General features: G+C 41.1%; 5 protein-coding genes across 9 annotated transcripts; 4 read left to right on the forward strand and 1 right to left on the reverse strand.

The window, feature by feature from the left end:
- Positions 1-27,570: 27,570 nt before the first annotated feature.
- LOC129853930 (solute carrier family 12 member 2-like) lies at positions 27,571-56,709 on the forward strand. Its single transcript, XM_055920461.1, has 26 exons — positions 27,571-28,250; positions 31,901-32,032; positions 32,300-32,375; positions 32,799-32,894; positions 33,809-33,948; positions 34,066-34,176; positions 34,327-34,435; positions 34,717-34,844; positions 36,970-37,054; positions 37,184-37,335; positions 38,603-38,710; positions 40,829-40,952; positions 41,128-41,229; positions 47,281-47,436; positions 47,683-47,782; positions 49,371-49,482; positions 49,624-49,764; positions 50,339-50,445; positions 50,713-50,792; positions 51,167-51,316; positions 53,338-53,460; positions 53,692-53,803; positions 54,032-54,118; positions 54,523-54,658; positions 55,269-55,336; positions 55,482-56,709. Exons 1-26 carry the CDS (start codon positions 27,780-27,782, stop codon positions 55,615-55,617), a joined length of 3,342 nt encoding a protein of 1,113 aa, XP_055776436.1. The 5' UTR covers positions 27,571-27,779; the 3' UTR covers positions 55,618-56,709.
- Positions 56,710-56,870: 161 nt separating this feature from the next.
- nudt12 (nudix (nucleoside diphosphate linked moiety X)-type motif 12) lies at positions 56,871-67,750 on the forward strand. Of its 2 annotated transcripts, none has more exons than XM_055920463.1 (7): positions 56,871-56,980; positions 64,588-64,811; positions 65,401-65,969; positions 66,083-66,250; positions 66,398-66,511; positions 66,603-66,802; positions 66,969-67,750. In XM_055920463.1, the coding sequence occupies exons 2-7, from the start codon at positions 64,606-64,608 to the stop codon at positions 67,077-67,079; spliced, it is 1,368 nt and encodes a 455-aa protein (XP_055776438.1). In that variant the 5' UTR covers positions 56,871-56,980; positions 64,588-64,605; the 3' UTR covers positions 67,080-67,750. The 2 variants fall into 2 exon arrangements, with proteins under 2 accessions (XP_055776438.1, XP_055776439.1); XM_055920464.1 differs by lacking the exon at positions 56,871-56,980 and adding an exon at positions 57,007-59,451.
- A 4,108-nt stretch (positions 67,751-71,858) lies between these two features.
- Positions 71,859-105,333, reverse strand: LOC129853931 (interleukin-31 receptor subunit alpha). Its single transcript, XM_055920462.1, has 15 exons — positions 105,279-105,333; positions 104,970-105,020; positions 88,336-88,437; positions 86,567-86,690; positions 84,916-86,332; positions 84,419-84,578; positions 84,079-84,161; positions 81,313-81,529; positions 80,566-80,751; positions 80,356-80,457; positions 79,944-80,087; positions 79,548-79,688; positions 78,470-78,548; positions 73,376-73,457; positions 71,859-73,251 (listed from the first exon to the last, which is right to left on the reverse strand). The coding sequence occupies exons 5-15, from the start codon at positions 85,129-85,131 to the stop codon at positions 72,877-72,879; spliced, it is 1,785 nt and encodes a 594-aa protein (XP_055776437.1). The 5' UTR covers positions 85,132-86,332; positions 86,567-86,690; positions 88,336-88,437; positions 104,970-105,020; positions 105,279-105,333; the 3' UTR covers positions 71,859-72,876.
- An 8,484-nt stretch (positions 105,334-113,817) lies between these two features.
- LOC129853933 (serine/threonine-protein phosphatase 2A catalytic subunit beta isoform-like) lies at positions 113,818-117,832 on the forward strand. Its single transcript, XM_055920465.1, has 7 exons — positions 113,818-114,277; positions 114,654-114,863; positions 114,990-115,163; positions 115,322-115,411; positions 115,502-115,663; positions 116,457-116,575; positions 116,703-117,832. The coding sequence occupies exons 1-7, from the start codon at positions 114,176-114,178 to the stop codon at positions 116,773-116,775; spliced, it is 930 nt and encodes a 309-aa protein (XP_055776440.1). The 5' UTR covers positions 113,818-114,175; the 3' UTR covers positions 116,776-117,832.
- Positions 117,833-125,609: 7,777 nt separating this feature from the next.
- zgc:101664 (uncharacterized protein LOC450064 homolog) lies at positions 125,610-138,622 on the forward strand. Of its 4 annotated transcripts, none has more exons than XM_055920468.1 (3): positions 125,610-125,699; positions 134,631-134,985; positions 135,553-138,622. In XM_055920468.1, the coding sequence occupies exon 3, from the start codon at positions 135,577-135,579 to the stop codon at positions 136,333-136,335; it is 759 nt and encodes a 252-aa protein (XP_055776443.1). In that variant the 5' UTR covers positions 125,610-125,699; positions 134,631-134,985; positions 135,553-135,576; the 3' UTR covers positions 136,336-138,622. The 4 variants fall into 4 exon arrangements, with proteins under 4 accessions (XP_055776443.1, XP_055776441.1, XP_055776445.1 ...); XM_055920466.1 differs by having other exon boundaries at positions 134,631-134,972; XM_055920470.1 differs by having other exon boundaries at positions 134,631-134,913.
- Positions 138,623-144,179: the final 5,557 nt, after the last annotated feature.

Consider the following 144,179-nt stretch of genomic DNA (forward strand, 5'->3'; position numbering starts at 1 on the left):
TTTACACAATAGACACTTGTTGAAGGGACTTTGTCTTCCATCTCAGTTCAGTAAGCACATATTACAGTAGTCTAGGCCTACTTATTAGGCATATTGTGTTGGGTCAGTTATAAAAACGATCTTATGCATTTTCAATTTGGCCAAAATACTTTCATCGGGCAGGTGTTATACAGTATGAAACCCACACTGATGCAAACATTATTTTGTTTCACATAGTTTGAGCTTAGATAATGACCTAAAAACATGCTCGAATTTGACCCAAGATAGGCTACCATATTCCATTGCATATTGTAGCCTCTGCTGCCTTATTGGTGCTGTGGGGGCTTTCATCTCAACGGTCACTCGCTCAGATAGGGCAGGTGAAATATGCCTACGGTGCAGGTCAGCAGTAGACCTATCTCTTGAAGCGAACAATGATAACCAAACAACCTCAAAACTATTTAGCGGCACCCGAGGAAGTTAGAAAACGTACTAAAGGAAACCTCAAGAATGACACAAGAGATTATCAGTAGGTTTATGTGCATTCATTTTTAGCTCAAAAATAGGCTACCTTATTTCGATCAATTTTACAATGTAGTCAAATCAATTTTTATGTGGTTTTAATGTTTGATTTTGATTTCGAACAATGATATTAAAAATAACTTTTAATCTCACATTCACTTAAGTAGGCTAATTGATGTTCAAAGCGCTCCTTATTTAATAATACTGGATGAACCTTTCCATAGTTGTATGTCATTTACTTTCCATTGAGATTGTGGTGATGAGCTAATTGTCAAATATGGAACAATATGCGCAGGATAGCCTGCTACGTGGTAACAACAACTCTTAACTTTGTAATAGCCTAATCTTTATTGACTTCATTAATATCCTACAGTTCAGATGCAGAACATGTGGGAGAGGACAAACATAGCAGAAATGGGAGACCTGCTTCTGGTCAAACACTGACAATAGACATTGAATCTGGAAGAAGAAAACAAGCACTTGGGAGGTATGAAAATTGCTCAGATCTTTATTTTAACACTTGCCACAATTTTTTTTTTTACAACAGTCAGTTTATTTTGGAGTTGTAGTATGGGCTACTGCATAAATACTACCAATAAGTTACAGTTATACTTAGATACACATTTATAACACTTGAGCCATAGGATATAATTTCTTATCAGAGCAATGTCATATACTCTGTATAGTTCTCTTTAATAGACCCGAAGACATTCGACCACTCGCTACTGTCATAAAATCAAAGTGATGGTGAGGACGAAGTCTCAGTATAATCAGTTTAGCTCTCCATGATTATTACACTGGGGTGAAGTTTCCCCTAGGTACAGATTCATGGGGAACTTCACTCTAGACTGATTATCACAGGAAGTCATCTTTTCACTAACAATGGTAGTGAAGGAATTAGAGAGAATTTACCTCGTTATTAGTAATGCCACTTCTTGAACTGAAGATAATGTAGCATTCTCATAGTGTTGGTCTTATTTCAGCTCTCCAAGACCATTGGTGACCTGTCGTTCAGGGCAGGTGAGGCAGAGCCCCACTTGTTTTGAGCCCCACCTGTTCGGGGGGTTGCCTGTTTTGCATGTTATTTTTACGTGTCACATATCAGTTTGCAACCAATGTAAAAAAAGAAATATTATAATAATTGAGTTAATAAAGCTGCATACAATCATTTTCTATTTTTTGCTTTCTTGAGTAAGGCAGGTATTTCAGCCTAGCTCAGTGCTTTCTGTGGCGGTGGGGCAGCCAGCGGAGAATAAGGAGTGTAGGGGTTGCGTCAGTGATTGGCTCATTGTTCTGTCACTCATGGGGACACTACGTCACCACAAAATCTATAGGGAGGGCTCGAAAATTCTAGCCCCTGGGTGCTGCCATAGATTTACATTAGAAGTACCCATCCAAGAAGGTTCAAGGTCATTGGTCACAGATAAAATGAAGTCAAATCACGTAATATCTACCGTAGCTTTGATTGGACTGATCATATCAATATCATACTTTCAAAATCTTAGCTAGCAAGCTAGACAAGCAGTCATCTTCATGAATAAAGTTGACAATCTACTGGCAAATCCTTTTCAACCCTTGTCATATGAAGAGAAATTATAGATAAAATGTATCGGTGCTTTCGGCCATTGGATATAAACATAACAAGTTGGAAATCGCAAATTCAACAATGAGGAATCAGTGGCTAACTGCAAGCGTTGCTAAGCAATCACTAGCCTGCTATTCAGTGAAGTGGGTGTGGTCCAAGTCTGGGTTTAAGGGTCTCTTTTCAAAAGCTTAAAAGAATAAACATTCACATACAACACCATCGGTCAGAAAAGGTTGAATACATTGGCATTGCAGTCAATCCAGCATGACTTCTGCCACGTTCAAAACAACTGGAAACTCGGAACTGGGTAAAACACGAGCCCCGACTGGGAAAAAACTGTCATCCAACTCGGAATTCCAAGTGGGGAACTCTGGCCTCTTTCTAGAGCTCTGACCTGAAGATCCCTGACGTCATGATTCGACCTTGTTTTTTTTCAGAGTTCCCAGTTGTCTTGAAAGCACTATATATCCAGAGAATGCCAAACTTTGACGAGAAAGTTTGATGAGAAAATTTGCTGCGCCACCTTCCTGTTCAAGTGAGCACAGGCAGAGTTGCAAAGAAAAAGCCATATCTCAGACTGACCAATAAAAATAAAAGATTAAGATGGGCAAAAGAACACAGACACTGGACAGAGGAACTCTGCCTAGAAGGCCAGCATCCCGGAGTCCCCTTGTCACTGTTGACGTTGAGCAAGTAGCTCGGTGGTGTAGAACAAGTGTCTCATGAAACACATTCCAGAAACGCATTTTCAAACTGTAATTTGACAGAGAAATATTAGCTAACTGTAACAGGAACAGAAACAATAACACCTAGGGAAAGAACCAAAGGAAGTGACATATATTGGCATATATAGGGAAGGTAATCAGGAAGGTGATGAGGCGCGGGAACCTGACAAGCCGGCCGAGGCGCAGGAGCCTGCCGAGCCGGCTGAGGCATGGAAAGTGACATTCCGGCTGAGGCATGGAAGCCTGACGAGCCAGCTGAGGCATCTACGGTTGCTACAGTAGCGACACCCGGACCCGACATCTCCTACACTAACAAAAAAAAAATAGAACACTCCCTGATGCTTCCTTTTGGTGAGGTGTTATTCTGTAATGTGTATGCTGGGAGTCAGGAAGAAAGTTCAGGGAGTGAATAATTTAATAAATAAACAAACAAACTTGGACAAAACAAGAAACACGAGTAGCGTACAGACATGAAACAACGGAACAGAAACAATAACGCCTAGGGGAAGAACCAAAGGGAGTGACATATACAGGGAAGGTAATCAGGCAGGTGATGGAGTCCAGGTGAGTCTGATGAGGCGCTGGTGCGTATAACGATGGTGACAGGTTTGCGTAATAATGAGCAGCCTGATGACCTCGAGCGCCAGAGAGGGAGTATACGTGACACTGGCTAACATTGGATAAGCTAGCCAGCTGCAGATAGCTATCCCCAAGCTATGCTAACTAGCTGCTGTCAGCTTGACTAAACTATTTGCCTATCTCTACTTTAGTGTGCTTTTTTGTCTTAAGGTTAGGGGTAGACGTACGATTAGCACTGTGGTTTAAGGTTAGGTTTAAAATCCCATTTTAAGAAGATACATTGTTGAAATATGCAAGATGTATTACTTTGTGGCTGTGGTAACTACGAACAACCTAGAATTAGTTTGACCCGAGTTACTGCCTTGATGACACCAGACGGCTTCATCAACAATGGTAATATGTGTTATGTGAAAAGTTATATAAAAAAAAATACCCGGTTTAAAACCTGTTGGGGATGGGGGCGCTGTTTAGACTATTTATGCTAATTTGGCTAATTTTTTAAACGGCTTCCCACAAAATCCTTGATCGTACAATATGCATATTATTATTATTATTGGATAGAAAACAGTCTATAGTTTCTATAGGAGTTGAAATTTTGTCTCTAAGTGGAACAGAGCCCATTCTACAGCAATTTCCCTGACATGGAGTCAGATTTGAGAAATGTTGGCCACTCTTCTGAAGTCAGTTAAAAGGGCACTGTCGTTGCTATGACTATACGGACACTTCTTACGTCTTCCCCTGGATGCCTTTACGTGATGACGATTCCAACGGGGTCGATTGCGCGTTCACAGGCCCTACAAATGAAAAAACCCTGAAGCTAGTCATTCTTTGGGAGCTGCGTCATGAGCCTAGAGGACACCGGCGCGCACCTGTTCCAAGCGTTAGTTTAGCCTGTTATATTTCTCCGGTCATCTTTTCACTCGTTATAGGAGTTAAAAACATCATAAGGTAGTTAATTTAAAGCGTTTTATAGCAATTTATATCCGTTTAGTGCGATTTTGGGACATTTATTTTTGCAACGATGTGAAAAGTTGGGCACGCTTTTCAGTTCATCCCGAACGCAGTTGACATTTCCACATGGCAAGAGGACAGCTTTCCACCAAAAGACGATTTCTCCCAAGAAAGGATCCTTTGCCCAAGATACTGATGGAAGAACAGCTCAAGGTAGGACATTTTTATTATGATAAATCGTGTTTCTGTCGAAACATTTTAGTGGCTTAGGACGCCATGTTTTTTGACGTAGCTTCGCTTGGCGCAAACTGTATTGAAAAGTAAGGATAAATTAAAAAATGTAATAACGCAATTGTATTAAGAATTAAATTGTCTATCAATCCCTGTCCACCCTATATTTTTTAGTCACGTTTATGAGTATTTATGTATAAGAGTAGATCACTGTCTAAGTGGCGCAAGGACTTTTTCTTTACCAGCTTGTCTACATTTCACATTGTCTAACCATGATTTTGGTGGCTAAATATAAACATTTTCGATCAAACTGTATATGCATGTTGTAATGTGATGTTACAGGAGTGTCATCGGAAGAATTCTGAGAAGGTTAGTGAAAAAATTAATATCTTTTGGCGATGTTGACTTTTATCGCTCACTTTGGCTAGAATCAATGCTGGGCTGCTAATTGCTATGTGCTAAGCTAATATAACGATTTATTGTGTTTTCGCTGTAAGACACTTAGAAAATCTGAAATATTGTCTGTATTCACAGGATCTGTGTCTTTCGATTCGTGTATGCTGTGTATTTTTACGAAATGTTTGATGATTAGTAGTTAGGTAAACACGTTGCTCATTGTAATTATTCTAGTCCATTTGTGACGGTGGGTGCAATTGTAAACTATGCCATATACCTGAAATATGCACTTTTTTCTAACAAAACCTATCCCATACCATAAATATGTTATCAGACTGTCATCTAATGAGTTTTTTTTGTTGGTTAGGGGCTATAAATATCTTAGTTTAGCCGAATTGGTGATGGCTGCTGGTGTTGGTGGACAAATAAAAGATGGTGGATTATGCTAATGTGTTTTTAGGTAATAGATGTACATCTTTACATATTGTGTCTTCCCTGTAAAACATTTTAAAAATCGGAAATGTTGACTGGATTCACAAGATCTGTGTCTTTCATTAGCTGTATTGGACTTTAATGTGTGAAAGTTAAATATTTTAAAAAAATATATTTTTTGAATTTCGCGGCACTGGTTTTTCAGTGGGGGGGGGGGGGGTGTGCCGCTAGCGCCACGCTGATCCTAGACAGGTTTTAATAAACCAGTAGGTTAATCACCCAGCTAAGCAGATACAAATAGTAGAGTAATTCTGGTTGTGAAGTGCATTATCAAAAAAACATTGTCCTTTCTTTATAACTTCATAACATGAGGAAGTACATTGCTGCAGTTGTTCGGGAGATGTCCAGTTTGCAGCCAAACATGCAACATAGAGAAGACCAGTAAGGGGACCCTCAGCATCACCAGACATGCCCTCACTTTGAGCATTCCTATAAATGGAACAGGAAGGATACTTGAATCCGGTTGGTGACATTTGACCTGGTGAAAGGTCAAAACAGTTTAGAGTTCTGTCCCAATTCACCTTTATAACCTAGCCTGGTGGAACCAGCCTGATCACTGCGTTTACAATTTTATTTCACTTCACATATAATGATATCTGAAATGCAGCGATCAGGTTGGTTCCTTCCACCATGCTAATCATAACCACCATTTATAATGTATTCAGTGCTCTGTGTGTGTTTGTGTGTGACCAACCAGTGTCTTTGATGAAGGGACAGGAGCTGATCTATGCTGCCATGCCCATCAATAGATCTAGGGTACCGTATCACCACTTCCTGTAGTCCGATCTCAAGTTAATTGTTTGCCATAAATAGTGCAATATAACAGGCAGAAGTACACAATCGTCATTTTTGTTGTTGTTGTATTGGGTGTATCTACCGATGGCCTGTATAGGTCCGGAAAGATACATCTGTTGTTATTTCGTTTTTTTTACTCTGCCTGCAAACACGCTGGATGCTTGAGAATCCATTGAAGAGCTTGAACGATTGAACGAGAGATACTTATGAGCTCACTGAAACTTGTTGCAGGTTTCGGACGTTTCAGATAACAAACACAATCAACAAAACAAACCAAAGCCAAGTTGGCCAAGCGGTATCAACGATGGCACCAAACCATCCCCAAGCAAGAGGGGACGCATGGGGAGAGGTTCACGGAGATGGATGTTGACTTGCTGAAATCAATCAATGAAAGGCTTACCAAACTTGATAGCTTGGATATACCCTGAGAGGACATCAATGCATTATGTGCCAGTCTACAATTGAGCCAATGTCAGATTGATGATTTGAGGTGTTAAGTTCTTATTTTTCAGAGTAAATAACCCACGGACACTAGAGAAGCTTTAACCAAGTTTAATTCTTCCGAAAGGTTCTGTACAGCTGTCTTCAGACAGCAAAACATTTCTCTCCATCACAGTTATGTACATCCTACTTAAGACACTCCCTCTCTCCAATCCTTACATTTTATGGCTCTACATGAAGCTAATAAAGGAGGGTAACAGGATACCAAAGCTTTATTGCTCCCTGTCCTCACCTCCTGACCTCAACCCCCTCCTTCATCTAATCCACAGATGTCCACCTGTCTCCCCTGTTTCACACATTGCTCTCCTCTCATCCAACACATTCCACAGCTATCTGTCTTTCTACAGAGACTGCGTCTCTGTAACGGCAGTCTAGCTCTTCCTCCTCCTCAGACGAGGAGAGGCGAGAAGGATCTGAGGACCAATGTGCAGCGTGGTAATTTTCCATGATGAATTTAATAGACAAGATGAACACTGACACGAAAATACACTTGATAATTACAAAACGACAAACGACGTTAAACAGACCTGAACATGATAACTACATAAAACGAAGAACGCACGAACAGGAAAGAACGAACGAACGAACGAACGAACGAGACGAGACAGTACCGTGTGGTGCAACAAACACAGACACAGCAACAATCACCCACAAACAAACAGTGAGAACAGCCTACCTTAATATGGTTCTCAATCAGAGGAAACGTCAAACACCTGCCTCTAATTGAGAACCATATCAGGCAACACATTTAACCCAACATAGAAACACATAACATAGAATGCCCACCCCAACTCACGCCCTGACCAACTAAACACATACAAAAACAACAGAAAACAGGTCAGGAACGTGACAGTCTCTTTCACTCCTTAATATACTATGTGTCTGATCTATCACGTCTTTAATATCTCAATGTTTAAAATGTCGAATCCAACAGAGGAAAGAGAACATGAAGCTGAAAGGTACTGTAGACTATTCATGGCAAGGTGGAGGTGGTGCAAAGGGAGAACAAACAGCTTAAAGAAACCTTGCTTGATGTATAATGTCAATCAATGTGGGAAAATCTTCTCAGGGATACCAGAGAATGACAACAGCAGAGAATGTGAGGACACTGTCCGAGATTTTATGTCAACTCAACTGAAACTACCCACAGATGTCAAGCGTAATGTCACTTTCTCCAGAGTCCATAGAATGGGTAACGCCTCTGGGAATAGGCCACGGGCTATTATTGCATGTTTTGAACATTTTAAGCAAAAGGAAATGGAGAAGAGCAGGGGCAGAGAACTCAGAGACACTGCTTTTGGAATGAATGATCACTTCCCCACAGAGATCAATGAAAGGAGAAAAAAACTGTATCCCATCATGAAAGAAAAGCGTTGCCTGAACCAACGAGTCTCCTTGATGATGGATAAACTTTACATCAACGGGAACTATATCGGGACTCTAGAGTAACTCCCTGGCTATTTTAATCCAATGTTCAAATCTGAGTTTGTTTGATGTAGTGTATCATGACAACTTCATCTATAACGAATACATGCTCTATTGTCCTTCACTTGACAAAGAAAGGGCTTAATATTGCCCAGCTTAATATATGTAGCCTTCCTAACAAAATACATTAGTTTTTTTAACTTGGTTAATATAAATAATATTCTTATTTTAGCTTTAACCGAAATGCATTTGGATGCATCCATTAATGATGGGCAAATTAACATTCATGGACATAGTGTCACGTTCCTGACCTGTTTGCCCTTGTTTTTGTATTTATTTAGTATGGTCAGGGCGTGAGTTGGGTGGGTTGTCGATGTGTGATTTTTATGTTGGGATTTTGTGTGTTCGGCCTGGTATGATTCTCAATCAGAGGCAGCTGTCAATCGTTGTCCCTGATTGAGAATCATACTTAGGCAGCCGGGGTTTCACGTGTGTTTTGTGGGTGTTTGTTTTCCGTGTCAGTAGTTGTGCCACACGGGACTGTTTGTCGGTTAGATTCTCTTTTGTTATTTTGTTTCGTGTAGTGTTCAGTTTATTTGATAATAAAACATGGACACTTTCCACTCTGCGTCTTGGTCCGATCCCTACACCTCCTCTTCAGACGAAGAGGAGGAAATCAGCCGTAACATATAGCCTAATTAGGAGGGACAGGAATAGGAATGGTGGTGGAGTAGCATTGTACATTCAGAATCATATACCTTTCAAGAGGAGGGAGGACCTTAATGTATGTCAAGTAGAGGCACTATGGGCTCAAGTACATTTGCCTTACCAGGCACCCATATTGGTAGGATGTGTGTAAAGACCTCCTAGCTCTAAGGTGTCTTATCTAGATGACTTGTGCACTGGGTTTGACCAGGCCACAGAGATGTATGTGTCTTGGGTGACTTTAATATGAATTGGAAGTATCAGAATAGTTCAAATATAACGGAATTATTGAGATATACCGACATCTGTGGTTTGAAACAAATGGTTAATGACACTACTAGATCATCAACTAAGTTGGGTCACCGTTCAAAAACATGCATTGATCTGATCTTCTGTAATATACAATGCTTCAAGGCCAAATCAATGCCAGTGGGCTGAACAGACCATAATATTGTGACCATTCCCATGAACACCAAGGTAAAAAAAAACAAAAAAAACATGGATTGTGGTCCGAGGAAATACTGTAACTTGAAAAGTATACACTGCCAGTCTAAAGTTTTAGAACACCTACGCATTCAAGGGTTTTTCTTTATTTTACAATTTTCTACATTGTAGAATAATAGAGAAGACATCAAAACTATGAAATAACACATATGGAATCATGTAGTAACCCCAAAAAATGTCAAACAAATCAAAATATATTTTAGATTTCAGATCCTTCAAATAGCCACCCTTTGCCTTGATGACAGCTTTGCACACTCCTGGCATTCTCTCAACCAGCTTCATCTGGAATGCTTTTCCAACAGACTTGAAGGAGTTTCCACATATGCTGAGCACTTATTGGCTGATTTTCCTTCACTCTGTAGTCCGACTCATTCCAAACCATCTCAATTTGGTTGAGGTCGGGGGATTGTGGAGGCCAGGTCAACTGATGCAGCACTCCATCACTCTCCTTCTTGGTAAAATAGCCCTTACATAGCCTGGAGGTGTGTTAGATCATTGTCATGATAGTTCCACTAAGCCCAAACCAGATGGGATGGCATATCGCTGCAGAATAATAGCCATGCTGGTTAAGTATGCCTTAAATTCAAAATAAATCCCAGACTGTCACCAGCAAAGCACCCCACACAATAACACCTTCTCCATGCACACAAAGACACAGCGGTTGGAACCAAAAATCTCACATTTCCACCGGTAGGATGTACGTTGCTCGTGTTTCTTGGCCAAGCAAGTCTTTTCTTATTATTGGTGTCCTTTAGTGGTGCCTCAGGTTTCTTTGCATCAATTCAACCATGAAGGCCTGATTCACACGGTCTCCTCTGAACAGTTGATTTTGAGATGTGTCTGTTACTTGAACTCTGTGAAGCATTTATTTGGGCTGCAATTTCTGAGGTTGGTAACTCTAATGAACTCATCCTCTGCAGCAGAGGTAACTCTGAGTATTCCATTCCTGTGGCGGTCCTCATGAGAGCCAGTTTCATCATAGCACTTGATGGTTTTTGCGACTGCACTTGAAGAAACTTTCAAAGTTCTTGAAATGTTCCATATTGTTTGACCTTCATGTCTTAAAGTAATGACGGACTGTCGTTTCTCTTTGCTTATTTGAGCTGTTCTTGACATAATATGGACTTGGTATTTTACCAAATATGGCTATTTTCTGTATACCACCCCTACCTTGTCACAACACAACTGATTGGCTCAAACGCATTAAGAAGGAAAGAAATTTCACAAATGAACTTTTAAGAAGGCACACCTGTTAATTGAAATGCATTCCAGGTGATCACCTCATGAAGCTGGTTGAGAGTATGCCAAGAGTGTGCAAAGCTGTCATCAAGGCAAAGGGTGGGTATTTGACTCCATCAGCACCGGCCTGTACCCTACCTGCCCTAAGCTCTGTCTTTCTAAGTCTGAATTTGTCCTGCTAGGTGACCTGAACTGGGACATGCTTAAACCACCTAACCAAGTCCTAAAGCAATGGGACTCCCTAAATCTTTCTCAGATTATTACCAATCCCACAAAGGATGACTGCAAACACCCAGAAAAGGCTACTCTTCTCGATGTTATCCTCACAAATAATCCTGATAGGTATCAATCTGGTGTTTTCTGTAATGACCTTAGTGATCACTGTTTTACAGCCTGTGTTTATAATGGCTGCTCAGTGAAACTACCTGTCCTGATTTGTCATAGACGCTTGATGAAAAACTTTAATGAGCCTTCATGGCCTAGCCTCTGTAAATTGGTATAGAATCAGGTTGATCCCCTCTGTTGAAGTCGCTTGGACCTTCTTTTTTGATATTTTCAGTGGTATTGTTAACAAACACACCCCCATAAAGAAACAGAGAAATAAATACAGGTTCAGCCCCTTGTTCGACTGTGATCTTGCACAGTTACTCCACCTCAAGAATTGCATTTGTCGAAGGGCTCGGCAAGCGCATACTCATGCTGACTGGCTCTCGTTCAGGCAAATGAGAAGTAAGTGCACTCAGGCTATCCCGAAGGCCAAAGTTAGTTACATTAAGGAGCAGTTCTCTCTCTATGGGTCTAACCCCAAGAAGTTCTAGAAAATGGTTAAAGACCTGGAGAATAAACCCTCCTCCTCACAACTGCTCATGTCCTTTAATGTTGATGATGTGATTGTTACTGACAAGAAGCACATGGCTGAGTTCTTTAAATCACCACTTCATTAAGTCAGGATTCCTACTTGACTCAGCCATGCCTCCTTCCCCGGCCAACATTTCCTCATCTCCCACCCCTTATAATGCGATTAGCCCCAACGCTCCTCCCTTTTCCCCCCCTGCCCCGCTACAAAGTTTCTACCTACAGGCGGTCACTGAGTCCGAGGTGCTAAAGGAGCTCCTTAAACATGACCCTTTCTTCTTTAAGGTTGCTGCCCCTATCATCGCCAAGCCTATCTCTTACCTTTGTAATCTGTCTCTCCTCTCTTGGGACGTTCCCATTGCTTGGAAGGCAGCCAAAGTGCATCCTTTATTTAAAGGGGTAGATCAAGCTACTCCTAACTGTTAAAGGCCTATTTCTATTTTGCTCTGTTTATCTAAAGTGTTGGAAAAACTTGTCAATAATAACTGACTGGCTTTCTTGATGTCTATAGTATTCTCTCCGATATGCAATTGGGTTTCCTCTCAGGTTATGGATGTGTCACTGCAACCTTCAATGTCCTAAATGATGTCACCATTGCCCTTGATTCTAAGCAATGTTGTGCTGATATTTTTGTTGACTTGGCCAAAGCTTTTGATACGGTAGACCATTCCATTCTTGTGGGCCGGCTAAGGAGTATTGGTGTCACAGAGGGGTCTTTGGGCTGGTTTGCTAACTACCTCTCTCAAAGAGTGCAGTGTACAAAGTCAGAACATCTGCTGTCTCAACCACTGCCTGTCACCAAGGGAGTACCCCAAGGCTCGATCCTAGGCCCTACGCTCTTCTCAATTTACATCAACAACATAGCTCAGGCAGTAGGAAGCTCTCTCATCCATTTTTATGCAGATGATAGTCTTATACTTAACTGGCCCCTCCCTGGATTTTGTGTTAACTTAAACACTCTACAACAAAGCTTTCTTAGTGTCCAACAAGCTTTCTCTAACCGTAGCCTTGTTCTGAACACCTCCAAAACAAAGGTAATGTGGTTTGGTAAGAAGAATGCCCCTCTCCTCACAGGTGCAATTACTACCTCTGAGGGTTTAGAGCTTGAGGTAGTCACCTCATACAAGTACTTGGGAGTATGGCTAGACGGTGCACTGTCCTTCTCACATATCAAAGCTGCAGGCTAAAGTTAAATCTAGACTTGGTTTCCTCTATGGTAATCGTTCCTCTTTCACACCAGCTGCCAAACTAACCCTGATTCAGATGACCATACTACCCATGCTAGACTACGGAGACGTAATTTATAGATCGGCAGGTAAGATTGCTCTCGAGCGGCTAGATGTTCTTTACCATTCGGCCATCAGATTTGTCACCAATGCTCCTTATAGGACACATCACTGCACTCTATACTACTCTGTAAACTGGTAATCTCTGTATACCCATCGCAAGACCCACTGGTTGATGCTTATTTATAAAACCCTCTTAGGCCTCACTCCCCCCTATCTGTGATACCTACTGCAGCCCTCGTCCTCCAGACATCCCTGGGTCGCTCCGCTTTTCAGTTCGCTACAACTAGCGACTGGAACGAGCTGCAAAAAACACTCAAACTGGACTGTTTTATCTCCATCTCTTCATTCAAAGACTCAATCATGGACACTCTTACTGACAGTTGTGGCTTTTTCGCGTGAAGTATTGTTGTCTCTACCTTCTTGACCTTTGTGCTGTTGTCTGTGCCCAATAATGTTTGTACCATGCATTGTGCTGCTACCATGTTGTGCTGATGACATGTTGTGTTGCTACCATGTTGTTGTCATGTTGTGTTGCTACCATGCTGTGTTGTCAAGTGTTGCTGCTATGCTATGTTGTTGTCTTAGGTCTCTCTTTATGTAGTGTTGTGGTGTCTCTTGTCATGATGTGTGTTTTGTCCTATTTTATTTTTAATCCCAGCTCCCGTCCCTACAGGAGGCCTTTTGCCATTTGGTAGGCCGTCATTGTAGATAAGCATTTATTCTTAACTGACTTGCCTAGTTAAGTAAAGGTAAAATAAAAAGGGTGAGGAACCATGTGTATTCTCCACCAGGATCAGGGAACTCGGGTCATAATACGGGACACTACAGATGAAGGTATGACCACTCTGACATGTTTACCAAGAAGCCCCAGCACCACCTGACAAATGTATCGACTGGGAATGACAATGGAAGTTGAAAGACAAGTGTAATATTTGCACATTGTTATATCAGCAGAACACTGTTGTACAGTATTATGTAAAGGGTTGTTTATTCTACATGGACCAGTTCTTACATTTGAAAGTTATCAAAACACTTAGTTTAGAATATCTACATAGGTTCAGCAATTGCACTGTTCTCATATTACTCTGTTGGCTACTGACCGATTCAAAGCTTCCTCCTGCATCTCCCTATACATCTTCCTGTAGTTATTTCACTCAACCTGCAGGACCCATGGACCCACGAGTGGTGGTCTGTTATTCAGTTCTGCCTGCTTTGACGTTCTTTAGAACTGAATAATAGACCACCCCTCATCCTGATTCAGGGCTATATAGCCTAAGCCTACACAGCTATTTTGTCGACTAACATGCGGGTGACTATAAATTACTTACTTACTTGCTTACTTTATTGTCCCCATGGGGAAATTTTGTTGCAGTGTCATGTACACATTTAAAGTGGCGTTAAATACAAAACAAGATTGACAATACAACTTTCAATAACAGTCCCGCACCAATAAAAATAATAATAATAATAATAGTAAGAAATAAGAAATAAAACATTTAAAACATTAAAAAATGTTAAAAACATTTAAATACAAAAAATTTAAAATTTAAAATTTAAAAATAAAAAAAAGAAGAAAAGACTAACCTGCTGGCCTTATGGGAACATGGGAACAATGGGAACATTGACCCCGTAATGGGAAATAGCTATGGATTAAAATACAACAGCTCTCTAACAGAGGCCCAGGTTCATATTCAACTTTATTGTGTAGATAAAGACATGTCAACATTTCCTACCACGCTAGTTTATTCAGCTACGATTCCTTCACATCCCCAGTCCTCTCACTCGGTTCGTCAACAGCCACCGGTTCCTTTTGGGGGCTTGGGGCAGCCAATGGCTCAAACATATAGGGCCGGGGGGAGATGTCCTCAACTTCAAAACTTCTCTCCTTAGCAAAGCTAGCTTCACTGACATGACATCACTACTGATACTCTCCACGATTGTTTGTGGGGTGGCAAGGACACACCCAAGAAACACCCACATCAAACCGCACCCCCAATGCAAATCTCGTTTGGCTCCTGTCATGGCCGACAGCATTTTTTGACGAGCAAGCCAAAAAATTAGGCCAAATCAGCAGGTGCAGTTCCCCTTTAATGAGCATTGGCGAAAAGCAAGGCCAAATCAAGAACTGTAGTTCTCCGTTAAAACGAGAGGAATGATAGGGAAAAAATCTAAATAGACATACCCAAATGTCATTATTTTTCATGAGGTGGCCATAAACAATAACTGGTAATGTTTCATCTGGAACTCACCTTTCTGGTAAAAATGGTAATAAATTGCTGAGGTATACCAACTTTTGAGGACACAAGCTCAAGTACATTGCCTTCAGATAGTATTTACACCCCTCGACTTTGTCTACATTTTGTTGTGTTACAAAGTGGGATTAAAATGGATTTCATTGCACTTTTTTGTCAATGATCTACACAAAATACTCTGTAACGTCAAAGTGGAGAAAAAAATCGAACATTTATAAAAATATTACCAAAAACAAAACACTAATATATCTTGATTACATACAGTTGAAGTCGGAAGTTTACATACAATTAGGTTGGAGTCATTAAATCTTGTTTTTCAACCACTCCACAAATTTCTAACGAACTATAGTTTTGGCAAGTCGGATAATTCCAGAAAATGAATACATGGCTTTAGAAGCTTCTGATAGGCTAAGTGCAAATCAATCTCAGAACAACAGCAAAGGACCTTGTGAAGATGCTGGAGGAAACAGGTACAAAAGTATCTATATCCACAGTAAAACGAGTCCTATATCGACATAACCTGAAAGCCCTCTCAGCAAGGAAGAAGCCACTGCTCCAAAACCGCCATAAAAAAGCCAGACTACGGTTTGCAACTGCACATGGGGATAAAGATCGTACTTTTTGGAGAAATGTCCTCTGGTCTGATAAAAGAAAAATATAACTGTTTGGCCATAATGACCATCGTTATGTTTGGAGGAAAAAGGGGGAGGCTTGCAAGCCGAAGAACACCATCCCAACCGTGAAGCACGGGGGTGGCAGCATCATGTTGTGGGGGTGCTTTGCTGCAGGAGGGACTGGCGCACTTCACAAAATAGATGGCATCATGAGGGAGGAAAATGATATGGATATACTGAAGCAACACATCAGTCAGGAAGTTAGACATCAGTCAGGAAGTTAAAGCTTGGTCACAAATGGGTCTTCCAAATGCACAATGACCCCAAACATACTTCCAAAGTTGGGGAAAAATGGCTTAAGGACAACAATGTCAAGGTATTGGAGTGGCCATCATAAAGCCCTGACCTCAATCCCATAGAAAATGTGGGGGCAGAACTGAAAAAGCATGTGCAAGCAAGGAGGCCTTCAAGCCTGACTCGGTTACACCAGCTCTGTCAGGAGGAATGGGCCAAATTCGCCCAGCTTATTGTGGGAAGCTTGTGGAAGGCTACCCGAAACTCTTGACCCAAGTTAAACAATTTAAAGGCAATGCTACCAAATACTAATTGAGTGTATATAAACTTCTGACCTACTGGGAATTTGATGAAAGTAAAGAAGCTGAAATAAATCATTCTCTCTGTTATTATTCTGACATTTCACATTCTTAAAATAAAGTGGTGATCCTAACTGTCCTAAAACAGGGAATTTTTACTTTGATTAAATGTCAGGAATTGTGAAAAACTGAGTTTAAATGTATTTGGCTAAGGTGTATGTAAACTTCCAACTTCATCTGTAAGTGAGATAAGGAAACATTTGTTATTTTTTATTTGACCCCTTATTTTTGGCACTAAACAGTCTCCATATACACTTCCATAATTTGTTTTACTTGTACTGGGGTACCTTCAGACCAGTCCATTAGAATCTCCTTTCCACAGAGGGATCATATTAGTGTGTAGCCCAAATTGTTTGGACACTACAGACAGAAATTGGTAGATCGGCTGTACCGACTTCAGAGGAGTCCCAACATGCTTGTGGGAATCATAGAGCAAAACGTAAAAGACCATTGTGTTCATGAGAGTCTCATCTTTGCACAGAGTCTTATCTTTTCATAGTAGTTTGTAGGCCAAACCGTTCAGACGCTACAGGCGATTTTGTGATAAGACAGATTTTTGGGATGTCTCAAGGTCTGACAAATACTGCTCAAGCTCTGTCACCTTTCATGGCAGATGCAGAAGTACGACATCGTCTAATGAGGTAGATTGAGACGCATCCAACGCAAAAAAACAGATACACTATAGATACAAAAGTATGTGGACACCCCTTCAAATTAGTGGATTCGGCTATTTCAGCCACACCCATTGCTGACAGGTATAAAAATCGAGCACACACTCATACAATCTCCATAGACAAACATTGGCAGTAGAATGGCCATACTGAAGAGACTTTCAACGTAGCAAAGTCATAGGATGCCAACTTTCCAACAAGTCAGTTCGTCAGATTTCTGCCCTGCTAGAGCTGCCCGGGTCAACTGTAAGTGCTGTTACTGTGAAGTGGAAACATTTAGGAGCAACAACGGCTCAGCCACAAAGTGGTAGGCCACAGAAGCTCACAGAATGGGACTGCCGAGCGCTGAAGTGCATAGCGCGTAAAAATCGTCTGTCCTCGGTTGTTTGCAACACTTACTACCGAGTTCCAAACTGCCTCTGGAAGAAAAGTCAGCATAAGAACTGTTCGTTGGGAGCTTCATGAAATGGGTTTCCATGGCCAAGCAAGCCTAAAATAACCATGCAAAAGGTCAAGCATCGGCTGGAGTGGTGTAAATCTTGCCACCAGTGGAAACGCTCTCTCTGGAATGCGTTTCTGAATCACTCTTCACCATCTGGCAGTTCGACGGACAAATCTGGGTTTGGCGGATGCCAGAAGAACGCTACCTGTGCCAATGCATAGTGCCAACTGTAAAGTTTGGTGGAGGAGGAATAATGGTCTGGTGCGTTTTTTCATGGTTCGGGTTAGGCCCCTTAGTTCCAGTGAAGGTAAATCTTAACTCACAGCATACAATGACATTCCAGACGATGCTGTGCTTCCAACTTCGTGGCAACAGTTTGGGGAAGACCCTTTCCTGTTTCAGCAGGACAATGCCCCATGCACCAACCGAGGTCCATACAGAAATGGTTTATCGAGATCAGTGTGGAAGAACTCGACTGGCCTGCACAGAGCCTTGACCTCAACCCCATTGAACCCCTTTGGGATGAATTGGAACATTGACTGTGAGCCAGGCCTAATCGCCCAACATCAGTGCCCGACCTCACTAATGCTCTTGTGACTGAATGGAAGCAAGTCCCTGCAGCAATGTTCCAGCATCTTGTGGAAAGCCTTCCCAGAAGAGTGGATGCAGCCAAGGAGGGACCAACTCCATATGTGTGTAGGTCAGGACATGATTTTGTAATGAGATGTTCGACAAGCAGTTGTACACATACTTTTGGTCATGTAGTGTATCTCTAGCTTAAACTGATGGATTTTTATGGGGATTTTTTTATTTTGCTAATCCAATTTCCGCGAGGGCGCAGGCATCGACTCTATGACACTATTATTGCGAACAGAGTGAGCACCTGCAATTAATTATGTTTTACTCCTGAAATTATTTAGGCTTGCCTTAAAAATGGGTTTGAAGACTTATTGACTCAATACATTTCAGCTTTTCATTTTGTATTCATTTGTAAACATTTCAAAAAACACAATTCCATTTTGCCATTATGGGGTATAGTGTGTAGGCAAGTGTCACAAAATCTCAATATCATCCATTTAAAATGCAGGCTGTAACATAACAAAATGTTGTTATCATCTATGCATAGTCACTTTAATAACTCTACCTACATGTACATATTACCTCAATTACCTCGACTAATCGATGCCCACGCACATTGACTCTGTACCGGTACCCCCCTGTATATAGTCTCACTATTGTTATTTTACTGCTGCTCTTTAATTACTTGTTGCTTTTATTTATTTATTTTATTCTTATTTTTTTAATTTAATTTAAACTGCATTGTTGGTTAGGGGCTCGTAAGTAAGCATTTCACTGTAAGGTGTTTTACCTGTTGTATTCGGTGCATGTTGACTAATAAAATTTGATTTGATTTGAAAAGATCAGAGGGTTTGAATACTTTCTGAAGGCAAATATTATGAATATGAAACAACTTACTATAACATATCACCTTTTTTATAACTGTAAAATAGAAAAGATTATACTTTGTCACAGTACAATATTGGCACTACTTCATATAACAAGATGACAGAGAATTTTCTTCTAAACATTCACTGAGCGGGGCAGAGATACCATTCAAATGTGTTAACTTCAGCTTGAAGAACTAAATGATTTTGTCCGTCTGTGACCGAGAGAAAATGGTATTGTTTTAATTCTATACAATTATTTAGTATTTTTCAATTGTGAGAGCTCTAAATCTGGCTGAGAATATCACAGCAAGATGAAACCACAACGGTTGGTTTTGCTAGACTGTCACCTTTCATACAGTATGCCATCTCCCAGGCTGGGTGACAAGAGTTCAGAGGAAGAACAAATCAATTATTTGTCTGGATAGGCCAGAAAATGTGACACATCACTCCCTATGCAAATGTAGGGTCTGAAACCTGACATTTCAAGTCATCTCCGCTGAGAGCGTGGAAGCGGGGCAAAAGGACTTCACCCAGAGGGGCAGATCCCGAGTGGACAGCCATACCCTCTGCCCGAGACGATACCAGGGAGTCAGGGTCCGGTGGCGGTCCGTCTGTCATCGATACCTGGAGGTGGTCTAGAGAAGAGCTGACGAGCTCTCTTCCAGGTCCGGCGACAGCGACGGATAAACATCTGGGCAGAGGGTATGCCGACCTCTTCCTCTTGCTCCGGGAAGAGCGGGGGCTGATATCCCAGGTAACATTCAAAAGGCAAGAGACCAGTGGCAGAGCAGGGGAGGGTGTTGCGGGCGTACTCAACCTATACTAGTTGCTGGCTCCAGGTGGTGGGGTTGGCGGAGACCAGGCAGCGAAAAGTCATCTCCAGGGAAGACCAGTGACGAAGTCCAGGTATATGCGTGACCAGAGACGGTGAGGGACAGGAAGTGGTTGAAGGAGACCAGCCGGAGCTTGCCGTTGAGTTTTATTCTGCGCACAGATCGTGCAGGCGGCGATGAATGCGTAGACGCCAGGGACCATCGTAGGCCACCAAAAGCATTTTAAGTTCAGTCATTACATAATAAAATACTGGTACGGGATACACAAGCATAACAGTTTTTGGTCATCTTAGAAAGATTTTAAATTACAGGGAACCTAGTTCTGTGTATCATGAATCATCCAAACAATGTGAATAGAGCAACATAATACGCTCTATTCATAACCTAAAACTCACCTCACTACTGTCATGGTTGTGTGACAGGTTCATAGACTTAAGAAAACATTTCTGTCCATCCTTTACCCTACATTTGATAGTAATTGGGCACCCTAATGAAACCATAGAAACCCTTACAGTATAACATGCTTTTTCTCATGGGTGTGCCCCTTTCTGTCCAATTAGGTCATTTCTGGATAACATTTCTGTCTGTTTGGAGGATCCCGTTTGGCTCAAGACCACACCCAGAGGGAAAATGTCCATAAAGCCATAAATGTGGCAATAACAAGATTAAGGCCTAGAGGTTCTTTGGTTACCTACCTTGTGTCGGGCCGAGAACAATTCTATTCTGAAATAAATTTCCGTCTTCCATGGATGGAGGCGAAATCAATTTCTGCATACTTTATTTCTGGGTTCAATTACTTTTCGTGCACCTCTGACTTGTTGCAGCTATTGACCTAGTGTTAAGCCTACACCTGCACATTGTGCTCTCTTTGATCATTTTACAAACTCCAGCATGTCCTGAAGTGTCACATTGTTCATATAGGAAAATAATGGTTAATGGGGCAATCCCTTTTATAATGTTTTTTTTCCTGCAGAAGCGCACAGGGGTTCGCATTTTTTTTTTGTGCTGGCAGGCTGGAGAGTTCACATGAACACAAGAGCTAGGTTAATTGACAAATAGTGGTCGTACAACCTGGACTCACAGGTAAAATAGTAAAAGTAAATCCAGGACACTCCAATTAGTATGATATGTTACGTTTCATATGGTACAGTATGTATTAATTTGTGGATGTCCATCATGCATTTTGTGTGATATGTTAGGAATTACAATTCCTATGATATGTTCCCAAATTACAATTTGCACAAAATGGTATGAATTTGCTGAAGATATATGTTACGAATTCCAATTTGTTGTGGTGGCTAATGGGTGGCTAATGGTGGCTAATGGGCTAGGGGTAAAGGGTTAAGGTTAGGGTTAGGAGTTGTGTTAAAGGGTTAGGGGATGGGGGATGGGTTAGCATACATGCTAAGTAGTTACAAAGTAGCTTAAAGGTAGTAGGCCTAAGTAGTTGCAAATTACCTAAAATGCTAATGTGATTTCTTGGTTTGTGTTATATGCCCACTGATCCATCCATCTACCACAACCAAACACCCTCCTTTAATTATTGGTCTTAAGTAACCTCCTGACTTATGCAACCATACCAAAAGTAACACATCATACACATTTGAGTGTCCCAGATGTATGTTTACTATGTTACGTCTAGTCTATGAGACCAGGCTGGGTTGTATGGTTGATTTTCCCCAAAGCATCAACATGTGCACACATTTTTATCTCAAAACAATCGTTATTATAATGGGGATGATGACACATCTAGCTAACGTTAAGACATCTAGCTAACTGTCTAGCTAGTTACTTTACATCTTACAACACTCCCTCAAACCTATGTGAATGTATGTGTACTGTTATTAACTACAGCTAATAAAAGATCATTGCATTGCATGAGAGCTGCATCTGAGTATGTGCTTGCGTTTTTGCTTCCCATAGAACAGTCCGTCCTGGTTGTAATATAGTTAGTTGACACAACACATGAGACGGTCTAACTTAACCATCTTTGACAACACTGCCATGCATGCAAAGCTAGCTAGCATTCTCTTTGATAACTGGTGAACCTTGCTAGCTAACTTAGCTTGCTCATCAAACAGTATTTTCGTTGCTATTTCTGCACGATGACACTTAGAGCCTTGAATCGCAGAGGGACTTCACTACTGATCATCTAGCTAGTAACGTTAGCCAGCAGGTTTACATTAGTTTCCATTGGTCTAGAGCTTGCTAGGATAGCAAGCTAGCTAATGCTTTCTGATTAGCGTCGCTAACATGCTACACAATAGTCATGGGTACACAAAATCCAGCAAATGGTACTGAACTCATGACAAAATCATGTTTTAACATTGTAGTGGCTATTGATGTTATGGTTGTTGTTTACTGCTTCGTAACATTGCGAATAACATCTTTTTGGCATTTAACTATGTATCTAATCCAGTTTCAGCATGAGAAAATTACTGCAAGAAAATGTTTAAAGAACTAAAGGTCCGGTCCCAGATTAGGAGCCACTCCCAGTTAAATACTGTTAAATAAATTATTAAACATCATGTCTGACATAGCCTTCATTTTACATTACATGTCTTGAAGACATACAGAAAATGTCTCAAGACATAGCACTATTTCACATTAGTGAGATGTTTTTAAAATGTGTCTTAAGATGTCTTGAGACCTGTAAACTCAGCAAAAGAAGAAACATCCCTTTTTCAGGACCCTGTCTTTCAAAGATAATTCGTAAAAATCCAAAAATAACTTCACAGATCTTCATTGTTAGGTTCCCCAGTTTCTGTGTTTTGGGTTTGTTTGTGTATATGTATGTGTATTTCAGAAAATGGCTTCCTGGATTCGAAGCAGCTGATTGGTCGGCCCCATCAATGATTGGAGGTCTGATCCAGCCCTCTCGTTGGGGGATACAGCTGTCGGCAATTACAAACTCCTTCTGCAGCTGGATATAAGCCAGTGTTCCCTTTGTTAGGGGAGAGCGCTTCTGGGTACGTCCTGTATTGTTTGTTTATCAGCTAGAGCGTCTGGGTATGTCATGTGTTTTGTTGTTGGTCTGTATATTTTTGTAAAGTATTTTGTAGTCGGTCTTGTTGACGTTTGTGTATGCCATAGGACATTGTTTTTGATTTGTGAAATTGTTCACTTTAAGTTTGTACTATTCTGTTTCATTTGTTCCCAGGGGGGGAGGCACCTTGGGAGTGCTTAGGCAAGAGGCCTGCGGGCATACATATAGCTGTAGTATGTACTATGTCTATGCACACTAGGTAAGACCTGGGCGGACCATTCCCTGTATTTTGGTTAGTGTGCCAGTTGGTGCTAGTTAGGTAAGTTGTGGATAGTAGAGGGGGCTCCAACTTTTACTTTCTTTTCTTTTGGTTCCATCCAGCCCCTTTTCCCCAAATTACCATGTGAAGGAAATAAATTCCCTGTTAACGGTAATATATTCTGCCTCTGTCATCCTTACCTGCACCTGCAGTCACATACCTCTTTCACTCCATGGGGAGTTGAGTGTAGCAGAGTGTTGCTTTCCCTCCAAGAGGTGTGCATATCACACATTTTCCCATGCGTGTTCAATAAACCATAAACAATTAATTAACATGCACCTGTGGAACAGTTTACAGATGGTAGGCAATTAAGGTCACAGTTATGACAACTTAGAACACTAAAGAGGCCTTTCTACTGACAATGAAAAACACTAAAAGAAAGATGTCCCTGCTCATCTGCGTGAACATGCCTTGGGCATGCTGCAAGGAGGCATGAGGATGGCAGATGTGGCCAGGGCAATAAATTGCAATGTCCATACTGTGAGATGCCTAAGACAGAGCTACAGGATGGACAGCTGATTGTCCTCGCAGTGGCAGACCACATGTAACAATACCTGCACAGGATCGGTACATCACACCTGCTGGACAGGTACAGAATGGCAACAACTGCCTGAGTTACACAAGGAATGCACAATTCCTCCGTCAGTAAGCTGAGAGGCTGGACTGAGGGCTTGTAGGCCTGTAGTAAGGCAGGTCCTCCCCAGACATCACCGGCAACAATGTCACCTATGGGCACAAACCACCCGTCACTGGATCAGACAGGACTGGCAAAAAGTGCTCTTCTCTGACGAGTCACGGTTTTGTCTCACCAGGGTTGATGGTTAGATTTGTGTTGAAGGAATGAGCGTTACACTGAGGCCTGTACTCTGGAGCGGGATCGATTTGGAGGTGGAGGGTCCGTCATGGTCTGAGGCGGTGTGTCACAGCATCATCGGACTGAGCTTATCATTACAGGGAAGACATCCTCCTCCCTCATGTGATACCCTTCCTGCAGGCTCATCCTGACATGATCCTCCAGCATGACAATGCCACCAACCATTCTGCTCGTTCTGTGTGTGATTTCCTGCAAGACAGGAATGTCAGTGTTCTGCCATGGCCAGCGAAGAGCCCGGATCTCAATCCCATTGAGCACGTCTGGGACCTGTTGGATCAAGAGGGTGAGGGCTAGGGTCATTCCCCCCCAGAAATGTCCGGGAACTTGCAGGTGTCTTGGTGAAAGAGTGGGGTAACATCTCACAGTAAGAACTGGCAAATCTGGTGCAGTCCATGAGGAGATGCACTGCAGTACCTAATGCAGCTGGTGACCACACCAGATACTGACTGTTACTTTTGATTTTAACCCCCCCTTTGTTCAGGGACACATTATTCCATTTGTTAGTAACATGTCTGTGGAACTTGTTCAGTTTGTCTCATTTGTTAAATCTTGTTATGTTCATACAAATATTTACACATGTTAAGTTTACTGAAAATAAACACAGTTGACCGTGAGAAATACATGTGAAAAACTTAGTATCAGTAGACTTCCTGATGTTATTCTCACAGAGCATATAATTAAGTGTTGCAAAGTCATTATTTAACTCTACCTTTAAAAATATTGAGTAGGATGTATTTTTCCTTAAATATATTTTTTATGGATATGTGCGTAGCAGACAGGAGCATAAGGTATACAGTTTCCTCTGGGGAATATGGAAGTTATTCTATATATTGTTTATCCCTCCCTGGGCAGAATGAGGCACTGGTTGAGGTTCCTCATTGGCCACAGGAGGAAAGCCTGTGTTCCGAGGGCTGTGTGTATCTGTGTCATGGCCAGGACAGAGGTGGGGTATTAGAGCACTCTGCATTCAGTGCAACACAGACAGGCCTCGAGGCTCACAACGCCTCTCACTTTTCCAGGTACAACAGTTCAGTGGTCACAACTCGCCAACTGTACCAGCCTCCCTAAGAGAATAGAGGAACGTTTGGAATGGAGTCAGATATTCCCTCAATAAATATGTAAAGAAATGTCATTCCCCAATGTTCTTTTCTTTAAACATCTTACAGCTTGAAATAGTTTACTCTTATGTAATGAGCTCTTTGTGGTTGCAGAATTGAATATGTGTCTAAAAGTAATTATACAGATCCTTATTGTGAATACCAACCCTTATAAGAGTATCCTGTCAGACTGCTTGGGTTCCTTCAGTCTTGTACATGTTCATCCATTAGGTGGCAGTAAGCAACCACTTTGTTGGTCACAGTAGGAGGCGATGTACATCTATTGTCACTACTGAACCAACCATGCAGTCCTGCAAAGCAGTCCTTCTCACCTCAAAATCATGTATTATGAGTTTCAAGACTGCACACAGCAACCTAAATTGTCATGATGATACTTCTGGGGTCGCTTCCACTTGGACAAAGCATTTCTACACTTCTGGCCATGATTGAAATTGTCTGAGCTGCCACATTTTTCACTCAGAGGGTTGGACATGGTGGTATTTAGCATAGACTAATACTGGCACTGTGCCATTGTGGACTCGATGGACAGACACACTTGCTAAGAGGCATCACTTTTCACGCAATTTTTTTTTCTAAATTGATGTATGATGCAAAGGGATATAATGTCCAGAGTTCAGCTTCAGAAACAGAAAATGTATTTTAGTAAGTAAAAGTAAATTGAGGACAACTCAAAGCTATTCTTACAAGCAATTGATTGAAACATTATAATCCTGAAATGTTAAAGTATTGAAACATTAATACAATTCTTAAATGGACACTGCCCTCTTTGTTTGTTTCAGAAACATTCTGGCGGTTTTTCAATCAATTTACCTGCAATGATCGACTTGCATTGTTATTACAGTATTATTAGCCTACACAGTCATTTTCCCCCTTACCTTATTTTTCAGTTGGCTAAATAAAAATAGAGTCCTTTTGTTTTATAGAATCATTGTATGGAGAGCTTTTCTATTCACAATCATCAAGTACCAGACAGTGAAAGACTTGTTGTTCACTATGCTAATGTGTTTCAGTACTGACAACATTGTGTTCCATTGACTGGGTCTGAATATGAATGCATGAGTATTTGAGAGTGTGGGGCTTGTAAGATACCTTTGTTTTTATTGAGTATATCTCATAATTATTGAACGGAGGTCATGAACTATAAACTTTTTTTATTTAACTCAATAATTCTACATAAATACTATGTATATCTGTCTACACTGTAAAACGTAATTATTTCTGCTAACTAAAAATGTTTGTGGAAAGCGATTGCCTAGAACCATTCGAGCAACCCAGCTCAAAATATTCCTTATGGTTATCTTTTTAAGTTGTAATTACATAACTTTTTGTTTTATTAACTTTTGTACACTAATTTGCATTATGTATTCTGAATTATAACGATTGAAGTTACTTGAACATTAATATTTGTTGTCTAAAACATACACATTTAGGGTCCCTTCTATTTAAATTATTAACCTTCATTACTAATTTTCTTCAAGTATTGTAAATTTGTGAAGAAGTCAAGTAAGCATTTGTGATTAGTATTTTTCAGTGGCCGTGTCTTAAAGTTTAACATTGTTTTATGTATTTGACGATTTGTAATTTGAACTCACCTTGCAGGCATTGTTGAGCACAGTGCTCACTCCTCAAGCAGTAATTGGAGGTAGAGCTGTAAGCATTGTAGGATCCTGCAATATCCTCTGTCATTAAAAGTGGTGCACATTTTTTTTCATAGACAAGCCACTCTCATTATTGAACATCAACTTTTCCAACGGTTTTGATATCCGTTCATCATGATCCATTACACCTCATAGCGCAACAAACTGTTTAATACTATTTTAGAAATATAGTTATCTTTCTTCAAACATGCATACAACATTGAGTAAAAGTATCATAAAGTCAAAAAAATGTATTTACCCACAGTCCTCTATTAAAACGAGGGAAGTTGTTGCAAGAACATAACATTATTAAGTATTCATAATTTGCGTATCAGCACAACAAAAATAAATCAAGTGTGTTTTACTCAAATATTAATGTGTCGAACTAATACTTTACTTATAATGATAAAGACGCAAAACAATAGAATTAAGTAAGAACAACTTTTTGAATAAATGTTAAATTGACTTTAAACTATTAAATAATCCTAACTTGCAAAAATGTTATAATTTTAGATTAGCAGAACAAAGATAAATAAAGTTATAGTTATATTTGTTAACATTCCTCACAAAAAATTAAGTGCTAACATTTTTTATTGACATCTGAGTGAGTACCACTTATATGATTTGATTTCTACAGACAGTTGGAGATGTTTGAGTAGCCACGACTACTCATTATTTAATGAGTTAGGGAGTTATAGTAAGGTTTACAATGTAGCACTTGTTTTCTCTTTGAAATCAATAGTTTAATAGTTGCCTGACTTTAGAGTTCTGTGAATGAACAACTATACAGGACAGTAAAATATTAATTTCACTTACATTCAAAGCTAATAATCTTAGTGGGGTGTCTGCGGTTGAAAAGCGCACACGAAAAGCGCATGGACAAATTTGCCTGTTTGCTCCCTGACGCTGCCCTGCGACCTCTAGACCTTGTGTTGGCGAGTGACGTACTCAGAGTTGCTAATTTCTCAGAACATTCGACCCACACTCAAGGCATCACTGTTGGGGTCCAGAACAGGAGAGCGTGGATTGGGTAGATAGATGCACACGGCGCAGCTTGAGTACTGATGCATACGTTGCTGAAGGAAGGAATTTAAATGGTCCTATTTAAAACAATTTTCTGCAATACATCTGATTATACAGATTATACTACTCAGTGGACATGTCATCACCTTCAGGTCAGAAACCAGCTCTCAAGACAGCGGGTTCAGGGCAAAGCAGGTTTCAGGTGACAGAGGTAACGGAGTTAGGACCCGTCACATCTGGAGAGCGCACGTCAGGAGGGACTGATGGAACTACGGGTATGGCTGGCAGTAAGGGGTCGGCAGGTGGAGAGGAGTCCAAAGGGAGATTTAGCGTAGTCAAGTTTCTTGATTCAGGTGGAATAGGGACGGACGCATCTGATGTGGCTCAGAATGGTGACACTGTCAGGAGCACGGGCAGCCATCGTTCGTCCGCAAGCGGTCATACTAACATTTCAGATACCCACTCAAATACGTATTATATGCGAACATTTGGCCATAACACAATTGATGCTGTCCCAAACATCGATTTCTACCGACAAACAGAAGCGCCTCTTGGAGATAAGTTGATACGGCCAACTCTTTCGGAGCTACACGATGAGCTTGACAAGGTATGTAACCCGCTACCACCTTCTGTTTTGACGCGCCACTACATCGCTATTTACCAGACAGGTGGGGATTGATAGCGCACGCCTCGAGATAGCCTATATTGGTGGCAAGTGTATAAAAAAGTCTAAAAACACGGGGGTATTTTGTGTAGATGGGTGAGAAAAATGATGAGTTCAAGGTGTAACACAACAAAATATGGAATAGGTCAAGGGGTATCAATACTTTCTGAAAGCACTGTATGTAAATCTATTGTTCATCCTTCCATTCAGCCTTAGTGACACTGTACCACAGGAACAGACTGGGACCTAAAATCAACCTGTGCATTTATAACACACTGGCCCATTGTTTTCCATGAGGCCCCTCGTTATTACCCAAATAATAGTCATTCTGCACCAAAAAAATATACATTTAGACACACACAAAAAAATTGCCAGAACGCCCTATGGCCAGTCCATCGATGCTGTATCACAACTGCCAGTGTAATGTGTCTATGCTAAGCTGAAGTGACCTCGTCTGTCACAATCACAGCATTCCCTTCCACAGGGACATTTCTTCTCCTTTGCAGTCCTTTGAATGGACAGCGTGACATCAGGGGCATGACCCACACATTTTGCTCAGACAATGCTCTCTCTGACCATGCCCAAACCCTGATCACCGGCTACTCTTGGCAACTGACAGCCTTTGCAGCCACCAACAAACAATGCTGCCGTGGTTCTCTCTCCCTTCCCTGTACTCAATGGTCCAGTGTCCCAGTCTCTGGTCTCTAACACTTTATAGCCACGCTATCCTGTTGGATCACTCACATGCCTCTCATGGGGGCAGGTCACTAGTAATGGAGGACAGAGTAGATACATCAGTCCAGCCCACAGGCCGAAATATTGTAACATCTATTCAAACCACAGGTTCTAGGCCTTCTATATTTAATATTCTAAATATTACACAATGTTGATGTATACAGTAGAAGTCGGAAGTTTACATACACTTAGGTTGGAGTCATTAAAACTCGTTTTTCAACCACTCCTCAAATGTCTTGTTAACAAACTGTAGTTTTGGCAAGTCGGTTAGGATATCTACTTTGTGAATGACACAAGTAATTTTTCCAACAATGTTTTTTTCAAGGCCTACCTTCAAACCCAGTGCCTCTTTGCTTGACAACATGGGAAAATCAAAAGAAATCAGCCAAGACCTCAGAAAACATTTTTTAGACCTCCACAAGTCTGGTTCATCCTTGGGAGCAATTTCCAAACATCTGAAGGTACCACGATCATCTGTACAAACTATAGTGCGCAAGCATAAACACCAAGGGACCACGCAGCCGTCATACCACTCAGGAAGGAGACGCGTTCTGTCTCCTAGAGATGAACGTACTTGGGTGCGAAAAGTGCAAATCAATCTCAGAACAACAGCAAAGGACCTTGTGAAGATGCTGGAGAAAACAGGTACAAAAGTATCTATATCCACAGTAAAACGAGACCTATATCGACATAACCTGAAAGGCCACTCAGCAAGGAAGAAGCCACTGCTCCAAAAACACCATAAAAAAAGACAGACTACGGTTTGCAACTGCACATGGGGACAAAGATTGTACTTTTTGGAGAAATGTCCTCTGGTCTGATGAAACAAAAATAGAATTGTTTGGCCATAATGACCATCGTTATGTTTGGAGGAAAAAGGGGGAGGCTTGCAAGCCGAAGAACACCATCCCAACCGTGAAGCACGGGGGTGGCAGCATCATGTTGTGGGGGTGCTTTGCTGCAGGAGGGACTGGTGCACTTCACAAAATAGATGGCATCATGAGACAGGGATTTATGTGGATATATTGAAGCAACATCTCATTACATCAGTCAGGAAGTTAAAGCTTACACCACCTCTGTCAGGAGGAATGGACCAAAATTCACCCAACTTATTGTGGGAAGCTTGTGGAAGGCTACCCAAAATATTTGACCCAAGTTAAACAATTTAAAGGCAATGCTTCCAAATACTAATTGAGTGTATGTAAACTTCTGACCCACTGGGAATGTGATGAAAGAAGTAAAAGCTGAAATAAATCATTCTCTCTACTATTATTCTGACATTTCACAATCTTAAAATAAAGTGGTGATCCTAACTGACCTAAGACAAGGAATTTTTACAAGGATTAAATGTCAGAAATTGTGAAAAACTGAGTTTAAATGTATTTGGCTAAGGTCTATGTAAACTTCCGACTTCAACTGTACATGCATACCTGCATGTCAAAGGTTCCATTTCCATTTGCAGAGGAAACAAAAACTTCCCAAGCTTGATATGGAGTGATATTAGTGCGGAAGTTGAATTTGAATATTGCATTGTATTGCACAAATGGAACTGAATTGTACTTTAAAGGGGCAAACTATAATTGCTATACCAATTTTTAGACTATTAAATTAAGGTTGAGGCAAGGAGACCAGATCAAACCGCCCCAATCCACCCTCCGTTCCCTGCGACGATTTGAAGAAGCATTCCAAAAACATACAGTATATACACTACCGTTCAAAAGTTTGCGGTCACTTAGAAATGTCCTTGTTCTTGAAAGAAAAGCTCATTTTTTGTCCATTAAAATAACATAAAATTGATCAGAAATGAGGTGTAGACATTGTTAATGTTGTATTGTAAATGACTATTGTAGCGGGAAATGGCAGATTTTTAATGGAATATCTACATAGGCGTCTACAAAGGTTTTCTCATGATCAATTAGCCTTTAAAATGATCAACTTGGATTAGCTAACACAACGTGGCATTGGAACACAGGAGTTATGGTTGCTGATAATGGGCTTCTGTACGCATATGTAGATATTCCATTAAAAAAATCTGCAGTTTCCAGCTACAATGGTCATTTACAACATTAACAACGTCTACACTGTATTTCTGATACATTTTATGTTTATTTTAATGGACAGAAAATGTGATTTTCTTTCAAAAACAAGGGCATTTCTAAGTGACCCCAAATTTGAAACGTGTAATATCTGAAAATGTAGCTAGCTAACGCTAGACTATCTTACGTGTATACATCATCATGCATGATGGACGCATCTCCCTGTCAAGAATGCCATATCACGGTTGCCGTTAGTTTGAAGATGTAATCTGGAGACAGGTGTTTTCTCCATCTATTTAACTATCATACTCTAATTCCATTGATTTCAAAACTTGATCCTCCAGAAAGTGGAGAGCAACACTTATGCAGGTCCACTACACAATAAAAAAATGTTTTAAAGCCGCGTTCGACAGGATTACCAACACAGACTGATGAGCTCAAAATAATAGACAGAAGCCTTCTATGGCAGATCAATCTGAACTAATTTCTCGGCATGTCCAGGCCACTCAATATCTTAGCCAATTATGGCTAGTGGGAAGGTTGCAAACTTTTTCTGTGGCTTAACCAACAAGGCTTGTAATTTAACAATTATGTTCGTATTTACAGATGGCATACAAGTTTGTTATGAAGGCACATGAAAGTTCACATGTTCAAGAAGGCATTTCTGCCAAAAAAACGCATTTTGATCCCAAAAATATTTTAGACCTTCAAACGGCTCTAGTTTCATAAATCGGGTCACATATGCAGCGAACGCAGACTCAGAAACGTTGCCTTTAAGATGATCATAGGTTGTCAGCATTTGTTATGTGTGGTATTTTTCAGGAGCCATTGGATGAGGATGGCTTTCCTATTGGGGAGGAGTCTACTCTTGCTGAGGAGGCTGCAGCCAAAGAAGGAACAAAGGAACAAGCAAAGGGAGGAACCATCAAGTTTGGCTGGGTCAAAGGTGTCCTGGTTAGTGTGACCAGAACTGGGTCTGGGATCTAAACATTTTGTTGTCTCTGGCTTAAACATCACGTTTTTTTTATTTTAGAACTATTCAAACTCTACCATGTTCTCCTTATTGCTCTGTGATGAATCATTGAATTGCACATCAATGTAAATCCATCAAAGACATCCAACACAAATCTTAAAACAAGCTTTCAAATTAATGGTTTCCCCCCACTATAGAAGTATGTGTCGGTAACATGAATGTTGTCACCTGTGTGTCTGTGTTTTCAGATACGTTGCATGTTGAACATCTGGGGTGTGATGCTCTTTATTCGCATGTCGTGGATCGTGGGGCAGGCAGGCATTGGTACGTAGGTGATGACTCATGTTCAATCAAGACCAAAATATTTAAGGATTCAAACGTCATAGTATTGCTTGAGCATTGGGCGTGTTAGTTTTGCATCACCAAAACCCCTTTCAGGGTTTGTTCATTTTAGACCATTCCATTGGTCTTAAAGTGAAAGCTCCACCCACCTGGGGCACCAGGTGACACAAAATAAACGCACCCCTTGTTGTAAAGTTTGTTATCATAAAATTATATACTTGAAGGTATATTATTATTATGCTTTTTGACCAAGTGGGCCTAGTAACATGGTCTATAACTAGGGCCCAGAGTTTTTCCAGGTCAGGTAAAACAAATTCCTACAGACCTTTGTCACAATCAATTTTACCTGGAAGCATGATGAGAAAGTTATCTACTAAAAGATAATTTGCTTATCTTTTTTAACAGGTCTGACATGTGTTATTATTCTGATGGCAACAGTTGTAACCACCATCACTGGACTCTCCACCTCAGCCATAGCAACCAATGGGTTTGTGCGAGGAGGTAAGGGAAAGCTTTATTCCTGATGAAATGCTAATATATTAACAATGCATTAGGATCCCGTGGCAGAATTATATAAATGAGGTATTAGAAAAGATTTTAAGGAGTATTCATTTGGTAAAGTCATTGGGATCCTTCATGATGCCGGGATTAAATCCGTAGAGCACTGTCGACAGAAGCGTCATGCCCGTGCAGAAGGGCGTGTGCCCCCTCAGATTTGTCGTGTTAAAAAATATATAATTTTTTTCCATAATACTACTAGCCTCCTATCAATTTTATGAAGTTGCCTTTAGCTAACCCAGATAGGCTCCCAATCTCCCAACCTCATAACTAGTTACCAAAAGCATTTCAGCCTATCCATCAAGTTAAAGTAGCGGGCAAGGTTGGTGGACTTTCTTTTTCTAGAAAAGCAAGCAATTAAACATACTGAAAAAGACTCACATTCCTTTCAATCTTTTACCCGGATTTCCTCAGAGATGTGAGAAGCAGAGAAGCATATTTAGTACATTTTTGTAAAGAATTACTATCAGAAGGATACAAACAGCTCAAGAGGTATGCTTAGATATGCAGATTTATTTTTTTATTTTTTATATAGAACTAATCATAATGATTATGGCTCTAGATTGCAGGAAAAAGCTGTATCAGACCACCCCCCAGCCATCCTTACATATTTGTGCCCCCTTAGATTTTTGTGGTGCCAGACGCCCCTGGCTGTCGACACTGTGGATTTTAAAGGCAATGTTCCTGCATTTGCGGAGCTCACACTCACAATAAACGCAGAAAATGTCAGCTCAATCGGAAATTACCTTTAAAGTCAGTTATAGTGTGCTGAGCATTAACACGCTTGAATTGTGATTCTGGTCTAACCCTAGTGTGTTTCTGGTCTAACCTGTCTGTAATTCTTCATCTTATCTTAGGTGGAGCATATTACCTCATATCAAGGAGTTTGGGCCCTGAATTTGGCGGCTCCATTGGTCTCATCTTCGCCTTTGCTAATGCTGTGGCTGTGGCCATGTATGTTGTGGGCTTTGCTGAAACTGTCGTTGAGATGCTTAATGTAAGGAACATTTGATATGCCTGTATAGTGAACGTTGATTGGATCGCTGTGTGCCATGTTGACATTTTACATAGCAACAACAGTAACAGTCCTGGGTGATTGTTTCCTGATTGACAGGATGTAGATGCCCTGATGACAGATGAACTCAATGACGTCCGTATAGTGGGCACCCTCACTGTCATCCTGCTTCTGGGCATCTCAGTGGCAGGGATGGAGTGGGAGGCGAAGGTAAGACCCACAGAGCAATGCACTGTCACACATAGTTACACAAGGAAACCTTGCTTTACTTTAGACTCTTGCCGTAGTGACTTTATGGAACTTCTGGCAGATAAACGTGTTGAAACTCTGTACCACTCATGACCCAACTTTCCCTTCCAGGCCCAGATTGTGTTGTTGATCATTCTTTTGGCCGCCATCTTCAACTATTTCATCGGAACCGTCATCACCATGGAGTCAAAAGAGCCCAAAGGCTTCTTTGGCTACAAAGGTTTGTCTGATAGTTCAACTATGCACTCATTTCCATATCCCAAATTGTAATTCTCCTTCTGTTGAACATGCATTTCATTCATCTAATCTCAGATCTGTTTGTGCTTCTGCCTACCTAATTGTAATTTTCAAGGAAAACATATTTGGCAGGACAATTCCATAAGGAGTTGGCAAGAGTGCAGAAACAGACTGGCACACAGGCTAGCATTATATTTAATGGCTTACGACTGCCCCCATTGAATCAAGATGAAATTCTCACGTTGTGTTCTTTTTCATCCGAAGCGGCTATCATGATGGAGAACATGGGACCGGATTTCCGAGACGGCGAGACGTTCTTTTCCATGTTTGCCATTTTCTTTCCGGCTGCAACAGGCATCCTGGCAGGTGCCAACATCTCAGGAGACCTTACAGTAAGACATTGGCTTCTCTCAAAGGTCCAATGCAGTGATTGTGATTGTGTTCAATTAAAACGGTCAAAAATAAACAAAAATAGCTTCTTAGCAGATAGCAATTTCTCAACCAAGAATTTTGCAAAGACTGTCTGTGAGTGGTCTGAGTAGGGTCTCAAAGGGAGGGTATTTTACTGGAAACTTTACCAGTAAGCTCCCGGAATTTTGGTATATTTCAAGGATTTTATCTATCAAAATACTTCTAGTGACCCTTTTTGGGTAGATTATTTTTTATTTTTTAAACTTGAACCTTGATTAAACTTATCACGTGTCTGCAATTATCTCTGGCCCTCTCTCTGGACTTATCACATGTAAAATATATGAAATAATTAAATAAGATGATTTGAATATAAAAAATAGAATGGCAAAGCTTTAAAACATTATCCTATATATAAACCATCAACTTAGTGAATACTATTGGTGTTTCATATGAGGGTTTCAGCATTTAATATCCTTTATATTTATGCCAATGTTTTTCTTGTACATTTTTTGGTGGCAGTTGTGGTGGCAGTTGTGGGGAAAGTAAATAGTTGGATGAGTTGCGGAGGTACAGTAATTGAAAATTGTTGTTTAGATGTTTTTTTATTAATTATGCTATTTTCTCTTGGACCAAATGGTCTGTCTACTAGAAACTCATGGACAATATGGACACAGACATATAAAAAAAGAATACTATATATCAGGGGTGGCAAACTCATTCCACGGAGGGCCTAGTGTCTGCAGGTTTTTGGTTTTTCCTTTCAATAAAGCCCTAGACAACCAGGTGTGGGGAGTTCCTAACTAATTAGTGATGTTAATTCATCAATCAAGTACAAGGGAGGAGCGAAAACCCGCAGACACTCGGCCCTCCGTGGAATGAGTTTGACACCTGTGCTATATATGAATACATTTGTTTTAAGTTATTCCAGTATAAATTACCAAAGTTACAATAGATTGCCATATATTTTCCCTTAATTACCAAAATTACTGAAGATTCTGGTAACATTGATAAATTACCGGTAGCTTTGCAACTCAGTGGTGGAAAAAGTACCCAATTGTCATGCTTGAGTAAATGTAAAATACGTTAAAAGAAAATGACTAAAGTAAAAGTGAAAGTCACCCAGTAAAATACTACTTGAGTAAAAGTCTAAAAGTATTTGGTTTTAAATATACTTGAGTATATCTTTTTTTGAAAGTAAAAGTAAATAAAATTGGTAAAATGTACCTAAGTATCAAAAGTAAAAGTAAAAGTATAAATCATTTTAAAATCCTTATATTAAGCAAACCAGACTGCACCTTTTTCTTGTTTTAATTTTTTTTACGGATAGCCAGGGGCACACTCCAACACTCAGACATAATTTACAAATGAAGCATTTGTGTTTAGTGAGTCCGCCAGATCAGAGGCAGTAGAGATGTCCAGGGATGTTCTCTTGATAAGTGTGTGAATGGAAAAAATGTCCTGTCCTGCTAAGAATTCAAAATGTAACAAGTACTTTTGGGTGTCAGGGAAAATGTATGGAGTAAAAAGTACATGATTTTTTTTAGGAATGTAGTGAAGTAAAAGTACAGCTACCCCAAAAAACGACTTAGGTAGTACTTTAAAGTACACTCAACCCTAGGTCTGAGTGGGGAGGAGGAAACTGAAAACTCACTGTTATTGGCAGAGGTTGGTAACTCTCTTTCTTATTGGTCAAATAACTAATTTACCGCCTGGTGATGTCACCAGGCAGGCCAAAACTCCATCACACCAAAACAGGCAAAAATTTCAGGCGGTCTTTTTAAACAGCTCTTACACTAAAAGGGCATTATCATTATTTTCACAATTTCACAGTATTATTTCAACCTCCATAGTGTGGTAATATATATGAAACACAGGAAAATCACATTTTTGACTTCACTGGGCCTTTAAAGGAATACTATTGTACACTCGAAAACAAAATTTTAGCATTTTGTTCATTAGTCCACTGTTAATATAATCCCTAGAAAGGGTGCATGTCAGCAGTGAAGTTTTTATGATGGAGCACTTTCAATATAGAGCAAAAACTGTCATGCGTTTTTAATGTATTCACAACAAAACATTGAGAAATATGTTGTTCTGTCCCCCTAGGATCCTCAGTCAGCCATTCCAAAGGGCACTCTTTTGGCCATCCTTATAACTGGAATTACTTATGTGGCAGTGACTGTTTCTACTGGTAATCTTTCTCTTTATAAAATTAACATGAAGTTACAGTAGCAAGACGAGTACACTGTTTAAAATTAATAAAAAATTCCACAATTAGTTAATTGAAGATTCAAGTTAATATTCTTATCCTTTCTTACAGGATCTTGTATCCTTAGAGACGCCACTGGCGATCACAATGATACCTCCAGTGTCAGTGACTTGAACTGCACGGATGCTGCCTGCACACTTGGTTATGACTTCTCGATTTGTAAGGAAGGAGGCTGCAAGTTTGGGCTTATGAACGATTTCCAAGTATGTCTGGGCCTGGGGTAATGTGTAGGATTATCTTAACATTGACATTAACATACACCTCCAATAATGGCTAACCTCACATGATGTAACAAAGTTTAGCCAGAGAGCCTACAACTTAAAGGGATAGTTCATCCAAACTACAACACTGCATATTGGTTTCCTTGCCCTGTAAGCAGTTTATGGACAAGGTAAGACACCTATCTTGCTTTGGTTTTGTTTACCTGGTCGCTGTCAGGAAGAAAACCAATACGTAATTTTGTCATTTAGGTGAACCGTCCCCTTTAAAATAGTCTCACGCATTATAACCCCCACCCCAATTCTGATTGTCTTTCGAACTACTGGTAGAAGCAGGTCTCCTACCTCTGCTGAAAGTTGACCTCTAGTCTAGCACAATACTCTGCTTGGATGTTTTCAGATATGCTTTTTTCCAAAAGGAATTATTCTTTAAAATAATCACCTGGCATAGAGCCTTATAAAAGAGAGGGTAACCTTACATGATCTTTTAACACCATGGTAGTTGTTTGATGTGGAGCGCTGAGAATTTGATTTGGGTTAGTGTTGAGCAATTTAGTGATAAAATGGGCAGCAAATAATTATTCTGTCTCTCATGGCAGTTCAGAAGCTGCATTTCCCTCACTACGCTTTTCTCCTTTCTGCTTTAATTTTTGACAATAGATGTAGGGGCTTGCAGTGTTAGTTAGTGGTAAACAATGGGAGCTGGGATAATAGTGCTTGTGTTGTGAGTCACAAGGCATTCTCTAGGTCTTGAATGAGACCATTGACAGCAACCACTGTGCGTAGGCACCCACCCTCTTTGTGACACTGATATCATAGGCAAGTGGTACAGGGTTACCCAGTACCAAAGCCAAGTGCACTTACATGGCATTACTGACAAAGGCACTTGTCGATTGGTTTGCACAGCAGACATAGAGTTGAACAATACACCTTGCTGTTGTTGTTTTTTTGTTATGAATACACACTGCAAGCCTTTTACAAATTGGTCATGGTTAGTACTAATCTTTTTTTCTCTGACATGCTCTTATACCCTGCTCTTATACCTTGAGGTGTACCTTGACCTTGAGGTCTCCCCACTACCACTAATGGCTTAGCACCCCTATGGTACCCTCTATAACATGACCTTTGTTTTTGCATTTCAATCTTTTCAATAGCTGTAGCTTAATCTCAGTTTGTGAGAGAATGTGTGTGTTGCCTGATATCATTGAAGGTGCCAACTAGTGAAGTAACGTCTAGGCTTGTTGTTGGCTAGGTCATGAGTTTGGTGTCTGGGTTTGGACCTCTGATCACTGCTGGTATTTTCTCGGCCACGCTGTCATCCGCCCTGGCTTCCCTCGTCAGTGCCCCAAAAGTCTTCCAGGTGAGAACCCTCCTTCAGTATCAGTTTCGAGTATTTTCGAGGAGTACATTTTTAGGGCCGGTTTCCCAGACACAGATTGGGCCTGGACCTAAAAGCATGCCAATGGAGAATATACTGTATATACATTTGTTCATATTGGCAGAATATTGTATAAAACGAATTTAAAAAAATGTGACAGCTGGCTGGTCGCTCTGTGATCAATAAGCTACCATTTTTTTCGATATGAAAAGGAGACAAAAATATAACTGACCTGCACTGCACATATGAAAGTGTCCAGATGACTGTGAGATGATTGACCAGTAGGCAAAGTGTGATTGTTCTGAAAGCTTCATTCGAATCAATCATGAATACAATAATAAACCCATTGACCCCGTATGGAGCATCAGTTGGACAAAAGTCTTGCTGAGTCTATGAGATGGTGCGCTATTAATGGCAGCACCGCTTTAGCAAATGTTCATAAATGATAATTTGAGCCATGCCGTGAAAACAGTTTATATGGGCACACAAATCCAAAATGATGTATGCAATTGCAAAATCGAATGCTTTAACCGAAAGTCACCTAACTTGCTTGGTTCTTCAATAGGCTATGGGTAGGCTAATTCACCTGCTTGTTAGATGTGCATTTGGTATCCAGCTGTTTAGTTAGGACCAAGTGTTATTGTCAACCATCATCAGCTGATCCAGGAAATATTTTTCTGAATGACAGTCAAGTGACAAACAGCTGTTGTGAGATAGCATGCGATGCAAAAACAGTTACGTTGATTATCTGCTTGATTTGCTGCAGGGTCTACAATATGTAACAAAGAAAGCATCAAGGTAATGAGTTAATGTTTTCATATGTTTCTGTGCGTCGGATTGGACACTGAAGGCTATTGTGTGCAATTGTGTAAGATAGCCTAGGCAAGCACCCGGTATTTTCCTATCTATCATTCAGGACTTTTTATTTTATTTTTTTATAAATTTTCTTCCCTTTTCTCCCCAATTTTCGTGGTATCCAATCGCTAGTAATTACTATCTTGTCTCATCGCTACAACTCCCGTACGGGCTCGAGACGAAGGTCGAAAGCCATGCGTCCTCCGAAGCACAACCCACCCAAGCCGCACTGCTTCTTAACACAGCGCGCCTCCAACCCGGAAGTCAGCCGCACCAATGTGTCGGAGGAAACACCGTGTACCCGCCCCCACGGTTAGCTCGCACTGCGCCCGGCCCGCCACAGGAGTCGCTGGAGCGCGATGAGACAAGGATATCCCTACCGGCCAAACCCTCCCTAACCCGGACGACGCTATGCGAATTGTGCGTCGCCCCACGGACCTCCCGGTCTCGGCCGGCTGCGACAGAGCCTGGGCGCGAACCCAGAGACTCTGGTGGCGCAGCTAGCACTGCGATTCAGTGCTCTAGACCACTGCGCCACCCGGGAGGCCTATTCAGGACTTTTAATGAAAACAAATGAGTAGCCTAGTGGGCTTGTAAACAAACTGATTTGGTGAATTTGAATGATGTAAATAATGATGATGATGGTGAGAGCCCAATAGTAGATGGACTCCGATCCCTTTAATCATAGAGGCTATTGTACTTTGTGTCTCTAAAATCATAATGTTGCTATTGCTATTGTCATGTGACAAAGAGTATTTTTTCAACTGAAACAACCAAATATCATGAACTGTTTATTGTCATAAATTCGGTAGCCTCTGCTACAAAATATGATATTCTGCCCATAGCCTAAAGAACAGCTACATGATTTAATGAAAAGCAGCAAATAAACACAACATTGTTTCACATTCTTTAATAAAAGACTCAGAAACAGGCAATAGGCTACAGCTCGCTTCACAGATTACCGTCAAATAGGCCTACAAGGAAACTCTATATATCTCCACGACCTTGAGTGTGCGGGGGTCTGTACGCAGCGTAGGACATTCCACAAAAAGTTTTGCTCAACAAAAAGACACGTAAGCAGCTTAATCTGTGTCCGGGAAACCGCCCCTTAGACATTATTTTAGATATCCAATATTATGTCAAAAACGAGTATACAGTATGTCCTGTCAATTGAATTGGATGTTAGACCTTTCCCGCTTTATATGCTTGGATTTGGTATCTCAATGTGTATGTGTGGCTGTTTAGGCTTTGTGCAAGGACAACATCTACCCAGGCCTCCATGTCTTTGCTAAGGGATATGGAAAGAACAATGAACCTTTACGGGGCTATGTCCTCACCTTCTGTATTGGTCTGGCCTTCATTCTTATTGGTAGGTTTTTTGTACATTATTGAGCATTATGGATAATGAAGTCATTATAGTTTCCAAACTGGCCAACAAACAGAATACTACAGTGTACAAAATGCTTGAAAAGATCCACTTCATTCTTTCCCTGTCACTCATGTATCAGTCTATTTATAGTTTTATTTGTGATTTCTCCCCTTAGCTGAGCTGAATGTCATTGCTCCCATCATTTCAAACTTCTTTCTGGCCTCATATGCCTTGATAAATTTTTCTGTGTTCCATGCATCTCTGGCCAACTCTCCAGGTAAGGATTGGTTTTGATATATGTACTCTCCGATATACTCACTGTCTTTTCATTCAAATTAATCATACCCCTTTACACTCGTAGCCATATACGGGTTGAAAATGGCAGATTTGACTGATAACACCTAAATTGGAATGCAGCGCCTGTACAGTAACATGCTATACATCATCACGGTCACCCAATTTCAACATAGACAAACCTTGTGTAAAATATGTTGAATTTGTACCTTTAAAACAATGTCAGATCTTCAACATTATATCCACTATCAGAAAAAAACAATAGGCTGGGCAGCACCTCCTACTGGAGCATTTATCTATAGGTACCCTTTGGTTTCCCATCCTGGGTTTTAATCAAGCCCTGCTATGATATTTGTCACTGATTATTACCAATGTACTATCATGAGAATAATTGTTTAGTGATCTCCACTTCCAAACAAATAGATTCACTGTTGCTATCGAGGTCATTCCAAAGGGTAGGTTTAACAAAGCAAATTAACCAATGTGTTTCAAGCTCTGGTTTATTTAACATGTAATGATATTTAGTGATATTGAATTGTGGTTGGTTGTCAACTATATATTTTTTGTATTTTTACATTGTTTGCTCAACTGATATCAGACACAAATTAATGCCAGAATTACATGAAAAACATTTAAACTGGTGGAGGTCCAAACAGTTGGGGCTCTACCCTGAATGACTGTTCGCCACTGAGTCACTGGCTCAGATGCAACTATCCAAGCAGTACAAACAGCTCCTTTAAAAGTTGATACTTGGTTGTGTTGTCAACCAAACAGAATTCAATATTTTTTTTGTAATACAGCAAATAAATAGCCTAAAGTCAAAGCTATCTTACAAACTAATGTAACATTCAACCTTAAAATGAGTAAGACATTCATGGCCATATTTTCAAATCAAATCAAATTGTATTGGTCACATACACATATTTAGCAGATGTTACTGTGGATGTAGCAAAATGCTTGTGTTCCTAGCTCCAACAGTGCAGTAATATCTAACAATACACACAAATCTAAAAGTAAAATAATGAATTTAAGAAATATATAAATAAAACAATGAATTTAAGAAATATATAAATATTATATGTCGGATTCACTAAAATGCAATGTCGGATTGACTAAAATAGAGTAGAATAGAAACAGTATATACATATGAAATGAGTAAAGCAGTATGTAAACATTATTAGTGACTAGTGTTCCATTATTAAAGTGATCAGTGATTCCATGTCTATGTATATTAGCAGCAGCCTCTAAGGTTCTGGGTTGATTAACTGGGTGATAGCTGGCTAGTGATGGCTTTTTAACAGTCTGATGGCCTTGAGATAGAAGCTGTTTTTCAATCTCTCGGTCCCAGCTTTGATGCACCTCTACTGACCTCGCTTTCTGGATGATACTGTAGCGGGATGAACAGGCCGTGGCTTGGGTGGTTGATGTCCTTGATGATCTTTTTGGCCTTCCTGTTACATCGGGTGCTGCAGATGTCCTGGAGGGCAGGCAGTGTGCCTCTAATGATGCATTGGGGAGACCACACCCCTCTGGAGAGCCCTGCGGTTGTGGGCGGTGAAGTTGCCATACCAGGCAGTGATACACCCCGACAGAATGCTCTCAATTGTGCATCTGTAAAAGTATTTGAGGGTTTTTGGGGCCAAGACAAATTTCGTCAGCCTCTTGAGGTTGAAGTGACGCTGTTGCGCCTTCTTCACCACACTGTCTGTGTGGGTGGCCCATTTCCGATCATCAGTGAATGTGTACGCCAAGGAACTGGAAGCTTTCCACCTACTCCACTTCGGTCCCGTCAATGTGGAAAGCGGCGTGCTCCCTCTGCTTTTTCCTGAAGTCCGCGATCAGCTCCTTCATTTTGTTGACGTTGAGGGAGAGGTTATTTTCCTGGCCCTCACCTCCTCCCTGTAGACTGTCTCGTCATTTTTGGTAATCAGGCCTACTATGGTTGTGTCGTCTGCAAACTTGATGATTGAGTTGGAGGCGTGTGTGGCCACGCAGTCACAGGTGAATAGGGAGTACAGGAGGGGGCTGAGTATGCACTCTTGTGGGGCCCACGTGTTGAGGATCAATGAAGTGGAAGGGTTGTTTCCTACCCTCACCACCTGGGGGCGGCCCGTCAGGAAGTCCAGGACCCAGTTGCACAAGACGGGGTTCAGACCCAGGACCCCATGCTTGATGATGAGCTTGGAGGGTACTATGGTGTTGAAGGCTGAGCTATAGTCAATGAACAGTATTCTTACATAGGTATTCCTCTAGTCCAGATGGGATAGGGCAGTGTGCAGTGCAATGGCGATTGCATTGTCTGTGGATCTATTGGGGTGGTAAGCAAATTGAAGTGGGTCTAGGGTGTCAGATAAGGTAGAGATGATATGATCTGTAACTAGCCTCTCAAAGCACTTCATGATGACAGAAGTGAGTGCTACAGGGTGATAGTCATTTAGTTCAGTTACCTTAGCTTTCTTAGGAACAGGAGCAATGGTGGACATCTTGAAGCAAGTGGGGACAGCAGACTGGGATAGGGAGAGAATGAATATGTACGTAAACACTCCAGCCAGCTGGTCTGCGCATGCTCTGAGAACACGGCTAGGGATGCCATCTGGGCCGGCAGCCTTGCGAGGGTTAACACGTTTAAATGTCTTACTCACGCCGGCCACGGAGAAGGAGAGCCCACAGTCCTTGGGAGAGGGGTAGGTCGATGACACTGTGTTATCATCAAAGCGGGCGAAGAAGGTGTTTAGCTTGTATGGGAGCAAGACATCAGTGTCCGATACGTGGCTGGTTTTCCCTTTGTAATCCGTGATTGTCTGTAGACCCTGCCACATATGTCTCGTGTCTGAGCTGTTGATTTGTGACTCCACTTTGTCTCTGTACTGACATTTTGCCTGTTTGATTGCCTTACGAAGGGAATAACTACACTGTTTGTATTCAACCATTTTCCCAGGCACTTTGCCATGGTTAAATGCGGTGGTTCACGCTTTCAGTTTAGTGCGAATGCTGCCACCTATCTACGGTTTTTGGTTTGAGTAGGTTATAATAGTCACAGTGGAAACAACATCCCCTATACACTTCCTGATGAACTCAGTCACCGTGTCCGTGGATACATCAATGTTATCATCCGAGGCTACCCGGAATGTATCCCAGTCCGCTTGATCAAAACAATCTTGAACCATGGATTCCAATTGCTCTTGAATAGATCTTAGCACAGGTACTTCCTGTTTGAGTTTCTGCCTATAGGAGGGGAGGAGCAAAATGGAGTTGTGTTCTGTTTTTCCGGAGGGAGGGTGGGGGAGGGTCTTATAGGCATCCCGGAAGAGAGAATAGAAGTGGTCGTGTGTTTTCCCAGCGCGAGTACTACAGTGAATGTATTGATAGAACTTCGGTAGCGTTTTTCTCAAATGTGCTTTGTTAAAATCCCCAGCTACAATAAATGCGGCCTCGGGATATGTGGTTTCCAGTTTCCATAAAGTCCAGTGTAGTTCCTTGAGGTCCGTCGTGGTATCGGCTTGGGGGGAGGGGAGGGGGGGGGGGGGGTATAAACAGCTGTGACTATAACTGAAGAGAAGTCTCTTGGGAGGTAATACGGTAGGCATTTGATTGTGAGTTATTCTAGGTTGGGTGAACAAATGGACTTGAGTTTCTGTACGTTATCACAATCACACCATTAGTGGTTAATCATGAAACATACACCACCGCTCTTCTTCTTCCCAGAGAGTTCTTTATTCCTGTCTGCGCGATGTACTGCGAACCCAGCTGGCTGTATGGATGGGGAGAGTATATCTGGAGAGAGCCATGATTCTGTGAAGCAGAGTATGTTACAGTTCCTGATGTCTCTTTGGAAGGAGATCCTCGCCCTGAGCTCGTTTACTTTATTGTCTAGAGACTGAACATTAGCAAGTAATATACTCGGAAGTGGTGGATGGTGTGCCCGCCTCCTGAGTCGGACTAGAATGCCACTCCGAATACCTCTTCTCCACCGGCGGATTCTTGAAGGAGCCTCTAGGATGAGTTCAATTGCCCTGGGGGGTGGGAACAAAGGATCCAATTCGGGAAAGTCATATTCCTGGTCGTAGTGCTGGTGAGTTACCAACGCTCTGGTATCCAAAAGCAATTTCCGTCTGTATTCCGTCTGTAATAACACAAAAAACATTCTGGGATAATAGTGTAAGAAAGAACAAACAAAAGAAACTAAATACTGCAAAGTTGCTAAGGAGCTAGAAGCAGAGCTGCCATGTCTGCGGGCGCCATCTTGCTGTTTAGATGTTACTGTAACTATACATTTCTTCTTAAGTAATCATATACAGTGTGCATGTTCAAGATAGCATGCAAAGGTTGTGTCAGGTTTGTGGATATCTTCACAATTGCTGTAATAATCTGTGAGTAATCTCGAACAGCATTGATCCCTTGCACCATGTACTTTTAAATGTTACCTCAACTGCAATCCAGGTCATTTGGTTATAAATAAACAAAATATCTGACATTGTCTTCCCATTTGAACTTTGCTGTACTTTTAAATGTTTGAAAGCGCAGTGATAACGAGTGGCATGTATTCATGGATGCCAAGGGAACCCAGGCTTCCCCACCAAAATGAGCATGAAAAAAACATACAATTATTTAGCTTTCCTCTCTCTGTGTTTCATCGTTTTCCTTCAATTCGCAAGTGGCTGAATGTATCTCACCGGAGAAGCATTAGAGCGAGCGCAACAGCACCCCTCTTGTCTCTGTATGTGTAGGCCATCTACATTGTTGCCGACCGAAGCATTGAATGCAAGGGAATCCAGTGAGCATTTGGCCTCCCTTGATAAATTGTTTTTTTTAAAGAATAGCCAATCAGCGTTGAGATAAACTGAGTGAGCTCAACTGTGAATGGTCCTGGCGCACCAAAAAAAAGTGTTACGAGAAGACAGTTTGGACTTAGCCTCACTCCTATCAAATCGCATTGAGAGCATGCGTCATTGACAGAAATAACTTCAATTGTTTCATCCCGTGTTGTTGTCTTCTGGTGGCTAGGTAGCTAAAATTGTCCCTTTCCTAAATTAGCCATGGATGGAGATATGGATTTGGACATGTGGTTTTACTTAATTCTTCATACTGGCCAATGATTATAACAGCGATTCTGATCCAACCAGTAATTCATACATTGTGCCCCTGGCCGGAAAATAAATCTGAAATAATCTGTCTGTAAACAATTATTTGAAAAATTACTTGTGTCATGCACAAAGTAGATGTCCTAACCGACTTACCAAAACTATAGTTTGTTAACAAGAAATTTGTGGAGTGGTTGAAAAACAAGTTATAATGATTCCCAACTGACCCAGATTGCGATTTATAATGGACCGTTTTTGGATTGTGTAAACAACAACAGTAATTCTGTGATGGCGGCGATGTAGGGCTGTGTTCCAAACAAAACAACTACAAGCGTGCTTGCTCTAGATACTCAACGTCACAGCTAGGAGTGTTCAAAAAGGCACCTTATAGTTGAAGACTCTTCTTTGAGTCATAAAAGTGCATTCAAATTACTTAGGAACTGTGCACACTTTGGAGAGGTGTTTGGCCACTTGGCGACACTAGTTAGTCCTCTCACTCAAACCTTTGTAATTTTTTGTCTTTCCAGGAATATTCTTATCATGTATCCTGAGTATTTTCCCGATTTCGTTATCAACGAATGCGGTGAAAAGTACAATAAATGTCAAATGCACATAAGTTCAACAGTGTAATGTTTGGATTCATCATTGTGTCAGGTGAACTGCCTTCCCCTTTGGTCTAATCATTTTCCCATTATCTCCAAACTGTTCCCTTTCAATGGCTACCGTGGTTATGCAAGTGCTTTTATATTTCTTCCGTAAGAAACATTTCAATTCAGCCCTGTCCATATAGGCTAATTCCCGCGAGTGTAAAGGGTTAAATGACTTTCTAACTCTATTGTTGTTGTTACACACTGATGTCACTACATATATATTCCCAGTATGTGTTTTGTCCATATGAATGTATTGTTAATGTTTTGTTCTACTGGACATTGTGCTCTCTCCTATCTAAACAGGATGGCGGCCAAGCTTCAAATATTTCAATAAGTGGGTCTCGCTGGCTGGAGCCGTGCTTTGTTGTGCTGTCATGTTTGTTGTAAACTGGTGGGCCGCCCTTATGACCAATATCATTGTCTTGGCTCTCTATGTATATGTCAGCTATAAGAAACCAGGTAAATGGTCCTCTTCTCACATAGTATTTGAGTGTATCTGGGACAGAAAACTATGGCCAGTCTTTTCTCTTTGCTGTAAGAACACTGTGTCTTTATCATACACACATATTATAATGCTACATGTATTTTCACTATATTCTAGTGTTGATGTCGGCTGTTGTTACACTTCTGTTCAATATTCGTCTCTAATCTATTGTTTGATTTTTTCTTCATTATTTTTTCATTTTTCATTTTATTCTCGCACAGATGTTAACTGGGGCTCCTCTACTCAAGCCTTGATCTATAACCATGCCCTGACACACTGCCTCCTTCTCACCGGTGTAGAGGACCACGTCAAAAACTTCAGGTAGCACAGCAGCAAGTCCTTTAGAGGAGCATCAGCATAACTGTTACACATCATACTGCACACTACTAAAAAATACCCGCGTACTATGGAATGAACCTTGCACCTTGATGTTGTGTACTTCAGCAACAACATTCAACATCAGGGCCCATTTATACCAAGTGTCTCAGAGCAAGAGTACTGATCTAGGATCAGGTCCCCCTGTCCATTCATTATCATCAAATGCAAATTCGGGATCTTAAATTACTCTTTTATTTCAGTTTTTATCAATTTAAACAAAAACTATACATTGTGCAATGCTCCACAATATGTGAAAGTGTATATGTTGGTATTGTGCTTCCAATGAGTGGTATTATACAGTGTATGGTTAGCGGTGTTATGGTGCGTGCATAACCAAGCGGTAACTCATTTACCACATTTGGGAAAAATACACCTGAACGGCCCTACACAACTGGTAATTATGAGTTAAATCAGCCATGAATCCCATTGTGACGGGGGAATGGAAGCTTGTTGTGTGCAATTGAATGCAAGATTCACAAAAGAAAAGTAACATTAACATGTATAATTTTTGTAGTCATTTACATTAGGATGTGTCATGTACAATACAAATGCATTCTGACTAAATATATTGTAGCGGCGGCAACCTATTTGAAGTATTGGCTTGTTGGGGGTGTAGTGCTTTTTGGCCTCCAACGAGACAAATTTTCAAGCCAGTAAAAATAAAAGCTAGAGTCGATATTTTCGCCCTGCAGAAATCTAATTAGTATAGTAAAAAAAAAAAAAAACATAAAAAAAAATGTCAGTTGAAGTTTTTGTTGCATTTGTCACACTTCTGCATCTGTGGTGAAAGGTGACACAGCTAGAGTGGTGTTTTGTCAGACCTTGAGACATCCCAAAAATCGCTCTTCTCACAAAACTCTCACGAACACGATGGTGTTCTTCGTTATGCTCTACAACACCCACAAGCGTCTTGGGACTCGTCTGAAGTCAGTACAGACGATCTGCCAACTTCTGTCTGTAGTGTCCGAACAGTTTGGGCTACACACTAATATGTGCAAAGGTCAGAATCTCACGAACAAGTACATGTTGGTTGTTTTGCTCCAGGATGCCTACAGGCTTCACAAGACTCGTCTGAAGGTACCCCGGTACCAGTTTAAAAAATGAATGGAAGTATATGTATAAGGAGACTGTTTAGTGCTAAAAATAAGGGGTTAAATACATGTAAAAAAGAAAAGATAAAAAAACTCAAGTTTCCTGATCTTATATCTCTCAGCAGGGACGTCACTAAAGATTCATGGATAGGGGGCTAAGCCTCTTTTAGGGGGGTCTGGGCTTACTCTCACTTATACAGCTCGCATGTTGATCTCTGCATGGCACAGAAGCCTCTCTTTCTGCATGACCCTTTAAGATATCATTAATAAAATGTATTTATGCCTAACAAAAGTAAAACATATGCTGTCATATGCTGTACAAATTTAACTGAAAGCTTAATATCTACTTGCTTTTTTTAATCACTAACACCAATTTAAAAATGTCACATGTATCCTGAAAAACGTATCGATTATTTTATTTTTTTCTTCATATGGGATAGACCCCAGTGTCTGGTGATGACTGGATACCCCAATGCCCGGCCTGCTTTACTCCATCTGGTAAACGCATTCACTAAGAACGTAGGCCTTATGGTGTGTGGCCACGTCCGCACGGTACGTATCATTACAAGCCTAGCCGCTAAGCCTTATCAACTACAAAGCATCTCTGTACATACACAGTATACATCTTACATATAGTTTACAGCGTACTCATATTTTTAGGAGTAACAGCTTTGGTTGTTTCATTGTCCTAAGGTGTCCCGTCGGCCAAACTTCAAGGAGATGTCTCTTGATCATGCCCGCTACCAGCGCTGGCTGCTGAAGAACCGCATCAAGGCCTTCTACACCCCTGTGTTTGCTGAAGACCTGAGACATGGAGCTCAATACCTTTTACAGGTGATTGTTCTGCAGTGCACTGCTATAATATGTGGTGTATCCTCAGTATGGTGTCTGCCTAGCCTGGTCCCAGATCTGTTTATGCTATCATGTTAAGTCTTTCTCATGACCAGGAGTGGAAAGGAGTGGCATGATGGCACAAATGAACTGGTTCCCAGGCTCTTGTCTATCATGATCTTTTTCAATGTGCCAATCACCATCTAACCTTGAATGGTGAATATCGATAATAATCATTGAGTATTACTGGCATTTATTTTATTTTATTTTATATTTAAGCAGGCAAGTCAGTTTAGAACAAATTCTTATTTACAATGACGGCCTAGGAACAGTGGGTTAATCTGCCTTGTTCAGGGGCAGAACGACAGATTTTTACCTTGTCAGCTCAGGGATTTGATCTTGCAACCTTTCAGTTACTGGCCCAATGCTCTAACCACTAGCCTACCTGCCGCATAAGGAGGTAGTTATGACCACACTTTGTGCGTGTTGTTCAAGGGATTTTTATTGAAAGAGTCAGGTAATGGCCTTCCAATATTAATATGTTGATGTAAAATGAAGTAATTCTTTCATCTTCAAGGCTACAGGTTTGGGGCGTTTGAAGCCCAACACACTTGTGATGGGCTTTAAGAACAACTGGAGTGATGGCGAGATGAAAGATGTGGAAATGTATATCAACATCATCCAGTAAGTGTATCTAGTTTGACTGACTACATGGTTTGCTCTAGGGTGAAGTTTCCCCTAGGTACAGATCTAGGATCAGCTTCCCCTTCCCAATCCTGACCTTAACCATTAGACGGGAAAATGCTAAACCCAAGATCAGCATATAGAGACAATTTCACCCTACATCACATGATTTCCTGAGGAAATCATGATTGAAATCACTTTGGCCATCTACGGTTATACTATATTCCCTCTTCAATGTTAGTAACAAGCTGTGCGGTTGTGTTTCAGTGATGCCTTTGACTTGCAGCATGGTGTTGTCATCATCAGACTACAAGAGGGTCTTGATATCTCCCATATTCAAGACCCAGGTACAGTATTGTGTCATGCTGTGTTCCTCATTTTCCCAGGAACACTCATTCAACACACTCATTCCTCACAATCAAGTTTAACATTCCTTAGTAGTACAGACATAAAGTGGATAGCTTCAGATGGATTGAGCACACATTCCCTTTCTAGCTGTTCTAAGGATTTTTTCACATTTCACAGTAGTAAGGGTGCATCCGAAATGGCACCCTATTCCCTGTAGTGCACTTATAAAGCGCTGAGATTTCTTTCTGTTATTATTACTTATTTTGAACAGAGGTCTATGTAATGCACTATATAGGGAATAGAGTTCCATTTCAGACGCAGCCTAAGGACTAGATAAAGTGCTCTGAGATGTGTCTGATTGCCCCTTCTCCAGATGAGCTCCTGTCATCCCATGAGAAGAAGGACGCGGGTATGAAGGATGTTGTGGTGTCTGTCAACATGGTTGGTAAAGACTCCGAGGACAGTAACTCCTTTCCTCCATCCCTGATCACCAGTGCTCAAAACAGCCCTCTCATTCTCAGAGGTAATCTTTAGACTAGAATGAGTACATTGGCACAGTGCTTCACAGGTAATGTTGTGAAACATAAATACTCAGATTAAGCCTATTCATGTCTTGAAGTCCACTTTTAGTCCAGTTGACTTATCCTGGGTTCAGGAAACCAGCTCCAAATAACCATAAACAGGCCTAACTCGCACTAAAGTAATTAATGTCTACTGTTTATGCTCTGTTGAAAAGCTACAATGTGTCTTAGTCAGTCCCTCCAGGATTTTCTAAATCAAGAATTCCCTGTATATTATGCAAGGGCATGCAAATTCGACCAATCACTGCACTATTTCCGCACAAAACAGTCAAATCATCGCAATATTATCTCAGAAAACTGACCCATCACTGCAGTACAAAAAGAGGGCTCGCAATTTCAACCAATCACCGCATTATATGGTTCAATCAGCGACACATCAATAAACTTTTTCCCTTAACAGTGCATTTTCAAACCAAATTTGACAAATTCATACCTTTTGGAAGCATGTGTTCAAACAAAAAAAGGGCATCCCCCAAAAATGTTTTCGCAACCATGACTCGTTGAGCCATTATTAAGAAGAGGGGAAAGCAGTACAATCTGATGAGTAAAGTATTTTGCAAAACTATTTTGAACTGGAATAAATGCTGCACTTATTAACAATAACCAACACAGTTCCAGTCAAAACAGAAGATTGTATGAAATACTGTAGCCTACTATTACTATATCCCACCAAACTCCATTTGTTGCCACAACCACTATCACGTATCTTAGTGGCTTTCAAAAAAAGTGGCACAAAACGTGCCACCCCTGCGCACGCACGTGTGTACACCAGAACATGCGTGCACAATTGCTGCGGCAAATGTATCCTGTCAGTACCGCCATAAACGGTTATGTATTTTCAAAACGCAAGATAGGCTACAGAAATATACTCTTGTTTTAAGCTGAAAGGAGCTGAAAGTCATTCATGTTAGCAGCCAATGTCAACTAGGGATATATCACGTCGCTTCTCTGGAGTCCAGAGCAAGCAAAATCATATGGCCTACTTGTAGCAGAGATTGCAGGATCAGATGGAAAGCATGTTCTGTTTGCACTGTGCCATCACTTTGAAGGGCAGCCTCCCTGCACAGTGAAAGAAAAGGGGGATACCTAGTCAGTTGTACAACTGAACGCATTCAACTGAAATGTGTCTTCCGCATTTAACCCAACCCCTCTGAATCAAAGAGGGGCTGCCTTGATCGACATCCACGTCATCGGCGCCCAGGGAGCAGTTGTTGGCCAGCTGGGTATCCCTGTTCTTCCTCACAAATATTGTAATACATTTGCCAGAATATGTTACCAGAATATGTTACATCTTCATCCCATAATATTGAAGGCAGTGCAATGTTACAGCTGCTTATCTATAAAAATCCAAACTATGCCTATCTGAAATATGAAAATGATCAATCAAATCAGCAGGTTAGCATATTGTTCTGGCAAAGATGAGTCAGTAGTAGATTGATAAACTGTATTTTATTTGGATGATAAATGTAGGCCTACTCTGTTTTTGCCTGGGCAAAACTGGCTTGAGTAAATTAAAACAAGTTATTTCTGGTCGCTAATCTGAATATGCGCAGCGTGCCCGCCTTTGTGTGCCAACGCTGATTCAAGACGTGCAACATTTTAGTTCTGAAGCATATATGAGAATTTACCAATGACATGCAGGCAGTGGGTTCTGAGCAAGAACGACAAAAAATGTATACAAAAAAACTGCAAGTGCAAATGGGCATGTGCTCTGCACAGATAGAGCCCTCTGTGCATGTGCCTTGTTGCCATACAAAATGCCAGAATTGCCACAGCAAAATCGAGCATTTTTGCCTGCAAATATCACAAAAAAACTGTGAAATCATGGATGCACTGCCTAGTATACAACTGTGCATGCCCAGCTAGTGAGACATGTTTTCCTATGGGAAATTCTAACAGTCCACAGTCAATTACCGTCTTTGATAATAACTGTGTGACTGCCTTTGATGTGGTTACTCCACAGAGACGAAGAGAAGTGCTAAGCCACTGAGCCTCACAGACCAAAGGCTTCTGGAGGCCAGCCAGCAGTTCAAGAAGAAGCAGTGCAAAGGCACAGTGGATGTGTGGTGGCTGTTTGATGATGGAGGTACCGTATGGCAAGTCAATGCTGTGGTTATGTTCTTAATAAGCACCAAATGAACAAAAACGGACTAAAATAGGCATTATATCCAATAGGAAAAGCAAATGTTCTGTTGCAAAACACTTTGCTACAGTGAGCCCCAATGAATATGACCCAAGTGTCAACAATCAGATTGGACCCCAAAGAGTCGTCATTTATTACCATTATCCCTTATTTATCTGTTTCCAAATGTTACAGGCTTGGCTCTGTTGATTCCATACTTGCTCACGGAAAAAAAGAAGTGGAAGGACTGCAAAATCCGTCTTTTTATTGGTGGGAAGATCAACAGGATTGACCATGATCGCAGGGCGTGAGTTATCGTTCCTTCCGTCATGATGTGAGGTTGAGGAATCTATAATATAATAAAATATGCCATTTAGCAGCTGCTTTTATTCAAAGCGACTTACAGTCATGCATGCATTCATTTTTTGTATGGGTGGCCCCAGCCGAAATCGAACCTCCGGTCCTGGTGTCGCAAGCGCCATGCTCTACCAACTGAGTCTGAAAAATTGAGATACTTTCTCTTGTTTTTCAATAGAATGGCTGCTCTACTCAGCAAGTTCAGGATAGATTTCTCTGCGATCTATGTGCTCGGGGACATCAACACTAAGCCAAAGAAACACAAGTAAGATGCCTGCTGTGTGAAAATCATGCTCTATTTACATACTGTATAAATATAATTTTTTAAATGTATTTTCAGATTTGATTGATCAGATAGAGAAAGAGGGTAACAGTAGGGTAAGATAGGGTGAGGTTGTATCATAGGGCAGTAGACCAGATTCAAACCAATGCCAACACTGTAGATATGTGGCTGGAGGATGCGGCATTACCACTAAACCAGCCAGGCCACAAGATCATGTTCAACATGAAGTCATTTATAGGTCACTGAGAAGCCTCCGTCAAAGAAACTGTGCAATATGTGAAATACAAAGAAACCCATTAGCCTAGGACTATAATGACAATGTAATCATAATTATAATGCAATAATAATGACGTTCATTCTGTGTACCGTTTACCTGTCTCTTGTAGTGTGCTTAGCTTTGAGGAGATGATCGAGCCATATAAGCTAAAGGAGGACGACATGGAGCAGGAGGCTGCAGAAAGGTTGAAGGCTGAGGAGCCTTGGAGGATCTCAGACAACGAGCTGGAGCTCTACAGGGCCAAGGTCTGGATCTTTAAAAAAAAAGATTTTTAAGTTAATTTCTGATTTTATTGAACAGATATAGTAGGAGGATGACACTGGGGAAAGTTAGAGGTTGTGTCAAAGGGCAATAGGCCAGATTCTAAGCTATATTGACGTCAAGACATGTGTGCGGGAGGCTACGGCATTACCGCTAGACCAGCCTGGCCACAAAACTCTGGATCTTACTGCCACAGTGGGGCAAATACAACCTGCGTCCACTGTCCTTTACTTATTACAGTATACACCACAGGAATCTGAATAGAATTTTGAATGGAATACTTTTCTACACGTTGTAAAAATTATTTGCTTTGATTTCTCATACAGGTTGCACAAGTAAACACATAAGCCTTGTTTTAGTCACATATAGCATACAGTGCTACACAGTAAGAAAGTAAGAAAGCCTACAGGGTTTGACCATATGTTGTACTACAGTCCCTAAACATTGGCAGTATAGAAAGCTATTTGAGAGGGTGCCATTGCGTAGTGTCCTAGGAAGGAACAAGATATAATTTGAGAAACTAGCCTTTGATTCAACCTCAGCTAATATATATATATAACTAATATAAGCTTGTTCCTATTTTTTTTTCCCCAGACTAACCGACAGATCAGATTGAATGAATTGCTGAAAGAACACTCAAACTCAGCAAAACTCATCGTTATGTAAGTAGTTATAATATTACATTATGTCTAGAACACAAATATAAAGTGATGGTATTGAAATGGACTGTTGATCTATTTAATTATCTATTTAATACTGTCTGTCTGTCCGTCCGTCCTTCTGACTGACTCGCTCCCTGTCCAACAGGAGCATGCCATTGGCCCGGAAGGGAACGGTGTCCAGTGCCCTCTACATGTGCTGGTTGGAGACCCTGTCGAAAGACCTGCCTCCTATTCTCCTAGTGCGAGGCAACCACCAGAGTGTCCTTACTTTTTACTCTTAAAATTCCTTGCACTCTCCATTTAACTGACCAAAACTGTTATATTAGGAATTTATAGAACGGGGGGGGGGGGGGGATTAAAGAGTGTGCTTAAAGTGCATGGGGATATTATGGAACTAATTGTGTACTAATTGCATTCTCTTTACATCAAGTATTAGTAGAAGTAGGCTAAAGTACCATAAATGGTCTGTCATAACAATTCACAAGTACAGTAGGCCTAATTGTAATGTCACATAACAATACTGCGGAGTGTCTAAATAAACACATTTTGCTAATCTATGTAGTTATACACTAGTCTGGGTACCTGTCTTTTTAGCTATCATTCCAGTCATTGCCACTCCTTCCCCCCCCCCCCCCCCCCCCCCCTAGCTAACCACACCTGTACTGAGATTTGGCATATGACATGGAGTACAAAGAGTGTAGTGTAACCTAAACAGACTAGTACCCAGGCTAGTTACACATGTAGAATGCAGTAGGTCGCATCCTCTTGGAGCCTCAAGACTTGTGTTCAATGCTGTGGTGAACTAAATTATTCCATGATAAAATCACACACCAGTTAGCTGACTTGAATGCAGTCAGAAGTGTTTTGATTTGTTTTGATTTATATATAATGCTTATTTTAAATTACATTTAGTCAACTAATATGTAAGGGATGGGGGGATATAACAGGCCAATGAGAAATTGTTGTGGCTGTTTGTCTTTATGTATTATTTGACACCGGTTGGTTTTCATTGCCCCCTTGATGACGATAGCTAGATTGTTAGTATTATCTGAGATTGAAATATTTTCATTTTACATTGTGTTTCTTAAAAATGTTAAATATTTGTTTGGTCAATAATTAAGCTTCCATTACATTTTTTTGTATCTGAACAATGGTTGTTTTCTGTGTGTTGTCTTGTCTTTTTGATGACAGTCGATACATTTTTTATTTAAAAGGTAAAACAATCTTTAAAAGCAAAGCCTCTATATTCTAAAATAACATTGTTATAGCCTATTTTGTACATTATGAAATTAACATCAACCACAAACAGTCAGTAGCCTATTGTGTGATTTGTAATCTGGTTAGGCCACAAAATAAATCATGCTCACTTGCAATACTAGGATTTGTGTGGTACGTCAGTCGGAAATGTACTTCGTATCTGATGAATTTGTATCAATGAAGCATAACATTGAATATGTAGGTAGGCATATGCATCAAAAGCCTTGGAAAATAAGCGCACTAAAGCTTAGACTTTGGGCCAGTTGGATAGTGTTTGAGTGTAATACGCATGTCTTGCCAGCGTCGCTGTTGCATTTGCTCCTCAATCTTTTATTCAACAATTTGGGCCAGTCTCAGGAAGACTATAGACCGAAGGCACGTACCAAGGTTAGTGGTTGAAAGTGCCTTATTCCGTTGGTTTTATCTAGTGACTCTCGATATAGGCTACATGTCGGGTGAAAGCTATATGATTGTTTTGCGTGACAAGTTGCATTTGTTTATATATATAGTTCCTCTCGTATCGCCTATAGCTTAAACATGGAGTTGTGACATAACCGGAGTCCTGTAGCCAAAATAATAACATTTGTCAAAGGCAGTACAGCATTGTTATAGTTGTCGGACAAGCAGCAATACAAGAATCTTGAAATATCCATGTGTTTAAAAGCTCGCAACATATCTTTTGAAGGGGCTATGGCTACCAAATATAAACAAAGTTACATCATGTGAAAGGGCATTATTCAATTTGATTGACGTCGGATGGACCAATGAGAATGTGGAAAAAAACGCCTACTGTAGCTGTTAGTCTGCACTTCGTTGTTTTATAACTAAATTCTACATTTGCTACTCTGTCACTGTTGTGGGGTCATAGTCCCATTCACTACAACGAGAGTTTGCGTTTTACACAGCGTCGAGTTCTACAGCAGACTGTTCTTAATTTCCACAGAATCACATGTGGTGTCTAGCGGAACCATTGCGGAAAATCTAGCTACAATTCGACAATAAATATAATTTTTACTGAGCATTACATACATTACATGATGTAATACAAACATGAATTGTGTTATCAGATAGTAATTTTGCCCTCGTAGAACTTGGATTACAGCGGCTAGAGGTTCTGAGTACTGCTGTTTTCCCTTTCAATTTGATAATTATTGCACCCACCTGGTGTCCCAGCTCTACTAACGTAAACTCGTACATCGCCTTGGTCCGTAAAATTGCCCTTATTTTAGCGCCCCAAAAACGTAATAGTTCCAGATCAACTGTAATGTCTATAACATTGTAAAGCACAATTTCTCCCCTTTCCAACATTATCAATTACATGACCTAAAAGCTGCCCGTTTCTGCATAATTCAAGCAGGCAATGAGCCCCGTCGGGTCTTTTTAAATATGGCGGGTGGGGAATCGAAACTAATCGCCTCTAAAATGTAAATAAAACACTATAAAGAGTTTATATAATGTGTCATTACATACCTATTTGAAGGTTTGTGTCGAATTTGAATCTGGTTTTTAGGGCGATGCTAAAGTGATCTTAGAAGTAAAACAGCTGTTTTGAGTATGATGATCACATGCAATGATGATGCAAAAAATTACTAGGTACCCCCCCTTACCACGTCACTGTCCATTTCTTGTTTTTAAACGATGAGAGAAGTGCTACACCTGGTGGAGAGATATTGTAAGACAGAAATAGTTGCTTTATGCGTGCTGTACGTTACGACATGACACGTCACGATGTAACGGAGGGTCCGTTTTTTTCAACTTTTCTCCAATACTATAGAGCCATTACCATGTCGATCAACACTTGAATAGAAACCTAGTTCACACCCCCGATTTTGAAGTCAACACAGTCGCTACAGTTCCATTAGTGCTCTTTGTAGCCTTGTTTGAATGTTGCGGTTGCGCACATTTGTACGGAATAAGGTGAGTTTACGTTAGTCCATAATGGGAAGAATGGCATTTTTTCCCATATACAAACTGGCCACTAGACTACAGAAACTATAGCAATGGGATAGCAATAACTAACGTTAGCAATGAGAATATGGCATGGGGGGGAACAAAGTCATTAGCTGCTTAAAATCATTAAAATGAAATCTTTCCTTTTAAAAACACCAAAAACAACAAAGAACCCTCTCTCCTAATATAAAGTCGAACACTCTCCACCCCATCATCTCTGTTTTCTCTTCACCACTCCTCTCCTACCTTCCCCCTGAATGTTTTCTCTTTTCTCTTCTTCTGAAAAGTAAAAAATTGTGTCTGCAGATGGATATGTTAGACCTATCCCCTATGAATTTGTGGAGATGTTTGGATAGGCTTAAGTAGTATGATAATGGCTAAAACAACCCTAACCCTTGTTTGATTGGTTAGTCTGTAGTCCTAAAGGTGCTTTATCTGCTGTATTTAGATGTGTGTGTTAACTCCCACTGATGTTTTTTTTTTTTTTTTGTGCTTTTCTCCTTTGCCTCCTGTTCTTTGAGGGAAAGACCACACCACAAATATAATAGGATTTTGAGAGTTGTCTTTGTCAGATGCCATATTGTAGAATGGAAATGTTTAATGTACCATAGATAATCATAGAAAACAATCTTTATTTTGATAGTATTCTGGAATAATTTCATTGTCTACAGTATGGTCTGGTTTCCCAAACTCAGATTACACCTTGTCCTTGACAAAAAATCATGTTCAATATAACTTCAATATAAAATTGTTTATTTGTCCTGGACTAGGCTTAAGACAGAAGAGGAGAAGAAGAGGGTGAGATGGAATATACAGTATTTAGCTTAGGTACAAGCATGCTAGGGGGTGCGTGGAGGGGCTGGGGCCAAGGGTCCTCAGCCCCAGTCCAGGATCAGCAGCACGTCCAGGTAGGTTTGGGCCAGGCACATCCAGGAGTTATTAGATGTAGAAAAGGACAAAAGAAGGGGGTTAGTGGGAACATGCTTTGTTACATCAGATAAAACACAGTACACCAGCTGAGGCAAGCTGATCAAGGCCCCTAGAAAAATATAAACTATTGCAGCATTGTTCTTAACTAAGGCTGCAGACTCGCTGTTTGGGGATTTTAAGAATAAGACTGAGTTTGTGGCTGCCATCAATGACATTCAGTTGTCCAGAAATACGGTGACAAGAAGATGGGAGGGAATAGCGGAGAACCTCGAGGATCAACTAAAGAAGGATATTGACAACTGCGAGTGTTATTCCCTCCAGTTTGAACAGTCCACAGATATAGCACACAGATGTAGCACAGTTATGCATTTGCATCAGAATGGTATTTTACAACATGAGTTCAAAGGAAGAACTACTTGCCATTTTGCCACTGAAGTAACAAACTCAGGAAAAAAGAAACGTCCTCTCACTGTCAACTGCGTTTATTTTCAACAAACTTAACGTGTAAATATTTGTATGAACATAAGATTCAACAACTAAGACATAAACTGAACAAGTTCCACAGACATGTGACTAACAGAAATTGAATAATGTGTCCCTGAACAAAGGGGGGTCAAAACAAAAGTAACAGTCAGTATCTGGTGTGGCCACCAGCTGCATTAAGTACTGCAGTGCATCTCCTCCTCATGGACTGCACCAGATTTGTCAGTTCTTGCTGTGCGTTGTTACCCCACTCTTCCACCAAGGCACCTGCAATTTCCCGTACATTTCTGGGGGGAATAGCCCTAGCCCTCACCCTCCGATCCAACAGGTCCCAGTCATGCTCAATGGGATTGAGATCCGGGCTCTTCGCCTAGCAAACTCCATAAAAGCTTGAAAAATATCTTTGCCCCTTGTATGTCCTTTCAGTGGCAAAATGGCGAGTAGTTCCTCCTTTGTACTCATGTTGTCAAATATCATTCTGATGAAAATGCATCGTGCCAGATTTTGAAAATATGCTTTGCAGCGAAAGCAATCCAAGCTTTTGTGAGTGTATCAATCAATGCTAGAACAGCTAGCCCCAAATTAGCATGGTCACGAAAGTCTGAAAAGCAGTCAAATTAATCGCTTACCTTTGATAATCTTCAGATGTTTGCACTCACGAGACTCCCAGTTACACAATAAATGTTATTTTTGTTCGATAAATATTACTTTTATAACAAAAAAACGCCATTTGGGTTGCGCGTTATGTTCAGAAAACCAAAGCCTCGTTCCGTTCGACGAAAATTCCAAAAAGTATCCGTAATGTTCGTAGAAACATGTCAAATGTTTTTTTATAATCAATCCTCAGGTTGTTTTTAATAAACATAATCGATAATATTTCAACCGGACCGTAACCTATTCAATAAAAGAGAGAAAGGAAATGTAGAGCTACCCCTCTGGCGCGCAGGAACTAATCAAAGGACACCTGACTACTTTTGAAAAATCTCGCCAATTTTTCAAAATAAAAGCCTGAAACTATGTCTAAAGCCTGGTCACAGCCTGAGGAAGCCATTGGAAAAGGAATCTGGTTGATACCCCTTTAAATGGAAGAAAGACGGGCAAGGAAACACAGATAAAAAAATTAAAAAAATCACTTCCGGGTTAGATTTCCTCAGGTTTTCGCCTGCAGAATCAGTTTTGTTATACTCACAGACAATATGTTGACTGTTTTGGAAACTTTGGAGGGTTTTCTATCCTAACCTGTAAATTCTATGCATATTCTACGATCTGGACCTGAGAAATAGTCCGTTTACCTTGGGAACGTTATTTAAAAATAATATATATATATATATATATATATATATATATATATATATATATATATATATCTAACCCCTAGCGTCAAGAGGTTAACTTCTTACGGCTGAAATCCCGTTAACGGGATCGATATGACAACAGCCAGTGAAAGTGCAGGGCGCCAAATTCAAACAACAGAAATCTAATAATTAAAACTCCTCAAACATACAAGTATTATACATCATTTTAAAGATAAACTTGTTGTTAATCCCACCCTAGTGTCCGATTTCAAAAACGCTTTACGACGAAAGCATACCATGCGATTATGTTAGGTCAGCATCTAGTCACAGAAAAACACAACCATTTTTCCAGCCAAAGAGAGGAGTCACAAAAAGCAGAAATAGAGAAAGTTAATCACTAACCTTTGATGATCTTCATCAGATGACACTCATAGGACTTCATGTTACACAATACATGTATGTTTTGTTCGATAAAGTTCGTATTAATATCAAAAATTTCAGTTTACATTGGCGTGTTATGTTTAGTAGTGTTTTGCCTCCAAAACATCCGGTGATTTTGCAAAGAGCCACATCAATTGACAGAAATACTCATAATAAACATTGATAAAAGATACAAGTGGTATGCATGGAATTATAGATAAACCTCTCCTTAATGCAACCGCTGTGTCAGATTTCAAAAAAACGTTACCGAAAAGCACACCATGCAATAATCTGAGTACAGCGCTCAGAGACCAAAACAAGCCATACAGATACCCGCCATGTTGTGGAGTCAACAGAAGTCAGAAATAACATTATAAATATTCACTTACCTTTGATGATCTTCATCAGAATGCACTCCCAAGAATCCCAGTTCCACAATACATTTTTGTTTTGTTCGATAAAGTCCATAATTTATGTCCAAATACCTCCTTTTTGTTTGCGCGTTTAGTTCACAAATCCAAATTCACACGGCGCAGGCACTTAATTCAGACGACAGTTCCATTACAGTTCATAGAAACATGTCAAACGATGTATAGAATCAATCTTTAGGATGTTTTTATCATAAATCTTCAATAATATTCCAACCGGACAATTGCTTTGTCTTTAGAAATGAAAAGGAACGCAGCTAACTCTCACAGGTGCGCACGAGACTGAGCTCATGGCATTTTGCCAGACCCCTTAGTCAATCAGCTCTTATTCTCTCCCCCTTCACAGTAGAAGCCTGAAACAAGGTTCTAAAGACTGTTGACATCTAGTGGAAGCCTTAGGAAGTGCAACCGGACCAAATTTTACACTGTATATTGAATAAGCAAAGACTTGAAAACCTACAAACCTCAGATTTCCCACTTCTTGGTTGGATTTTTTCTGTTTTTTTGCCTCACAGAAAAAAAAATCAAACAGTTTTAGAAACTTCAGAGTGTTTTCCATCCAAATCTACTAATAATATACATATCTTAGCTTCTGGGCCTGAGTAGCAGGCAGTTTACTCTGGGCACCTTATTCATCCAAGATACTCAATACTGCCCCCCAGCCATAAGAAGTTTTTAAGAACAACTTCTTATTTACAATGACGGCCTATCGGGGAACAGTGGGTTAACTGCTTTGTTCAGGTGTGGAATGACAGGTTTTTATCTTGTCAGCTCGGGGATTCAATCTAGCAACCTTTCGGTTACTGGCCCAACGCTCTAATGCGCAGGCATTAGGCATTCTTGAGTCTGAAGTACCTTTTAAACATTATTTGATAATTATTGTTATCGAATGAAAAAAATATATATATCATGATAATTTATTTGCCATATCGCCCAGCCCTATTGGAGAGGGTGGTGCATTTTTTTTGTGGTGCATTTTTGGGTGGTGCATTTTTTTGGTGACAGCTCCAGCCAAGCTTTCCCTTAAGGGTATAACATTACAATAGTATAGCTAATAGGCTATGTGTTTGTAGACCGTCTGAGGTGAATGAATTTACAGCAGCCAAGGTGATAATGGAATATTAAAGTTTAATTAATTGTATAGAAATGCAGCAAATGAGCTTCAACTTTCCAAACCTAATTTATGACCCTGAATATCAGTCAGTTAATATGATCTTCATGAATTATGAAGCCTTTGTGCTTTCTGTGCTTATTTTGATTACATAAATGCTTCAAAATACTGAAAAAATGACGTCTGTAAAAGAAAAGCGCTCTACAAATGTAATTTATTATTATTAATTATTGTTAGCTGATGAAGATTATCTCATAGAACAAAACATATAAGCTCTCTTAAGCCTGTGTTTCCACAGACCTTATTTTCCAAAAAAAACTCCGAAACCCCATTCATTGCCCCATAGGCTTTGGCCAACGATCCATAGCGGAGTTAGCCTCCGTTGGTGCTTATGTAACAGTATAACTTTACGGCGTCCCCTCGCCCCGACACGGGCGCGAACCAGGGACCCTCTGCACACATCAACAACAGTCGCCCACGAAGCATCGTTACCCATCGCTCCACAAAAGCCGCGGCCCTTGCAAAGCAAGGGGCAACCCTACTTAAAGTCTCAGAGCAAGTGACATAACTGATTGAAATGCTACTAGCGCGTACCCGCTAACTAGCTAGCCATTTCACATCCGTTACACTCACCCCCCTTTCAACCTCCTCCTTTTCCGCAGCAACCAGTGATCCAGGTCAACAGCATCAATGTAACAGTATAACTTTACGTCGTCCCCTCGCCCCGACCCGGGCGCGAACCAGGGACCTTCTGCACACATCAACAACGGTCGCCCACGAAGCATCGTTACCCATCGCTCCACAAAGGCCACGGCCCTTGCAAAGCAAGGGGCAACCCTACTTAAAGTCTCAGAGCAAGTGACGTAACTGATTGAAATGCTACTAGCGCGTACCCGCTAACTAGCTAGCCATTTCACATCCGTTACACTTACAAAAAGACGCCATTGCTATTGCTCTCTATGCCGCTTTCACGTGTTAGTCAGAACTAGGACATTTCCAACTTGTTAACTGGTTGAACGCGGTACAACCAGTTAGCAAGTTGGAAATTTGTGAGGTTCATAGTTCCGACCAGCACGTGAACGTGCCATTAATCCCAGTCAGTAAATTGCTAGACATAGGCAAATTGATGTAGGCCCACTTCTTTCATTCAATCTCAGTCTCAAATAACCAAATATCACATAAACACATGAGTAAAGATTTGTTTAATTTAACCTTTATTTATCCAGGAAGTCCCATTGAGGTCAGAATACTTATTTTACAAGGGAGACCTGGCCAAGAAGCCAGCTCAATAAAAACACACAGTATATTAAACACATGGATAGCATAGCAAAACATAAAATAAACTATCATAATGTATGTCCTATCATATTCATACAGGTATACTATCACACTCAAATGGCAAATATTCAGATGAGTCCCAAAGAGGAGCTGTTGGAGAGATTCTTGGATTATGCTTCCAGAGGAGACCTGGCAAAAGTCTCTGGGATGATCTCTCATTCCAGCTTTTTGGTCAATGAAAGTGGGAAGAATGGCTGGACTGCGTTGATGCTAGCTGCAAGGAATGGACACACTGATATTGTAGACAACCTACTTTCAAATGGGTAAATATCAAAACATTACTGAACAAAATGGCATGGATACATGAGATTATTACAGCTGTTTTACATTGATTAAGTAAGAACTATTACTCCATTGTGTATGTTTTTGTTGTCGCAGGAGATTGTAGGTCTATTAGGATAAAATCATATTTCAAACAAGTAATGATGCGCTCATGGAATGTCATTCTTGAACACAACAGATAGATCATAGAAATCAAGTTATTTTTGTATTTGAAAATGGCATGGGATGCATTTGTTTGTTTATGTTTTTATGGTGGCCCACTTTGAGTATTCACATCTTAGAGAGGGTGCCTTTTAAATGTCTAAACATATGGTTAAAATAACCGCAGGGGTGTATTCATTAGGGCACACCGTAGCTAAATGTTTCCCAATGGAAAAAGTTTTGTAATAAAAAAAAGAGTTTATATTATATGAATTCAGGTATGTCCCGCCCCATTTTGTCCTGATTGCTTCCGTTTGGTTCCTAGTGAATACACCCTAGGTTAATTACCTGATAACAGATGATTAACTGTGTAAACATGAAGATAACACCCTAATTAGATGTACTGATCACACTTTTCTTTCCCTCAAGGTGTGATAAGTTTTTAGTCAATAAATCTGCTCAAACTGCCTATGACATTGCCAAATTCTGGGGACACCGACATATTGCCAGGTTATTGGCAAAGACTGAAAACAAATGTCACCGGATTCTACCCAGCGACAGAATGGAAGAGCATGAAAACTACTTCAACAGAGAAGTTTTCAACAGAATGAGTGAAAAGAGGCCTGACAGAAAGTGGCTAGAAGCAAAACAGTCTTCTCCAGACACAGTGTTCATCTTGTTCTTTAACTTGAACCCTCTTGTGTCTGCTTCCGAGGAGAGCAACACAGCCCATCCAGGTATAAAACTGTGTAGACTTGATGCAAGCTCGGTTAATAAAGAACTACTTCAAAAACCTGGAACAACAGTCATCTTCCTCGGGGTAGAGAAGCAGAGAAGCTCCTCATCCTCTCCTCCAAACGAAGGGAATGAACCCACTGCTTGGTTTGCTCTCAATACTGATGACAATCCCATGAATCATCTCCAACTCACCAATCCAAATAGCTTCTTCCTCAAACCACCCATGCCAGGTCTTCTGAAACTTAGTGAGGCTGAGGCTGGTGAGTATTTCTCTGGGAGGTTCTTCATCAAAATATTATTGAAACAGCATACAAAATGTGGACTTACAACCCCCCCCCCCCAAAAAAAAAATTATGATCTCTTTTTCCCTCAGGAATCATAGCTCAGGCCAGCTCTGTCCTCGCTTGGCACAACCGATACAGCTTCTGCCCAACATGTGGGAGTAACACCAATGTGGAGGAAGGAGGGTATAAGAGGACCTGCTTCAACAAAGACTGCAGAAGCCGACAAGGCATCCACAACACTTGTTACCCACGAGTTGGTAAAGAGCCTCCTGTTTTTGAATTTGTTAATTGAAACGGAACTACTGTATGTTTTTTATCTTAATCATTATTATAATGTTCTAACCTCAATATCAGGTCAAAATGATCTGACTTATGTAATGTTATGTGTCGTATTATCCATGCAGATCCTGTGGTGATCATGTTGGTCATTCACCCAGATGGCAACCAATGCTTATTGGGCAGAAAGAAGACTTTTCCTGCTGGGATGTTTTCATGTCTTGCTGGATTCATTGAACCAGGTAGTTGATCTCAACACACTAAACAAAACACTTAACATTTACTCTGATTTTGGAGTGTGCATATAGATGCCAGTGACATCTCTCTATGCAGGTGAAGCCATTGAGGATGCAGTAAGGAGAGAGACGGAGGAGGAGAGTGGGGTCAAAGTGGGTCCTGTTCAGTATGTGTCCTGTCAGCCCTGGCCAATGCCCTCCTCACTAATGATTGGTTGCCTGGCTGTTGCCATGTCAACAGACATCAAAGTCGATGAAAAGGAAATTGAAGAGGCTCGTTGGTTTACACGGCAACAGGTAAATGCTAGTTTTCCTAATCTGTGATTTACATGTTATAACATAGGCCTAGATATAAACAAAACATCACCTGAATGTAATAAGAGGTGATTAAGTCATGTAAACTATGTCAGTGAACTTGTATTATTACAATGTATTAACTCAGTGCTATGTCTGTGTAATGCAGGTTATAGATGTCATTGTCAAGGGAACAAAACCAGCCTTTACCATGCCACCAAGACAGGCCATTGCACATCAGTTGGTGAAACATTGGATTGGTATGAGCTCAAATCTTTAAGCCTAATGAAGGGCACTCCTCCAGGATGGTTTATACCACTAAATGTAATTAATAATGAAATACAATAGAAAAATATATGAATGAATTATCAAAACATTCTCGTGTCTGATTTTCCATCCAATCAAAGTAGTGTTTACTATAACGGCATAATCACATTTAAGACATTATAATGGTTGTGTAAAATTTGGCATAAAGTGATCAAAGTAGATTATTTTATTTCCACTATTCCACTGTGCCTTTAATGAACACGACTAATCTATAATTTTATATGGAATACTTTTTCATCGTTGCAGTATTTTAATTGGATTAAAAGTAGGTCAAGAAAAAGTAGGCATTTTAAAGGGATAATCGACCCCCAGAATTTTTTTTAACTCCAGTCAATTTTGTGAAAGCCTATGTTCTATCAGTGAGTACAATAAAAGTCTTACCCATGATTTAACTTCCAAGTGGTCCAACTGTGAAATTAGGAAATTGTGTAAATTGTGTAGGAACGTGTTATAGCTACATGGTTCTCGTCACTGGAGATAACACACTATCACATTTCATAACACTTAGGAAAAATAATACATGCACTCCAGATCGCCAAATCAGCCAATAGATGGTATGTGCTTACTTGTCTAGAACACATCTATCCGTTTATATGGTCATTAAAGTATATATTTAAATCTAAACAGTGTACCAAATTATTCAACTCAGTTTTTCGAGTACCATATCGCAATGCGCTTTGTGTCGGGGAAACATGGGAAAGGGCCATTGTTGCCATAGCAACATACTATCAACTGCTCTGGGCAGAGGCGAACTGCAAGTTGAACTCTGTGACATGGACTCCTAAATTGATAGTGCAGTTTGTTTAGGTGATTTTACAGTTAGCTAGCTACTTCACATGCTGATATTGACTTTGGTATTATTGTGTCTACCTACATTTGCTAGCTAGCCCAGAGAGAGCATTGGGTTGTGTCGTCAACTTGAGCTACAACATATTTCCACAATGATTTTCACATGTTGCTACCAACCAAAATTTTAAAAAGTTTCACAAAAAATATTGTTTTCACATATAAGTTATTAACACTGTTAATCATAGGAATTTGTGGTTTTATCAGCAAAACAGTGGCCATCTCCTTCGGCGCCATTATCATGATTGGATTCATAGAAATAACATTTAAAAAAATATATATATATTTTTTTAATATGACAATTCTAGTGCAATTGTATTCACTCAGAAAAAAATCTCATGATTCAGGAAGATATTATTTTTGTTATTCACTATGGATGTCTTGACAAGATTATTAAATTCAATCAAAAATATTTGTAATTTTGGTATAGAATTCTGGAATTTTTGTTTGTGTATAAAGTATTTGGCAACAAGAATTAAAAAAAAAAGCACAATCATTTCAATAATCTTGTTATCATTGCAATAGTAACATATTCTTCATGTCAAAAACATAGGTAGTGTTCAAAAAGGTTAATAAGTTTTCTGCAAGGTTTTTCCAAAAATCTATCACAGATTTATATTCATAGAACAAGTGAGTCAGATGTTCACCTTTTTAGCAGAAAGTGCAGATATCAACAAATGTGGACAACATAGAATTACATGGATATATCTTATGTAGAGTCTTAAAGTGCACTTCCTTAAATGTGTATATATACAATATTTGTAAGGCGTCAAGCAAGCTTTTTTCCAGACAATGTCAGGAATAAGCATGTTCCAGAAAATGTTTCTGTGAATGGAAAATGTGCCTTGTGAAAGTGTACAACAAGATTTCTCAAGTAAGCCCACGCCTTCCAAACTGATTTCTGGATCAGCTCTGTGATCATCACCAAAGCTAAGATGTAGTTAAACCACTGGGAATGGCTTTGATCACAGAAATAAACTCTGAAAGGTATTGTAAACTCATTCAATGTTATAAATTGTTCATATGAAAGAATATTACCCCTGTTGTCAAAAATACATATTGTACATGCAGTTGCGTCACAAATCACTTAGCAACCACACCAAGCGTCAGTCTGAAAGTCCTCCAATCGTCTACATGGCTTGCTGTGTTTTGCTACCACCCGAAACTTTGACCATTATTTCGTTTTTCTAAGGACCCAGGCTAACTCAAATGCTAACATGTAAGTTATGTTCGCTAGTTAGCTAACTTTACATACTGTATAGCTACAGTAGCTAGCTACGTGAATTCAATGTCACCAGCTTGCTAACTTCATTTTAGCTAACATTAGTTAGCTATCTTGATGTATTTATCATTGTTACTCCAAATGCATGTGTAGTTAGGTAGCTAGCTAACAGCCATGGAAGAGGGTGAAATGATTAGCTAGCACTTCCAGCGATCAAAGAAGGGAGAGTAGGCTACTGTTACCCTGGATATGGCAGGTAACTTTGTGGGAGGACATTATGAAACTATTCCCCAGTTCCAGTTCCTAGCGAGAAAAACTGAGGATATAGCAATATCTATGTTTCTTTGTAATGTTTTCTGTCCTCAGATACAGTATAGAGAGCTGTCAAACCCTGCTGGGTGTGCAGGCTTCTATTCCATTCCAACACACCTGATTCAATCTATCAAACCTAATTTTTTTTATTTTTACATTTAACCTTTATTTAACTAGTCAGTTAAGAACAAACTCTTATTTACAATGACGGCCTACCCCGGCTAAACCTGGACAACGCTGGGCCAATTGTGCGCCTCCCTATCACGGCCGGATGTGATGCAGCCTGGATTCGAACCAAGTACTGCAGTGATACCTCTTGCACTGAGATGCAGTGTCTTAGACCATTAGCCTTATGGGCATTTCCAATGGATCCCTTGAAATTGTGCATTTGAAGCAGATACGAGCTTAACTCATACAGTTGAAGTCGGAAGTTTACATACACTTAGGTTGGAGTCATTAAAACTTGTTTTTCAACCACTCCACACGTTTCCTGTTAAAAAACTATAGTTTTGGCAAGTCGGTTAGGACATCTACTTTGTGCATGACAAGTAATTTTTCCAACAATTGTTTACAGACAGACTATTTCACTTCCAATTCACTGTATCACAATTCCAGTGGGTCAGAAGTTTACATACACTAACTTGACTGTGCCTTTAAACAGCTCGGAAAATTCCAGAAAATGATATCATGGCTTTAGAAGCTTCTGATAGGCTAATTTACATAATTTGAGTCAATTGGAGGTGTCCCTGTGGATGTATTTCAAGGCCTACCTTCAAACTCAGTGCCTTTTTGCTTGACATCATGGGAAAATCAAAAGAAATCAGCTAAGACCTCAGAAAAACAATTCTAGACCTTCACAAGTCTGGTTCCTCCTTGGGAGCAATTTCCAAAAGCCTGAAGGTACCACGTTCATCTGTACAAACAATAGTACGCAAGTATAAACACCATGGGACCACGCAGTCGTCATACCGCTCAGGAAGGAGACGCGTTCTGTCTCCTAGAGATGAACGTACTTTGGTGCGAAAAGTGAAAATCAATCTCAGAACAACAGCAAAGGACCTTATGAAGATGCTGGAGGAAACGGGTACAAAAGTATCTATATCCAAAGTAAAACAAGTCCTATATTGACAAAATCTGAAATACCGCTCAGCAAGGAAGAAGCCACTGCTCCAAAACCGCCATTAAAAAAGCCAGACTACGGTTTGCAACTGCACATGGGGACAAAGATTGTACTTTTTGGAGAAATGTCCTCTGGTCTGATGAAACAAAAATAGAACTGTTTGGCCATAATGACCATCGTTATGTTTGGAAGGAAAAGCGGGAGCCTTGCAAGCTGAAGAACACCATCCCAACCGTGAAGCACGAGGGTGGAAGCATCATGTTGTGTGGGTGCTTTGCTGCAGGAGGGACTGGTGCACTTCACAAAATAGATGGCATCATGAGGGAGGAAAAGTATGTGGATATATTGAAGCAACATCTCAAGACATCAGTCAGGAAGTTAAAGCTCGGTCACAAATGGGGCTTCCAAATGGACAATGACTCCAAGCATACTTCCAAAGTTGTGGCAAAATGGCTTAAGGACAACAAATTCAAGGTATTGGAGTGGCCATCAAAGCCCTGACCTCAATCCCATAGAAAATGTTTGGGTAGAACTGAAATAGCAGGTGCGAGCAATGGAGGCCTACAAACCTGACTCAGTTACACCAGCTCTTTCAGGAGGAATGGGCCAGAACTCACCCAACTTATTGTGGGAAGCTTGTGGAAGGCTACCTGTAACGTTTGACCCAAGTTAAACAATTTAAAGGCAATGCTACCAAAAACTAATTTAGTGTATGTTAACTTCTGACGCTGAAATATATCATTCTCACTACTATTATTCTGACATTTCACATTCTTAAAATAAAGTGGTGATCCTAACTGACCTAAGACAATGATTTTTTTACTCGCATTAAATGTCAGGAATTGTGAAAAACTGAGTTTAAATGTATTTGGCTAAGGCTAAACTTCCGACTTCAACTGTACTTACCAGTAATGAAATGATAGCAGCAGGTCTTGTACTGGCAGCTGTCTGGGTTAAAGTTTTGACAATAAAATATTATTTGATTTAATTTGACGGGCCAAAAGGTTTCTTCGCCTTTCTGACAGTTCTTTACTCTCATCTCATTGGTATCAACAATGGTATTTTTAGGATTGCAGGGAATCTGTAAGCATATTTTTACCCGTTGTCTTTCCTGTCTTGTTAGAGCAGCCAAATACTACACTGAAAAGGACCGTGGTGATGAATCAACTAGTGTAGGCACTGTTGTCACGATCGTCAACGGGACTGAGAGAGGACCAAGGCACAGCGCGTGGAAAGTACATCTTCTTTTATTTTAAAGAAGGAAAAACAAAACAACAAACAGAACAGACGACCGTGAAGCTATACAAACATCAGTGCTGACATAGACAATTCCCCACAAACAGCTAAAGCCTATGGTTGCCTTAAATATGGCTCCCAATCAGAGACAACAAAAACCAGCTGTCTCTAATTGAGACCCAATTCAGGCAACCATAGACTTTCCTAGAACCTACACTCAACCATAGACACAGCTAGACACATTCACTCAACACAAACCCATACACTACACCCAACACCCCCTTTACCATATAACCACCCAAAACCGACAAAACACAAACATTCCCCATGTCACACCCTGACCTAACTAAAATAATAAAGAAAACAAAGAATACTAAGGCCAGGGCGTGACAACTGTTATCATGCAGTTTGGGGTTAAGCACTGTTATCAGACAGTTTGGGGTAGCCACTGGGCTGTTTTCGTTGAAGGAATGAATGACCACCAGGAGGCGTCGTACGTCAACTTCAAGCCCTCTATACAGGTAATATAAATTACTATGCAATACAATAACTGACAAGTTATTTAAGAGCTGCAGCTACATCTATTTAATAAAATATTTTAACTGTCCCATCTCGGTGTGTATTTTTCCTTTCATAATTTTCTCTATCAGTTATTCCATAGTATATTATTTTCGTATAGGATACCATCAGTCAGGTAAGGTAATTATTTATATATCTATTTAAATTGAAATAAACTCCCCATAATACATAAACAGAATACTACATACAAAAAATGACATACAATATATTAATCATTCTCATTGTTTACCCATATAGTTAACCCATAAAATGACATGGGATAGGGTTGAAGTTTAATATAAAATGTAAAAATATATGTACAATATATTTTACAGCAGAACAAACACTGTATACATTGTTAATTAAGATCCCCAGCAAGAAAACCTAAAATGACGCTCAAACAGAAGGGGGAACTAACGAGTCACTGACAACAACCAAAATGAAACAAGTGGGGTTTTAGGGGGAGTTCTGAAAGACGTGGGGGTGTCCACTGAAAGTTGACAAGTAACAACAACTGGAACCTTCTGGTAAGCTACCCTGGCAATTTTCTATGTGTGTACCCTGGCCATTCTCTATGTGGGCAACATTGTTAAACATCAGGGAGGAATCCCTGTTCTCTCTGTTACTTTTAGGAGTATTTTCAATGTATTCTGTATTTTGCGGAATAAAAATATGTTTTATATTGAGGGTACTGTGAGATGAACCAGGGTTAAAAATCCCGTCCTCTCTCACAGGTAGCCTTTCTTGCCCCAGCTCAACAAAGCCGTTTTCTCCTGAGAGATCAGTGACTAAGAACTCCTCCAGCTTCAGTACATTCTTCACACGTTTTTTCTGTTGGGGAAAATGTACATTATACACATTAGACTGTGGTCTAGGGTTTTAAGGAGCTTAACTAACACAACACTCTCTCTTTGTACACAACAATTTCCGACATGTGCGTTGCCATGAAAATTACCTCATGGTGTGACTCCAAAAGCCATCGTCCAACAACACTGGCCCCAGGGTTAGCAATTTTTGGAAATAAATATGTTTTGTAGCTGCAGAGAAAAGAACACAATAATAGTATGCACAATGTGTTTAAACTAAATATGCAGTGTGGAATTATAGAGAAAAGCCCTTAACCTTCGACACGACACAGTTCTTCGACTTTATGGTTAATTCAATTCCATTCAATATACGGTCGTGGCCAAAAGTTTTGAGAATGACACAAATATTAATTTTCTCAAAGTTTGCTGTATATGGAATACTGAAGTATAATTACAAGCATTTCATAAGTGTCAAAGGCTTTTATTGACAATTACATTAAGTTTATGTAAAGAGTCAATATTTGCACTGTTGACCCTTCTTTTTCAAGACCTCCGCAATCTGCCCTGGCATGCTGTCAATTAACTTCTGGACCACATCCTGACTGATGGCACCCCGTTCTTGCAAAGTCAATGCTTGGAATTTGTCAGAATTTGTGGGTTTTTGTTTGTCCCCCTGCCTCTTGAGGAATGACCACAAGTTCTCAATGGGATTAAGGTCTGGGGAGTTTCCTGGCCATGGACCCAAAATATCAATGTTTTGTTCCCCGAGCCACTTTGTTATCACTTTTGCCTTAAGGTGCTCCATCATGCTGGAAAAGGCATTGTTCGTCACCAAACTGTTCCTGGATGGTTGGGAGAAGTTGCTCTCGGGGAAGGGTTGGTACCATTCTTTATTCATGGCTGTGTTCTTACGCAAAATTGTGAATGAGCCCACTCCCTTGGCTGAGAAGCAACCCCACACATGTATGGTCTCAGGATGCTTTACTGTTTGCATGACACAGGACTGATGGTAGCGCTCCCCTTGTCTTCTCCGGACAAGCTTTTTCTGGATGCCCCAAACAATCGGAAAGGGGATTCATCAGAGAAAATGACTTTACCCCAGTCCTCAGCAGTCCAATCCCTGTACCTTTTGCAGAATATCAGTCTGTCCCTGATGTTTTACCTTGAGAGAAGTGGCTTCTTTGCTGCCCTTCTTGACACCAGGCCATCCTCCAAAAGTATTTGCCTCACTGTGCGTGCAGATGCACTCACACCTGCCTGCTGCCATTCCTGAGCAAGCTCTGTACTGGTGGTGCCCCAATCCCGCAGCTAAGTCAACTTTAGGAGACGGTCCTGGAGCTTGCTGGACTTTCTTGGGCGCCCTGAAGCCTTCTTCACAACAATTGAACCGCTCTCCTTGAAGTTCTTGATGATCTGATAAATGGTTGATTTAGGTGCAATCTTACTGGCAGCAATATCCTTGCCTGTGAAGCCCTTTTTGTGCAAAGCAATGATGACAATTCATCTGGTTACTCTTCATAACATTCTGGAGTATATGCAAATTGCCATCATACAAACTGAGGCAGCAGACTTTGTGAAAATGTATATTTGTGTCATTCTCAAAACTTTTGGCCACGACTATACACTACCGTTCAAAAGTTTGGGGTCACTTAGAAATTTCTTTGTTTTTGAAAAAAAAGTAAAACATTTTGTCCCTTAAATTAACATCAAATTGATCAGAAATACAGTGTAGACATTGTTAATGTTGTAAATGGCTATTGTAGCTGGAAACAGCTGATTTTTTTTAATGGAATATCTACATAGGTGTACAGAGGCCCATTATCAGCAACCATCACTCCTGTGTTCCAATGGCACGTTGTGTTAGCTAATCCAAGTTTATAATTTTAAAAGGCTAATTGATCATTAGAAAACACTTTTGCAATTATGTTAGCACAGCTGAAAACTTGCCTTCTTTAGACTAGTTGAGTATCTGGAGCATCAGCATTTGTGGGTTCGATAATAGGCTCAAAATGACCGTAAACAAAGAACTTTCTTCTGAAACTCGAAGGCTTTTCCATGCGAGAAATTGCCAACAAACTGAAGATCTCGTACAATGCTGTGTGCTACTCCCTTCACAGAGCAGCGCAAACTGGCTCTAACCAGAATAGAAAGAGGAGTGGGAGGCCCCGTGCACAACTGAGCAAGAGGACAAGTACATTAGAGTGTCTATTTTGAGAAACAGACGCCTCACAAGTCCTCAACTGGCAGCTTCATTAAATAGTACCCCCAAAAACCAGTCTCGACGTAAACAGTGAAGAGGCGACTCTGGGATGCTGGCCTTCTAGGCAGATATGCAAAGAAAAAGCTGTCATGACGTTGGCCTGTTGGTGAGGTTTATGACCCCCATAAATACCTTTCCTCTCTCTACTATACAGAGTGACTCTTGGAAAGCCCATTGTTAACATAGAGAGTCTGAAAACATCAAAAGGGTGGGGACCAGAACCATATTTTGGTAATTCTACCAGTAGAAAATATGCGTTGGTACTTTAAGAATATGATATCAGATCAGTTGTCATCTGAGACATTATTACTGATGACAGGATGACATAAACTGTATCTTGGAAAGTCTACACATTCTAGTTATCAGATTCATATGGAATTGTTGTGCAATTTAAATGTTTAAATATGAAACTATTTGTGAAATCATGAAATGTAATTTTAGCTTCTAAATGAGAGAATTGTTTCCATAAGGTAAACTCTGTTCACTCAGTGGCCCCGCCCAAGTGAACAGACATTGGTTGTGAACTATGAAACACGCCCTTCTCTCCCCTACTACATAAGCCCTTTACGAAAATGTTATGTTTGTGTTCGTGAGGACGATGGTCCATATGTTAAAAGGGCTAATATCAAACTACAGAACTAAGCCAACTTCAGCTTAAAGTATGGCAACTTGGTATGAACTTTGAACTCTAATTCACTAAAGAAGTGATACCTCCTAGCCTTTGAGTGAGCAGCAACAGCTGTAAACATGGGCTAGGAAAGGACGGACAAAGTATCTCTTCTACCAAACACACAACGGTACTACAACGCATCCGTTCGACCAGACATTCTACAGAGGACAGGGATATCTCTGTTGGGCAACACGGCCTTCCATCTACGACCAACCTATTGAAGCACAGCTCAGAATAAATATTTCTTGCATTTTCCTTTTCCAAATGGCCGGTTATTTAGAATGCATAAGATTCTGTATTTACGATAGCATAGCTTTACAAGGTCCGATCAGAGACCAAAAGTCTTTGTTCCTCAGTCTTCCCGTGCTTTCATTCAAAACCCAACCCCCTTTCTTTGTGTAACCAGCCGTCATATCTGTTCCGTCCGCTAGGGACGTTTTCTTTTATGACATAATTAGTAATCAATGTATGACCCATCGTGTGTATGTGTAATTCTGTGTGATTGTTTAGATATTTAGTAAATAAATGATTAAACCAAATTTTGTATTGCTGATTCAACTTGTTAGCCAGGGTTCGTGAAGATAACCAAGATCTCTACGACTTCAGATGAGACTGAATAAGGTGACGATTAAGAATTGACTGCTATTGATGTAAAAGATTAGCAGGTCTTTAAGAGTTTATTCGGAAGATAACAGCTCTATATACATTATTTCGTGGTGCCCCGACATTCTAGTTAATTACATTTACATGATTAGTTCAATCAGGTAATAACAATTACAGAGAAAGGATTTTATAGAATAGTATGTCATATTTCTTAATCCGGCATAGCAAAGACACGACAAAGCCATATCTCAGACTGGACAATAAAAATGTAAGATTAAGGTGGGCAAAAGAACACAGACACTGGACAGAGGAACTCTGCCTAGAAGGCCAGCATCCCAGAGTCGCCTCTTCACTGTTGACATTGAGACTGGTGTTTTGCGGGTACTATATAATGAAGCTGCCAGTTGAGGACTTGTGAGGCGTCTGTTTCTCAAACTGGACACTCTAATGTACTTGTCCTCTTGCTCAGTTGTGCACCGGGGCCCCCCACTCTTTCTATTCTGGTTAGAGCCAGTTTGTGCTGTTCTGTGAAGGGAGTAGTACACTGCGTTGTACGCGATCTTCAGTTCGTTGGCAATTTTTCGCATGGAATAGCCTTCATTTCTCAGAACAAGAATAGACTGACGCGTTTCAGAAGAAAGTTCTTTGTTTCTGGCCATTTTGAGCCTATTATCGAACCCACAAATGCTGACGCTCCAGATACTCAACTAGTCTAAAGAAGGCCAGTTTTATTGCTTCTTTAATCAGAACAACAGTTTTCAGTTGTGCTAACATAATTGCAAAAGGGTTTTCTAATGATCAATTAGCCTTTTAAAATAATAAACTTGGATTAGCTAACATAACGTGCCATTGGAACACAGGTGTGATGGTTGCTGACAATGGGCCTATATAGATATTCCATAAAAAAATCTGCCGTTTCCAGCTACAATAGTCATTTACAATATTAACAATGTCTACACTGTATTTCTGATCAATTTGATGTTATGTTAATGAACAAAAAATATGCTTTTCTTTAAAAAAAAATAGGACATTTCTAAGTGACCCCAAACTTTTGAATGGTAGTGTATCTTGATTGTCCCCCGAAACAAAAATTATTGTGCAGCATAAAAAAGCCAAATATATACATACAAAAACATACACAGACAAGTGGAAAATAATAAGAAAAGAAAAAAACACGAATTAGTGCCATTTTTTTCTATTACTCTTGGTGATATGTGTATAGGCATTATCTGATTGGCCATCACGTCATTCATATACAGAAGTTGGATCTTAATTTGATAACACTTTTAGTGCAGCGCAGCAGTAAATGGAGATGAGCTTCATGGTTTACATAAACTCACTGAAAACCCTCACTAATACAAGGTTATATTAACAGTATTGCACTTTTCATGAACAGTTGCCTATTCTTGTCCAGCTAATAGCCTAACCATTGATCAAGCAACATTATGGACTAAATGTTCAAATCCTGTTGCTGCATGGTTAGTTTGCTACGAAAATACTGATAAAATTAACATCCTACAGCTGCATACACATAACCCGAGGGACAGTCAGATAAGGTCTATTCACATATCACAGAGAGCAACAGGAAAAAACAAGCATCATCCCTGATCATTAATGATAAAGAGCCTTGAGCCTTATGTTCTGATACTGATGAAGCTAAGTTCACATAAGCAATGAGAAAAGCAAAAGTAATGTATGTGTATGACTTACAAAGTTCTGGATAAGATGAAGAAAAGGCCAAGGGTAAGCAGGACGATTAGAGGGAAGGTGAACATAATGAAATAATGTTCTGAAAATGGAGCAAGTTTCATATATTCAGACGTATGTTTATTTTGTAAATCAAAACCAGTGTGGACAAAATAACCTTGTGTTTAATATTCTACCAACATTATAATGAGGTATGCATTAAAATACACCAATGCACAAGCAAGCAGCTTTGGACGGAATCAAGCCTGTAGCTAGATGGCATAATTAGAATTGCCCAATTCTAATGATATTATACACTACCATCTTAATACTGTAAAGCTTTCTGACTAATCATATACACTACCGTTCAAAAGTTTGGGGTCACTTAGAAATGTCCTTGTTTTTGAAAGAGAAGCAAAACATTTTGTTCTTTAAAATAACATCAAATTGATCAGAAATACAGTGTAGACATTGTTCATGTTGTAAATGGCTATTGTAGCTGGAAATGGCAGATTTTCTTTATGGAATATCTACATAGGCGTACAGAGGCCCATTATCAGCAACCATCACTCCTGTGTTCCAATGGCACGTTGTGTTAGCTAATCCAAGTTTATAATTTTAAAAGGCTAATTGATCAGAAGAAAGTTCTTTGTTTCTGGCAATTTTGAGCCTGTAATCGAACCCACAAATGCTGATGCTCCAGATACTCAACTAGTCTAAAGAAGGCCAGTTTTATTGCTTCTTTAATCAGAATAACAGTTTTCAGCTGTGCAAACATAATTGCAAAAGGGTTTTCTAATGATCAATTAGCCTTTTATAATTATAAACTTGGATTAGCTAACACAACGTGTCATTGGAACACAGGAGTGATGTTTGCTGATAATGGGCCTATGTAGATATTCCATTAAAAATCAGCCGTTTCCAGCTACAATAGGCATTTACAACATTAACAATGTCTACACTGTATTTCTGATCAATTTCATGTTATTTTAATGGACAAAAAATGTTCTATCAAAAACAAGGCCAACAATGTCTAAGTGACCCCAAACTTTTGAACGGTAGTGTATGTTCTCAACAATACTGTACTTAAAGAAGTACTTACCAAAAAGATGTGTTTTAATAGGAATAATTTCCCTTGAAATGTTGTCATTAGAAGTCTCCGCCAGTAAATGAACAGAATAGCCTGTGTTTGCGCGGAGTTTGAAGAATGTGTGCTGCCATACATCTGGCCAGACAGGGATAGCTGAGATGGTGAATAGAATAGCAATTGATCTGTCTGTATATCAACAATAGTTTCAAGACTGATTGTTAACCCAGGGACAAAACAATGACTTTATCACACAGGACCAAATCCTAACTTGAGATCAAACATTCATGCAAAATCCCTCAAATATATAAATTCAAACTGTACAAGTGTAGCACGTTTCATGTTTAATGAAAACGTTTTAAAAATCACAAATCGCCTGGACTAATATGTAAATAGAGGAAACGCTCTTACATTCGACCTGTATCTCCCCCAGGTGCAGTATCACTCTGTATCTGAGAACCTTGGGGTGAACCTCCTTTCTCTGCCACTCCCACTGTACAGTCACTGTGTTTTTAGTCACATCCACAACGTGCATTCCGACTGCGCCTAAAAGAGCTGAAGCAACATAGCATCGGAGGCTCGTGAGGGGAGGACATCTCATAATATAGGCTGGAAAGAAGTGAATGGGATGGGATCAAATACCTGGAAACCATGTGTTTGATACTCTTCCAGTCATTCCGTTCCAACCATTACTCTGCGGCTGTCCTCCCCAATAAAGGTGCCACCAGCCGCCTGTGCGACATATTCTAGGAATAGTAGGAACCCCATTTCACATAAACAATAAGTGAATAAATGTCATGACTTTAACATTAGCCCTACTTACTTCCGTACTCTAGGTTGGCAAAGATTGACTTGGGTGGCCCACACAGTTGATTAGATATGGGGTAAACATTGATTCTGTATGTTGTCCCAGGCTGAAGATGGTCTGAAACAGAGGTGAATGCATTTGCACAGTCAACGTGTCTTATTGCGATCGAACTGTGATACATGTGGTATCAATGCTTTGTCTACTTCATCATGCCCATGCATTTACCTTTCAAGACTGTTGATCTGGTGGAGCCATTCACTCGTTTCCAGTGACTGGAAATGGGATGTGCAGCATCAGTGGCCCACTCATTGGCAACCTCACTAACTGGCAGGGATATGTGTCCCACATCCCATTGAAGCACTAGCCTATCACCTTCAGAATTCACCCAAAGTCTTCTCACTGAGGGTAGAGCTAATACCAACATCCACTGTTTAATAAGTTAATTGATCTAATATCTGACCAATTACACAAGGTGAAAAGCCTTGCCCCTTCAGGGCTTACTGTAATTCATGTCAGTAATGTAAAACACCTATGTTGAATGTCTAACTAAACAGTTTGGATTTTTGAATGAACTGTTCAAGGGCAATCTAGAAAAATACATATAACATCGCTGTAAAATAATTTGACTTAAAGGCTGGAGACAGAGGGCTTATGCATCTGCCATTTCTCACTTCCCTCAGGCTTCTACAGAAATGGGTGATATTGACACAAAAAGGATATTGCACAATTTTGCCAGGGGTGGAGGAGTCTAATCAACCAGATGGTTGTTAAGATTAGAGACTTCTTCTCTACCTCATTTTCTCAGAAGTACATTACATTACCATTTACCATGCATTTAGCCTCTTGTGACAAGCGGTTATTCGACTAGCGCAGATATTTGGTTCTGGGTGTTGAGATTATCACCCATTAAAATGAAAAAGTCAAACACCTCTGTAGTCACTATCTATTCATGGAAACAGATATTTAACTCACTCTGATGAAGACTAAGGTCAATCTTTAGATGAGAGTAAGGGGATCCACCAGCGCTATTGTACGCCATAACTGTGACCTCCAACTCATCCTCGGTCACCACAAGGACCACCTTCAGATCTGTGGTGTTAGTGGTCACACTCAGAGAGGGGTGCTTTGTTTGTGTGTAGCTCACTTGGTACCCAAGAATATGTCCGTGAGCATCATAAACATCAAGGGCCTGAAAAACAAATACATTTTTAAAAGTCAAATGGCCTATTCAGATTTAAGAATATATCTATTGATTGGATAATATATGTACTTTCACTGAAATACTTTTTTTTTTAAATACACATACAGTACCAGTCAAAAGTTTGGACACACCTACTCCTTTAAGGGTTTTTCTTTCTTTTTACTATTTTCTGCATTGTGGAATAATAGTTAAGACATCAAAACTATGAAATAACACATGTGGAATCATATAGTAACCAAAAAAGTGTTACACAAATCAAAACATATTTTATATTTAAGATTCTTCAATAGCCACCATTTGCCTTGATGACAGTGTTACACACTTGACATTCTCTCACCCAGCTTCATGAGGTAGTCACCTGGAATGTATTTCAATTAACTGGTGTGCCTTGTTAAAAGTTAATTTGTGGATTTTTTCCCCTTAATGAGTTTCAGCCAATCAGTGGTGTGACATGGTAAGGGTGGTATACAGAATATAGCCCTATTTGGTAAAAGACCAAGTCTATATTATGGCAAGAACAGCTCAAATAAGCAAAGAGAAATGACAGTCCATCATTACTTTAAGACATGAAGATGAGTCAATCTGGAACATTTCAAGAACTTTTAAAGTTTCTTCAAGTGCAGTCGCAAAAACCATCAAGCGCTATGATGAAGCTGGCTCTCATAAGGACCGTCACAGGAAAGGAAGACCCAAAGTTACCTCTGCTGCAGAGGATGAATTCATTAGAGTTACCAGCCTTAGATTGCTGCCCAAATAAATGCTTCAGAGTTCAAGTAACAGACACAACTCAACATCAACTGTTCAGAGGAGACTGCGTGAATTAGGCCTTCATGGTCGAATTGCTGCAAAGAAACCACTGCTAAAGGATACCAATAATAAGAAGAGACTTGCTTGGGCCAAGAAACACAAGCAATGGACATTTGACCGGTGGAAATCTGTCCTTTGGTCTGATGAGTCCAAATTTGAGATTTTGGACTCATCACCAACCGCCGTGTCTTTGTGAGACGCAGTGTACGTGAACGGATGATCACCGTATGTGTGGTTCCCACCATGAAGCATGGAGGAGGGGTGGTGATGGTGTGGGGGTGCTTTGCTGGTGACACTGTCTGTGATGTATTTAGAATTCAAGGCACACTTAACCAGCATGGCTACCACATCATTCTGCAGCGATACGCCATCCCATCTGGTTTGCGCTTAGTGGGACTATCATTTGTTTTTCAACAGGACAATGACTCAAAACACACCTCCAGGCTGTGTAAGGGCTATTTGACCAAGAAAGAGAGTGATGGTGCTGCATCAGAGGACCTGGCCTCCACAATCACCCGACCTCAACCCAAGTGAGATGGTTTGGGATGAGTTGGACTGCAGAGTGAAGAAAAAGTAGCTAACAAGTGGTCAGCAAATGTGGGAACTCCTTTAAGACTGTTGGAAAAGCATTCCTCGTGAAGCTTGTTGAGAGAATGCCAAGTGTGCAAAGCTGTCATCAAGGCAAAGGGTGGCTACTTTGAAGAATCTAAAATATAATATATATTTTGATTTATTCAACACTCTTTTGGTTACTACTGTCACGATCGAGTGGGAGTGAGACGGACCAAAACGCAGCATGTGGAAAATAAGCCATCTTCTTTTATTATTGAAGAAGGCAAAACGAAACAAAACACTTACAAACTAACAAAACAATAAACGACCGTGAAGCTAATAAACGTAGTGTGCACACACATGCTACAAACGTTCAGACATAGACAATTCCCCACAACAAACTAAAGCCTATGGCTACCTTAAATATGGCTCCCAATCAGAGACAACAGAAACCAGCTGTCTCTAATTGGGAACCCATTCAGGCAACCATAGACTTTCCTAGACAACTACACACAACATAGACACAGCTAGACAACTATACTAAACATAAACCCAACTACTCTAAATAAACCCCCTAAACCTTACAACCACCCTGGACACTACAAAACCCACATAAATTACCCATGTCACACCCTGACCTAACTAAAATAATAAAGAAAACAAAGAATACTAATTCCAGGGCGTGACAACTACATGATTCCATATGTGTTATTTCATAGTTTTGATGTCTTCACTATTATTCTACAATGTAGAAAATAGTAAAAATAAAGAAGATCCCTTGAAGGACTAGGTGTGACCAAACTTTTGACTAGTACTGTACATACATACAAACATACATACATACATGCATACATGCATACATAAATATAAACCTTAAAACAGCAAACCTACAGTTTTTGCTCATCATTATCAAGGGTGTCAATCATTTCGGACCCCACTATACATACAGTTGAAGACGGACGTTTACATACAGACCTAAGACAGGGAATTTTTACTAGGATTAAATGTCAGGAATTGTGAAAACTTCCGACTTCAGCTGTACATGACTGAAAGGTCAATCAGATAAGGCCTCAGATCGGATCATGATGCTGACTTTAAAGCAAATCTTGAGTATAGATTTCGACAGCAAGAAAAAAGTTGAGGATAAACCGGAGAACAATGTTTTAAACTCAAATGACCTTCCACATAAGCATAAGGTGATGAGGTCCTTGTTTGTTCACCGTCTCCACATGATAACAGATATCTGGCGGTCGAGAGGGTGCTGTGAAAACACAAAAATAAGACCTAGCATGATGTGGCAGTATCAGGAACCCTCCTGCACACAACATCTTATTCTGGCATCCATATGTTGTTTTCAAATGTAGCTTTGTCACACACCACTGAACTAACATACTTTCTGATTCCATAAAGTCTATTTCCCACGATGTAGCTATCCAGGGTAGTTGACAGTCTCAGTAAGGTTTCGAAATGTTGAAGCATGTGTAAGGAATGACTTGGATTTATCATTAATTTTATTACCTCTCTCCAGTGTTGTCCCAGTTGTCTCCATGCTCCAGTCACTCCAGTGACCAAATGACAAAATACAGGAAACGGCAATGATGTAGCTGCTGAAAGGCTTGAGGCCTTCAATCGTGTAGACTGCTTTTTCAGCGTTTTCCACAAGAACATTGGCTGGGATCTGGTGTGAGAGATGGCAGTATACCACTGAGTCTCTGTCCCAAAAGGAACCCTATTCCCTACATTGTGCACTTCTTTTGAAAAGAGCCCTATGGGCCCTGGTTAAAGAAGTGCACTAAATATAGGGAATATAGTGCTATTTTGGACGTAGTCTGGGTTCAGGCTTTAACTACCCAAATAAATGTAACATTGGATTAAAATATGCATCATATAACAACATGTGCACTGTCAGAGACTTGAAGATGTCTGGATAGTGAGGTGAGAGCAGAAGAGAATGAAGTCAATACCTGAGTCCATTTGGGTAGTGAGGTTAGAGCAGAAGAGAATGAAGTCAATACCTCAGTCCATTTGTCAGTGGTGGCCATTCGGTAACGGAGACGACATCTAGTGTGCAACTTGCTGATCCCCCATGTCACCTCCAGTGAGTTGTCAGAGCCATTGACTGATGTGATGGTAGGACAAGGTGCTTTTACTGTTCCATTTAGCAAAAAGAAAACTAAATGAAAGGCCAAGTTCACGTCACCTCTTACTGTCCCCACATTCCTCACAGTCATACTAAAGAACAGAAAAAAACAACACAACGCAGACTGTGAGGAGACACACACACACACACACACACACACACACACACACACACACACACACACACACACACACACACACACAGCCTGTGTGACTGATGACTCACCATTATGTATGGCAGCTACCACATCAAGTGAAGTCACTGCTATACTTAGCAAAGAGCTGCAGTTAGTTTTAGAATGGGTGGAAAGTAATTAGCTAGTCCTAAATACATATAAAAAATCTAAAAGCTACAGGTCTACAGGCCTTAGTTTTATCACACCTGAAAGTGCTGCAAAGAAAGACATAGTTAATAGCAAAGATAGCAAAAAACATAGCAAATTAAATTTGGCCCAGAACAGAGCAGAACGGCTGGCCCTTAAATGTACACGGAGGGCTAATATCAAGCACATATGCATGCCAATCTCTCCTGGCTCAAAGCAGATTGACTGCATCACTACTTGTCTTTGTAAGAGGTACTGACGTGTTGAAAACACCGAACTGTCTGTTCAAGCAGCTAACACACAGCTCAGACACCCATACTGTACATACCCCACAAGAAATGCCACTAGGGTTCTCTTTACAGTCCCCAAGTCCAGAACAGACTGAGAAAGCCATGACTACATGGAACTCTTCCACATCAAGTAACTCAAGCGAGCAGTAAAATCAAATTTAAATAACAGATAAAACAATACCTCAAGGCACAATGCGGACTGTGAGGAGACACACACACATACAAACACACACACTGGAATGTTTTGGTATTGTGGATTTTGTATAGCACATGTGTAATATTAGAGCAATAATGTAATGTATGATGTATTGTTTTATTTATGATGTAACTGTTTTAACACTATCTGGATGCCAGGAAGAGTAATGGTGATCCTAATAAATAAATACAAAATTTAAATAAATTCCATAAATGTATAAACCAATTATAAATGCATTTATGAATTCAAGATTCAACAAGACACCTGTTAATAATTGAAATAAACAACACATGACAAGGTGTCCCTCATCTCAAATGATGTGCTAAAATGAGCAATTAAAGGGTTATTACTTGCTTGTTGTACTGCCACTTCGTAGGGCTCTGACCACGACTCCATTCCGTTCATGTTGTTCTTCATTTTTAAAGTTACATTCATTCGTCCACCAAGGCTGAAGATTCCCATACATGAATAAACCGGAGTGGTCCTGAAATTAATATTAATAATAAATAAGACAATTTTAAATGTCAATGCTGTCATGGTAAGCATTATTTCTGATATACAGTATTTTGTCCAGCAGAAAGGGAGCATAAAAGGACACCCAGGTGTTGGAGCAATTCAACATAGGTGCAAAGTCAATTGATATAACATTGATTACACTTGATCTAAAAATGTATATCTCAATAAAGTATAAAAGGTGCCATATTTAAGATGTACTTACTGACTGAAAATGAGAGAGTGCATGCTTTCTACATTGATGTTATATTCCTGACTCCAAAGGCATTGAGGATACGGAGTCAGAGCATAGTCAGTGAGTAGAAAAAAGCATGATATATTCACCCTTTCTGAAAATGGAGACAAATGGAGAAAGAAAAGGCAGTGGAGTACTAGAATTATTTGAAGATTTGACATCAAGTCAGAAATGCATAAAACATATGATAGTGGAAACCAGAGCCATGAGAGAATATATTGCTATAAGTAGATACGGTGCCTTCGGAAAGTATTCAGACCCCTTGACTTTTTCCACATTTTGTTAGGTTACAGCCTTATTCTAAAATTGATTAAATAGCTTTTTTCCCCTCATCAATCTACACATAATACCCCATAATGACCAAGTAAAAACAGTTTACAATTTTGTTTTGCTAATTTATTAAAAATAAAAAACTCTATCACATTTACTTAAGTATTCAGACCCTTTACTCAGTACTTTGTTGAAGCACCTTACAGCCTAGAGTCTTCTTGGGTATGACGCTACAAGCTTAGAACACCTGTATTTGGGGAGTTTCTCCCATTTTTCTCTGCAGATCCTCTCCAGCTCTGTCAGGTTGGATGGGAAGCGTTGCTGCACAGCTATTTTCAGCTCTCTCCAGAGACGATCGATAGGGTTCAGGTCCGGGCTCTGGCTGGGCCACTCAAGGACATTCAGAGACTTGTCCCGAAGCCTCCTCCTGCGTTGTCTTGGCTGTGTGGTTAGGGTTGTCTTATTGGAAGTTAACCTTCACCCCAGTCTGAGGTCCTGAGTGCTCTGGAGCAGGTTTTCATCAAGGATCTCTCTGTACTTTGCTCTGTTCATCTTTCCCTCGACCCTGACTAGTCTCCCAGTCCCTGCCACTGAAAAACATCCCCACAGCATGATGCTGCCACCACCACGCTTCACCGCAGGGATGATGCCAGGTTTCCTCGAGACGTGACACTTGGCATTTAGGCCAAATAGTTCAATCTTGGTTTCATCAGACCAGAGAATCTTGTCCTGTGCCTTTTACTGAGGAGCGGCTTCCGTCTGGCCACTCTACCATAAAGGCCTGATTGGTGGAGTGCTGCAGAGATGGTTGTCCTTCTGGAAAGTACTCCCATCTCAACAGAGGAACTCTGGAGCTCTGTCAGAGTGACCACCGGGTTCTCGGTTACCTCCCTGACCAAAGCCCTTCTCCCCCGATTTGCTCAGCTCTAGGAAGAGTCTTGGTGGTTCCAAACTTCTTCTATTTAAGAAGGATTGAGGCCACTGTGTTCTTGGAGACCTTCAATACTGCAGAACATTTATGGTACCCTTCCCCAGATCTGTGCCTCGACACAATCCTGTCTCAGAGCTCTACGGACAATTCCTTCGATCTCAAGGCTTGGTTTTAGCTCTGACATGCACTGTCAACCATGGGGCCTTATATAGGTAGGTGTGTGCCTTTACAAATCATGTCCAATCAATTTAATTTACAACAGGTAGACTCCATTCAAGTTGTAGAAACATCTTGCTGAGGAAATGTTTTTATTTAATACATTTTAGAATAAGGCTGTCACGTATCAAAATATGTGAAAAGTCAAGGGGTCGGAATACTTTCCAAAGGCAGTGTACTTTACTTTTAGTCTCAGCAAATGTACTCTCTCTCAAAGTAGTAGTAACAGTACTAATAAATGTACTACTTCTAGTAAAAGTACTAGTTGAGTAATAGTAAAAAACAATCTGATATCAAGAAGGTGAAAGCGTCAACTTCCTACCATGAGACACATGAGATCTGGGGACACAGTCACTATCGTCAGTGACGCATACGCGGTTATCGTTGTCACATCGCTTCAGGTCTGTCCTCTTTACAGTTAACTCTGGACATATAGAATTGGAACATTTGGTTGAGTTGAGTTGTTGAGTTGTCAACTAGTGTGAATTCAATGTAAAATCAACACAAATGTTACCATGGTAGTGGATTTAGGTTAAAAGTTGGGTGAAATAAATATGAAATTCCCTTATGTTGATTACTTTTTGAAATCCAAACAGTTTTCCGTGTTGATTCAATGTCATCATATAGATTTTGTTGTTGTTGAAATGACATGGAAACAACGTTGTTTCAACCAGTTTTACCCAGTGGGGAGTGCCACATAGGACCCTATTTCGTACATAGCATACTACTAGCTCTGTGGGCCCTAGTCAAATGTAATGTACTAAGAGTGGTAAGAGTTCCCTGGATGTCATGCAAACCCTATCACACATATGTATGTTTCCGTATTCATCTTTATTTACAGATGAATAAGTTAAGTACACTGAACTAAAATATCAACGCAACATGCAACAATGTCAACAATTTTACTGAGATACAGTTCATATAATGAAATCAGTGAATTCAATTAATGAATTCAGCCCTAACCTATAGATTTCACATGACTGGGAATACAGATATGCATCTTTTGGTCAGAGATACCTTAAAAATGTAAGGGCTTGTGACCACAATTTGGCTCATGGAGCATGATCTCCTTCAATCAGGCTGTTGATTGTGGCCTGTGCATTGTTGAACCACACCTCTTCAATAGCTGTGCGAAGTTGCTGGATATCGGCGGGAACTGGAACACGTTGTCGTACACGTCGATCCAGACCATCCCAAACATGCTCAATGGGTGACATGTCTGGTGAGTATGCAGGCCATGGAAGAAATTAGACATTTTCAGCTACCAGGAATTGTGCACAGATCCTTGAGACATGGGTCCATGCATTATCATGCTGAAACATGAGGTGATGGCGGAGGATGAATGGCACGGCAATGGGCATCAGGATCTTGTCACCATCTCTCTGTGCATTCAAATTGCTTCGTTGTCTATAGCTTATGCCTGCCCATACCATAACACCATCGCCACCATGGGTCGCACGTTGACATCAGCAAACCGCACACCCACACAATGTCATATACGCTGTCTGACATCTGCCCGGTACAGTTGAAACCGGGATTCATCCGTGAAGAGCACAGTGTGTCAGTGGCCATCGAGGTGAGCATTTTCCCACTGAAGTCGGTTACGACACCGAACTGCAGTCAGGTCAAGACCCTGGTGAGGACGACAAGCATGCAGATGAGTGTCCCTGAGATGGTTTCTGACAGTTTGTGCAGAAATTCTTCGGTTGTGCAAATCCACAGTTTTATCAACAGTCAAGGTAAACTGGTCTCAGATGACCCCGCAGGTGAAGAAGCCGGATGTGAAGATCCTGGAATGGCATGATTTCACATGGTTTGCAGTTGTGAGGCCGGTTGGACGTATTGCCAAACTCTCTAAAATGATATTGGAGGTGGCTTATGGCAGAGCTCTGGTGGACATTATTGCAGTCAGCATGCCAATTGCACGCTCCCTCAAAACTTGTGCCAATGTGCAAAAAACTGCACATTTTAGACTGGCCTTTTACTGTCCACACGTTTTAAGACGACTATCATCATTACTGTTCCCAAGAACTCTAAGGCTTCATGGCACAATGACTACTGCCCTGTAGCACTGACATCTGAATTCATGAAGTTCTTTGAAAGGCTGGTTAAGGCACACATTAACTCCATCATCCCAGACACCCTAGACCCACTCCAATGTTCATACCGCCCCAACAGATCCATAGACGACGCAATCTCAATTGCACTCCACACTGATGAAAATAATACCTATGTGAGAATGCTGTTCATTGACCACAGCTCAGTGTTCAAAACCATTGTCCCCTCCAAGCTCATCACCAAGCTTAGAACCCTGGGACTGAACACCTCCCTCTGCAACTGGATCCTGGACTTCCTGAGGGTAGGCAACATCACCTCTGCCACGTTGACCCGCAACACGGGGGGGGGGGGGGGGGGGGGGGGGGGGGGGGGGGTTGTGCTTAGTCCCTTCCTGTACTCCCTGTTCACTCAACACCATCATCAAGTTTGCTAACGACACAACGGTGGTAGGCCTGATCAATGGCTACGATGAGACTCAGTGGCGGAACTACAGTTTTATACATGGGGTGGCAAAAGCTAATTCAGGGGGTCCATAGAACATGACAGAAAATGTGTGTGTAACCCTAACCTGGCATCTAAGGAGAATGAATGAATCCTATGATTGCTGATTAGAAGTAGAAGTGATAATTCACTTAACCCGGAGTTCTTCAATGTGGCAGATAGTGTGGTCCAAAAGGATTACTTCACGATAATTCTTTAACATACTATGAATAGTCAGCGTCTCTACCTCAGAACTGCGGCAAAATTTCTTTCTCTCTCTCTCTCACACACACACACACACACACTGTGTACTGTACTCACATACTGGAGAGACTTGGTTCATGAATATATAATCTGGGTCTATAAGTGCTGAACATCCAAAATATTTTAGGAAAATAAAGCTCAAGCACCAAGGAGATAAGATAGCATTTGTGTGTTACATAAATTGCATAGTTTATTTTCAAAAAAGTACATTTATAAAAAAAAAACGCTGCAATTTGACATACCATGTATCAAGCAGAAACTAGAAGAAAAATATAGAATTTTGGTCCCCATCAATATTACAAATGTACAGTATCATAATTATGCTCAATTATATTATGTTAACTAATAGCAGAGAAAATATTTCGAATTGGCGTAATCAAGACCAAATTAAATCTGTGTGACATAATTCTGTGGTTCTGATTGATCATTTTAGAATGTCATTGTACTAGCTAGTACACAGTGCAGGTTTTAATCATGACCAGAGGGACCGCCTAAGTGCCAAATTATCCTAGGTAGATTTAAAACAGCATAATTCTGCGGTTCTGGTGTGAACTGGCAAAATGTTCCACAAACTCATCCATGTTGAGGGAGCGTGCCCTCCTTGATTCAACACTGAGAATTCCGAGGTGACTTAACCTGTCATCAACCATTGTTGTTCTAAGGTAGGTTTAAATCAGTTTTAAAGCTGAGAAGCTTCTCTCGCAAGAAGCACTGCAGACTGGTGTAACAACAGAAATCTTACTAAGTCGAAATACACTGCTCAAAAAAATAAAGGGAACACTAAAATAACACATCCTAGATCTGAATGAATGAACTATTCTTATTAAATACTTTTTTCTTTACATAGTTGAATGTGCTGACAACAAAATCACACAAAAATTATCAATGGAAATCAAATTTATCAACCCATGGAGGTCTGGATTTGGAGTCACACTCAAAATTAAAGTGGAAAACCACACTACAGGCTGATCCAACTTTGATGTAATGTCCTTAAAACAATTCAAAATGAGGCTCAGTAGTGTGTGTGGCCTCCACGTGCCTGTATGACCTCCCTACAACGCCTGGGCATGCTCCTGATGAGGTGGCGGATGGTCTCCTGAGGGATCTCCTCCCAGACCTGGACTAAAGCATCCGCCAACTCCTGGACAGTCTGTGGTGCAACGTGGCGTTGGTGGATGGAGCGAGACATGATGTCCCAGATGTGCTCAATTGGATTCAGGTCTGGGGAACGGGCGGGCCAGTCCATAGCATCAATGCCTTCCTCTTGCAGGAACTGCTGACACACTCCAGCCACATGAGGTCTAGCAGTGTCTTGCATTAGGAGGAACCCAAGGCCAACCGCACCAGCATATGGTCTCACAAGGGGTCTGAGGATCTCATCTCGGTACCTAATGGCAGTCAGGCTACCTCTGGCGAGCCCATGGAGGGCTGTGCGGCCCCCCAAAGAAATGCTACCCCACACCATGACTGACCCACCGCCAAACCGGTCATGCTGGAGGATGTTGCAGGCAGCAGAACGTTCTCCACGGCGTCTCCAGACTGTCACGTCTGTCACATGTGCTCAGTGTGAACCTGCTTTCATCTGTGAAGAGCACAAGGCGCCAGTGGCGAATTTGCCAATCTTGGTGTTCTCTGGCAAATGCCAAACGTCCTGCACGGTGTTGGGCTGTAAGCACAACCCCCACCTGTGGACGTCGGGCCCTCATACCACCCTCATGGAGTCTGTTTCTGACCGTTTGAGCAGACACATGCACATTTGTGGCCTGCTGGAGGTCATTTTGCAAGGCTCTGGCAGTGCTCCTCCTTGCACAAAGGCGGAGGTAGCGGTCCTGCTGCTGGGTTGTTGCCCTCCTACGGCCTCCTCCACATCGCCTGATGTACTGGCCTGTCTCCTGGTAGCGCCTCCATGCTCTGGACACTACGCTGACAGACACAGCAAACCTTCTTGCCACAGCTCGCATTGATGTGCCATCCTGGATGAGCTGCACTACCTGAGCCACTTGTGTGGGTTGTAGACTCCGTTTCATGCTACCACTAGAGTGAAAGCACCGCCAGCATTCAAAAGTGACCAAAACATCAGCCAGGAAGCATAGGAACTGAGAAGTGGTCTGTGGTCACCACCTGCAGAACCACTCCTTTATTGGGGGTGTCTTACATTTACATTTACATTTTAGTCATTTAGCAGACGCTCTTATCCAGAGCGACTTACAGTAGAGTGCATACATTTTTATTACATTTACATACAGAGACAAGGATATCCCTACCGGCCAAACCCTCCCTAACCCGGACGACGCTATGCCAATTGTGCGTCGCCCCACGGACCTCCCGGTTGCGGCCGGCTGCGACAGAGCCTGGGCGTGAACCCAGAAACTCTGGTGGCGCAGCTAGCACTGCGATGCAGTGCCCTAGACCACTGCGCCACCCGGGAGGCTTGCTAATTGCCTATAATTTCCACCTGTTGTCTATTCCATTTGCACAACAGCATGTGAAATTTATTGTCAATCAGTGTTGCTTCCTAAGTGGACAGTTTGATTTCACAGAAGTGTGATTGACTTGGAGTTACATTGTGTTGTTTAAGTGTTCCCTTTATTTTTTTGAGCAGTGTAGCTCATGGAAGATGTCTTTATACGGTTCTAGAAACACAACAAAGTCAAGGAGAGTAGACAGTATGTCCCTTCCACTTTTCTCTCTCCTATCAAGTAGCCTCTTGGTTTGAGGAACCTCATGTTTGAGGTCCTCTAAATCTGACTCTTAGATCTGAGCAAAGGCAAACAGAGGCTCCTCATTCAAGAATGTTGTACTCTTTGGGTTGAGAAACTGGACCCCTTGCATTATCTTGCAATTCTTCTTTGAAAAACGCCTCTGCAGCTCAGCTGTGAGACTGTCAAGCACCTGATAAAAGATAGCTCTTTGGAAGCTCTCACCGTCACTTCCGTCACAATTTTTCTGTCCTACAGCGCTCATCATCAATGAGTCGTGAAATCTTAAGCTTTCTTTAGGCTGTATTTTACACACTGTTTGTACACTTATTTTGCAGTGCTCTGCCATCTCTTCAACCTCTTTCCAAAGTTCTCCAAAGTAACCCTCACTTCTGTAGTCCTGTAATGTGTCTGTAAGGGCATCTACTAGATCCACAGCCCTTGCTGGGTCAAGAGAGCTTGATTGGAGCATGTCAGAAAGACATTTTGGCATGTCAAGCATTTTATAAAAGGTAACCAAAAGCCCTATGAAATGTAAATCTATCTGAGAAAGAAGGCCCCTTGCCTCCACTGATCTATCACCACTATTTTCAAGTGTGATATCCTGTAGCACTCTCAGAAGTCCTGGAAGCCTGTCCCTCAGATTACGGCATGCCATGTATCTGCATGCCCACCTTACATCCGTAAGTCTCTGTAGTTCCCTGGGCTGCTGCTGTGGATACAGCTCTTTCTGAACTGCAAGCCACTTGAGATGAACGTACAAGTGAGATACAAAGTTATAAAGGTTCTGCAGGAGAGCAAAAATGTGAACTGCCTCAGGCACTGATTTTACAGCACCGACAAGAACCAAATTCAAACAATGTGCATTACAGTGCACATAAAATGCAAACTTGCACTCTTTTTAATCCGTGCAGACACACCATAATGCTTTCCGCTCATGGCGGATGCACCATCATAGCCTTGCCCCACAAGATTATTTCTGGAGTCCTGACCATGTTTTTCAAGGCAATCAATTATCATTTTTGTGAGACCTGCTGCATCTAAGCTTTCAGCTGACTGAAAGTGTAAAAAGCTTTTGTGGATGGCCCTTGTTGTAATAGTACCTCACAACTAAAGACATTTGTTTTTTTTCCTTTAAATCTTTGGTTTCATCTGCAATTACACTAAAAACGTCACTTTCTTTTACTTCTCTTATTATTTCACTTTGTACCACCTCAGCTAAGCCCTCAATAACTTTGTTCTGGATTTGGTGGCTTGTGTACTTAGCATTGCCACATGCATTCATCCTTTTGTCTATGAGAGGATCATGCTTTGCTATTTCTTCTAAGATTGTCAAAAAATTACCTTTGTTGTGAGAGTCATCAGACTCTCAATGACCTCTCTGCGCTATATTTTGAGTGCCAGTTAATAGGAGCACATCTGCAATTGTTTTGATGTAAGTACAGTTTTCCTCCACTTCTTCCGGTCCTTATTTATGACATCTAACATTGATGAGTTGCTGTCAATAGCCATGTAACACACAAATGCTATCTTATCTCCTGTCACGCCCTGACCTTAGTATTCTTTGTTTTCTTTATTATTTTAGTTAGGTCAGGGTGTGACATGGGGAATGTTTGTGTTTTGTTGGTTTTGGGTGTTTCTATGGTAAAGGGGTTGTTGGGTGTAGTATATGGGTTTGTGTTGAGTACATGTGTCTAGCGTTGTCTATGTATGTTTAGTTGTCTAGGAGAGTCTATGGTTACCTGAATGAGTTCCCAATTAGAGACAGCTGATTTTGTCCCCAGCCCGGTGCCACCAGTCCCGGCACCACGCACCAGGCCTACAGTGCGCCTCAGCCGGCAGGAGTCTGCCGTCTGCACAGCGATGCCTGAACTGCCCGTCTGCCAAGCGCCATCTGAGCCATCCGTCTCCCCAGCGCCATCTGAGCCATCCGTTTCCCCAGCGCCATCTGAGCCATCCGTCTCCCCAGCGCCGTCTGAGCCATCCGTCTGCCATGAGCCTGCAAAGCCGCCCGTCTGCCATGAGCCTGCAAAGCCGCCCGTCTGCCATGAGCCTGCAAAGCCGCCCGTCTGCCATGAGCCTACAGAGCCGTCCGCCAGACAGGAGCCGCTAGAGTCGCCCGCCAGACAGGAGCCGCTAGAGCCGCCCGCCAGACAGGATCTGCCAGAGCCGCCAACCAGACAGGATCTGCCAGAGCCGCCAACCAGACAGGATCTGCAAGAGCCGCCAACCAGACAGGATCTGCCAGAGCCGCCAACCAGACAGGATCTGCCAGAGCTGTCAGCTAGCCATGAGCAGCCAGATCCGTCAGCCAGCCATGAGCAGCCAGATCCGTCAGTCAGCCATGAGCAGCCAGATCCGTCAGTTAGCCATGAGCAGCCAGATCCGTCAGCTAGCCATGAGCAGCCAGATCCGTCAGCTAGCCATGAGCAGCCAGATCCGTCAGCCAGCCATGAGCAGCCAGATCCGTCAGCTAGCCATGAGCAGCCAGATCCGTCAGCTAGCCATGAGCAGCCAGATCCGTCAGCCAGCCATGAGCAGCCAGATCAGTCAGCTAGCCATGAGCAGCCAGATCCGTCAGCTAGCCATGAGCAGCCAGATCCGTCAGCTAGCCATGAGCAGCCAGATCCGTCAGCTAGCCATGAGCAGCCAGATCCGTCAGCCAGCCATGAGCAGCCAGATCCGTCAGCCAGCCATGAGCAGCCAGATCCGTCAGCCAGCCATGAGCAGCCAGATCCGTCAGACAGCCATGAGCAGCCAGATCCGTCAGCCAGCCATGAGCAGCCAGATCCGTCAGCTAGCCATGAGCAGCCAGATCCATCAGCTAGCCATGAGCAGCCAGATCCGTCAGCTAGCCATGAGCAGCCAGATCCGTCAGCCAGCCATGGGCCGTCCCTCAGTCCGGAGCTGCAGTCCCTCAGTCCGGAGCTGCAGTCCCTCAGCCTGGTGCTGCCCCTTATCCTGGTGCTGTCCCTTACCCTGGTACTGCCCCTTAGTTCGGAGCTGCCCCTGACCCTGGTACTGCCCCTTACCCTGGTACTGCCCCTTAGTCCGGAGCTGCCCCTTAGTCCGGAACTGCCCCTTAATGCAGTGTGGTTAATGTGGAGGGGGGTCTTTTGGAGGAAGCTAAGGAGGTGGTTAGGGACTGTGGTGACGTGGGGACCACGACCAGAGCCGGAGCCGCCACCGTGGATGGAAGCCCACCCAGACCCTCCCCTAGACTGGTTAATGGTGCGCTCGGAGTTCGCACCTTAAGGGGGGGTTATGTCACGCCCTGACCTTAGTATTCTTTGTTTTCTTTATTATTTTAGTTAGGTCAGGGTGTGACATGGGGAATGTTTGTGTTTTGTTGGTTTTGGGTGTTTCTATGGTAAAGGGGTTGTTGGGTGTAGTATATGGGTTTGTGTTGAGTACATGTGTCTAGCGTTGTCTATGTATGTTTAGTTGTCTAGGAGAGTCTATGGTTACCTGAATGAGTTCCCAATTAGAGACAGCTGATTTCGGTTGTCTCTGATTGGGAGCCTTATTTAGGGTAGCCATAGGCTTTCATTTGTTGTGAGTAGTTGTCTATGTGATACGTTTGTAGCCAGTGTGTGCACATCGTTATTTAGCTTCACGATCGTTTTCTTGTTTTGTTTATTTCGTAAGTGTGTTTGTTTCGTTTGCCTTCTTCGTCAATAAAAAGGAGATGGCTTATTTTCCTAAAGCTGCGTTTTGGTCCGTCAATCCTCCACACGATCGTGACATCTCCTTGGTGCTTGAGCTTTATAGACCCAGATTATAAATTCATGAAAACAGAGTGAGAATTACCAGTCTTTTGAGGTTTTTGGATTGAAGTTTACACACCTTGAGTGATATGTAGGAAATGTATCGAATGATATATGAAGGAGTATATTGTTGCATTGTTTGTTTTGTTTGGTTTGATAAATCTCATCAGATTGGGTCTGCTGGATAATCAGGATAACTTCCTGACCCTGTGACTGATCCTATGACTCTGCGATGAGGTTGACAGTGTGATAAAGGGAGTATAAACCAATTTGGTTAAATTGTTTCAACAGAATGTGATGTTGTTTTTTTTCTTTTACATGTGTTTTAGAGTTTGATTATAGAATATTGGTAGTAGTAATAATTTGACATACAGTAGTTTGGATTTCTTGAAATGTTTGTCAGGATTTCCTGAATCAGAGATGCACTGAACTGAATTGTTGTTCTGATCTGTCCTTTCTCGGGGTTATGGTGGAGATGGTATCTAGACACATGAAGGGATCATTTGACCAAAGTCCACGTGGAGTGAGCATGGAGAGATATCCGTTCCAAAACTTCTCTCATATTGCTGGTATACTTGTTGGCGAATGGACAAGACATAATGAGTTGTGGTGAGGTTCAGGTGAAACATTGAAATTGGGACATTGTCATGGGCCATCCACTTTGAACTGTGAAGCTATCTGAAGAAGAAAAATTAAGAAATGCCTGAAGAATGAGTGCTAGGAAAGGGAGGGGTTGGTCAACTGTGCCCGTAATTGATTTAGACTTGTCTAAAGTTGTTGTTTTGGGGTATCAGGTTGATTGTGGAGGTATACACTGCTAAATGTATAGTAATTTAGGCTAAGAATGCATTGAGATACTGATCTGTAATTATAATCGTGATGAGAAAGTTATAATACTAGAATTATAGGATAATTATATTGAATGTTAATATGAATGTACATTCTAGAGGTCGACCGATTAATCGGAATGGCCGATTAATCGGGGCCGATTTCAAGTTTTCATAACAATCGGAAATCGGTATTTTTGGGCGCCGATTTGCCGTTTTTTATTTTTTTATTTTTTTACCTTTATTTAATCTTTATTTAACTAGGCAAGTCAGTTAAGAACACATTCTTATTTTCAATGACGGCCTAGGAACGTTCTGCCTCGACAGATTTTTAACCTTGTCAGCTCGGGGGATCCAATCTTGCAACCTTACAGTTAACTAGTCCAATGCTCTAACACCTGATTACATTGCACTCCACGAGGAGCCTGCCTGTTACGCGAATGCAGTAAGCTAAGGTAAATTGCTAGCTAGCATTAAACTTCTCTTATAAAAATCAATGATTCAATCAATGACTGTCATTGCTCCAATGTGTACTTAACCATAAACATCAATGCCTTTCTTAAAATCAATACACAAGTATATATTTTTAAACCTGCATATTTAGCTAAAATAAATCCAGGTTAGCAGGCAATATTAACCAGGTGAAATTGTGTAATTTCTCTTGCGTTCATTGCACACAGAGTCAGGGTATATGCAACAGTTTGGGCCGCCTGGCTCTTTGCGAACTAATTTTCCAGAATATTTACTTAATTATGACATTACATTGAAGGTTGTGCAATGTAACAGGAATATTTAGACTCATGGATGCCACCCGTTAGATAAAATACGGAACGGAAAAATCGTTTTGTTTTCGAGGTGATAGTTTCCGGATTAGTCAAAGGTATATGGTTTAGAGAGAAATAGTCGACGCGTTATAATTTCTGTAATAACTTGCGGCTGAACTTGAAATGGGTTCCTTCGTTATTTTACCGTTCATGTCTTCCATAGAGAATGTCTTGATCTACTTCAAATAAGGTCTGTGTTTCGTGCATGCTTAAACCGCCTCACCGTTTAGATACCCGTGTAAATCTCACTAGGATAAGGTAAACCGCCTCGACGTTTTGATACCCGTGTAAATCTCACTAGGATAAGGTAACGTTTGTCAACATATTTTCATAAATCCACTCTACAAAAAAAATGATCTTGGCTTATATTTAGCCAATATTGATCAGAGTTACCTTGTCCTATGGATATCTACACAGTTATAAAATTGGCACGGTGGTGTAAGCCTACACGAAACACAGACCTTATTTTAAGTGAATCTAAAAATATCCTATGGAATAAATGAAGGAACCGCATTTCAGATTTTGCTAGAAGGTGTCATGGGAATTATGACTCGCACTTTGGCCGTCAATTCTTACCATGCCCATTATTAAAATAGGATTTCCTCCATATAGAAATTACAGTTTTTGTTTTCAACATTCATCACAGATAACTTAAACTCTATTTTTATTCAAACAGTTGAGAGGTATTAGTCTCCTAAGCAGACTCTTCAGTATCATTGTCACTTGGCTGTGAGTGTGTGTATCATTGTCACAGAGCTGTGAGTGTGTGTGTGTATTTATGTATTATATTAAGTTAAAATAAAAGTGTTCATTGTTCATTCAATATTGTTGCAATTGTCATTATTACAAAAATGTGTGTGTGTGTATGATATATATATATATAAAAAATACATTAAAATAAATCGGCCGATTAATCGGTATCGACCTTTTTTGTCCTCCAATAATCGGTCGACCTCTAGTACATTCTGCCAGTGTTGATATGTGTTAAGTTCAGGGTTTTCATTTTGAGTGATATAACCAATGTGAATCACTGAGCAATGTCATTCCGGATTTTGGTTGGATAATTAATTGGGTTTTAATTCTGATTTGGAAACTGAAGGATTTCCCTGACCTATTCCTGACTACATCTCTGATGAAGACCCCAATTCTGAGCATAAGGACCCAGATATGGAGCTCATGTTCCTACTGAGTGTACAAAGTGCACAGAGAGATGTCACTGGTGCCACAGATGATGTCACAGATGTCACAGATGTCACTGGTGTAGGAAGGGTTCGTTCTAAATGGGGTGGACATTTTCGTTATGCTGACCCCTACCTTTGTGCGTGGTGCCAGCGTGATGACTGTCCTATCTGCTGAAATTAAGCTTGTGTGTGATGTTAATTTTATGGGTTTTATGTTCCAAATTGACTTTGTTTTGATAAAGAAGGTATTAAGCTCAGCAACCCAGAGGAAGGTTGTTTACCATGGATGAAATGTCAGGCACCAGAGGGATGTATTTTGTTAGTTTAAATGTATACTTAACAAACTTGAACTTTTCTAGAAGAAACTTGAGTTTCTTGAGAGGGGAATGTGAGGGAAAAAGCCTACCAGGGTAAACCACCAGAGGTGGACCGCAACAATGATCCACAACCAGGACATCCAGTGGTCATTTTTATGGTGGTGTGTAACTTGCAGGATAACTCCAAGATTGAAACCACCAGAGGGGGACTGTCATGACTCTCACTCCTGGGTGAGGATCAAAGATAGCCCCCCACGGGAGAAGAAGTGGGGAAGTAGGGCAGAATTTTTATGTTTGGAAAAATAACGTTCATATTGTAAGCTGCCTATTTCTCAGGTCCAGATGCTAGAATATGCATATAATTGACGGAGTAGGATAGAAAACACTCTAAAGTTTCCAAAACTGTCAAAATATTGTCTGTGAGTATAACAGAACTGATTTTGCAGGCGAAAACCTGAGGAAATCCAACCCGGAAGTGACTTCTATTTTGAAAAATCACTGTTCCATGCCTTTCGTCCATTTAAAGGGATATCAACCAGATTCCTTTGAAAAAAGGAACGAGATTTATCAAAACGCGTCAGTGGATAGGCGGATGTCCCTCCATTAGTTGTTGCGCCAGACACTTGTTGCTCGACATTTTCTTTCTCTCCAGTATTGAATAGTTTACAGTCCGGTTGAAATATTATCGATTATTGATGTTAAAAACAACCTGAGGATTGATTATTAAAAACATTTGACATGTTTTTACGACCTTTACGGATACTATATGGAACTTTCGTCGAGCCTTGATGACTTGCCTAAGGCTGTGGAATACTGAACATAACGCGCCAAACAAATGGAGGTATTTTGATATAAAAAAAATCTTTATCGAACAAATGGAACATTTATTGTGTAACTGGGAGTCTCGTGAGTGCAAAAGATCATCAAAGGTAAGCGATTAATTTTATTGCTTTTCTGGCTTTCGTGACCATTCTACATGGCTGCTAGGTGTTCTTACTGTTTTGTCTAGTGATCGATAAACTCACAAACGCTTGGATTGCTTTCGCTGTAAAGCATATTTTCCAAATCTGACACGATAGGTGGATTAACAACAAGCTACGCTGTGTTTTGGTATATTTCACTTGTGATTTCATGAAAATAAATATTTTTATTTTTTATTTGGCGCTCTGCAATTCAGCGGTTGTTTACGAAAATGATCCCGCTAAAGGGATCCGTGTGTCAAGAAGTTAACGCCGGTCGTAAACTTTCTCTCTCTCGCCCTGCAGTATTGAACAAAATAGTGTGCTGTGTGTGTGAAGAGAGACTCTTGACAAAATTAGTTTTCAAATCCAAACGTTTGGAATGGTTGGTGGGGATCCAAACAATAAATCCTGTCAAAAGTGTATTGTTTTGTGATATCATTAAGGACGGTATAATTAAATAACTGTATCTCTGAAAGTGTACACATTCGAGGGGTCAGGTTTGCATCTAAATGTTGTAAAACGTATATGATTAAAAATTCAACTATTTGTGAAAAGATAGCAATGTGATTTTAGCCTTCTAAATGAGAATTGTTTTTCTTGCAAAACTTGTGCCAGTCAGTGCCCCAAATGAGGTCAGAGTTTGTGTCCACATGATGGAACTCCCCTTTTTCCAGAGTGCATAAAAGGACTGCTAATGAAATTTACATTAGACCAGCGTGACAGACAGCGTGAGATGAACGTTGTGAAATTGTGGGAACCTATGAAAAGGAGACCAAAACATGCCGTGTTGCTGCCGGTGTGTAAAGTGGTCCTAGCTGTACCCTGAATAAACAACCATTGAGACCAGTCTATGTGCAGAGCGAGCTGAAAACGTGACAAATGGTTTAAAACTACAACACCAGAAATGGTAAGACCCTCTGAAACTCTCAAGTGAAGAAGATAAAGACTATACCGGAATATTCAGTCTGCAGCTGTTTAAGTACTGTTAGTCTAGTAAACTCGACCAAAGACCACCGCATGTGGAACACCTGAAGGATCCAGTCTAACGAACACTCAGAGACAAAGAAGCCTACTACAACTACAAAGGACATTGTGGCCTCTGGTGGATAAACCAGAGACTTCTGTCAAACTACTCCCAATAGACGGACCAGGTGATTCCAACAGAGAGACGACAAAGACATAGAAGCGTAAATAAGTGTTGCATTTCTAAATCCGAATGAGTGGTTGTTAGGGTGCTAAATATCCACATTTAGGATGAGCGTGTTTTCCACATGTATGCCCACTCTCATGTATGCCCACTCTCTGCCCACTCTCTGTCTCTCCCGCTCTTTCTTTCCCATACACAATTTCATTGTGTAACAAGCCGTCATATCGGGTTAGTCCACTAGGGACTTTTCATTGCATTATGTTAGTAATCAATTCAACCTATACTGTGTGTGTTTCGGTATTTCTGTGTGATTATTTAGTTAGTTAGTAAATAAAAAATTAAGCCAAGTTGTGAATCGATGATTCATCATTTAGGTTAGGGTTCGGGCAGATTCACGAAGTCAACGACATCCAGAATGAGATTGATGAGGTAATCATTAATAATTTACGTTTGTTGATGTAAGAGAAATGTATATCTTTAGAGTTTAAGTCGTGAGATAACTTATTTAACAATATTCTTTCCTGTGGTGCCCCAAGATTGCTAAGGAGTTAATTGTTACATGGTTAATGTAATCACATAATAATTAAACCTAGTTAATTGATTTAATAAAATAACAGTCATAACATTAATGGTAGTCACGTCACAACAGTATACATTATTCACACACACGGGACTACAGACTCACTGACACTCCAACACACCCACATAACATGCACACACATTTATACTGACTCTACACACAACCACACTCACATACGATCTTGATTTACGCTGCTTCTACTCTGTTTATCATACATCCTGATGCCTAGTTACCTTAGCTCTATACATACTGTATCTACCTCTATCACTCCAGTGTCCCTGCACATTTTAAATATGGTACTGGAACTGACCCTGTATATATCTTGTAAATTTCTCCCGTTCTGTTATTTCTTGTTTTTATTTCTCATGTTTTTTTCTACCTTATATTTTTTGTACTACATTGATATTGATTACTGCATTGCTGGGTTTAGCGCTTGCAGGAAAGGCATTTCACTGTACTTTTCATGTGACTTTAAAACTTGACACTTGAGAAGCTTGACATCATGTGCCTAACTGAAACCTGAAAGCATGGAGTCTTATCTTACTCGGCCCTAAATGAGGCCTGCCCACCTGGTTACAGAATCATGAGAATCAAAAATATATGGACACCCCTTCAAATTAGTGGATTCGTCTATTTTGGCCACACATGTTGCTGACAGGTGTATTAAATCGAGCACACAGCCATGCAATCTCCATAGACAAACATTGGCAGTAGAATGGCCGTACTGAAGAGCTCAGTGACTTTCAACGTGGCAGCATCATAGGATGCCACCTTTTCAACAAGTCAGTATGTCAAATTTCTACCCCGTCAACTGTAAGTGCTATTATTGTGAAATGGAAACGTCTAGGAACAACAATGGCTCAGCCGTGAAGTGGTAGGCCACACAAGCTCACAAAACGGGAACACCGAGTGCTGATGCCCGTAACATGTAAAAATCATCTGTTCTCGGTTGCAACACTCACTACCGAGTTCCTCTGGAACACAGCATGTGGGCTGAGTTGAGCGGTTGGAAATCCCCCTCATCACTCATGGAGCAGTGATTGCCCACCGCATCACAGAAAAAAAGAATACTGCTACAAATTCGCTCCATTCATTAAAATCACAATTTAACCAACACCCATCAATTTTTGTGACTACCTGGACCGACCATTTGGTTTTGAAGTATAAACATGAATAAACATGAAAAGGTGAATGTAAGAAGCGTACATAACTTCAAATCGTCTGCATGTCATATTAACAGCATATAAACATGCTCTGTCGCAGCCGGCCACGCCTGGGAGGTCCGTGGGGGCGACGCACAATCGTCCGGGTTAGGGAGGGTTTGGCCGTTAGGGATATAGGGATATGTCTCATCGCGCACCAGCGACTCCTGTGGGGGGCCGGGCGCAATGCACGCTAACCACGGTCGCTAACCAAGGTTGCTAGGAACATGGTGTTTTCTCCGACACACATTGGTGCGGCTTGCTTCGGGTTGGATGCGCGTTGGGTTGTGTTTCGGAGGACGCATGGCTTTCGACCTTCGTCTCTCCCGAGCCCGTATGGGAGTTGTAGCGATGAGACAAGATAGTAAAACTACTAACAATTGGGGAGAAAAAGGGGGTAAAAAAAAAAAATATATATATTTATATATATATATACTGTATATATATATATTTTTTTTAATCAACACATGATCCAACAATGCACTAAGCAACCGTTCTCTCTGCATGGTGTTTAGGGAAACGCATGTTACATCTTCGGCGATCGTTGGAAAGATACATTGTTAAAACACTCCTAAGCCTAAGTTCCATCGCTATCGGGAAAACCCAGAGCAATAAATATTTAGAATGTAGTATTTGAAAAGTATTTACCATGAAGTTGGCGCCTCTCAGAATGTTCTTCCGTATGACCATACATCATAACTGCAATGTAAGTATTTCAGTAAAACAAATGCTATATTAAGTGCAAATGGAAATTAGACTAATTAGTATCCTTACTTTGGAGAATAAAAAAAAAACTTTCCAACACCAAACACCACTGTTTTGTGTCAATATCTGTCAGGCTTAAATGCAATGCACAACATTACTCAGCATTATGATTACAGCTTCCAGATAAAACATCTACTGTAACAAGTAGCCTACTCTAACATGAAGGAAATATAACGGTGTAAATGCACTTACCATGGGAAAAGGTTAATAGGCAAGTAACTATCCAGGAATGGTTTACCCTGTACACTGTAAATGCAAAAAACATGCAAATATATATTTTTTTAAACATGCAAATAATTACATTCATGGGGCAATTCAAAGTTGCAAACATGCAAGCATCAATTATTTTTACTCAATGTCAGTATAAAAACTATACTTAGTGACTTACATAACAAAAAGTCCATTCTGAGTAATATTTTGTGACAAAGTTTAGCCAGTGAAGTAGGAAGGCGGCAGCTGAGGTTTTATTGTGGATATTACTCCATATCTGTGAGTCATAACATCCATGCCATATCTACTAGAGCATCAAGCTCTTTCGTTACAACAGAAACATTAGAACGTTTCACAAGACTACAAAGAACATGCAGATTGGGCTTTATTGTTGTTGTGCATATATACCATTAACTTTTATTGACGTATAGTCAGTGGTGTAAAGTAAAAATACTTTAAAGTACTACTTAAGTAAGTTTTTTGGGGTATCTGTACTTTACTATTTATATTTTTGACTACCTTTACTACATACCTAAAGAAAATAATGTACTTTTTACTCCATACATTTTCCCTGACACCCAAAAGTACTTGTTACATTTTGAATGCTCCTTAGAGGACTGGAAAATAGTCCAATGCACGCACTTATCAAGAGAACATCCCTGGTCATCCCTACTGTGTCACACCCTGATCAGTTTCAACTGTCCTCGTTATTGTCTCCACCCCCTCCAGGTGTCGCTTGTTTTCCCCAGTGTATTTATCCCTGTGTTTCCTGCCTCTCTGTGCCAGTTTGTGTTGCATGTTTCCAAGTCAACCAGCAGTTTTTCTGTTCTCCTCCTTTTTCCTAGTCCTCCTGGTTTGGACCCTTGCCTGTTTCTGGACTTTGTACCCGCCTGCCTGACCATTCTGCCTGCCTTGACCACGAGCCTGTCTGCCACTCTGTACCTCTTGGACTCTGAACTGGTTTTTACCTTTTTTCCTGTCCATGACCATTCTCTTGCCTACCCCTTTGGATTAATAAACATTGTAAGACTCCAACCATCTGCCTCCTGCCTCTGCATTAGGTTCTCGCCTTGTGCCTTGATATACTGCCTCTGATCTGGCGGACTCAATAAGCACAAATGCTTCATTTTGTAAATTATGTTGGAGTGTTGGAGTGTGGCCGTACAGTTTTTTTTAAAGGTTAATATAAGGGATTTTAAATTATTTATATTTCTACTGTTGATAAAGTATATTTTAGCAATTACATTTACTTTTGGTACTTAAGTATATTTAAAACCAAATACTTTGACTTTTACTCAAGTATTTTATTGGGTGACTCACTTTTACTTGAGTCATTTTATATTAAGGTATCTTTAATTTGACTCAAGTATGGCTATTGGGTACTTTGTATACACAACGTGTTTTAGTTGCAACTATTCAACTTTTTTCCAGCTATTCAACTTGTTTTCAATATAAACTGAACAAAAAGATAAATGCAACAATTTCAAAGATTTTACTGAGTTACAGTTTATATAAGGAAATCACCCAACTGAAATAAATGGGTTCTAATCTATGATTTCACATGACTGGGAATACAGATATACATCAGTTGGTCACAGTTGAGTCACATTTGTTTTTCTGAGTGACTCGTTATTTTAGTAATTCGATTTATCTGCTGGCTTCAAATTCTCCAGCAGGATTTAAAGATTCTGTATTGTCAGTCCGTCAGCTGGTGGCCGCACAGCCTCCGCAGACGTCAGGGCTTTCATACTTCTTGACCTTAGCGGAGCAAAGCAGAGCTATTGTGAAGTTGTCAAGGAAGTGAGTTTGTGTTTATACAGGACGTACCGCCCCCTCCTACCGTCAACCAATCATGCCAATGTGGAGCTATATGGAGCCCTCTGCATTGTTACAATTTGAGAGGCACACGCGGTACGGAGCTTGATCACGTCATTTCCGGTCACAACTTGTAGACTTGTTTACGTGCTGTTTTGCGTTTTGTTGCTAACCTTACTTTGCTACCTGACAACTTTACGGTTTTTACTTTTTAATTACCGTTTATATTTTTAGTTTTTCCCTCGCTCAACTTTTTTTTCATTCAACTTTTTCACTCCGGACGCTTTATCTGGACGTGGTTCGTCAGGATCTCCACCAGCCGGAGCTAAATAGTAACATTAACATGATGCCTTCTAATTGCAGTCGCTGTACTCATAATATACAGGAGAACGATCGCCTTACGGCGAGGATAGCTGTGCTGCAAGCCCAGCTTCAGACGCAATCGTTAGGCAAGGGTAATTTCAGTGTAGGAAAGGATGAAACAGCGTCTGTGCCACCAGTAAGTACAGATAGTAGTATAAATCCCCTCGCACAGTCCCTTCACCCGGACAACTTTCTCATGGCTTCTGGAGGGAAATGCTGTAGGAATGCTTAACCGGTGTTGCTCATTCAGCTGACAGAAACTTTCAACCGGTTCTCCCCATTAAGCAGCGAGTCGAAGTCAGAGGCCGAGCCTTCTCTGGTCTCTACTCCTCCCATTACGGGGTCTGAGACGCCGAAGCCTCCCACCATTAGCTCTGACAAATTGAAAACCCTAGTCATTGTTATCCACGTCGGCACCAACGATGTTAGGATGAAACAGTCAGAGGTCACCAAGCGCAACATAGCTTCAGTGTGTAAATCAGCTAGAAAGATGTGTCGGCATCAAGTAATTGTCTCTGGACCCCTCCCAGTTAGGGGGAGTGATGAGCTCTACAGCAGAGTCTCACAACTTAATCGTTGGTTGAAAACTGTTTTCTGCCCCTCCCAAAAGATAGAATTTGTAGATAATTGGCCCTCTTTCTGGGACTCACCCACAAACAGGACCAAGCCTGGCCTGTTGAGGAGTGACGGACTCCATCCTAGCTGGAGGGGTGCTCTCATCTTATCTACGAACATAGACAGGGCTCTAACTCCCCTAGCTCCACAATGAGATAGGGTGCAGGCCAGGCAGCAGGCTGTTAGCCAGCCTGCCAGTTTAGTGGAGTCTGCCACTAGCACAATCAGTGTAGTCAGCTCAGCTATCCCCATTGAAACCATGTCTGTGCCTCCACCTAGGTTGGGCAAAACTAAACATGGCGGTGTTCGCCTTAGCAATCTCACTGGAATAAAGACCTCTTCCATTCCTGCCATTATTGAAAGAGATTGTGATACCTCACATCTCAAAATTGGGCTACTTAATGTTAGATCCCTCACTTCCAAGGCAGTTACAGTCAATGAACTAATCACTGATCATAATCTTGATGTGATTGGCCTGACTGAAACATGGCTTAAGCCTGATGAATTGACTGTGTTAAATGATGCCTCACCTCCTGGTTACACTAGTGACCATATCCCCCGCGCATCCCGCAAAGGCGGAGGTGTTGCTAACAAAAACCCCCCGCTGTTTTCGTCTTTTGAGCTTCTGGTCATGAAATCTATACAGCCTACTCAATCACTTCTTATAGCTACTGTTTACTGGCCTCCTGGGCCATATACAGCGTTCCTCACTGAGTTCCCTGAATTCCTTTCGGACCTTGTAGTCATGGCAGATATTACAATTTTGGTTGACTTTAATATTCACATGGAAAAGTCAACAGACCCACTCCAAAAGGTTTTCGGAGCCATCATCGACTCCGAAAACATGTTTTATCCAACATGTCTCCGGACCTACTCACTGCCACAGTCATACTCTGGACCTAGTTTTGTCCCGTGGAATAAATGTTGTGGATCTTAATGTGTTTCCTCATAATCCTGGACTATCGGACCACCATTTTATTACGTTTGCAATCGCAACAAATAATCTGCTGAGACCTCAACCAAGGATCATCAAAAGTCGTGCTATAAATTCTCGGACAACCCAAAGATTCCTAGATGCCCTTCCAGACTCCCTCCGCCAACCCAAGGACGTCAGAGTACAAAAATCAGTTCACCACCTAACTGAGGAACTCAATTTAACCTTGCGCAATACCCTAGATGCAGTCGCACCCCTAAAAACAAAAAGCATTTGTCATAAGAAACTAGCTCCCTGGTATACAGAAAATACCCGAGCTCTGAAGCAAGCCTCCAGAAAAATTGGAACGGAAATGGCACCACACCAAACTGGAAGTCTTCCAACTAGCTTGGAAAGACAGTACAGTGCAGTATCGAAGAGCCCTCACTGCTGCTCGATCATCCTATTTTTCCAACTTAGAGGAAAATTAGAACAATCCTAAATTTATTTTTGATGTCGCAAAGCTAACAAAAAAGCAGCATTCCCCAAGAGAGGATGGCTTTCACTTCAGCAGTGATAAATTCATGAACTTCTTTGAGGAAAAGATCATGATCATTAGAAGAAATTATTTTTCCTGAAGAAAAAAAATGTATACGAAACGCTTCAGTCTGGTTTTAGACCCCAACATAGCACTGAGACTGCACTTGTGAAGGTGGTAAATGACCTTTTAATGGCGTCAGACCAAGGCTCTGCATCTGTCCTCATGCTCCTAGACCTTGGTTCTGCTTTTGATACCGTCGATCACCACATTCTTTTGGAGAGATTGGAAACCCAAATTGGTCTACACAGACAAGTTCTGGCCTTGTTTAGATCTCATCTGTCAGAAAGATATCAGTTTATCTCTGTGGATGGTTTGTCCTCTGACAAATCAACTGTAAATTTCGGTGTTCCTCAAGGTTCTGTTTTAGGACCACTATTGTTTTCACTACATATTTTACCTCTTGGTGATGTCATTCGAAACATAATGTTAACTTTCACTGCTATGCGGATGACACACAGCTGTACATTTCGATGAAACATGGTGAATCCCCAAAATTGCCCTTTCTGGAAGCCTGTGTTTCAGACATAAGGAAGTGGATGGCTGCAAATGTTCTACTTTTAAACTCGGACAAAACAGAGATGCTTGTTCTAGGTCCCAAGAAACAAAGAAATCTTCTGTTGAATCTGACAATTAATCTTGATGGTTGTACAGTCGTCTCAAATATAACTGTGAAGGACCTCGGCGTTACTCTGGACCCTGATCTCTCTTTTGACGAACTGTTTCAAAGACAGCTTTTTTCCATCTATGTAACAATGCAAAAATCTGAAAGTTTCTGTACAAAAATGATGCAGAAAAATGTATCCATGCTTTTGTCACTTCTAGGTTAGACTACTGCAATGCTCTACTTTCTGGCTACCCGGATAAAGCACTAAATAAACTTCAGTTAGTGCTAAACACGGCTGCTAGAATCTTGACTAGAACCAAAACATTTGATCTTATTACTCCAGTGCTAGCCTCTCTACACTGGCTTCCTGTTAAGGCAAGGGCTGATTTCAAGGTTTTACTGCTAACCTACAAAGCATTACATGGGCTTGCTCCTACCTATCTTTACAATTTGGTCCTATCCATGTGAGAGACGCAAACTCGGTCTCGACCTTAAAGTCTTTATTAAAGACTCATCTCTTCAGTAGGTCCTATGATTGAGTGTAGTCTGGCCCAGGAGTGTGAAGGTGAACGGAAAGGCACTGGCGTAACGAACCGCCCTTGCTGTCTGTGCCTGGCCGGTTCCCCTCTCTCCACTGGGATTCTCTGCCTCAAACCCTATTACAGGGGCTGAGTTACTGGCTTACTGGTGCTCTTCCATGCCGTTCCTAGGAGGGGTGCGTCACTTGAGTGGGTTGAATCACTGACGGGATCATCCTGTCCGGGTTGGCGCCCCCCCTTGGGTTGTGCCATGGGGGAGATCTTTGTGGGCTATACTCGGCCTTGTCTCAGGATGGTAAGTTGGTGGTTGAAGATATCCCTCTAGTGGTGTGGGGGCTGTGCTTTGGCAAAGTGGGTGAGGTTATAATATCCTGCCTGTTTGGCCCTGTCCGGGGATATCGTCAGACAGGGCCACATTGTCTCCCAACCCCTGCTGTCTCAGCCTCCAGTATTTATGCTGCAATAGTTTGTGTCGGGGGGCTGGCCTTCTAGGCAGAGTTCCTCTGTCCAGTGTCTGTGTTCTTTTGCCCATCTTAATCTTTTCTTTTTATTGTCCAGTCTGAGATATGGCTTTTCTTTGCATCTCTGCCTAGGCCAGCCTCCCGGAGTTGCCTCTTCACTGTTGACGTTGAGACTGGTGTTTTGCAGGTACTATTTAATGAAGCTGCCAGTTGAGGACTTGTGAGGCGTCTGTTTCTCAAACTAGACACTAATGTACTTGTCCTGTTGCTCAGTTGTGCACCGGGGCCTCCCACTCCTCTTTCTATTCTGGTTAGAGACAGTTTGTGCTGTTCTGTGAAGGGAGTAGTACACTGCGTTGTACGAGATGTTCATGGAATAGCCTTCATTTCTCAGAACAAGAATAGACTGACGAGTTTCAGAAGAAAGTGCTTTGTTTCTGGCCATTTTGAGTCTGTAATCGAGCCCACAAATGCTGATGCTCCAGATACTTAACTAGTCTAAACAAGGCCAGTTTTATTGCTTCTTTAATCAGAACAACAGTTTTCAGCTGTGCTAACAATTGCAAAAGGGTTTTCTAATGATCAATTAGCTAATCCAAGTTTATAATTTTAAAAGGCTAACACAACCTGCCATTGGATGGTTGCTGATAATGGGCCCCTGTACGCCTATGTAGATATTCCATTAAAAATCAACTGTTTCCAGCTACAATAGTAATTTACAACATTAACTATGTCTACACTGTATTTCTGATCAATTTGATGTTATTTTAATGGACAAAAAAATTCCTTTTCTTTCAAAAACAAGGACATTTCTAGGCCATAAACTTTTGAACGGTAGTGTAAATATCAAACCACTGTCAGAATACCTTAGTATTTCATAAGTTTAACTTGTAGCAAATATAGAATACATTCGGGAAAAAACGCTGATAACAGTGTACAAATGAATCTAATTAGCTACAGTTGAAACTGGTTGATAAATTATAGCGTACATCAGCTGACTAACTGGAGCTGGCTAGCAACTGCTACACCATCAAATTGTATTTGACACATGCGCCGAACACAACAGGTGTAGGTAGCCTAGTGGTTAGAGCCAGTCAGGATGCTCTCGATGGTGCAGCTGTGGAACTTGTGGATCTGAGGACCCGAGGGGGAATAGGCTTTGTTGTGCCCTCTTTTTATTTTTATTGAACCTTTATTTAGGCAAGACAGTTCATCTACAGGATTGGTGGGTCCCCCTCGGGATGGTTGAGCTAACGTAGACTAATGCGATTAGCATGTGGTTGTAAGTAATAAGAACATTTCCCAGGACATAGATATATCTGATATTGGCAGAAAGCTCAAATTATTGTTAATTTAACTGCACTGTCCAATTTACAGTAGCTATTAGAGTGAAATAATACCATGTCATTGTTTGAGGAGAGTGTACAGTTATGAACTTGAAAAGTTATTAATAAACCAATTACACACATGTGGGCAGTCTTGATACAAAGTTTTGAACAGAAATGCAATGGTTTATTGGATCAGTCTAAAACTTTGCAAATACACTGCTGCCATCTAGTGGCCAAAATCTAAATTGTGCCTGTGCTCTTGCATTTCAAAGATGATGGTACAAAAAAATGTATGTATTTTTTATCTTTGTATTATCTTTTACCAGATCTAATGTGTTATATCACTCCTACATTTCCACAAACTTCAAAATGTTTCCTTTCAAATGGTATCAAGAATATGCATATCCTTGCTTCAGGTCCTGAGTTGCAGGCAATTAGATTTGGGTATGTCATTTTAGGCGAAATATGAAAAAAATGGTCCGATCCTTAAGAGGTTTTAGGAACAAATTCTTATTTACAATGACGGCCTACCCCGGCCAAACCTGGACGACACTGGGCCCATTGTGCGCTGTGATACAGCCTGGATTTGAACCAGGGACTGTAGTGACGCCTCTCGCACAGATGCAGTGCCTTAGACCGGTGCGCCACTCAGGAGCCAGCTCTTCACAACTGACTTGATGTGTTTGGACAATAATAGTTCATTGGTGATGTGGACATCAATAAATTTGAAGCTCTCAACCTGCTCCACTACAGCCCCGTCGATGAGAATGGGTGCGTGTTCGGTACTCCTTTTCCTGTAGTCCACAATCATCTCCTTTGGTCTTGGTCACGTTGAGGGAGAGGTTGTTGTTCTGGCACCACACGTCCAGGTCTCTGACCTCCTGCCTATATGCTGTCTCATCGTTGTCGGTGATCAGTCCAACCACTGTTGTGTCATCGGCAAACTTTGGCATTTGTTATGTTAGCTTTGAAAGCTTGTGACTTGTACTCGTCGGGAATGTTCCATGTCAATTAGCTAGCTAGTTTCTAACATAACAGCTTCCTAGTTAACTGTAGCAATCCGATTATGTTGACAATTGTGTAGGTAGTGTCTTATTGACACGTTGAGAAGTAATTACCAACATTGTCAAAATCTATTTTGACTGCAGCTTTCTTTTTCGTTGGGACCAATGGCGAGCATCAATGGGTGTAACTTGACATCGAGAAAACGCCCCAAATTGCGTTCTGCAATTACACTCTTCTCGTTTAATGCCTTGTGCGTGTAATTCGTCTTCTTCGCCACAAGGTGGCTGGTGTGTAATAAATGGTGGCATTAGAACTCCCTTAAAACCCCGTATGTTATTGTTGTAGGCCAGCTAGCTACAGCGCTTCGTCGCCGGTAAAATTCTGCCGCACCGAGGGATTTTAATCCACTCTGATTCCTCTCAGTTAATACTCTGTTCGCTTGTTTACGAGACTTTGGTTTTATATATTTTACAATGATTAGAAAGTAGATAGTTAGGTCATTCGATCTGAATTTTAGAGTCATCACTTTGCCGGGACAGGAGCAGCTAACAAGTCAGCCAGCTAACTAGTTAGCTAGTCAATTTAGCTAATACATTTTTTTTCCCATCAAGACGTCGATTGATACCACGGCTGTCATGGAAGACAAATCTTTTACGAAGGAATTAGATCAATGGATCGAACAACTAAACGAGTGTAAACAACTTACGGAGAATCAAGTCAGGAGTCTCTGTGAGAAGGTAACTTTAACTAAACCCAATTTGTTAGATTAGAGCTGAAATTATTGTTCGACGAGATTAGTTGGCTAGTTTGACGGTAGCTAACAATAGGTAGCTAACATAGCTAACTAACAGTAGCCAGATAGCAAGTATGCTTTGAAGCTAACGGTTTAGCTAGCTAACTCTCGTTAGCATGAATTGGGCCTAACCATTCAGCTAGCCAAACTGAAGCCTACATGGAATGACTAAACTATCCAGATGATTAACACCAAGATGACTAACCACAGTTAACGTACTTATTCAGGACGCCCTTCAATCAATCTATTTATGGATGTGCAAGGCTAGCTATCTGTTAATGATCTAACTAAATGTACATATTGTCATTTTGTGTTTTCAGGCCAAGGAAATCCTTACCAAAGAATCAAATGTGCAGAAAGTGCGATGTCCGGTCACAGTTTGTGGGGATGTTCATGGGCAGTTCCATGACCTCATGGAACTCTTCAAGATTGGGGGGAAATCTCCTGACACGAACTACCTGTTCATGGGGGATTACGTGGATAGAGGCTACTACTCAGTGGAAACTGTCACTCTTCTCGTCACATTAAAGGTATGCTTTTCACAACTCACGTTACACAACTAGGTGCACCAGACACCTTTATGATGATAATTCACTGTTGCTCAAGTAGCTAAGACCTGTATATGATGACAGATTACTTTTGGTGAAATGTTACAGGTCCGGTACCAAGAACGAATCACAATTCTGCGAGGAAACCATGAAAGCAGGCAAATCACACAGGTGTATGGCTTCTATGACGAGTGCTTGAGGAAATATGGCAATGCCAACGTGTGGAAATCCTTCACAGACCTGTTTGACTATCTCCCACTAACTGCACTTGTAGATGAACAGGTATTTTTGGTTTGAGTTTCCCTATTAAATCTGTATTTGTACAGTTTCACCAACTCAATATTTGAATAGTCAATATTTAATGGATGTGAATATGTTCTATTTAAGTCCTCCACACTAATGGCTAATTTCTAATCCAAATGGTACTTTTATATTGCCAGATCTTCTGCCTACATGGAGGCCTCTCTCCTTCAATAGACACTCTTGATCACATACGGGCTCTGGACCGCTTGCAAGAGGTCCCACACGAGGTAGATATATTATGTTGCACAAAGGGCATAGGTGTCATTCTCAAAGTCTTTCATGGCGCGCCAACATTAACTGTGTTCCTTTTATTTCAGGGTCCAATGTGTGACCTTCTGTGGTCAGACCCAGATGACCGTGGTGGCTGGGGTATCTCCCCTAGAGGTGCTGGCTATACCTTTGGTCAAGACATCTCTGAAACCTTCAACCATGCCAACGGACTCACCCTTGTGTCCCGTGCCCACCAATTGGTTATGGAGGTACAATATATTTTGTTAATCTGCTTTTACATTTTCAATCAAAGTTGTGTAATAATCTGAGTCAGTATTCACAATTTCCACACCTTGGGAGAAAACACAGGAGTTCAGACTGCCAGCAAAAAAAGCCCCATTTACATGTTGCTTATGAGTGCATTTCACACTACTTTGGGCTTATGATTGGTTTGTAAGGCTATGAATGTTTGTGAGCCTATGAATGTCCTGCTTAATGTTTGTGTCATCGCATATCAACTGCATTATACTTTAACCAGAAAGGTTATTTGGTTACTTTGCTAGCCTGTCAAGCTTTAGCATTCTAACAGCGGCATTCAAAATAGGTATTTTGCAATGATCAACCCCGTGTGGCTCAGTTGGTAGAGCATGGCGCTTGCAACGCCAGGGTTGTGGGTTCGATTCCCACGGGGGGCCAGTACAAAAAAAAAGTATGAATGTATGTACTTGTAAGTCGCTCTGGATAAGAGCGTCTGCTAAATGACGTAAATGTAAATCAACCAAATAATCTTAGCGACCATTCAATAAATAATCAAAACTTTAAGCGTTTGACAACCCAATTGTGTATATCTAGGCAAATTTCAATGTGCGCAGATGGCGAATGGCATTTGTGTTCCCACACCGGGGCCATTGTACTTGTTAATGACGTGAATAGCGACTTGAAGTATTTCTTTCTAATTCTTATTACCAGGGATGTTTGGAGACCTGCCACATTGTTAGGATTGTATATTATACAAGGGTGCAAACAATGCCTAACGACTGGTTCTTAATTGTTTTTCTTCAGGGATACAACTGGGGCCATGACAAAAATGTTGTCACCATTTTCAGTGCACCAAATTACTGCTATCGCTGTGGCAACCAGGCAGCCATCATGGAGCTGGATGATACACTCAAATATTCTTTGTAAGTATGAGTATTTCTAGTGACTTTCCTACTATTCCAATTGGGTAGATCAGACATCCAATGTTTGCACAAGTGTTGAGCAACAGAAAACAATCTGACCATATTTTCTTTTCTCAAACCCCTTCAGCCTACAGTTCGACCCGGCTCCTCGACGCGGAGAACCTCATGTGACTAGACGCACCCCTGACTACTTTCTGTAAATTTGAAGCCATCCTTGTTCAAGTACTGCACATCTAGATTTGAATATACTGTACAAGAGGGGTTTAATAAATGCATTCTACAGAAGATAATGGTATAGGAAACCTACAAAATAATAGCAAGAACCCCCTCTGCAGTTTAGAAAATGCTGTCATAATGCTGTGCTGATAAACATTTACAATACATGTTTAACTTTTTTTTTTTTTTTTTATACATGTTTTAAAGTGATTGAAATATGAAAGTATCAACATGGACCAAAATGTGCCATAAAATCTTAAGACATGTAAAACTTGCCTTTTTTTCTTTTTCTTTTTTTTACTTCAATAGAATACTATTTGGCCAATGTTGCTACAGAGTGTACGCAAGATGTGATAACCAAGTATTTTGTGGCCATTACAAGAAAGCCCCATACAAACCAGCCCATAGATTTAACTAACGTGTTCTTGTTGACACTTTCTTCATTCATTTCGGGGTATAAAAAAAAAAAGAACACTTAGTTTCGTTGGTTCTAAAAAAATAAAAAGCCAACAAAGATTAAATCCATGTTTTGTACCGCTCTGTGGTTCCTCACAATCTTAACTTCTGCATATCTAGCATTTCCAAGCACCTTTGCAGGAACTAGTTGCTTCTAAAGTGTGACCAAAACAAATCTCTACACACATGCAAGACGCATCTCACTTGACACAAAACATGAATCTAATCTCTTTCTGAATTATCTAGTTTTTATAGAAGCAACTGGAAATTGACATTAAAGTCCTTTTTTTTTCACCTAATTGAGAACAATGACAGTATCGCCAAGAACAGGTTAGTTAAATATATGGTCTGGTTTGTGTGGGGCTTTCCTGTAATGGACACAATCTTTGGTTGTAGACCAGCTAATGTTATCTGTAGCTACTTAAACTGACTATGGTATGAAATTATTTTTTTTGTTGCTAGATTGTAAATTTAGATTCCTAAAAGTCATTTAGCTTCTTAGGCCAAGTGGCATTCATAAAGATGACTTGCTCTGCTGAACATCTCAGCAACCTTATAATTTGAATAAAGATAATTAACATTTAACGGTCCTCTTATTGTCAGTTATCACTCGGGTCAGCTTTACAGTTTCCTGTTTCAGTAATGAGGCTGGAATAAAGGTACTTGAGGGCTTTTTACATTAAGCCACACTGAGCTGGGGTAAGTTTTGCCAAATTATGAAAAGGACAATGAAATTAAAATATATCCTTTCACACTGAGGCTGAAACTTTGCTGACCCTATACTGTTTCCTGACTATCAAGTTACCACACCACTTTTTTGCTATACCCCTTTCTCCATTTATTGCAATCAAGGATTGTAGGAGTTGGTGTTGCTATATCCATGGTTATAAGTACCAATGAAGTGCCTCGCTGGCAAAAGTGGAAATAAAAAATCCACTAGCAGGAACTAGCAAGCCCTGAGCACGGTTGTGGTAAAATATCCTTTATCAAACTAGCCTTACGGCATTTTTCAAGGATGAGCATTAAAAGCATTAAACGGGGAGGAGACCACTAAGACTGGCCATGTGAAGAAGTGCAGTTATAGTGGGGGGTTAACTGGTCAGGGCCACCCTAACTGGCACACCATGAATAGAGGGAAGTTGATGGCCAGCAATTTTGTAGCAGTGGTAATGGCCAAGCACGTTGCTCTGACGCTGCTAAAAAGTGGCCTCAGATCAGTCGTTGGATGGGGTGTTGTCCTCTTCGTTATGCCTCCCACTTTACAGACATCAAAATAGCTACAGGGATGGATGTGCAGGAGTCGGGGCTTTGGGTCATGGGGTCAGGAATCCTGGGTGCCTCACCGTATGGTCTGTTGGGCACCACAGTGGGGGTGGAGTTCAAGTATGGTGCAAGGGACCTTACCATTGAAGAGGCAGTGAAGTCGAAAGATTTTTATATCCAGGAGGAGGGAGGGTCTTATAGCCTCTGAAGACCATCCTTACTGGCACCAGGTCCAAGGGCAGATCCACATCACTGGAAGGCACACTTGCTTCTTCATTGTGTGGACACCAAAGCCTCCATCCCCATCCAGCGTGACATCTGGCAGACTCCAATAGTTTTCTAGGACCACATACTCCCAAAATTGGCACTGCAACAGTGAACATCTGTAAATATCTTGTGTTTTGGCACAATCCGTTTTTGTTCTTACCTTGATTTTATTCCAATCATTTTTTGTGTGGGGGGAGCACTGCATTAGCGTTCGTTGCGCCTCCTGTACCTGTTTTCAGGGAAGCCAGTGATCCAAAAATATTCCACAGTTCATACACACACACACTAGGCTCACAGAATAGGTTGTATTACATACACGTTTTGCTCAAAGCAGCCAACTAATGTAATGTAGTTAACGTAAGTCCAATCACAAAGACTGGTCTGAGTGGTCTCAGTTTCATTCAGTAGTACAACACAATTCACATTGCATTTTATCATGGACACAGTGGGAATTTATATCCGTGATGTTTAAATTATTTCTTGTTCCCTTTGTTGTGTAGAGCTTCCTTTTCTGGTAAATGCAGGATGGGAGAGACATCACTTCCAGCAGATCTCCTTGCTGAGGGTGGCGTTCATCATGCACGGCTTCTCGTGGGGTGAGCCTAATGTTCTAAAATCAAATATTAGTCACATGCACCGAATACAACAGGTGAAATGCTTACTTACGAGCCCCTAACCAACAATGCAGTTTAAAAAAAATACGAATAAGAAATAAAAGTAACAAGTAATTAAAGAGCAGCAGTAAAATAACAATAGCGAGACTATATACAGGGGGGTACCGGTACAGAGTGAATGTGCAGGGGCACCGGTTAGTCGAGGTAATATGTACATGTAAGTAGAGTTATTAAAGTGATTATGAATAGATAACAACAGAGCAACTGCGGATTAAAAGAGAGGGGGGGTAATTCAAAGTCTGGGTAGCCATGTGATTAGATGTTCAGGAGTCTTATGGCCTGGGGGTAGAAGCTGTTTAGAAGCCTCTTGGACCTAGACTTGGCGCTCTGGTACTGCTTGCCGTGCGGTAGCAGAGAGAACAGTCTATGACTAGGGTGGCTGGAGTCAGACAATTTTTAGGTTCTTCCTCTGACACCGCCTGGTATAGAGGTCCTGGATGGCAGGAAGCTTGGCCCCAGTAATGTACTGGGCCATACGCACTACCCTATGTAGTGCCTTGCGGGCGGAGGCCGAGCAGTTGCCATACCAGGCAGTGATGTAAACAGTCAGGATGCTCTCGATGGTGTAGCTATAGAATCTTTTGAGGATCTGAGGACCCATGCCAAATCTTTTCAGTCTCCTGAGGGGGAATAGGTTTTGTCGTACCCTCTTCACGACTGTCTTGGTGTGCTTGGACCATGTTAGTTTGTTGGTGATGTGGACAACAAGGAACTTGCTCTCAACCTGCTCCACTACAGCCTCATCGATGAGAATGGGTGCGTGCTCGGTCCTCTTATTCCTATAGTCCACAATCATCTCCTTTGGTCTTGGTCACGTTGAGGGAGAGGTTGTTGTCCTGGCACCACATGGCCAGGTCTCTGACCTCCTCCCTATAGGATGTCTCATCGTTGTCGGTGATCAGGCCTACCACTGTTGTGTCATCGGCAAACTTAATGATGGTGTTGGGGTCGTGCCTGGCCGTGCAGTCATGAGTGAACAGGGAGTACAGGAGGGGACTGAGCACGCACCCCTGAGGGGCCCCTGTTTTAAGGATCAGCAAGGCGGATGTGTTGTTACCTACCCTTACCACCTGGGGGCGGCCCGTCAGGAAGTCCAGGATCCAGTTGCAGAGGGAGGTGTTTAGTCTCAGGGTCCTTAGCTTATTGATGAGCTTTGAGGGCACTATGGTGTTGAACTCTAAGCTGTAGTCAATGAATAGCATTCTCGCATAGGTGTTCCTTTTGTCCAGGTAGGAAAGGGCAGTGTGGAGTGCAATAGAGATTGCATCGTCTGTGGATCTGTTGGGGCGGTATGCAAATTGGAGTGGGTCTAGGGTTTCTGGGATAATGGTGTTGATGTGAGCCATGACCAGCCTTTCAAAGCACTTCATGGCTACAGACGTGAGTGCCAGGGGTCGGTAGTAATTTAGGCAGGTTACCGTAGTGTTCTTGGGCACAGGGACTATGGTGGTCTGCTTAAAACATGTTGATATTACAGACTCGGACAGGGAGAGGTTGAAAATGTCAGTGAAGACACTTGCCAGTTTGTCAGCACATGCTCCCAGTACACGTCCTGGTAATCTGTCTGTGACTGTTGACCTGTTTAAAAGGTCTTACTCACAGCGGCTGCGGAGAACGTGATCACACAGTCTTCCGGAACAGCTGGTGCTCTCATGCATGTTTCAGTGTTATTTGCCTCGAGGCGAGCATAGCAGTAGTTTAGCTTGTCTGGTAGGCTTGTGTCACTGGGCAGCTCTCGGCTGTGCTTCCCTTTGTAGTCTGTAATGGTTTGAAAGCCCTGCCACATCCGACAAGCGTCAGAGCCGGTGTAGTACGATTCGATCTTAGTCCTGTATTGATGCTTTGCCTGTTTGATGGTTCATCGGAGGATATAGCGGGATATCTTATAAGCTTCCTGGCTAGAGTCCCGCTCCTTGAAGGCGACAGCTCTAGCCTTTAGCTCAGTGCGGATGTTGCCTGTAATCCATGGCTTCTGGTTGGGGTATGTACGTACGGTCACTGTGGGAACGATGTCGTCGATGCACTTATTGATGAAGCCAATGACTGGTGTACTCCTCAATGCCATCGGAGGAATCCCGGGAACATATTCCAGTCTGTGCTAGCAAAACAGTCCTGTAGCTTAGCTTCTGCTTCATCTGCTTCATCTGAGTCACTGGTGCTTCCTGCTTTAATTTTTGCTTGTAAGCAGGAAACAGGAGGATATAATTATGGTCAGATTTGCGAAATGGAGGGCGATGCAGAGCTTTGTACGCATCTCTGTGTGGAGTAAAGGTGGTCCAGAGTTTTTCCTCTGGTTGCACATTTAACATGCTGATAGAAATTTGGTTAGACAGATTTAAGTTTCCCTGCATTAAAGTAAAATACAGATTAAAACTCTCTAGGTAGATAGTGTGGACTACAGCTTATCATGAGATACTCTACTTCAGGCGAGCAAAACCTTGAGACTTCCTTAGATATTGTGCACGAGCTGTTATTTATAAAAATACATAGTCTGCCGCCCCTTGTCTTACCAGACGCTGCTGTTCTATCCTGCTGATACAGCGTATAAACAGCCAGCTGTATGTTCATAATGTTGTCGTTCAGCCACGACTCTGTGAAGCATAAGATATTACAGTTTTGAATGTCGCGTTGGTAGTTTAGTCTTCCACATAGGTCATCTATTTTATTTTCCAAAGATTGCCTTCCATTCTGCTAGCAAACGTGCAGTGGGGGTTTATTCGATCGCCTGCGAATTCTCAGAAGTCAGCCCTCGCTCCGGACCCTTTTTCTCCACCTTCTCTTCACGCAAATGACGGGGATCTGGGCGTGTTCCTGGGAAAGCAGCATGTCATTCATGTCGGACTCGTTAATGGAAAAAAAAGATTCTGACAGTTCGTGGTGAGTAATCGCAGTTCTGATGTCCAGAAGTTATTTCCGGTCATAAAACACGGTCTCCCATGTCTCCAGACCTGAAGATCTTAAACCCTGAATTGTGGTCAATGGCTTTGTCCGACACAGATTCTGTATACAGATCACTGCAGTATGTTATCACCACATTAGTTGCACAGTAGGTTTGCTTCTGCAGATCCATCGGTCATGTGCCTTTTATTGAGGAGTGGCTTCTGTCTGGCCATTCTACCATAAAGGCCTGACTTGTGGAGTGCTGCAGAGATGGTTGTCCTTCCGGAAGATGCTCCCATTTCCAAAGAGGAGCTCTCTTAGTGACCATCGGGTTCGTGGTCACATCCCTGACCAAGGCCCTTTTTTCCCCCTATTGCTCAGTTTGGCCAGATGGCCAGCTCTAGGAAGCGTCTTGGTGGTTCCGAACTTCTTCCATTTAAGAATGATGCAGGCCACAGTGTTCTTGGGGACCTTCAATGCTGTAGAAATTTTTTGGTACCCTACCCCAGATCTGTTCCTCGGCACAATCCTGTCTCGGCGCTCAATGGACAATTCCTTCGACCTCATGGCTTGGTTTTTTCTCTGACATGCACTGTCAACTGTGGGACCTTATATAGACAGGTGTGTGCCTTTCCAAATCATGTCCAATCAATTCAATTTACCACAGATGGACTCCAATCAAGTTTTAGAAACATCTCAAGGATGATCAATGGAAACAGGATAAACCTGAGCTCAATTTCGAGTCTCATAGCAAAGGGTCTGAATACTAAATAAGGTATTTCTGTTTTGTTTTTTAATACATTTGCAAAAAATTCTAAAAACCTGTTTTCGCTTAGTCATTATGGGGTATTGCGTGTAGATTGATGAGGATTTAAAAATATATATATTTTAGAATAAGGCTGTAACGTAACAAAATGTGGAAAAAGTCAAGGGGTCTGAATACTTTCTGAATGCACTGTATACAGTTGAAGTCGGAAGTTTACATACACCTTAGCCAAATACATTTAAACTCAGTTTTTCACAATTTCTGACATTTAATCCTAGTAAAGATTCCCTGTCTTAGGTCAGTTAGGATCACCACTTTATTTTAAGAATGTGAAATGTCAGAATAATAGTAGAGAGAATGATTTATTTCAGCTTTTATTTCTTTCATCACATTCCCAGTGGGTCAGAAGTTTACATACACTCAATTAGTATTTGGTAGCATTGCCTTTAAATGGTTTAACTTGACGTCAAACGTTTTGGGTAGCCTTCCACAAGCTTCCCACAATAAGTTGGGTGAATTTTGGCCCATTCCTCCTGACAGAGTCAGCTGGAGTAACTGAGTCAGTTTTCTAGGCCTCCTTGCTTGCACACGCTTTTTCAGTTCTGTCCACAAATTTTATATGGGATTGAGGTCAGGGCTTTGTGATGGCCACTCCAATACCTTGACTTTGTTGTCCTTAAGCCATTTTGTCACAACTTTGGAAGTATGCTTGGGGTCATTGTCCATTTGGAAGACCCATTTGCAACCAAGCTTTAACTTCCTGACTGATGTCTTGAGATGTTGCTTCAATATATCCACATAAATCTCCTGCCTCATGAGGCCATCTATTTCGTGAAGTGCACCAGTCCCTCCTGCAGCAAATCACCCCCACAACATAATGCTGCGGCCCCCGTGCTTCACGGTTGGGATGGTGTTCTTCGGCTTGCAAGCCTCCCCCTTTTTCCTCCAAACATAACGATGGTCATTATGGCCAAACAGTTCTATTTTTGTTTCATCAGACCAGAGGACATTTCTCCAAAAAGTATGATCTTTGTCCCATGTGCAGTTGCAAACCGTAGTCTGGCTTTTTATGGTGGTTTTGGAGAAGTGGCTTCGTCCTTGCTGAGCGGCCTTTCAAGTTATGTCGATATAGGACTCGTGTTACTGTGGATATAGATACTTTTGTACCTGTTTCCTCCAGCATCTTCACAAGGTCCTTTGCTGTTGTTCTGAGATTGATTTGCACTTTTCGCAGCAAAGTACGTTCATCTTTAGGAGACAGAGCGCTTTTCCTTCCTGAGCGGTTTGACAGATGCGTGGTCCCATGGTGTTTATACTTGCGTACTATTGTTTGTACAGATAAACATGGTACCTTCAGGCGTTTGGAAATTGCTCCCAAGGATGAACCAGACTTGTGGAGGTCTACATTTTTTTTTCTGAGGTCTTGGATGATTTCTTTAGATTTTCCCATGATGTCAAGCAAAGAGGGACTGAGTTTGAAGGTAGGCCTTGAAATACATCCACAGGTACACCTCCAATTCACTCAAATGATGTCAATTGGCCTATCAGAAGCTTTTAAAGCAATGACATAATTTTCTGGAATTTTCCAAGCTGTTTAGAGGCACAGTCAACTTAGTGTATGTAAACTTCTGACCCACTGGAATTGTGATACAGTGAATTATAAGTGAAATAATCTGCCTGTAAACAATTGTTGGAAAAATGACTTGTGTCATGCATAAAGTAGATGTCCTAACCGACTTTCCAAAACTATAGTTTGTTAACAAGAAATTTGTGGAGTGGTTGAAAAACGAGTTTTAATGACTCCAACCTAAGTGTATGTGAACTTCCGACTTCAATTGTATGTGAATGGACAAAGTCATTGATCACGTGACACCATTCATTCCTATGTGAAGACTCCAGGTATAACATAAGCTGACTTTCCTGGTACAACCAATATCCGATACAAACCGGTAGTTTTTGTTAAATATCCAACAGGAGTTGCTAGATCAGTCGGTTTCCGGAGAGTTAAAGGCTGTAGACATGTGGATTGAGTTCACATCATGTTCTTGAAAGCTTTTTTGATACAAGCACAAGTCAATCAGATGGTCATGGGGTTAGCCCAGGGGAGAACAACTGCCCCTTCTTGTTGAAGCCACGTAAATTCAAGGGTGACTTCAGCACTGCAGGTCATAGTTGCAGGCATTGTTTACAGAAAAATGGATCCACCAATACAGTGAATGGAAAAATGTAAATCTTTGTGGTCAATTTTTGTGTAAATTCCCAAAAATATTTAGGCTATCATGGTACCAATAATTGTTTCCAATACACCAGATGTATGTCCTTGAACCGATTATTTTAAAATTGCACAAAGAAGTAGAGGATAATGTAGTTGCTACTGGCAGCATGCAGTATTCCGGTCAGCCTTCAATTGGAGCTGTTCAATGAGAGGTGGCAGCACTGAGCCCAAATTCAACATCTACTTCTTGGAGTAAGCTCAAACTGCGCATGTTATGTCTCCATGAGACGCCATCATTTGAGAGCATGAGGTATAACGGTTTGTGTAATGAAGTCGGTTAAAATGGCGTCTCATGGAAACATAACATGTGCAGTTTGAGCTACTCCAGTAAGTATATTTGAACCTAGGTTAAGTTTGTTTGTCTACATGCCATTTTAAAAACAATGCAGATATTGTCGTAAACCTTTTTTGGCTTAAGACAAGTAAACTATGAATATGGGCAAATGTAATGATACGCTTGCAAGCTGAGTTTTAATAATACATCCGATTACCACTTCATTTAGAAATATTATTTATTAACTATAATAAAAACAATAAAATCATTGATGGATCACAAAATAAAATAAATGCATGTTTCTCGTCTGCCGCGGCTAGCCAATCGGCATACTCGTCATCACACTCCCTCATCTGATTGGTCGAGTAGGTGGGTCTTCTGACTTTGTGGCTGTTGTAACTAGTGACGACCACCTAATTTTCTGTGCTTGTATAAACAAGGCTCGCGAGACGGTGGCGTGAACTGGATCTACACGCTTGCGGACTTTGTTTTTTTTAAAGTCTTTGGTTACTGACTTCTTTTGGATATTGAACCAAAACTACCGGTTAGTATCGAATATTGATAACCCGAATGTATGTACCACATAAAGTAGCGAAATGCATAGTAATCAAACATTTAAACTAACGTTGTTGCACTCAGTTTGGCTAGCTAGCTGGCTAGTTGTAGCTTTCTAACGTTAAATTGTTAACTTAGCTAACTAACGTTTGCTATTTAACCAAAACAAAGAGAGAAAAGTATGCTTGTTAGTTAACTTATTTTCTCAAATTATATTAAGTTAACTTGCAATTGAAGGCATTGCCCCGCGAGTGACAGTTAAATAACATGGGTTTCACTGCTAGATGGCTTACGTTAATAGTTTGCTTGCTTGCTAACAACAATGAGTGCCGGTACATCGTTTTTTAACTATAAATTAAGGGTTGAGTAGTAGGGCTTGAACCTGCGACCCCTGATGTTATAGTGCAAGCGCACTTGTCTTGGTCCAGGGTCCGGTTCCCCAAAAGCATCTTAAGGCTACGTTCATCGTTAGACCCTTAGTAGGAGCATTGTTACATCTCCGAGCTGTTTCCCGAAACCATTGTACTGTTACTAAAGTTGCTCTTGAAAACGCTCGTTATTTAACGACTGCATCAGACTACTCGTAGAACAGTTAAGTGTGTCATTACATAGTTGTTTGCCCTTTCGCGTCACTTTATACTAAGATTTCCCCTAAACACAAGATCAATGTTATGTCTTAGTGTGACCCACCCCATAACTTCAGAACGAATGTGATATCAGAGCTCTGACACCGCCTGGTAGAGGTTCTGGATGGCAGGAAGCTTGGCCCCAGAGATGTACTTGGCTGTACACACTACCCTCTCTAGCGCCTTACGGTCAGATGCAGAGCAGTTGCTAAACCAGGCGGGGATGCAACCCGTCAGGATGCTCTCGCAGCTGTAGAACTTTTTGAGGATCTGGGGACCCCTGACAAATCTTTTCAGTCTCCTGAGGGGGGGGAAAGGTGGTGTTGTGCCCTCTTCACGACTGTCTTGGTGTGTTTGGACCCTGATAGTTTGTTGATGTGGACACCAAGGTACTTGAAACTCACGACCCGCTCCATTACAGCACTGTCGATGTTAATGGGGGCCTGTTCGGCCCTCCTTTTCCTATAGTCCACGATCAGCTACTTTGTCTTGCTCACATTGCGTGATAGGTTGTTGCTAGGTCTCTGACCTTCTCCCTATAGGCTGTCTCATCGTTGTCCATGATCAGGTCTACCACTGTTGTGTCGTCAGCAAACTTAATGATGGTGTTGGAGTCATGTTTGGCCACTTAGTTGTGGGTGAACAAGGAGTACAGGAGGGGACTAAGCATGCAACCCTGAGGGGCCCCAATGTTGAGGATCAGCGTGGCAGATGTTGTTGCCCGACAGGAAGTCCAGAATCCAGTTGCAGAGGGAGGTGTTTAGTCCCAGGGTCCTTAGCTTAGTGATGGGATTTGTGGGCACTATGTTGTTGAAAGCTGAGCTGTAGTCAATGGACAGAATTCTTGCATAGGTGTTCCTTTTGTCCAGGTGGGAAAGGGCAGTGTGGAGTGCGATAGCGTCATCTGTGGGTCTAGGATTTCTGCAATGATGGTGTTGTGAGCCATGACCAGCCTTTCAAAGCACTTTATGGCTACCGATGTGAGTGCTACGAGGCGGCAATTGTTTAGACAGGTTACCATCACTTTCTTGGGCAAGGGACTATGGTGGTCTGTTTGAAACATGTAGGCATTACAGACTTGGTCAGGGAGAGGTTGAAAATGTCAAGGAAGACACTTGCCAGTTGGTCCGTGCATGCTTTCAGTACACGTCCTGGTAATCCGTCTGGCCCCGCAGCTTTGTGAATGTTGGCCTGTTTAAAGGTCTTGCTCACATCGGCTACTGAGAGCGTGATCACACAGTTGTCCTAAACAGCTGGTGCTCTCATGCATGCTTCAGTGTTGCTTGCCTCAGTGCGAGTAACAAAGTAGCATAGTTGGTTAGTAGCCCATAAAACGGTGGCCATCCACTCCGGCGCCTGTGATGAAGATTTCTGGTATGAAAGTTCAGAGATCAAATAAAATTGTGCAGGTCACATGCGCCGAATTTACAGGTAGATTTAACTGTGAAATGCTTACTTACGAGCCGAGTTAGACGACTCTGGATTAAAAAAAAAATAATAAAAACGTTTTAACATGAACATTGCAATTGAGGGCTTCAACAGAGAGGAAGAGGAGACGTGACAGTTTACTCCACACAACATCTGTCCACGAAAATAAGACAATGAAATGAGGTAGTTAGAGACTGTAGAATTTTTTTATTTGCTATGTGAGGCTTATTTGAATAGAAGGAATATCTTCACGGATGAATCCCGGTTTCAAATCTACTGGGCAGATGGCAGACAATGTGTATGGTGTCCTGTGGGTGAGCAGTTTTCTGATGTCAAAGTTCTGAAAATAGTGCCCCATGGTGGCATTTGGGTTTATAGTATGGGCAGGAATAAGCTAGGGACAACAAACACAGTTACAATTTATAGATGGCAATTTGAATGCACAGAAATACTCTGACGAAATCCTGAGGCCCATTGTAGTGCAATTCATCCGTCGCCATCACCTCATGTTTCAGCATGATAATGCTCGGCCCATGTCGCAAGGATCTGTGCACAATTCCTGGTCGCTGAAAATGTCCCATTTTTTCCATGGCCTGCATACTCACCAGACATATCACCCGTTAAATATGTCGATCCAGAGCATCCCAAACGTGTGACACCGTGTTCCAGCTCCCTCCAATACCCAGCAACTTCACACAGCCATTTGAAGAGTGGAACAACATTCCACAGGCCACAATCAACAGCCTGATCGAAGGAGATTCTACTGCATGAGACAAATGGTCACACCAGATACTGTTTTCTGATCCAAACCCCTATATTTTTAATGTATCTGTGACCAACAGATGCATATCTGTATTCAGTCATGTGAAATCCATAGGTTAGGGCCTAATACATTTATTTAAATTGATTGATTTCCATATATGAACTGTAACTCAGTAAGGTCTTTGAAGTTGTTACACTTGACAAAATTATAAAATGCATCTTGGAAAGATAACTGCCCCGTGCTTCTCCGCCCATACATAGGCTATAGCCTATTCTATTTAATTGATGTGCCTGATCTAACAGGTATGGCTACTGAACTAAAAGTAGCAAGAATTACAACGACACTTGGTAAGTTTTTACCTTTTTTAGGTGGACGATTTGCAGGCAGAGACAAATGGTTAATACTAGGGATGCACAATATATCGGTGAACATATCGGAATCGGACAATATTAGCTAAAAACGCCAACACCGGTATCGGCCAATGTCTAGTTTAACGCCGATGTGCAAAATCGATGTCAAAGCTGACGTGCATACCTATGGTGGCATTTGGATATCTGTGACCCATCTATGTGAAACTAGCCACAATAAGGATTAGCCACAATAGTGGAATTTGTGGTTTGCCTTCAAAATAAAAGTATGTCATTGACAGTGATGCAAATAGTATAATTATGCCATATTTTTTTATCTTGAAGGCTAACCGCAAAGTCCACTATTGTGGCTAATCCTTATTGTGGCTAGCTTCACATAGATGGATCCGACCACCATTAATCAACTAAGAACTGTCTTATAAATTAGGGTTGTTTTACATGACACCTAGCTATATAAACTCTACAAAAAAAGAAACATCCTCTCACGTAAATATTTGTATGAACATAACAAGATTCAACAACTGAGACATAAACTGAACAAGTTCCACAGACATGTGACGAAAATAAATTAAATAATGTGTCCCTGAACAAAGGGGGCGGGGGGGGGGGGGGGTCAAAAGTAAGTCAGTATCTGGTGTGGTCACCAGCTGCATTAAGTACTGCAGTGCATCTCCTCCTCATGGACTGCACCAGATTTGCCAGTTCTTGCTGTGAGAGGTTATCCCACTATTCCATCAAGGCACCTGCAAGTTCCCGGACACTTCTTGGGGGAATGGCTCTAGCCCTTGCTCTCCGATCCAACAGGTCCCAGACGTGCTCAATGGGATTGAGATCTGGGCTCTTTGCTGGCCATGGCAGAACACTAGCATTCCTGTCTTGCAGGAAATCACGCACAGAATGAGCAGTATGGCTGGTGGCATTGTCATGTTGGCAGGTCATGTCAAGATGAGCCTGCAGGAAGGGTACCACATGAGGGAGGAGGATGTCTTCCCTGTAACTTTAGCACAGCGTTGAGATTACCTGCAATGACAACAAGCTCAGTCCGATGATGCTGTGACACACCTCCCCAGACCATGACGGACTCTCCACCTCCAAATCGATCCCGCTCTAGAGTACAGGCCTCGGTGTAACTCTTATTCCTTCGTCGTTACATGTGAATCCGACCATCACCCCCGGTGAGACAAAACCGTGACTCATAAGTGAAGAGCACTTTTTGCCAGTCCTGTCTGGTCCAGCGACGGGGGGTTTGTGCCCATAGGCGACGTTGTAGACGATGATGTCTGGTGAGGACCTGCCTTACAACAGGCCTACAAGCCCTCAGTCCAGCCTCTCAGCCTATTGCGGACAGTCTGAGCACTGATGGAGGGATTGTGCGTTCCTGGTGTAACTCGGGCAGTTGTTGTTGCCGCCATCCTGTACCTGTCCCGCAGGTGTGATGTTCGCATGTACCGATCCTGTGCAGGTGTTACACGTGGTCTGCCACTGCGAGGACGATCAGCTGTCCATCCTGTCTCCCTGTAGCTCTGTCTTAGGCGTCTCCCAGTACGGACATTGCAATTTACAACTGCAGTCCTCATGCCTCCTTGAGCATGCCTAAGGCACGTTCACGCAGATGAGCAGGGACCCTGGGCATCTTTCTTTTGGTGTTTTTCAAAGTCAGTAGAAAGGCCTCTTTAGTGTCCTTAGTTTTCATAACTGTGACCTTAATTGCCTACAGTCTGTAAGCTGTTAGTGTCTTAACAACTGTTCCGCGGGTGCATGTTCCTTAATTGTGTATGGTTCATTGAACAATCATGGGAAACAGTGTTTAAACCCTTTACAATGAAGATCTGTGTAGTTATTTGGCTTTTTACCAATAATCTTTGAAAGACAGGGTCCTGAAACAGATATGTTTATTTTTTTGCTGAGTTAGCTAGCTAACTATAGCTACTGAAACAGATTGTTGTTTTGTTATTTTTTGGGATAAGAACATTGTTTGCATCCATGAGCTAGTTAGCTTTTTTTTGTGACCAGCACTGTAGGTTCACGAGAACTTTCCCAGCATCATAGCATACGTATCGATGAATCGTTCTGACATATGAAATACGAGTGATGGTGTAATCAATGTGTGATAACAACGTAAAAAAATGAATGAATGCGTTAAATTATGTGACGTGCAGTCATATTCATGTCCTGATTGGTCAAAAAGCTTATTTGACACAAAATAGTGTTAAATAGTATTTTTTTTGACACGTAAAGACCTAAACCGCGTTCCATAGAAATCCTGGTTGAGAATGAAACCACTGAACAAATGAACAACGAAACAGCACAGCAAGTAAGTGAAAGAAATGGCTTTGATTATGTTTTACTGGTAATGGGGACATACGTAAATGCCAACAAAATAACTTTTGTGTGTGTGTGTAACCTTAATTTAACTAAGCAAGTCAGTTAAGAACAAATTCTTATTTCCAATGACGGACGACGCTGGGCCGATTATGCGCCGCCCTATGGGACTCCCAATCACGACCGGATGTGATACAGCCTGGATTTGAACCAGGGACTGTAGTGAATCCTCTTGCACTGAGATGCAGTGCCTTAGACCGCTGTGTGTGTTAACTATTTAACTGTTTAAGCGATAACCAATGTTTAAAGTTATGGGGGGGTTGCAAGGAAAATATGTTTTTTGGCCCAAAATTTCATATCGGTGCGTTGCTAGTTAATACTTATTGAAAATGAAAAGTAGCATTGCGTTGTTCCTTTTCAATGATGGTTATATGTTTTTTTTATTACGTAAAAAATTGCCACTTGCGCCGAATACAACAGGTGTAGTAGACCTTGCCATGAAATGCTTACTTACAAGCCCTAAACCAACAATGCCGTATTCTGAAAATATTTACTAAATAAGCAAGTAAAGAAAAAAAAGTAGGTTGTCATGGAGCTGTCAAGGAGACTTTTGGATCTACACTTGAACTTAGTCTCGTGTGAATCGATATCCCTGTGTTTTGAGAGAAATGTCTGAGTTTGACCGGTGTTGCTTTGCTGTTTGACCAAGAGAACAACTGATTTGATAATGTGCTGCGCATAGTCTACTGTATATATGATGGGCCTACATGTATCAACTTTCAAAGTTAATGCTTTTATGTTTTGTGCGGATAATTGAACATCGCCAAATGCATAATAAAATAATATTGTGACCAGTTTAATGCAGCGCTTTTGTGTTAATAGATCACAAAGCAGCATGCAACTGAGCTAAAAGTTTGGAAATTACAAGTTTACTTTCTCATACATAGCCTAAAACGCATATCATCTGAAGGCTGGTGGGCATTTAGGGTGTATTCTACTGCAGATCACTAAAATATCCTAATGATTATGATCACACTTCCTCAATTCAAATATGGTGACATTTATACCAAAGATTGTTTAGAAACTTGGGAGCCAAGCTCGATTTTGTCAGTGTAGCCTGTTATCGCCTGGAGTTGTAATATCTTCACCCCTAGAAAAGAATCCTCCAGGCTTCTGTCATAACTGTCAATTTATTTAAAAAAATAACAATTACAATAGGGCAGTTTGTTAAAAAAAAAAAAATGGTCCTGTCCAAATCATCCTCTGGAATAACATAACCAACATTCTCTACTACTATTCCCATGTGAATAGTTATTTAGGCTAATGAATAGAAAGCAGAAGGACGACAGTTTCCAAATCAACTGGGACAACAAAAATATACCAACCAATGACCTCTGTCGGGATCCGCAGGTCCCGCGGGAATGCAACCCTCTACAGGGAGACCACAATATTACTGCTCTCAAGATGCATCCAGCACAGATATTGCAAAGCAGTTGGGGGCAGCACTCTTCTAATAAAGTTTTGACAGTTGGGTCAAAGTTAGAAACAAATCAAAAATACACACTTTTGTAAGGAAGGGTAGAGCACTAGGAATATAGAACTTCTGCCTCCAATTATGATATTGAGAAGAAACAGCCATTGCCATGCTTTAAACCAGGTGTGTCAAACTCACTATACTTTAAAAATACTAAAACAAAATTGAAACCGTGTAGAAATAATTGACCTATGTTTCTTGACTGTGTCCAGCTCACTAATACGCACAGAAATTATAGCTAGATGGTCAGTGAGTATCTAAAATAGTATATTGTGCACATTTTTACAGCGAGGAAATATAATAAATTGTCGGTATGGCCCTCCGGACGTCGTTGAAGACCAAATGCGTCCCCCGTGACAAAACGAGTTTGACACCCCAACTATAAACAATAACCAAGCTGGCTCAACATCAAAAGCATAGCTACCTTAATTATCTTGTTTCTGTGGTTAACTGTTGTGCACATACTTCGCCTGGCTGTTAACTAGGGTATGTCACCGCCATCTAGGGCTGGGCGGTGTACCGTATTTAAGCAATACGGCATGAGGGGGTGTGGTCACGGCCAAGGGCTGTTCTTAGGCACGGTGTGGTATATTGGCCATATCACAACCCCCCGAGGTGCCTTATTGCTATTATAAACTGGTTACCAACGTAATTGGAGCAGTAAAAATAAATGTTTAGTCATAGCCGTGGTATACGCTCTGATATACCATGGCTGTCAGCCAATCGGCATTCAGGGCTCGAACCACCCAGTTCATACATGCAACTCCGGTGCATGTAATGTCCGTTTTTATAGTTTACTCTACTTGACTCATCTTTCTCCCTCTCCTGCTTGCTGCATGCAGCTTCCCAAGCCCTGCCCCCTATGACTCGAGAGAGTAATTGCTCAAGCACTGAGTAATGAGCACTTTCTTGCCGTGCCTTCTGCAGTCTGCATGGTCAGATGCAACAAGATGTTGGTGACAATGATGCTGCTTTCCACAAGCGATCTATAAATACATAAATAGTTTGTGTATCATACTCTCTGCAGTCTACTAGTTTACTTTCTTAGCAAGTTGTGACTAAAATAAATTGTTTTAGATGCTAATTAGCTGGCTAGCTAGCTTTCTAAAAGTTGGAGCAAGCGTAGCTAACTAATACAGCCTAGTGCTGGTGTAGGCCTAGATAAGCATGTTGTTTGTGCAACCTTAGTTAGCTATATGAGGTAAGAAAACATGTTATGTAACATCTGATTAGGGTCCCCTGGAAACAGTGACCAACATTGTGGTTCCTACCATGTAAATAATTCCTCCCTGGCTTATTCGTTTGTTTGTGCCAAACATAAATGTATTAAAGATGCTACCCACTATATTCAAAGTGTATAATTATAATAATCATATTTCCTTGGCCAGGTCGATGAAGACGGCTGCACAGTACTGTCTTTTATCGATGGCGGTTATGATATCTCTGGAGAGACCTGAAAGGCTGGACTGAGGGCTTGTAGGCCTGTTGTAAGGCAGGTCCTCACCAGACATCATCGTCAACAACGTCGCCTATGGGCACAAACCCCCCGTCGCTGGACCAGACAGGACTGGCAAAAAGTGCTCTTCACTTACGAGCTCCCCAAGCTCCCCATCCAACCTTAGAGCTTGAGAGGATCTGCAGAAAAGAATGGGAGAAACTCTCCAAATACAGGTGTGCCAAGCTTGTAGCAGCATACCCAAGAAGACTCGAGGCTGTAATCTCTGCCAAAGGTGCTTCAACAAAGTACTGAGTAAATTTGAATGAATACTTTTGTAAATGTGATATTTTAGTTTTGCATTCTTAATAATACAAATTAAATTTTTGTTTTGTCATTATGGGGTATTGTGTGTAGATTGAGGGGGGGAAATGATTTCATCCATTGTAGAATAAGGCTGTAAAGTAAGAAAATGCGGGAAAAGTAATCTGGTATGAATACTTGCTGAATGCACTGTATGTCCTGCCACCCTAGGGTCATTAAGTACTCAAAGCATATTTGGACCTTTTTTATTATGTAAAAACACTAAATATCATCATTCCGTGAAACTTTTGAAAAATAGGGTAAAATTATATTTTGGCTATATCGCCCAGCCCTATCAGCATATCTGTGTTATATTACAACAATGTAATAACAGATGCTGATGGCAGATCACAGTCTGGGCTATGAAAGTAGCACAGAGCTATTTCAGGTTTTTCTAAATCAGTATTCTTCAAAAAACCAAAGGATTGTTACACCCAATTTTTACAAAGAGCACTTTTGATGTACAGTCATTCAATACTGATTTTAACCACGTCTTCTCTTATCTTCTGTAGGACTGTGATATGGACTTGTGAGGAATGAGATGGCAAAACCTTATGGATGTCTTGTTGCATTACAAAAGCACCGATGGCGGCTTGAAAATCTTAGTGGACAAAACAGAAAAGGCCTTGGAGGACTTCCCCTGTCGTGTTTTGCCTATATTTACACCATGGTTCCCACCTGAAAGTGACAAATTGCTGCCAATTAGACCCTTAAAGTCACCGCCGGGAATTTCTCTGGAAGATTTGGAAAATATCCAAACACATCTGCAGTCAGCTGAGCCATTACTAACCTCCCATCCCTGTGCCGAAAGCATTCAAAACTTGGCTCTAACCAGTTTGGGGAGATCCACCTTGCATGTACAGGCATGCTCTGAGATTGGAACGTCAGCACAGCATAAAGATACTCTCCATAGTGAGAGGGAAGTGAAAAGAACATGGAGTGTTTTTTCACAGAGAGGTTTATACATTCACAACACTCAAACATTCTCCAAACAATTCCACAAGGTTGTTTGGAGGCACGGACTTCACATGCGCCAGAGAGCAAAATGGGTTATTGACAAACTGAACTTTGTCACTGGAGACATAGAACATACATGGAGAGGACTGAACCGGGCCATCAGGAACTCCATGCTTCCAACTTGCAATGCCAACATTCAGAGGGATCTGACACAAATCTGTGTGTTCTGCGATGTATTATACTGTGAATATGTTGGAAATTATTTAAAGGAAGAATTTCAAGTCGCTGGACATATCACTTTATTTGTTCATAGACTTGGAGACATTTTCACTTTATAGAAATTAGTGATTGTCAGAATTTGATCCGTGTGTCACTGCCATCTATTTTGTTTACTGTAGTAGGCAGGTTTCCATTGACCCAGGTATATTCGATTTTAAAGAAATATCGCAAAAAAAATTCTGAGATGTGTAACGGAAACGGCAGATAGAGGAGAAATTTTATAAAGATCTACAGCATTTTTCTCCATTTGACAGGGGTGGATTATTCTTCTGTCGAACTTTTGTTATTGCGGCAAATGATGCTGGAAACTGTTTTTCGAATAAATGATGATTGCTAAATCGTTTGGAAGGTATGCGAGGAACGTGATGTCACCACGTAACTACAAAGCTCCCGTCCTCAATTGAATTGCAAAATAAACACAATTCAATTATAAAAATGGGTTTTTGCAGGACACCGCTTGTCCTAACTTTCAAGAATGCCTGAATTGCTTCACTTTGATTTTCTGGTTGGCTGGTAAGTTTCACCAACCAATTATTTCAGTTCTATAGGAGTGCAAGTTTCCCTATGGCACAGACCGTGGCACATGATAAGTATTACAATATGGCAAAAATTTGTTAGTTACTGCATTCTATCCATGCTGGCTTTCGCGGGCTACCTAAGACTTAAAACAGATAGGTGGGAGGGCATACAGTCTGTCAAATTTATTTATATAGCCCTTCTTACATCAGCTGATATCTCAAAGTGCTGTACAGAAACCCAGCCTAAAACCCCAAACAGCAAGCAATGCAGGTGTTGAAGCACGGTGGCTAGGAAAAACTCCCTACGAAGAAACCTAGAGAGGATCCAGGCTATGAGGGATGGCCAGTCCTCTTCTGGCTGTGCCGGGTGGAGATTATAACAGACCATGGCCAAGATGTTCATAAATGACCAGCATGGTCAAATAATAATAATCACAGTAGTTGTCGAGGGTGCAGCAAGTCAGCACCTCAGGAGTAAATGTCAGTTGGCTTTTCATAGCCGATCATTAAGAGTATCTCTACAGCTCCTGCGGTCTCTAGTGAGTTGAAAACAGCAGGTCTGGGACCGGTGACGTGCTACAATTTATTAATGTGTAATTTGCCTAAATGGGCAATGGAAACACTTCAACTACATTTCCATCCAACCATTTAATGCTGATGAATTACCTGACGCATGAAAAAAGTCTTGACTAGGGTGATGGAAATATGTTTTAATTTTTTTTATGCCAATATATTGTTCAACATGGTGGGATCTTTTTGTGTCGGTCAAATGTATTATGCAAGAAATGGTGGTGGAAACACCTCAATGTGGAAATATTCATATAATAACCATCATATTGACGTAAACTTGGGAGTCATGCGATATGTTGTGTGGTCCTCCCACGAAGACTCAGGAAAGCATGCAGTTTATTAGGCTACAGATGAAATAAGTTATGATAACCTTCACAGGGGGGTAAAAGTACAAGGGGATGAGCTTGATGCTCCTTTCCAATAAATATCGAGGGTCTTACTCTGATGACAAAATGATCGATGCTTGGCTGCCGTATTGACAAATGCAAATAATATAACTCTTATCCATAATCTCAATGTAGGTAGCCTAGCCGCACTGTATCTGCGAGCTGTTGGCTAGATCGCATGTGCCAAGACCAGAGTGGGCATATTTGCTACATAACCAAAAGTTTTTGCGACAAAACCATCAGTAGAGTTGAAAATTTGATGGAAACCCATTTAACTTGTATTTTTCATTCTGTACATGAGAATTTAACGGAAATAGTTTATTTTATGTGCAGTATACTGGGTGGCGCAGTGGTCTAGGTCTAGGGCACTGCATCGCAGTGCTAGCTGCGCCACCAGAGTCTCTGGGTTCGCGCCCAGGCTCTGTCGCAGCCGGCCGCAACCGGGAGGTCCGTGGGGCGACGCACAATTGGCATAGCGTTGTCCGGGTTAGGGAGGGTTTGGCCGGTAGGGATATCCTTGTCTCAGTATGTAAAAATGTAATAAAATGTATGCACTCTACTGTAAGTCGCTCTGGATAAGAGCGTCTGCTAAATGACTAAAATGTAAATGTAAAATGCAGTATCATCACCCCACAGCCTTTTATCCTCAAAGTCAATCAGATGGAAACATCTGGTAGGAATATGCTCATATTGTATTATGCAGATTTTAGAAATATATGCATCCAAATCTGCTGCAATTTGGATGGGAACCTAGCCACTGTAGGTTTTTGCGAAATAGTGTTACTTCATCAACACGATACTTTTGTGTGTGTACAGTTGAAGTCGGAAGTTTACATACACTTAGATTGGAGTCAATAAAACTTGTTCTTCAACCTCTTCACAAATGTTTTGTTAACAAACTATAGTTTGGGCAAGTCGGTTAGGACATCTGCTTTGTGCATGACACAAGTAATTTTTCCAACAATTCTTTACAGACAGATTATTTCACTTATAATTCACTGTATCATAATTCCAGTGGGTCAGAAGTTTCAATACAGTACACTAAGTTGACTGTGCCTTTTAAACAGCTTAGTAAATTCAAGAAAATTAATGTCATGGCTTTAGAAGCTTCTGATAGGCTAATTGACATAATTTGAGTCAGGTGTACCTGTGGATGTATTTCTTGGCCTACTTTCAAACTCGGTGCCTCTTTGCTTGACATCATGGGAAAATCAAAATAAATCAGCTAAGACCTCAGAAAACCTCAGTCTGGTTCATCCTTGGGAGCAATTTCCAAATGCCTGAAGGTACCGCGTTAATCGGTACAAGCAATAGTACGCAAGTATAAACACCATGGGACCACGCAGCCGTTATACCGTTCAGGAAGGAGACGCATTCTGTCTCCTAGAGATGGACGCACTTTGGTGCGAAAAGTGCAAATCAATCCCAGAACAACAGCAAAGGACCTTGTGAAGATGCTGGAGGAAACAGGTACAAAAGTATCTATATACACAGTAAAACGAGTCCTATATCGACATAACCTGAAAGGCCGCTCAGCAAGGAAGAAGTCACTGCTCCAAAACCGCCATTAAAAAAAACACTACGGTTTGCAACTGCACATGGGGACAAACATCCTACTTTTTGGAGAAATGTCCTCTGGTCTGATGAAAAATCCTAACTGACCTAAAACAGAGAATTTTTTACTAGGATTAAATGTCAGGAATTGTGAAAAACTGAGTTTAAATGTATTTGGCTAAGGTGTATGTTAACCTCTGACTTCAACTGTATATTATGTAATATGCACTACCGTTCAAAAGTTTGGGGTCACTTAGAGTTTACTGTTTTTGAAAGAAAAACTTTTTTTTTGTCCATTTGAAATAACATCAAATTGATCGGAAATACAATGAAGACATTGTTAATGTTGTAATGACTATTGTAGCTGGAAACGACAGATAAAAAAAGAAAGAATATCTACATAGGCGTACAGAAGCCCCCTATCAGCAACCGTCACTCCTTTGTTCCAATGGCACGTTGTATAAGCTAGTCCAAGTCTATAATTTTAAAAGGCTAATTGATCAATAGAAACCCTTTTGCACTTATGTTAGCACAGCAGAAAAGTGTTGTTCTGATTAAGGAAGCAATAAAACTGGCCTTTAGACTACTTGAGTATCTGGAGCATCAGCATTTGTGGTTTCGATTACAGGCTCAAAATGGCCAGAATCAAAGAACTTTCTTCTGAAACTCGTCAGTCTATTCTTGTTCTGAGAAATGAAGGCTATTCAATGCTAGAAATTGCCAATAAACTGAAGATCTCGTACAACACTGTACTACTCCCGTCATAGAACAGCGCAAACTGTCTAACCAGAATAGAAAGAGGAGTGGGAGGCCCCGGTGCACAACTTAGCAAGGGGACAAGTACATTAGTGTGTCTAGTTTGAGAAACGGACAACTTACAAGTCCTCAACTGGCAGCTTTATTAAATAGTACCCGCAAAACACCAGTCTCAACGTCAACAGTGAAAAGGCGACTCCGGGATGCTGGCCTTCTATGCAGAGTTTCTCTGTTCTTTGACCCACCTTAATCTTTTATTTTTATTCTCCTGTCTGAGATATGGCTTTTTCTTTGAGTCTCTGCCTAGAAGGCCAGCATCCCGGAGTCGCCTTTTCACTGTTGACGTTGAGACTGGTGTTTTGCGGGTACTATTTAATGAAGCTGCCAGTTGAGGACTTGTAAGTTGTCTGACAGCTTGTAGAAGAGTAAGGAGGTAGGCAATAAATAGGCCATAGAGTCAAAATAATTACAATTTAGCATTAATACTGGAGTGATAGATGTGCAGATGGTGATGTGCAAGTAGAGATACTGGGGTGCAAAAGAGCAAGAGTGTAAGTAATAATATGGGGATGAGGTAGTTGGGTGTGCTATTTACAGATTGGCTGTGTACAGGTACAGTGATCGGTAAGCTGCTCTGTCAGCTGATTCTTAAATGCATCTACAGTGCTTTCCAAAAGTATTCACCCGCCTTGGCATTTTTCCTATTTTGTTGCCTTACAACCTGGAATTAAAATATTTTTGGGGGGGTTTGTATCTATTGATTTGCACAACATGTCTACCACTTTGAAGATGCAAAATTGTTTCACAAGAAAAACTATCATGTAATAAGACAAAAAAACACAGAACTTGAGCATGCATAACTATTCCCCCACCACCCACCCACCCACCCAAAGTCAATACTTTGTAGAGCCACCTTTTGCAGTAATTACAGCTGCAAGTCTCTTGGGGTATGTCTCTATAAGTTTGGCACATCTAGCCACTGGGATTTTTGCCCATTCTTCAAGGCAAAACTGCTCCAGCTCCTTTAAGTAGGATGGGTTCTGCTGGCGTACAGCAATCTTCAAGTCATAACTAAGATTCTCAATTGGATTGAGATCTGGGCTTTGACTAGGCCGTTCCAAGACATTTAAATGTTTCCCCTTAATACTGCCCCCCAGTCCCAAAGAAGTTGAGTAGCTTGGATAATAAGGTGCCCAGAGTAAACTGCCTGCTACTCAGGCCCAAAAGCTAGAATATGCATATTATTAGTAGATTTGGATAGAAAACACTGAAGTTTCTAAAACTGTTTGAATGATGTCTGTGAGTATAACAGAACTCATATGGCAGGCAAAAACCTGAGAAAAAAACAGGAAGTGGGAAATATGAGGTTTGTAGTTTTTCAGGTCATTGCCTATCGAATATACAGTGTGTATGGGGTCATATTGCACTTCCTAAGGCTTCCACTAGATGTCAACAGTCTTTAGAACCTTGTTTGAGGCTTCTACTGTGAAGGGGGAGAGAATGAGAGCTGTTTCAACCAGATGTCTGGCAGAGTGCCATGAGCTCAGTCTCGCGTGCACCCGTGAGAGTTAGCTGCTTTCCATTGCATTTCTAAAGACAAAGGAATTCTCCGGTTTAAACATTATTGAAGATTTATGATAAAAACATCCTAAAGATTGATTATATACATCGTTTGACATGTTTCTACGAACTGTAATATGACTTTTCGTCTGAACTTTCGCCTGGACTTGCCCACGCCTCCTGAGTTTGGATTTGTGAACTAAATACGCAAACAAAAAGGAGGTATTTGGACATAAATGATGGACTTTATCGAACAAAACAAATATTTTTTCAAATTATTTTTTTTATATTTTATTTTTGCATTTTCCAATTAACAACGTTCAAGACAAAAGTGAAAAGATATTAGACAACAATAGGACAAAGTGACAGTAACAGACGAGCGTAACAAAGAAAGAAAAAATAAAACAAATTATAATTATATATACAAACATACAATAAAAAAAATATTAATGAGACATTGGATCATATGGTCATCTGCCGTAGGCTACATATTATACATTACGTGTGAAACATTATATAAGGATAACATAGAGATTCATTCAATGTGATGTGGGGGGAGATTCTCCATATAGTCAACAAAAGGTTGCCAAATTCTGTAAAATGTCTTTAACTTATTCCTCAAGCAGTAAGTCATTTTCTCCAGTGGGATACAACTATTAACTTCTGATAGCCATATTGCAACTGGCAGGGAGGAATCCAATTTCCATTTCAAGGCAATACATTTCTTGGCAATCGCTAGCAATATTTCTGTTAGCTTTATAGTATGGCTTGGCCTAAGATTGGTGTTAGTTAAGTTGCCCAGTAGACAGACCTCTGGGTCTAAAGGGAATGCAACCCCGTGAATTGAGGATATGGTATCGCATACCCCCTGCCAGAAACCGTGTAGTTTTGAACACTGCCAAGTGGAATAGAGGAATGTTCCTTCATCTAAGCCACATCTAAAACATAGGGAGGAGATATCAGGGTTGAACTTGTGCAATCTAGATGGGGTGATATAGAGCTGATGGAGGAAATTAAACTGGATCAGTCTGTATCTAGAGTTCAATGTGGATGTAACACCATCCCTGCACAGGTCACTCCATAGACCCTCATCAAGATCAATACCCAGATCTTTTTCCCATCTAAGTCGGGGTTTATCTAGCCCAGGCAGTGTTAGTCCTGACATAAGAGCATCGTAAACATTGGAAATGGTCTTGAACAGTGGTTGGTCTGCGTGGCAGAGTTGTTCAATAGGTGACATCTTAGGTAGGTTCCATTGTCCCTTGAGAGACACCCTAATAAAGTTTTGTAGTTGTAGGTAGCTAAAGAAGTCCCTGTTAGGCAAGTGGTATTTCTGTTTCAGCTGATCAAAAGACATAAGAACTCCCTCCTCGTAACAATGTTCCAGAAGAGTGATCCCCTTATCAGACCATGGTCTAAAGTTACTATTCTGGAAAAACATAGGAATCAATCTATTGTTCCATAAAGGGGTTTTAGGGGAAAGGAATCCCCCTCGTCCGAACAGCTCATGCAGTTTGCACCATGCCAGGACAGAATGTATGATTAAAGGGTTGTCTGTGATGGTTTTTATAGATTTTCTGTCCCGTTTGTAAAACAATTCTGCCCTAGTGTCATCATTTACCTCAAGCTTTTCAATGTTCAACCATGAGGGAGAGGGACCCTTGTCAATCCTCTGAGCCAGAAACCTAGACTGTGCTGCCCAGTAGTACATTCTAAAATTGGGGAGGTTTAAGCCCCCTTGACTGTAATCAAGGGTCAGTTTATCCAGGCCAACCCTAGGGGTTTTACCGTGCCAGATAAACCGTCTGGTCAGCTTGTCGAGAGAGGAAAGTAATGCTGCGGGAACAGGGATAGGGAGAGATTGAAACAGATATAGAAATCTGTGCAGGACATTCATTTTAATTACATTGATTCTACCCAGTAGAGTGAGAGGTAAGTCCATCCATTTACAAAGGTCACCCTCCACCTTTTGCAACAAACTGGCCAGTTTGAGTTTATAGAGGTTGTTCAGATTACCATTCACCATTATGCCCAAAAATGTGAAGCCCATAGGTGACCATCTAAAAGGAAACTTGTGCTTGATGGTATGATGGTCAAAGACAGACAACGGTAAGATTTCGCTTTTATCAAAATTTACCTTATATCCAGAGAAAGAACTATAACACTGTAGTAGGATCTGCAAGTGAGAGAGGGAGTGGGCAACCTTGTCTGTTCCCCCTATAGAGAGGGAAAGAGGAGGAAGTAATCCCATTGGTAGCAATCCTAGCTTTAGGAGATTTGTAGAGTGATTTTATCAAATTTACAAACACGGTACCTAAACCAAACTTTTCCAAGACGCGAAAGAGGTATGGCCATTCAACCCTATCACAGGCCTTTTCAGCGTCGAGGGAGACTGCAACACTAGGTATTTTGTTTTTGTTAGCAAGGTGAATTATATCAAAGAACCTTCTGAGATTATTGGAGGACAATCTATTAATTATGAAGCCAGTCTGATCTGGGTTGACCAACAGGGGAAGACATGACTCCAGTCTCTTAGATAGCATCTTGGTGACCAGTTTA

This window comes from Salvelinus fontinalis, chromosome 4, assembly GCF_029448725.1.
Source record: "Salvelinus fontinalis isolate EN_2023a chromosome 4, ASM2944872v1, whole genome shotgun sequence".
Taxonomy (NCBI): Eukaryota; Metazoa; Chordata; class Actinopteri; order Salmoniformes; family Salmonidae; genus Salvelinus; species Salvelinus fontinalis.

Coding starts and splice junctions, on each gene's coding strand:
- LOC129853931 (XM_055920462.1), bottom strand. CDS start 85,131: ATGACTGTGAGGAATGTGGGGACAGTAAGAGGTGACGTGAACTTGGCC. Junction 84,162..84,418: donor TGGGACAACACTGGAGAGAG/GTAATAAAATTA, acceptor GTGTTTTCACAG/CACCCTCTCGACCGCCAGAT. Junction 80,458..80,565: donor CAGATCAACAGTCTTGAAAG/GTAAATGCATGG, acceptor CCTCTGTTTCAG/ACCATCTTCAGCCTGGGACA.
- nudt12 (XM_055920464.1), top strand. CDS start 59,347: ATGGAATATACAGTATTTAGCTTAGGTACAAGCATGCTAGGGGGTGCG. Junction 64,812..65,400: donor GACAACCTACTTTCAAATGG/GTAAATATCAAA, acceptor CTTTCCCTCAAG/GTGTGATAAGTTTTTAGTCA. Junction 66,512..66,602: donor TGCTGGATTCATTGAACCAG/GTAGTTGATCTC, acceptor CTCTCTATGCAG/GTGAAGCCATTGAGGATGCA.
- LOC129853930 (XM_055920461.1), top strand. CDS start 27,780: ATGTCATCACCTTCAGGTCAGAAACCAGCTCTCAAGACAGCGGGTTCA. Junction 33,949..34,065: donor CTGTCGTTGAGATGCTTAAT/GTAAGGAACATT, acceptor CCTGATTGACAG/GATGTAGATGCCCTGATGAC. Junction 47,783..49,370: donor GACCACGTCAAAAACTTCAG/GTAGCACAGCAG, acceptor CATATGGGATAG/ACCCCAGTGTCTGGTGATGA.
- LOC129853933 (XM_055920465.1), top strand. CDS start 114,176: ATGGAAGACAAATCTTTTACGAAGGAATTAGATCAATGGATCGAACAA. Junction 114,278..114,653: donor TCAGGAGTCTCTGTGAGAAG/GTAACTTTAACT, acceptor TTGTGTTTTCAG/GCCAAGGAAATCCTTACCAA. Junction 115,664..116,456: donor CCCACCAATTGGTTATGGAG/GTACAATATATT, acceptor GTTTTTCTTCAG/GGATACAACTGGGGCCATGA.
- zgc:101664 (XM_055920468.1), top strand. CDS start 135,577: ATGAGATGGCAAAACCTTATGGATGTCTTGTTGCATTACAAAAGCACC.